Here is a 144,179-nt window from a genome sequence, read left to right on the forward strand (position 1 = left end):
ATGTGCTGACAGCTGCATTCATGATATATGCCTTCAGGAGGTTTGAACTTTCTTCTGGTAGCCTTCTTCATGTTAAACCTACGGATTAATGTGTTTCAAGAGTCTTGCTGCCCCCCTGAACACACATCAGAGTGTACTTACAGATCAGCTTTTTGCATTTGAAGGTAACTCCTGCTTCTCCTTTCCCCTCCTCCTCTTCAAACAACCCAGGCTCATTCATCACAGTATGTTCACCAGGACTCCATTCCATCGCCACAGCCTGACACACAGTTTCTGTAAATCATCTTCCGTCTGGCTGGCCATTCTGCTGCCCCAGGGCTGGACAGGCAGGGTTTGGGTTCAGAGATGAAGGGATGGGGGGAAGGGCAGAAAGAACATTCTTGCCAAAAAGCTCTTCAAGCCTTTTGTTTTTGAAGATCTGTTAAATGACTGGTTAAAGGTTTAGTGTTGACTATATTGAAACTGTGTTTTTTATTTGTTTTGGGGTTTTTTCAAAGCACTGATCAGATTTTTGTCATTTAGTCGTCAATTAGTCATTTAGTTGAAAATCTTATCCAAAGTGAATGTCCTCACGTAAGCTTTGAGCTAAAAGATAGGTTATTCATTTATCCTTATACATCCACCTACATTGTATCATAAGCTATCATAAACAATGTATCAATGTACAATGTATCATTGTATCATAAACACACACACCTTCTCATTCAAAGCGTTTTCTTTATTTTCATGACTATGAAAATTGTAGATTCACACTGAAGGCATCAAAACTATGAATTAACACATGTGGAATTATATATGGAATTATATACATAACAAAAAAGTGTAAAACAACTGAAAAATGTCATATTCTAGGCTCTTGGCATTCTCTTGATGAGCTTCAAGAGGTAGTCACCTGAAATGGTCTTCCAACAGTCTTGAAGGAGTTCCCCGAGAGATGCTTGGCACTTGTTGGCCCTTTTGCCTTCACTCTGCGGTCCAGCTCACCCCTAAACCATCTCGATTGGGTTCAGGTCCGGTGACTGTGGAGGCCAGGTCATCTGGTGCAGCACCCCATCACTCTCCTTCTTGGTCAAATAGCCCTTGATGCCTTCAGTGTGACTCTACAATTTTCATAGTCATAAAAATAAAGAAAACTCTTTGAATGAGAAGGTGTGTCCAAACTTTTGGTCTGTACTGTATATCAGAGATGTGAAATAATTAAGTACAAATACTTCCTTACTGTACTTAAGTAGATTTTTCAGGTATCAGTACTTTACCTCAGTATTTATTTTGTTACTATTTATTAATTTTTTACTTTCACTCATCACACACATATCTGTACTTTCCACTTCTTACATTTTCAAAACAGGCTCGTTACGTTCGTTTAATCTATTTGGTGACAGGATCAATAGTTCTTCTCTGCGTGCCGTTTTCAGCCCATCAACCTATTTCTTGTCATTGAGTGACTTTTTCAATCTACCATTGGTGTATCATTTTCTTGCTCTTACAAACCACAGATGTAGAATAGTTTATGAAGCAAACAACGAGCAAAGCAGAAGGCAACAAGAAGTATATAAAGGTTAACGTGGATGAGACAGAGGGAGTCAGTGATGTAAACATGACTGAGAACAGACACATTCCTGATCACCTGATCTACATCTTTGCTCTGCTTGTGTTCTATGGTGGATGGATTCAATTAAAACAAATAAACACTACATCTAAAAGCAGCAAATAACAGCAGCAGTAATTTCAGTTTTAGTCACTGTTGTGGTTTTGATCGAATTATTATGCATTTGTACACCAATTCATTTTTTTTAGCTTGCCATTCTCTCTTTATAGCATTTGTCTACTACAACAGTTAATGTATCTGTTTTTAAACATTATTTAGCTTTACTATGTACAAATGCATGTTTTTACTGTTTGTATATTTAATTTATGCATATATTATTGAGTTATTATACAAAATGAAATTCATTATATATTCTAAAGGCTTATATCTTCACAAACTAGACAAAATGTCTGTGTAATTTTTAAACAAAAATGGCCAAAACAAGGTTGTATTATATTTTTTATAAAAAAAATTTAACGTTTGTTAACTTGCTGTCAAGGAGAAATCCTCCATGCACTCCTTAACAAGCAGCCACTATAAGCTTTTAAAATGTTAAAAAATTAAACTCAATATGTGCATTTTTTAAAGTACACTTTTATACATAAATAGCCTGAAGTATGGTTTTATATACTTATATTAAGCAAAACATCAAATAAATTTTTTTGTGTTTTTTTAAAAACACGATTAATTAGGAAAAAAAACATCTGGCTTTATATATATATATATATATATATATATATATATATATATATATATATATATATATATATATATATATATAAAAGAAGACAATGATGATGATGAGTGAGTGCTATAATTTTTTTACTGTTCCTTTACAAGTCATGTTAAAAAAATGTGTACAGTTGTTTTTTGTTTGTTTTTCTGTACTGAAAGTGTGAAACCAGACTTTTTTGTATAGTCTGCAGATAAACTAAGCTCTCGCATCGTAAAAGTGTGCCACTATCTTATTGCCACAATTAGCAGCAAAATTTGACAGGCGCTAAGTTTAAAGTCTATGATGCAATTAGCAAATTGCCTCAATGACCATAAAACAGTTAAGGAATCATTGAGGAGGCTGTTAAATTTAGCACTATTAAGACTTCATTAGCCTTGATCACTAGAACAGCGCTGGCAATTGCTTTTAAGGATATCAGTTAAATGCCAATCATGGATTTAAAATCCTGTTACCACCGCATGCATTAATGATTCATTGTGGGAAGTTTAAAAATGAAGTTGAAGTGTCCTAAATGTGTCTTCAATCAGCTTCGTTTCAGCTGGAGTGAAACATGTTTATTTATTGTAGTATGAAGCATCTTATGTCCAATCATGTAAAAATCGGTACATCAGTGCTTTAAAAATAGTAATGTTTTATTCTTTGTGATCTCTAAGTGAAAACCACCCAGCTAAACATACTACAGAAAGGGTGGTAGAGGTTGCGTTTAGAGAAAGCATGTCCTCTGTAAACTATGCTGCAAACAGGATCAAAGTGAACTATGGAGGTAGGGGTCCCAGAGAGTCTGAGGTGTTCATGCTGAGCCTGGGAGAAAGCTAAGCTCACATGATTGACAGAGGCCTGAAAATCACTCAGTGTCAGACTCTCACAAAGCTAAATTGATTACTCAGGAAAGTAATCAATCCACAACCTGGGATTAGTAAACATGAACAGAGACTGTTATGAGTTGATGACCAGGCCTAAAGGTTTTTTAATTTACTACCTGGGAAGCACAGCGAGATGACCACAGAAATAACGAAGACTGTAAGAGACCAAACAACTCCGCAACACAATCGATCTTAAGTGTGGCATTCACAGCATACAGGACCATACAGCAAATAAATATAAAACTGTAACATATATCATTAAATCAATAAAACAGCTTTTTAAAAAAGCAGAGAATTAAATGCAGGCGCAAGTCTGCATTTTGTATCAAAAGAATTGTTACCAGATGTGCTTGAGGCCTTAAAGGATTAAGCTACGTAATATCAGCAGACTGCAGTGAGCAGGACTGAATACTTATATCATCATTATTTGTTTACTATGTTTATGCATTTTCTTATTTCAGCTTAAAACATTTTGCACAGTGCTTGGGGTCAGATCTTAACCAATCTGCTAGACACCCAAACAAACATAATGTCATGCATCAGACAGACTTGGAAGTGCAGGGAAATTGTAATGCTCAGTAGCATTATTTATACTGAAAAATCTTGAAATGGCTTACTGTATTTGTTCTGTAAACATTTTGCTTAGGTTGTAGCATGTTTTTCAAGACATTAAAGGTGGAAAGAACAGTGACAGTTTCTTTTTGTTTGAGAGAGAATTTTGTTTTAATTGCATATGGGTTTTTTATGTCTTCTTTTAATCTGCAGTAATAACAATATCATTACAGGAAAGCTGTGAAATAGAAATGAAAAATAGAAGCTCCACACACATATTCATATATCCTTGAAAAGCTTGTCTCCTGACATATCTGTTCATTTATGCCATTATGATAAATGTACTCATACACACGTTTTTAGCACTCTGGAGTAGACACAGATTAAACCACTTTTTATTTTAAATACTGTTTTCCCTCAAAATACTTTGCTTTCTATATTATCAACCAAAATATATGGTCCTAGATCACCTGAATTCACAAACATTTTACATTCTCCTTCATTTCCATAAGTATAATAAAAATGTGGATGTAAATCTCTTTTTTTTTTTTTTATCTGGTACTTCAAATCAATCACTTTTTATTTGTAAAGCACTTTAAACAATGGATGTTGTTCCAAAGCAGCTTGACAAAAATAAATAGATTACAAATATAATTTTCAAATGTATGAATTCTATTTCTTTATCCCTAATGAGCAAGCTAGACAGAGATTCCTTGAGATGGAATGGGAAGAAACCTTGAGAGGAACCTATTCTCATCTGGGTCCAATATAGTTGCATCATTGTCAAGGTTGTCAACTGTTCACTGGTGGGCATTTGAATGCCAAACTGTTCATGGTATTTGTAGTCCTAAGGCATGATTTTAAACTTTTAAAATGTATTACAGACCAGATCCATCTTCATGATTCTTGAGTTTAACCCTCCACAGTATCTTCATGGATCTTTAAACTGTTGATTTGGAACCATACTCAGAAGCAGCAAGTGATCTCTATCTCCATCCAGAGGTAGGGTGTCAGGATGAATCAGATAGGTCAGGATCAGAACAGGGTCACTGGTACCACAAGACCTTTAGATCTTATACCAAACATTTATATAAATACATATAACAGTTTTTTATACAAGAAACTTTGCTGTAAAAGGGTTAGAGAGAGAGAGAGAGAGAGAGAGAGAGAGAGAGAGAGAGACGGAGTGTTATAGCAGCGCCATCTGGTGGACATTTTTGTTAAAGCTAATAAACACACCTGGGTATTCAACTTCTATTGTATCAAAACATTTAAATTGTTCTAAATATTATTCCTCAAATATTTTATAATGATTTCACAATTGTATTCCAAAAAACACAAATATCTCTTTTCCTGTTTTATATTGCATACATGGGATTGACATTTTAACTGAAATTATACCACAAACATTAATTTCAGACATGCTTGCTATATATTCAGTATACTTTTCTGGAGGGAAATAGTCCCCCAGCACTATTCACTCTGTTGTGTTGTATCTGTGCAGAACCCTGAGTGCTCTAATGCGTATTAAAATAGGAGCAATTGCACTCATACTCTGGCACAGTGCCTTCCTGGTGTAAAGGCCCAGTCAGATTAAATGGACTGAGAAGGAAGAGGAGGGCTGTAAACATATTTATCGGCCAATAGCAGACGATCCACCAATGCTGGCAGTGCATTTTAAGCATCCCATGGTCATCAACTGGCCGGAGAGGGCAGGAGCAATGCTGATGGTGTCCACTGTGCTCTCTGTGTACTTTTGCTGCCGGGCACTTGCATAGGAGACTCACTAATAAACCTGTTTGTGAGAAATTTCCATTTCTGTGCATGATGTCAGACTGTGAGGGACCTGCAATGGGTAAGTGTGGAGTGTAGAGTAACTTCAGGCTTTGTTGTTCACTTTGCTTGTTGGATTCTGTCCATGGGGACAGCTCATCCTGCAAAAATTCTGCTCAGTGTGTGCAGAGATTTCTGCCTTATATGGCTTTTTCTGTTCAATGGTCATTATCAGCATAGAACTGGGACTCATTTGAGTTAGGTTATGTGTGCACAATGGAGTAGGAACAATGTCATGATATAAAATGTGTTAGTGTATGCACATTTCAGTGCTCACTTAGTCTCTATAGGCTACATTTGATGTATCAGCAAGATACTCTGGAGTCACGTGTCTTTTTGTATTGATCACATGCTTATAGGTTCAATAAGCACTCATCCCAGCAGACAAAACGTTGATGGTCTGTTTCCCCAAAGATAACGTGTGTTTGTCCAGGAAGAGCTGATGGCTGCTTTACTGGCAGCACAACAGAAACAATCAGATATAAATAGACCTCTCTGTGACTTGTCCTCTTGGTCTATATGTCAGTTGCTACTAAATGTACTGTAGTAGTGCAGTGGTCTAAGCAAATTTGATGCCTTTGGGAGAAAGCTCATATTCGACTCAATTTATAGCATATCAAAATTCGAAACATGAATCGTAAATTTCAATAAAGAGTAAAAAAGGTCGAAGCCTTTTGTACTTAAAACTTGTGCCGAACATGCTGGAAATTTTTAGAAGGTATTTGGGAATGTTTTGCTTGTAAATGAATGCACTCATATTATCACCAAAGGTCATCTTGTCTACTTACACAGTTTAGTCTAATCTGTGTGAGTGTTATAGCCAGAACGAGATGGTTTTTATTAATCCTTTGATGGAGTTTATGTTCATATGCTTGAATCACAGTTTAATGAGCTATCAAAGTCCATTTTGCATTACTGACAATGAGTGAGCAGCCATGAAAGAGAAAACTGTGGGGCATTATAAATACTCTTCATTGTTGCCCTGTGCCACCTGGCTGACTATATTTATAGCATTTTAGTAGTATAGAAATAATAATACAAAAAAAAAAGCTGCTGACTTAGGTTTTATTTCATTACTATCCTATTCTTTTCTTTTTTTATAGCTTAGACATGCAGTTATGCAATTTGTAATCCACACACCAGATCTGTGTTTACAGCGATACCTAATGAGGCCATGTTTCTGAAGTCTCATTCAATACTTTGGATAAAGTGTTTGTTTAATATGGTGCTGTTTTAAATCAGTCTGATTTACATAATCACTACCATAACAAGAACACGATTATGTGACGCTGAAGAGGATTTAGTCTCAAAAGTAGTGATTACTGTGATAATATTTGGATATAAAGAAAAAAACTAAAATTAGGAAGTTAAATAATTTTAGATCAACTTCAAATGCATTAACCAATGGAGTATTAGTAGAAGGCATTATCTTTCATAAACCACTGGATGTCGCAATAGACGAGGGATAAGGTGGATAGGAAACCTTCGATATACACCATAAACCAAAAATGAAAGAATTAGTGTTTGGATCTTGCATATACTGCACAGATTGGCCAGGTCAAAAATAATAAAACATTAAGCTTTTAATGGATTAGACTGCACTTTTACAAATAGACAATAGACAGATGTATTTCAATTCTTAAATGTAGGAACAATTGTGGACAGTTTTTGCAGAAAGAAAAGTCAATATTGTTTTATTCAGTGTTGATGGCTTCAAACAGTTAATGAAATATGTTGTAAAACCCAAAACTTTAGGTACAAGAAGATTATATAAGTGAACTTCCTTGTTGCTAGCAAGTAAAGGGTGCGTTTGTTTGTTGCTCACTGTCTAAACAGTGATCTGTTGTTAACTGTTAAAAGCATCACATTTTGCCATTTTGGGCCTGGCCCATTTTTCCACCCAGAAGTTTGGATAATAATTTAAATAGTTAGTTTATTTTTATCCTACAATTTAAATCACTTCAGCCTCCAACCCAATGTGCAAAAACTTTATAAACTGTATGGGACACGTCTTCTTAATTAATAAAATCTTGCATTTTTGCTCTAAAAATAATATACCACAGAAAACTGAACTGGACACCCATGAAATACCTTAAGAAATCATTAAAAAAATTATATTATTATTATTAACAACAACAACAACAACAACAACACTACTATTTTACTATTGCTACTACCACCACCACCACTACTACTACTAATAATAATAATAAAGCTAAATAATAATAGTTTTTGATCTAAAATCTTACATTTTTTTATCAGGTTTAAAAGCTGATCTGCCGTGATCCTTTGTCCCATCCCTTCATTTTTATTTTTTAGCTGAGTGACTCCTCCTCCTATACCCTTCTATGTGGAGTGTAAATGAGACATATTTTTCTCATGATAAGACCTGACAGTTTTGTGTTTGTGGCAAGCAGACTCCAGCCTCATATATAATAACTGCTCAGCTAAAAAAGATCATGCTTCACTAAAGCAATGGCCCGCTGTAAATCATATCAGCCAGAGCGATGTAAAACATAAACATTTGTTTAGCCCATGTTTTCCTGTCATTATAATTAAGATATATTTAAAGGTAAATATATACATAAGTGTATTAGGATTAATATATCAGAGTTGATGTGGGTAGCTATGTAGGGTAAACTATATATCAACAGTCAAGTCTATGGAAGTAATACTGCTAAAATATTTTCCCGCATAATATCTCTCCTCAGCTATGTGCAATTTGAATGAAAACTGTAATGGCCTTCCTCTGTGTTGTTGAGAATGAGTCAGTTCTAATGGATTTGTCAGAAAATGACAACAAATCTGTGCAAGTGGAAATATCTTGAATAAATTCAAATGTGTATAGTATTTCCTATTAAAGGAAATTAGGAAGAGGGAAGAGTTAACCTTAGGGTTAGGGTTAGGGTTAGGTTTAGGGTCAGGGTCAGGGTTAGGGTTAGGGTTGGGTTAGGGTTAGGGCTAGGGTTAGGGTTAGGTTTAGGGTCAGGGTCAGGGTTAGGGTTAGGTTAGGTTAGGGTTAGGCTAGGGTTAGGGTTAGGGCTAGGGTTAGGGCTAGGGCTTGGGTTAGGGTTAGGGTTAGGGCTAGGGTTAGGGTTGGGTTTAGGGCTAGGGTTAGGTTAGGGTTAGGTTAGGGTTAGGTTAGGTTAGGTCAGGGTTAGGTAGGGTTAAGGGTTAGGGTTAGAGTCAGGGTCAGGGTCAGGGTTAGAGGTTAGGGTTAGAGTGGGGTTAGGGTTAGAGTAGGGTTAGGGTCAGGGTTAGGGTTTAGGGTTAGGGCTAGGGTTAGACCTAAACCTAATATAAAAGTCTTAAACTAATTTATGGTGAATTAATTTTAATTCAATTCAATTAATTTAATTTCTATAGAATGTTTAACAATGGACATTGTCCCAAAGTTGCTTTAAATAATCACCAGTCTATAATAACCAGTCATAAAAAATGGCAAAGAAAAACTCAATGAAATGGTAAGAGGAAGGAACCTTTAGAGAAACCAGGCTCAGAGTGTCACACAGGTGATAAACCAGATATTTAGAAGCTTTTAACCATTAATTTCTAAAAAAGCTAAATGATCTGCCAATAAAATAACAAAACTACAAACCTAAAATTAGGTGTTTTTTTTTTTAAAGAAAAACTGTAGGTTCAAAGGTCTTTTATGGTCTTTATTTTTTATCTTTTAAAAATAGGAAATACTCATTTATTTGACTATATTCATTGTTTTCATTTGCTAATATGTTCTTTTGAAGCATGTTGTTTTGGACATGTCAAGTCAAGTCAAGTCAAGTCAAGTTTATTTGTATAGCGCTTTTCACAACAGACATTGTCTCAAAGCAGCTTTACACAAATCAACAGTTAAGGTGAATGGTGTGAATTTGTCCCTGATGAGCAAGCCGTGGCGACTGTGGCAAGGAAAAACTCCCTTAGATGTTATGAGGAAGAAACCTTGAGAGGAACCAGACTCAAAAAGGGAACCCATCCTCATCTGGGTGACATCAAGAGTTTGATCATAAATCTTTCAACAATAAAGAACAAAGTGTAGTGACAGACACTGTTTAAGTGTTTAAGTCTAAACCTGGTAATGTTGAGAGCTAGGTTTAAAGTTTTGAGGAGAAGCAGGTTGTTTATATTCCTGCTAAGATATTATTATAAGGAATAATATCTAAAACATGTGCTAAAGACTATATATAGATCACCGAAGTACTGTGAATACAATAATCCGCTATCTCTAATATATAAATAAAACAAATAATGTCAAAAAGAAGATATGGGAATGTCTTTAAAGTTAAATAGAAAAAAAATACGATTCAGGCATGAATCCTTACACTGTATTTGTGGACATGACAAACTGTGTGTAAATTCCTAGTCAGGAAATGGGGGAGGGGCTTAGCATTTATACAGTACTCAAGTCAGATGTCACTGCTTCACTGAAGCTGACACGCAGCTAAAATGCTAAAAAAACTGCTATAGAGAACAGTGAATTAAAACATGACAGTGTGTAGGGTCTAAAAAATGTACTTCTGTTGAATTCATGAAGAAATATCTTGTGATCATTAAGCCAAGAGAAGACTCGTGGCTTACACTGATGATGTGTATATGCATGCTACTCCAGTCCATAGGCCACTGCAGTAATATCAGTCATTTTTATGAGTAATTTGCATTTGAGTTAGACTTTGTATACACTCTACCCATTGCACAGTTTCAGGCTGTAACTGCAACAAAACCACTCATCATTTTTGTAATTGAAATGTCACGGAGAGTTCAAATCATTTAGGGTTTTTATTATTATTATGACAAAGCACGAAGATGGTGTTGTAACTGGTTTAGCTCGAGGAAGTTGCAGTGGCCTTGCAAGAGCTAATCCAAGCGTTAATGACATCATCTTGCAAGAATGGGTGAATAAGGACTGGAAAAGGGACAGAGAGGGGATTATGATGAGATAGAAGTAGCCATCATCTCATTTGGCACACTGAACCCAGTTTCTCAGAACAACAGATGCTGCTGATATTATACAAGCTGAAGGGGGAAACGTCCCACGTGAAGTGTGTGAGTATCACATGAGTCACAATTGAGTCTCCCTTATCCACACTAGCTAAATAAAAGTGAGCAGGTGGTAATGTTTAAAAATACAGCTATTTTTTTTAAATTAGGTGTGTAAGATTTTCCTTGTTGTAATGCCTTTTTTTATGTATAAGGGGATTATATAATGAATGAGACTATTTAGTTTTGGTATTTGGCATATAAATGAGTTGTGTTCAGCATCAGTGATTTTCAAGGGTCATGAGGATGTTTGCTTTTTCCAGATGGCCAGAGAGATGTTATTATCTGTCTGTTTTACTTTGCCCCTCTAGAGGTTTCAAGTGGAAAGGAAATAAATGTAATGGAATATATCAATGTTTCAAGCTGTTCACTAATCATTTTGACTATAAAGAATTCTGTATTGTCTGGTTCAGTATATTCATGGTGTAAACCAGCTGTGCTCACTTGAATACCATTTCAGTTCCTATTTTGATATGCATTTGTGTTTTAATATTAAGAATGAAAGGAAAGCCTGTATGATAGCAAAACCTTAAGTGTATACCCTTGAACAATCTTACATAAATGATATGATTAGATATAATAAGATATTGCTATGCCTCAATCTATCTAGCTAACAGCTTGTCCTGGGCATTTAAACAAAACCAAAGGCCTACATTTAGGCATCACTCAAAGATGCACAGATGTTTAGAGATGCCAAGATGTTCCTGCTGAACAAATACCTTGCTTTTTTATGCATAACTGTACAAGATCAATACAATGGAAAAAAAATTACTTTGTATCTCAAGTCTTCCTTCAGATGTAAAATATGCACCACCCAGATATTTACAGCTCTTATTTTCAGATTTGCTGCCACATCTCTTAGTATGTGTCTTTTTTTTTTTTCTTTTTGGAGTGCCTTGTGCTTCACCCACTGTTTTCTTGGTCTTTTATATTTTCCATGTGGTATTGACTATGAAGAATGGTTTGTTCATGCAGAGCAGCTGTTGCTAGGTGGAGATGTGTTTTACAATAAACATGGATGTCCTAGGTTGATTTAACTATAAACTTCTTAATCCTGAAAACTTAAATCTACATATATGAACACAGCACTGTTTTTTTAATAATACAGAAAACCACTTTTATTTTCATACTTAATCCAGTGTTACTGAGCACTACTTTTAAAATATGTTTTGAAAAAGGCATTAGCACACGATTAGCGCACTCCGAATGTGCAACGTTCCACTCAGTCTCGCTGTCTCCTCCTTCTCCTCCCTCTCACAATCCCAAACACACACAAAGACGCTGGCATTGTATCCACACCTGAATGTTATTATGTGAAGCAACGGCTCTATGTAATTCTCATTATTTTTCCTCAGTAGGAAGCAGCAGAGCAAAGAACTCTACAGCTGGAGTCACAGTCTGAACCACAAGAAGTGTCATGGTCTGCTGCCCCTTGATTATCCTCATAACCTCTTGACATTTATTACATCGTGCCAGGAAATACACTGTTGAAATCTGTTTGTGAAGAAACATAATCATGCACAGTTTGTTTAGCTGAGGAGAATAATACACCCAATATAGCAAGCATCAATATTGAAGTAGGTAAGCTCCAGTATTTTAGAATTCCCAATGAAACAAAAATTCACAACCAGTAGTTTGTTGACTAGGTGCATTATTAATCCTCATTGTGATTAATCAGGTATTAATGAATCTATCTAGCCAGCTAGCTAGCTAGCTTTTCATGTTTTTCTGGGTGCTAGCTAGCACCCAGAAAAACATGAAAAGAATGGCAAGCATTGAGTGGTCCACCTACCAGTGGAGTGAGCTTATACCCTTGTTCTCTTATCCCATTCTCTCTCCCCCCATTTTTTTCTTTTCATATCTTTTTCCCTCTCTCTCACACAATGCAAGAGGGGACACATTGCATTCTAATCTCTAAGCACAAATAAACTGTGTTCTGAAACTCAATTATCATGCAGACAACTGAGACCCTAAAAAATTAAGAGCCGTAACATGTGATTCTCTGCCCTACACTGAGTGAAAAGTATAAGAAAAGACAAAAACTGAGCAGCAATGGGGAATAATTTAACAGTAATAAGTTCATAATTTCGTAGCTCTTTAATAATGAAAACTTTAAAAATATATTTTTATTAATTCCAATGCAAAAGTGTGCAAAAAAAGTATACAGAATGATGAAAATAAACATATACAGTAAAAATTATAAAGCATAATAATATATATGAAGCGAGTTTAGGTTATATTAATTGGTATTTCAATTTTATTTTATTTTATAATTAATTTTACAAACTACATCCACATTATACCATATTACATCAGATAATAATTAAGCATATACATTACTCTCTATCTCTCAGTCTCTGTGTTATGCATATATGGATATTCTTAATGAATGGAAATAGTTAAGCATTAATATTTTCACAGTTGATTCTCAATTAATATTATTATATGACTTGCTGACATTAATAAAGATAATTTATCATTTTGATTTTGATTATAGAAAGGGTGTGAGTGCAAACAATGTAAGCTACTTTTTATATACCCTTTTATTTTTGACTCCCAACTAAACCCTTAACTAAACACAGAATACTGTATCCTATCTTATTAACAGTCATATTAATGAGAACACCCGTACCCTTGCACATTCATGCAGTTATCTACACATAACTGTCACCTCTTTTTTATGGGTGACAGATTTGGAACTTGATGTGGTCTTCTGCTATTGTAGGTAATTTAGGGTTAGGGTTAGGGTTAGGGTAAGGTTTACCTGTGTGTTTAAAAATGCTTTTCTGCCCACCATGGTTATAAAGATTGTCTTTTCACCTCAAATTTCCAATCAAGGAAATATTAAATGTATTCATTTGATATTGCCTAATATGCTTTTAATTAGTTATTAAATATGAATATAATAACCATATATTTGAACAAAAATATGTATGTGGACACATGACAATTGCATCGCTATATGTTTATTAAACCATGGACATTTTTCCTGATACAGCAGGCTTTACTCTTTAGGAAAGATTTTCCACTAGATTTTGATAAGTGGCTTTGGGGATTTTCCCAAACAGGAATAAGACCAATAGTGAGGTCAGGCACTAATTCTGGGTGGGAATGCCTGGCATGAAATAGGTGTTCCAATAAATCCCAAAGGTGCTCTGTGGGGTTGAGGTCTGGGCTCAGGTCAGTTTACCAGGCTTGGTACAGCATTATGATGTACTTTACTTTGTGCACAGGATTATTGTTATGCTGGAACATGTTTGGACTTCTAAGTTCCTATTAAAGGTCTTTCAGTTTTGTAGCAGCAGCACTGGGAAGACCCTTATATGCGTGTGATGGTCAGGTGTCCATATACATTTATATATTTCATATATATTTTAATGATATATTTCATATATCATTAAGTGTATATGCTTTATATTTTCATGATGCACTGAAGATTTGTGAATATGCATTAATTCATTAAGAAAATATGAATTAATTTATAAACTCATAAATTAAAACATTTCATCCTAAATGGATAAAAACAGATAGAAGGATCTGTGTCAATGCTTTAATCTGTGTTAAGATTATAAGATCTAATCAGAATTTTATTACCAAAACATTCACATTCATATCCAATAGAGTTTGTTGTGTAATGACAGAAGAACTTAACAGTGAAGGAGGAGAGGCAGTGAGATAAAGACAAAGAGAAAGGGATTAGGCCTTTAGGGTTCGAGGTGACAGCCAAGTCAAAATCACAAGCACACAGACACGAATCTCCACTTCAAAATGCTGCTTTCATCTAATGCTCAGAGGCACATGATAAGCTTCAAAAGGACTTCTTATTGCTGTCTTTCCATTTTCTTTTTTTTATAAGTGGGTGTGGGTTTTGTTTACAGAGTTGCAAAATGAGGCCATGCAATCATCTCTTAATGCTTATGCATCTGTGCTTGGCTCATTTTTTTTGGCACAATGGCTGTTGCAGGCCACTGCCAAAGCCCACTTGCTCTGATGCATGATCAAGCATAATCAATTTCTCTTTCTTTTTCTTTTTCTTCATTTTTCTATATTATTAGTGTTGTAAAATCCAGGGACAAAAATATATTTGTCATATATTTTGGCGTGTAAATATATATATATATATATATATATATATATATATATATATATATATATATATATATATATATATATATATGTATATATATATATATATATATATATATATATATATATATACAGTATAAGTATATATTTATAAACACAGTAGAAGGGCTATTTAAACTACTTACAACAGGACATTGGCAGTTGAAAATATTACTAGTGTACACATTGTTTCAAATAAGGGAAAGTTTTATTAAGTATTGCCATAACAGCAAGCCTTTGCTAAGTCATTCTTAGATCCTTTTCCTGTTTCATATTCCTTGGCCTCTCTCTCTCTCTCTCTCTCTCTCTTTCACTACAGGGTGGGGTAACATGAGGGAAACCCCACCCACCTGTACTCTGATTGGATATTCCAAGCCTGTCTGAGGGAGAAATCCCAGGCAGCTCAGTAGTGTTCACGACATTACACAAACAGTCTTACTGCACACACACATACATACACATACACACACATACACTCAGCAGCTCTTCCTCTAAGAGCTCAAGCTGTCTGTAACTGTTTCTCTTGTGGGTGTTTAGACAGCCCACAGCTGCTCTGGAGAAGGTCACAAAGGACCAAAAGCAGAGAGAAAAAGAAGAACAGGACATTTTTTTTTTTTCTGTTTTTCGGGTCACCTGCAAGCCTGTTTTGGAGACTAAGTGAGATTGGACTGAGTCGGCTTGACAGCCACCCTAGAGGTTGTCATGGTAACTGACCACAGCAAGTTGACCTCAGAATGCTGGATGGTGAACGGAGATAGAGTCACTTTGTCAAGCCAGTGAAAGTGACTGTGAAGAAGGAGGCAGGAGAGCACAGGGAGAGGATGGAGGACAGCTTTTCCAGCTACAGCTCTCTCTATGACACCTCCTCACTGCTGCAGTTCTGTAATGGTAAACTTGATCCTGCACACTCACACTCACAGTTTGGCAATCTGCCTTGTGCCTCTCCCTTGCTGAAGGAGTTTCAGCTCTGAACTACCGGAGTGTTTACAAATCCCTTACAGTGGACAGAAAGTTTCTCTTTTCTTGTAAAAAGCATAATTCTGCAGACGAGTTACAAGGGAGCGCAAGCTTTTCTAGATTGTGATCGACTTTGATTCACAAGCTCGTGTTTGTGCTTCAGAGAGGAAACATTTCAAGTAAAGTATGATTGAGGAATGTAAATACATAACATAAATGACTTATCAAACTGCAGAGATATTTAGCTCATAAAACAAGATATAATAGTTTGAAAGGCAACATGTATGAACATTTATTTACCAAAAAAACAATCCATAAAACATTTTAATGATTTATTGTATAATAAGTTCAAGACTATGTCCTTCCACTTTCGTTATAGGAGACTGTGCTGTCAGCTGCAATCTGTGTTTGTATGTGTTGGTGCTTGTAGTGGCTGTCAGGAGCTTTGAAAATTTAGAGAAATGAGAGGAGCTGAGCAATAAGAGTTTTCCTCATTACCAGATAAGCTGAATGTTGCCCTGGTCAGTTCAGCATCATTAATCCTTCTAATGATGGGACCTTATGTGACATCTTAGCTTAAAAAATAACCCTGTGTTAAATCCCTTTTCTCTGCTAGAACATTGCCAAAATTATACTCGAGTGTTATTAGCCTGTCCATGGTTGCTTTGACATTTTGACATTTTTAGGTTGAGAGGTCTTGATGAGTCACTTGAGTTAAGTGCTGTGAAGGACACCTTCAATATAAACTTGTATTACTTGTAAAACTGGTGCTGTTGCTTAAAAGTGAACTGTCATAACATTATAAAGCATTTTCCTTCTTGGATATAGGATGTCCTATATTTCTGCCTTTCTCTTTTACTTCCAGATACTTCTTAAAGTATAGTATACTTATAGTTGAATAAATTGCTCATACTATTTTCACTGACTTGGAACACAGCCTGGACTAGAGACTCAAGCCCAAGGTTGAGTTATAAAATCCAAGGCGTCCTTGGTTACAGAAGATGATTCTGTTTATTCTCAAACAAAAATAGGTTTAATGCATGAATAAGAAGTTATAGTTAACTATTGACTTGTTATTGTCATTCATTTCTCATAAGAACATATTTTTCTTGCAAAAAGTATGCAGATGCAGATGTTGTGATAATGATTTGCAGGCAAGATTGGAATCCTGAGACATAACAAAAAAATTTGCCCGACAGAAGGTTTCTTTCGGTTTGCATTTGAGCTATTGTTTAGAAGGCCTTGTTCAGTAAGACAAATGACTGACAATAAATGTATAATTGTATTATAGTTTAATTTAATAAAGGACAGTATAGTGCAATATTGGTTTGTATTGTTTTGGGTCTGCATTTGGATAGAGGCAGAGGGGATTTCAAAAAATGTGTTGGTTGCTTTGTTCCAAGAACATCGTTTAATAAAGACTATTCTGTATCGATTTCTGAAATTGTAAAAAATATTTCCCTTATTCTTTAAAATTTAATGTTAAAATAAGATTTTAATTAACAACATGATTTTTTGTAAATGTAATGCTGTGTAAAATGACATTTATGCCATTCGGCAGATGCCCTCATCCAGAGTGACTTACAATTATCTTATTTATATAAATGAGCGATTAAGGGTTAAGGACTTTGCTCAGTGGCCCAACAGTGGCATTTTGGTGATGATGGGATTTGAAGTCATTACTTTCTGATGAAAAATTTCGGTTCATTTGGAACCTGAGGATACCTTGTCTAAAGATCTCTAGCCCTGTACCTAGCAAATGAAGTTACTGGGTTTTTTCATTCTGCAAATCCTCTTTGTGTTATTTTGTAACATGCCGTGTATATGTTTTTTTACAGCCAATGTTAGCTGTATGTGTAAATTTAGATAAAGATTTATATAAAATTACAAAATGACTACAGATAAAGATGTATTAACTCATTACATGACTAAAGATTTGAGACTTGAAAATGCACATATGCACTTATAGAAGGCACATATTCCCATATAGACGCAGTCTTTAGCATGACATCCACAAGGTCCCCAAGGTGGAAGATAAAATGAAACTATATGGATGGTTCAAGCTTATCTCAACTTACACCCCCCCGACACACACACACACCACATTTACAATCCAATTGTCCAGAGTGAATATTGTATATGTTGTAAATACAGTACTGTAGTTGTAAATCAGAAAATAAGAAAATTGAAGACAAGCAAGAAACTAATTAGGAGGAACTAATTGCTAGGAAGTATAATTGCCACCTCACAGCTCCAGGTCTGGATCGACCCTGAGCTCAGGATATGTTTGTCCTTTCCCAAGTCCATATAAGTTTCTTACACACTTTATTTTAGCTATTCTTTTGACGCAGTTAGTTGTTGTTTTAATATTTCTTTAACTGGATATTGTGAAGGGTAAACAGAGGTAGTCCTGCTTGTTAGCAACTATAGGCTTGTTATGTTTTTTGGATCTAGCATTGTATATACTTCCAAGATGCTGCAGAACCACTGGGAGATTTGTGCTTGGTCCAGCCAAGACTTACTAACCAAAAACATTCCCTTATAACTCAAAACATAAATATAGGACATTTCCTGAGAGATAATGGAGCTCTTTAGAAAATGCATATTAAAGAAATATGGTAGAAATAAGTAGCAACCAAACATAAATACACTTTTGTTACATTTACCACATATTCTATAATTAAATTTAAAATTCCCAGTCTAATTTAACTAAGGATTTATCTTAATATCCTAATATTTATTGATGCACTGTTAGCTAACACTGTATTTTGTAATGAAAGAAGACATATTGTACTTGCCAAGAATCTTAACATTTTTAAAGATTAAATCCAACAAGTCTAAAACGGTTCATGATTTTATCCCAGGGTTTATTTTGAGGAACAGGTTTGACAAGAACTAATAGATGAACAAACAGGCTCAAATGAAATCAAATAAAAATTCTCATAAATGGTAAAAAAAAAAAATTGATAAATGTAGCTGCTCCATACCGCATACTTCATATTGCTTCCTAAAAACAGCCACCCAATCAACGTTTTTCCTACACATTGCACTATCATCTGATTAATATACTTCTCTTCATGCCAAGCTTTCCCAAGATGACGTGTTTCCATTAAAAAATTATTTCTTGTGCGATGGCTTTCCTTACAGAAGTCCTTACAGAAATCTATCTTTCAGTTCACAGCTGAATACTGGCCTAATAATACAGGTTATGATAAAAATACATTACAGCATGTATTGTGTGTGTGTGTGTGTGTGTGTGTGTGTGTGTGTGTGTGTACAAAAATACATAATCAGTCTGCTGTCTAAACATCTGCCATGATTGTTTTTTTTTTTTTTTTCTTGTGCTGACCTTTCCTGCTGGAATAATGCTTGCTATCAGCTGCCTAATAAATTCATTAATAACCACACATGCAACTGGAGTAAAGTCCTGCTCAGAAGCACAGAGCTAAACAGAATATGAGATGGAGAAGGCACTTAAAATTACCATTTGCTTTCTTTAACCACTGACCATGATTTCTGAAAGCTGTGAGCTGAGATTTTCTTTTCAGACTTACTACAAGCAAGAAAACACACTTACAGCAAACCGGATCTATCATCATTCGTACCAGCACTTGACAGATGATTTCCATTTAAACAAATGCTATTAAGAAAATAACTCTTTTCATGCTGCTGATTTATTTCTAGACCCACTTTGATTTACTAATTTCTTCTACACTGTCATTTATAGTGCTGTGCAACAGTAAAGATAAAATGCTGCCTTTTACTCTGGAGCTGCTCTCACTTTGTACTGTACTGATAGCAGCTTTGAACACATCTTTTATTTGAGAACAACACACACACTAACGGCTTTCTCCAACAAACGTTCTCCCCCCCACCTCTCTGTCGCTTTCTCTGTCTCTGTCTCTCTCTGTCTCTCTGTCTCTCTCTGTCTCTCTCTCTCTCTCTCTCACTCGCTGACCTGTCTAGGCTGCACTGTTCAATTGCCTTTGCTGTTTTTCATCCAGTTCGTTCATTAGTTACAAGTTGATTCAATTCTCTGACATTTATGAAGATATACAAGATGACCTACTTTAAAAATCACTCACTTTCACACACACACACACACACACACACACACACACACACACACACACACACACACACACACACACACAAAATCACAGCAGGTTCAAAGCAAGAGCTTCAGACACATGGCTCTGTTTTTGTTACTGAATCCTGTGTGCTATTATGGAGTGTCTTATTAAAGAGGTAGTTTTTTCTTGTTGTTTGCGTTGTGTTTTGGTGGGGGATATTCCACACCCTGATTCCTCATAGGTTTGCCTGAACAAAGAATTTCTTTTGGAGACTGTCAGGCAGACAAGATAATCCAAATTGTTTCGACTGTATTTTGACCATGACTTTGGACAAAGGGATTCTTGTCATGCTGATTAGATTGTAACCATTTGATTGTTTTTTTTACCCCTGTGTCATTGTTTGCTTTAGTATTACAGTAGAGTAAAGAAAAGATTTGCGTGAATGAGCTTGAATTGCCACAAATAATGCAGCTTGGCTTGGGTGATTATATGGACACATTGTAAAGCTTTGCAGTTCAAATAAAGCTTCCCATGTCTAGTTTGAAATTAGAGTTAGAGATAGATTCTGACGTCATATACAAAAGAATACAATCTGGCTTTCTGCATATTAAGCTATAGTTACTATTAACGTGAACATGTGCTCTTATAGGGAAAAAAACGTAGCAATTTTTAATTAAGGAATCACTTTAATCAGTTTATAGTTATATTATGGGGTTATAAACAGTCACTCCTCTGTCCTATACACTCTCTCTTTGTTGAAAACATACTGATTGTTACAAGGTGCTTACAGGACTCCTCCTATAAATATAAAAAAAGAGAATCATTTACTTTGCTTGCTTTACAGTAGCAGGCACTAGTGTCAGGGTTGTTCTGTTTTACTAAAATAATCACCACTTTCTAACTAAATGAAATTAAGAATTAAGTAGCAGTCTGGTATCATCTGTTATAATAAGGTATAATGCAATATAAGGCGACTGAAGTTTTTACAGCAGTGCACAGTGAATAGTGACATATTACAAGCCTTTTGTAACATCCACCATATAAACTCTTAGAACAACACAATTATTTGTTATACACCATACACCCATCTATTGTACTGTACAGTGTGACCAGTTGTACTCAGTGACCTTTTGTCTGTGTGTATGTGTGTGTAAGTGAATCTGGACTCTCACCCTGATGCTGAAGCTAAATAGAGCTTTGTGCATGAGGCAGGAAAACAGAACAGGCCATTGGTTAATGCTATGATCCATGTTTCCTTTTCCGAGTGCTCTGCATTTTGCTCCAGCAAACCGACCTCATTTCCTCACCTCATTTGTTTGGCATCTCGTTTGTTACTGTCCTTCTTGAGGAGATTGTGAGCTAGCCTTCTTGCATGTCACTGCCAGGTCTGTATCTATCCCTTATTTCTATGGGCACGATTAAGGTCAGAATGTTGAGGGTGAACTTTTAAGAGAATTTGACCGATATGTATGATGTTGCTTAGCTGTGCTAGCTGTGATAGAGTAAATAGGATGATTCTGTGTGTCCTTGAATGTATAATAAAGGAAACATGATGTTTGTTCCATTTTACATTTAATTGTTGGTGCTTGTTGGTATATATTTTTAAATTATACATATTTTGGCATGTCTAGTTTTAGTTGTTTAAAGTAAGAAATGATTTAATATTAGCTTTTAATTACAAGGTATTGTTAATATCTAAATCTTGTGCTGTAGACATTACACTTGTTCTAGTGCACAAACTGGCAAGATACAGCAATCATTAAAGACTACAATAATTTACTTTGAATTATTATTCAAAAATGTATTTTATTTATTTGTAAAAAATTGTTAAATAACTGGAAAAAAACCATAATTGCTGATGTTTTAGAACGTTCTGCAAGGAAAACATTGATGCAAGAAGCATCATTTTGCTCTTTGTATGTTTTGCTCTTTCTGCTCTTTCTGCTTTTTTTGGATATATATGACAATCCCTTTAATTAACTTAAAGCAAGAGAGAAAAAATGTTGCTGAGGGAATGACTGTTTATCGCTTTTAATATGTTATAACAGGAACTAGCTTTTTCATGGATGTTCCTGAGCAAGAATAGGAGATGTTCTCAACTCTAGCATACTAATGTGTCATATCACACCACCCCATTGCTGATTATTTTCCAACAAAAGCATATACAGCCATTAGTGTTTTATTTATTACTTAATGCATGCCTGTGAAGCAATTTAGAGCTTTTGGTTTTCGGTTTCTTGGATATTGGGTAAATGGGGACTAACTCATTGAGTTAAAACAACAAACTATAATAAAAATAGTGCAAATTTTTAACTCATGTTGTGCATGCCTTTAGCCATTTTCCTCTGGTTCTTTCTGGCAGTTGCTACAGTAAATGCGACACTAAAGTGCTTTATAGCTTCTGTAGACAACACGCTGTGTAGATGCTAAACACCCCACTCAGCCCCTGACAACAGCCCTTACATGGCCACACATCAGAGGGAGAAAATCAACACTTGGAGCTTAAGGATAAAAGCGAGTGGGATTGGTTCAGCATCTCTCTAATTGTCTTGCATGCTCCTCTTACTCCCGTATGAGAACAATGAAGCTTCACAGCACAGTTGTGCCATTAATCTAAAGAGCAGCAGTCGAGCATGGCATTGAGCTGGTACCACCTTATAGCATCTAAACCATTTTAGTGTTTAATGCCAGAAACTATTAAATACTAACCTAGGATAAAGCAGCCAAAGAAGGGTGTGCCACCTTAATAAGCTGAGTGTTGCTGATCTCAGGTTGTTCGAGGACAAATTGCTGTCCCTTGAGAGCTGTTTGTCCCTCTTCATCAACTTTCTTTTCTTCACCCCTCCCCCTTCCTTCCTCATCTTCTTCCTGAGAGGTCACATGTGAAGTCTCTCTAATGATTCCTCAGCTGTTTTTAGCTCCTAAACAAGAGACGTGCTAGTTTCCAGTGTGTGTTAATCTTAACCAGATCCAGTGATTAGCTTGTTCATCTTTTGTTCTGAGTTTCGATTCTATTATATTATTATTATTTTTTTTTTTATGTGCTCTATGACATAACTGAAGTAATTACACCTGAGTCATTGACACAAGACACCAGGTTCATTTCCATCTGATGGCACAGCTTCAAGACAAGCACTGACCTTGTAACTGTGACCTGGAGTTGTGAAAACAGAAAGGTGTGTGGGGGGGAAACAAGCTGTTGTAATTCATTTATAGAACATAGACCTCTGCTCTCCCTTCCACTCCCTTTTTCTGCATGAAGGGTTCATGGATAATGCTGGCTTATTGATTGAAGAAAGCACTGATTTGCGTGTTAAAATCCAGAGAAAATAACATTGTTTTCAGTTATGCTAAATCAAAGGAGGATTGCAAGAATGCACTCTCAACGCTCAACAAGAAAATGTAATAATGTACTGTGCACATTATTAATTATTTATAGTGTCTATATTGTATACCCATTAACTTCATATGATTTTTTTTAACATTCTTCACCTATATCTGCCTTGTATATCTTTTACAAAATTATAGCATTTTAATTCGGTACATCTTCATATCAAACAATCCAGTCAACACACTGCATAATAAAGTAGACTATTTATATAATTATATAATATTATTGTATAATTACATGAGGTGTGATAAGTGTTTTATTTAATCAAGCCCACTCTCTCTCCTCTAAAACAGTTGTGTTCTTTTAATCTCAGATCAATAGGGGCAATAGATTTTTTTGGCATCTTTGAGGAATGTTGTATTTCATGAGCCACTACCTGTGTATTAGTCCAAGATTAACAACAATGGCTATGGTCAGCAGCAATTGGGGAAATAGAAAATCCCCCCAAATCTGAAAAGTCTGGTATATGGGAGCACTGCAGGGTAGATTTTATGATGCTTGTGGTCAATGAATTGTGGACCAGACCACTACAAGTGTGCAGAAGCTGCCAAATATGAATGCAAAATACTGGTTTTAATACCACAAACATGTCTGACATCACCCTTTCTGTCAGTCTCTGGGTGTCAGTATTGTTTGTTTAGTACTAAGATATGCTTCAGATGGCTTGTGAGCCACCTAGTGAAAGCTAAGCCATGTTTCCTTTTGTTACATAGTAATGCACAAATGTTATTATATAGTGCCAGCAGTCTGAATTGATCATGCAAACAGTCATCAAGTTTCAATTATTGTAGAATGATGAATGATTCAATTAAATAAAAATGGAAACCTAAGGCTGCATCGGAAATGTAGTCTATTGAGACGCCGCCGTGTCATATCCAATTTGAATTTAGTGTATTGTTACACCTCTAGTTTTTGTATGTTTGCCTTTCTGTCTATGTTTTTTCTTTCCGAGTACTAACAAGAGAGTACTACACGTCTATTTTCGAACTGGTCCAGAAAAAAAATCACTCTGGATTGTATAAATACATTAATAAAAAGCTTTAAGGCCTAGAAAAAAACACTTGCTGTTCTAATCCTTTCAAATCTCCTCATCAAGCTGCTCTTGAATGGTTTTGTGTTGGGAGCTCAGAGTATTGGGATTGATTCAGGGAGGTCAGCTGGTCTCTGCTAACCGAGACTAAAGATGTATTATTAATGAGTTCGGTACACTATGAGGGAGACTTTCAACGGATTCATTTTGCTTTGATAATCCACCAACAACCGTCTTTTCAACTGTCTGCACACTGACACTGGATGTAACAGCAATCAGTGGTAATTGCACACACAGTGCATGTTACAAAGTCAGAGACTCTGCCAAAAGACAGAAATGAAGTGCGATCAGTGAACTCGTTTCCTTGGTCTGTATACTGTGAATGAAAATATGTGTTTTAATGAATTACAATTAAATGTTTTACTTCTTGCTCTGACTAGTCTGAACTGAAATTCAGTAAGAAGAAAAACGAGTCACTTAGCCTGAATCATGAGGTTTTAAAATCAAATCAAGGAAATGAATTAGAAAAAATGGAGCAGATGCAGTGTTTTTTCATTGTATATGAATGTTTGCAAATCTGGATGTTGTCTGTAATATGCAGATTTGTTTTTTTTTTTGTTTTTTTAAGCAAGCAATCATCTTAGAATTCTCTCAATTTTACACTTAAATGCTTTTTTGTGGTCAAATAGGTTTTCTAATTAATTCTGCCCATCATTAGCGATTGAGAACGTTTTATGGAACACATTTGTGTTTTATGAAGGATATCCTTAAGTGTGTGTTTAATTGTGCATCACGTTCTTTTAGAATAAAATTTTAATCGTAATTAAGGCATGCTTTTAGAGCAAAGTGGAGCAGTGATGGTTTAAAGGAGACCCGATTAAATGAAAGCTTAACAGAAGCACGTCATCAAACACGCGCTAGAAATAAGGGTGCAGGAGATATTGACACGATTTTATATTCCATTTAATCTTCTCTGTTTAGACACTTGTATAAAATTCTATGCTCATTAGGAGTCCTGAGCTGCCTGCTTTGGAATAAAATAAAGTAAGGAAAGGAAATGAACACTAAATATATTCCTAGGTTGTTTTTTTTTTTCATTAAACCTTTGCCTTTTACAACATAAATGTTTAAGGTTTGGGGCACAGAGCTGTGGGGCTGAATGTTCACATTCTTATCCTATTCCTACTGCTAATATCTAGGTGTTAAATTAAAGGCAGCTTCATTGATCTGCTGCCTTTCATAATATTCTTCATTATTCTATTTTTTCCTTATCATTTTAATAACACTGCAGGTTTTCCATCTGAGAAATTTCTACAATCATTACTACAACCAGAATAATGAGGCATTTTAATAAAGGCATGATGGCAAATCTGCTTGAGCTATCACAAATTAACCTTGAAGGTCAATTGTCTCTTTTTGTCTTTTTTTTAATAGATTGAAACAGACAATAAATTCCAATCAATGTGTACTAGGTGTTTTGACTTTCTGTAATATATATTAAATACACTTTTGTAAAAAAAAAAGATTTATTCAACAGGGCGAAGCAGGCTCTTGTAAGTAATTAATCATTAATCATTAGTGCACAGTAATCAGAGTAATTGTTAAAGTAGCGACGGGAGCTGAATTTTTAAGTGAAGTGGCTGGAGGTTATTAAATGTGTGTGTGTGTGTGTGTGTGTGTGTGTGTGTGTGTGTGTGTGTGTGTGTGTGTGTGTGAGACAGGCTTATGAACATGCAGATAATATGGGATAGGAAACTTAATCAGTAGCTACAGTTTTTTATTTTATTTTTTTATTTTTTATTAATTTACTTAATGAAATGGAAATGGAAATTTTTATATGTGCATTATTATACAAAAATATATTTAATCACTGTCTTCTTATATTACAACTAAAATAAAATTTATCAGTTTTTAAGTCATGTTTTGCCAAATGCAATCTGAGCATTAAGGACGTTTTCGTTCAGACCTTTAGCAATATTTACTATGTTACATTATTGAATATGATTATAGCGATAGGTATGTTGTGATTTCTACAGACAGACCAGCATTAAAGATTTTAATAATAATAATATTGTATTAGTGATAAAAATATTAATAATAATATAATATTGGGTTTTATTAGTACAGTCATATATTTGGTTACACTCAATCTCACTAACGTATTTCTCTTACCATCACCATTAATTATGTTAAGAGCACGGAATTCTTTAAAAACTATTGCTTTTATTACCCTATTACTGTAGCAGCTGCTTCCTTCTTTTGCATAATTAATGAAGACATTATTGTCTCAAAGAGAGCTGGTGGTATCAATGTTTCATGATGTTTATGTGCTTGTGTGTGTGAGAGAGAGAGTTAGAGAGAGAGAAAAAGTATACAGTAACGTGAGCAGATTTGTGTGGAATTAAAAGCGGAGGTATTCTAAAACATCTCCAGCTGGGCCTTTTTTCTTTTTCCTGGCTCAACAAAGAAAGCACAGCCATTACTCTTATGGAAACTCAAATACATTTCACATGTGATTGTAGGTTATTCAAACGGACTTGTGTGAGTCATCCATGATCACATGAAGGTTACATTTTAACATTATTCCTTGTAAATGCACTTAATGTAAATCTTGAAGTGGGATCTTCTGCCTTAATGCTACTCCTGTTAATGCTCTCAGCCTGTTGCTGCATTGTGGACGGTACTGTATACAACTGACTGATAGAGAACACGTTTAGCATTGTGCTGTATGCATTCAAAGACCTGAGCACCCGTGAGGGGTAAAGTCTGCACTGGTATTTCCTGTAAACTGCCTCAGTGATACATGTGCAGTCGAGTTTGTTGTCTAGATGTCTACTATATACATGTAATATTAAATAACACTTACTGAAAAACTGAAAACCGTAAAAGGTTCCTCAATTGTCATTATACGCATTTTTAGAATATTTCTGAATACTGCATACAGAAAATGCTAGAAAATGCTGAATCAGTAGAATAGAAGAATATAAAAGTAGAATAAAATAGAATTTTGATCAAATTAGGAAACATCTATTAAAATTCATGTAATACTACATTACTGATATTTTAATATTAATACAATGTATAAAATATATAAATCTTTTTCATTTAAAACAAATTCTCATTTACTAATCATTTGTTCTTGATATATCATTAATAAACAATGTATCTGCTTATCAGTGTTATATTACCACATGCTTGTTTGTTGTTGTTTGTAGATGACAGTGCTTCGGCAACCAGCAGCATGGAGGTGACGGACCGACTCGCATCCCTGGAGCAGCGTGTACAGATGCAGGAGGATGAGATTCAGTTACTTAAATCAGCATTAGCCGATGTGGTGAGGAGACTCAACATCTCAGAGGAGCAACAGGCCATGCTAAACAGGAAGGGACCAACCAAAGGTAACATATGTTTATAATATATATATGTTTTTATGATGTATCACATGCTCTATATATTTGGATTTTTTTGGGTTTCTTATCCCATTCTAACCATTTTTAGTATTCATATTTTTTTTGTTTGAGTGAGATATTTATCGAAAAACAATGTTGATTATTTTATCTGAAGCAAATTACAGAGTACAACTGAACAATCTTGATGGACATCCTTGCCCAACAGTGACAGCAGTGCAGAAAATTAAACTGACAATCTTCCAAGGAGTAGTAGCCCAAAACCCATTCAATTCCCATACTGTTACCTTTAGATTTCACTCTTCTCTTTCATTTTAAAACGAATCAGGGATGAGAAAACCTCCCACTGCAGAGAGCAGTGAAGCTGAATCAAGCACAGAGGCAGTTTGTGTTGTTTATTATACAGGACATTCGGCTGTCACATCACTAGAACTCCACACTGCAATTGGAGAATTAATGGTTATTTGAAAACCTTGAAAAATATTTTTGATGCACTGTATCAATTGTGGTGTGCAATAATTTAGCACATGTATAATGTTTGATTCTAGATGGTCTGATTTGTCATCATTCAGCATTGCTAATCCCACTTGTCTATGCAGCAAAGGGGTTGATAATAATTGGGGTTGCGTTTGATCTGAATCAAATAGACACACTTTTGATATCAGTCACTTTTTAATTAGGTACGGAAAGTTGCCACGTACTGCCAGACACACTTCTGTGTTACCCATCTCTGATCGACACACCTTCGTTCTATTTTCTCTGTTCTCTTTGTGTCTGTGTGCGAAGTGTTCATATAGTCAGTCATATCTGCCTACCTGCAGTTTCATAGATTTTTCTGAGGCCTTTCCGATTATTCTCTTTCTCTTTTCCTGCTTTCCTTTTTCTTTTGGCATCTCTTTCATCTCCTTTTGTAGGGTTTCCCCAAATCTGCTACTTATACATTCAGAAGCCAAGAGAGAAACATGAAAAACTCTCATAAAATCTGCATCCATGAATTTTTAATGAGGCTAATATAAAAAGATTCCTCTCTTACTCTTTGCTATCAGCAGTTACACGTTCAGTATACTTTAATGAAGCTAAACTGGAGCAAGGTATACTCAACACACATGGTCTATAATAAATGATAAATAATCCTGGTAATAATGAACAGGTCCCCTATAGTGCTGAAGAATGAAATTCCAATTTGTATGAAATCTGCGTAGATAAGTCCCAATAATGCGTGTAATGCCGGGTACACTTTGCAGGTCATGTGTTTATTTATTACTTATTTTAATATCGATTACTGGACAGAATTTTAAGTGTATGCTTTGTTTATGTGATGTAGGTTTTTTGTTAAATGTGTTCACATTTTATAAGAGTCTCTGAATGGACTGTGGTAAAAACAGACGTCTCGCCTGCTTTCTGATCTTTAATCTCACAGCCAGGCCAATGATTGCAGCACTGCCATTAAAGCATACAGTACACAATGGCAACGTCTTACCAAAGAAAAGCGCCACTCTGCTGTCACCCTCAGGCTCCAAGAAGGACAATACACCAGCAACCAAAAGGTGAGCGATTTCAGGTTTTGTTTAAATAACGCCATACTTTTGGCTTAATGGTACATTAACTTTGTTCAAACAATTATTTGTAAAATGCATCGTATAAACACTTTTTTCTTTTTTTATTGGACCTCAGAGACAAATTTTAAGGTCTGAAGCACGATAACATTGTAATAGGATTTTTAGGTAGCTTAGATATGTGGGTCAGGACATCATTAGGCAATACAGATGGTAATGATCGACCCTATGTTCAGTCAGCTTTTACATTTTTTTTAATGGGCAAGAAAGAAACAGAAAGATCTATCAGCTTGCTTAAGCCTTACATTCCTATACCATGTTCCTTTTTTTCATTATTCATAACCAAATACCAGTATATACTGCATGTAAAACATTAAATGTGAGGTATATAAAACATACATACATGTAGATTTTAAGTTTATCTGACTGTTCTCTAAGGAGATGAATGAATATACATACAAGTATGTAAGTACATAGGAGAACCTTGACAAAAGGTTATTGTGAAAATAAAAGTACACCATCTTTGAATTCTGTGGTTTTATGCATTAAGATAAATATCTTATACATTTATAAATCAGTTTAATCTAAATATAATTTTATGAAATTATAAAAATAAAAATCATTTCAAATGAACAATAAATAACACGTTACACCTTGCCATTGTTTATTTTTTCACAAAAATCAAGCTGAAATTGAATTAATGTGTGGGGAAAAAACGTAACACTATCACCCCTCCAACACTGTGTTCGATAGCTAGTATGCTGTGTTTGTGCTGATATGTTGCATTTGGATTTCCCCAAATGTGGCACTGTGCATTATGGTCAAACATCTCCACTTTGGTCTCACCTGTCCAAAAGACATTGTTCCAGAAGTCTTGTGGCTTGTTCAGATGCCTTTCCAAACCTCAAATGTGTTGCCATGTTGAAAAAAGGCTTTCTCCTTGCAACCCTTCTAAATAAACCAATGGTAAATTTGACAGAAAGGACCATTTTAATTCAAACCCCTCAAATTAGGTGTCGAATTATGTGGAAGCTTAAAATTGTTTTTCTTTAAAACATGTGCAGAATTTAAGATTAAGGAACCTTTAAAGAGGTTGAGTGCTCTTAACAGTCAGATCATCCAGATGTCCCAATAAACAATACATTATTATACAATTATTTTAATTTGAATATTTCTCTACTTTCTGCATCTCCTGGACCAATCAGATCCATTTTTTTAAATGCCAGTGTGTCACAGGAGCCTGATAATATAATGTGTCTCCAACACACATGTCCACTGTGAATAAACCTGACATTTCTCATGAGTAGCAGGGTAACAGCCGCTATGGCCATTGTGGCGATGTCAGTCTCAGTCTGAAAGAATAACTGTGAGCAATAAGAATGAATAAAGGTGATCCGTCTTCCTCCTGTCACAAACACATATAGAAACACACACACACCCACACACACAAATGCACACACAGTTGCCTGTCTTGGAGCTCAATTATAAATTAAAGACATATGAGACAATGGATGTCTGAATGGTGTGTTAAAGGGCCAAGGTCAATAAAGTAGTTGAGTATAAGAATGAATGCATGAATGAAGACGCATATTATCATACATGCATATGTAATACGTTTGTATAATATCGATTTTGAGAAACGAGCATTATATAAATGGTGGCTGTGAAAAAGACCTGCATAGTATGTGAATGTTAAGGAACAAAAATGCTGATAATGCATAAAACCTTCCTTTGATTTATATTTTATATTTTATCCTCTTAGCACATCATCACACTATGATTTAGTTTTTATGTTTAAAAATATCATTTTATGATGAAAAGCATCTCTTTTGTACATTTTGTAAAAATGTATCTTGGAGAAGAATGTTTTCATGTCTTGGGTGGAAACAAATGTACCCACAAGGATAGGAATGTCTGACAGTTCTGGCCTTGTTCAGCATTTTGGCTGGCCTTATAAGGAAAGAATTGCTTTTTATTTTTATTTTTTTTATTAAATAATTGATTTACTAAACTTGAAGTTTAAGAGGAATATATTTAGTTGTAGACACAGAAATACAGTTATCCATTAAGTATGGCAAAAGAAGGTCCTCACAAGTATATAAAACTGTGTGTGTGTGTGTGTGTGTGTGTGTGTGTGTGTGTGTGTGTGTGTGTGCTACAATCTATACCTAATACATTTACACACTATCCTTCTACTTTATCTTCCAACGTCTCCCAAACATCCCAAAGCCACCTGTCTTTTCCCTATTTATCTTGATCTTCTTCTCTGTTCCTTTGCTGCATGCTCTGTGTACAGTGTGTCCAGTCTGTCCAGCTTATCCAAGTTTCCACTTAAGCCATCCTACAGGTGAGAGTATGTGTTCTCAGACATTTCCTATATTTCTAGATATCAATAAACTATTTATATATACCTATATATAGAGTACACCTCTCACATTTCTGCAACCATATTATTATATGTTCTCAAGGGACAATACTAATGAAAATTAGATATAGTTTAGAGTGGTCAGTATGAAGTTTGTATAGCAGTATAGATTTACTGTCCTCTAAAAATAACTCAACATAAAGCCATTATTGTCAAAATAAGTGGCACCAAAAGTGAGTACACCCTAAGTGAACATGTGTGAGTACCATATCTAGCACTGCCTGAATCCTCCTGAGCATGGAATTCACCAGAGCTGCACAGTTTGTTGCTGGGATCCTCTTCCACTCCTCCATAATGACATCATGGAGCTGTTGGATGTTAGAAACACAAAGCTTTTCCACCTTCCACTTGAGGATGCCAACATGTGTTCAATAGGGTTCAGGTCTGGAGACATACTTTGCCACTCCATCACCTTCACCTTCATCTTCCATAGCAAGGCAGTTGTCATTTTGGCGGTGTGCTTAGGATTGTTGTTATGTTAAAAATGGCTCATGTTCGGCTTTAGGATGTCACAGTACATGTTGGAATCCATGTTTCCCTCAGCCCCAGACCACGATGTTATCACCACCATGCTTGACTGTAGGTCAAGCGGACCTTCCACTTCTGCAACCTTTGAAGTAATGCTGACAGCAATCAGACATGGGTTTTGAAGTTAGCTTCTACACATAGTAACACGACGTACAGCTAGTATCACTTAAGATGTACACTTTTTTGTTGCCAGCTATTTTGACAATAATGGAGAAGATATACTAAAGTGGTTGCCTAAATGTGAGAGGTGTACTCACTTGTATATACAAAAATACTATCTTTGTACATGGTCTAGTCATTCGGGAGATATATACAAAACCATTTTGCTCAACGTTCTTTCTTACATAGACCCTGGATGCTCTAAAATCACCTAGGAAATAATGAGTTCAGTTTCAGGAACTGAACATTCTTTGGCCTCATCACAAAACTCCCTAGTTTCCACAATCATCAGTTTCTCCCTTAAAGCTCCCACTTAATTCGCAATTTCTCTGATGACTGAAAGTGGTATAGTCTCTTAATTAACTGAAAGTGTGCTCAGATTTAGTGCTCGAAGTTTTATTCTTAACAAAAGCACCTCTTCATGCTTAAACATCCAGCAGCTCAGCTTTACACAGGATAACATCACTAGCCAGTGACTGACCTGAAAGAGCTTTGTCCATGCAGCTTGGATTAGGCTTGGCAACCAAGAAGCTGCTGACTCAGCATTTTTCTTTGTTTTGGCATTTTAAAAGAGCAGCCATTCTCTGTCCAGGCCTTCATGTCCACTCTATGCCATTGCAAACCAGGTGACATGGGTGTATCATGGGAAAGCAAATAAAAAATATGCTGGCTGGTCCAGATATATCCAGCATGTGGCTTTGTTGTCAGTAAATGGAAAGACAGAGTATTTAAAATAACAGTAAGTGTTAGTGGGGGGATATGTAATGTGTTATCTCCCCAACACCATTTCCTGAGTTAATGTTTACGCTCATGCACAGGGCCAGTTCCTGAGTAAGATTCAGCCTGATATGTTTTATTGTTCAAGTAATTTCTCAATCAAGGTTCAGCTACAAAATTTGTTTTTCAGTGTTATTTTTCTAGTGTTCCATTGCGTTCAATTTGGTGATTAATATAAAATTACACCTATCTTTAGTTTACAAACAGAATCTTAGGGTGATTTAGCTTCCCAGACTTCACTTAAATTGAAGGGGTATTAATTATCAGTAAGCACAGGGGCAAATAAATTGCCAGCACAGGCGCCTAGGACAAGAAGTTTAGTAAAATTACTAACTTCCCTCTGGCATCTACCATAGAAGACTTTATGTTTGTTGAAATGCATCATGCAATTATAGGTGACACAAAGTACCTAAAACCTATGGTGTGTGCTACTCTGTTCTTCCTCCTTCTACCTGCTCAAGTATATACAGTACTTACTGCAAGAGTGTGGTCTGGCTGTTTGGTTGGAAGGAGCTATTTTTAATACACATTTATTTGTTCAAGCAGATGCTAAACATTATTTTTATAATCTTAAATATGAAGGGATGTGACAACAGTGACTAGAAGCACAACAGAGATACTGTTATATTTCTTTAATGCTAACACCTGATCACCTTACTTTTATACATGTCAAATGCAAATGAAGATGCTAAATCAGTTACATGTGACACAAAACTGGAACACTACATTTTTATTATGAGCACAAACATGGAATCCTTCAAGAGACAGTATCATGAGATTTTTAAATAACTTTTTTTTCTGTAGTCTGTAAATAATTAGATCATTCTGCCTTGAATATCAGTGATTTGTAAAAGTTCATATGCTTTCCATCACTGAAGGACAGAGAACTATGTGATTTCTAGGCAGAGAGAGACATAGAGAGAAAGAGAGGACACCTGACCATCACACCCATATATGCTTGGTGAACATCTCGTTACAGATTTTCTCTCTTTGCATTCTGGAAAGACCTTCTACTAGACATGGTATGCAGTATGCAGGTATATGGCATTTAGTAGGGTTGATGTCAGGCTTTTGTCTTGGGCAAATTATTCAAATTTTTTTGTTCAGTTCCCCTTTATTTTAGTAATAGAAATCTCTAGTGCTTCAGCAAAAAAAAGTTTTTCAAGTTTTTTGCATATTGGGTGCAATGCTCAGGTGTCAACAAACGTTTGGTCATACAGTGTAGCTGATGTAGGTAATATCAGGCCGTAAGGTGTCTTGTGAACATTCCATAACATTCAACTATAATGGATACAAAGCACAAGAGGCCTTCAAAAATTAATTTTAAATGGTAAACAACTTTAAATCACCAGTGTATAAAAGAAGTAAAAAAAAAATGTGCGATGTACCGTTATAGGAAAATAATTAACCTCTGAAAGGAATCAGAGTTTTGACCTGTTTGTTTTAGCTAATGAATTGTTTATTTGTCGACCCTGTATTAAGCATGTTCCATTCATTGTAATATATTTTTTCTTTTCATATGATATTTCACTTTTACCCATTACACAATTTATAACGATTTGCCACCCTTTGTATTTTCTCAGCACTGTGAAAAGAACAAGTTCATCAGAGCTTCTGGGCCCCAGCAGTAGAAAAGAAGGAGGAGGTAAAGCCGAGAGCAACCGTACACGCACCACCTCAATTGGAAGCAACTCAAGCGGCAAGAGAGTCAGTGAGAGGTACAGTAACCTTTGAACCTTACTAAATACAGCTTATATTTTTTAATTAACAAAACATAACTGGTGAATATTGTTGTAAAATGGGCTTAACTACAAAAAAATATACACCTAATAAAGCCCACAGTTATAAATATATTAAAAAGATAAAATTTTGCAGTGCTAACGTGAAAAACACTCTCTGGTCAAATTAACATTGCATTCACAGGTACATGCACTTTATTTGGTTTTAAGTGCTTTTATTTCTTTCACACTCTGCAGCAAACAGAAGGAGCCTGTATTCAGTGCTGGTAAGTGACACATGTCTCATAAACTTGGTGATAAACACATTAAAATGTACATTTACAATTTACAATTTACATTACAATTGTTTTAATAGTACACAAGGCTTAAATATGACTTTTCTCATTAGAATAGTCAATTATTAATGAAGACTTATCTGCAGTTTATCATCTATTTACTATCTTTACACACACACACACACACACACACACACACACACACACACACACACACACATATATATTTATATATGTGTGTATCAGTCTGGATGGCATGGATGAAGTGTGTTGGTTGCGCAAAGTTTATTTCTGACCAATCGCTGACCATGCGTACATCTATCCAGGAAAAACAAAACAAAAAAGAATGCATAATTATGGTGTATTTTCTATAAATTATTTAGGTACACTATACACTATACACTATATGGACAAAAGTATCAGGACACTTCCAGCCATACTGTATGTGGTTCTTCTCCAAACGGTTGCAACAAAGACGAAGGGACACAATTGTCTAGGATGCCCTTGGATGTGGTGGCATTACATTTTCCCTTGACTTACTGTAAACTAGGAAATCCAAACCTGTACCAGCATAACAATGCCCCTGTGCACAAAGAGCTCTATGAAGATTTGCTTTACATGGTTTATAGTAGAAGATCTTGAGTGGCCTGCTATAGAGCTCTGACCTCAACCCTACTAAACTACTTTAGGATGAATTTAAACACTGACTGCACCCCAGACCTCCTCGACCTACATCAGCACCTGACTTTACTAACATCCTTGTGGCTAAATAAGCACATACTGTATATCCACAACTACACTCCAAATCTAAGTGAAACATCTAAGAACAATGGAAGATATTTCACCAGAAAAATGCCATTAAATGTGGAATGAGCTGTTCAAAAACAAGACATAGGAATCTTAATGTCAGGTGTCCAAAAAACGTTTGTCCGTATAGTGTATCTGTAATATTGTACAATTTAATACACAAAAAAACATTATTATATGAGAAAATATTATTTTAAATATATGTTAAAATATAATAAATAAATAATATATCATTAATATATTAAATATATATTAAATTATCTCAGATAATACAAAACACAGTGAGAGTGTGTAGTGTTCTGTGTATGTTGGTGGATTACACATTTTAATCCAATCAGCAAAATACAACCACATCTATCATCAGTAACCCATTTTTCACCCATTTACAAATACTTTCTCTTTTGTTCTAACATAATTGTGTTTTTCTTTACTTTTTGGTGATCTGCTTTTCTTAACTAATACACATATAGAGTGCCATTTACATTACAAGTCTGTATCATTTTCTGTTGATTTAATTGCATCTCAGATTTAAAGACAGCACACAGCACATTGGGCAACTAAAATACAAAGTGTATAAAGGGTGAACATCACATTCATTTAATTTAATATACATATACATGTGCCTTTCATTTAAATCCTGATTTTTCATCACACTGGCCTACACTATCTGGGACCTGGAATTGTATACAGCATTTATTTAATGTTTGACCATGTTAGGTAATCCTTGATTAACTGACGGCATCACAAGATGTTACCTAAATTAACAAAATAACACATTAACATAATCAGTTTGTTGCATAGAACAAAGGACCAGAAAGATGTCTCCTTTAAGGTCCTTGCAGAGTAATTAAGAAAGGTCTAGGAGCCAGTGAGCCAGGATCTATCTGTCTCTCTCCCTTTGTAAAGAGCCTTTTTACACAGCCTCTGTCTCTGTCTGTGTACACTCAATAAGGGATGCGGCGGGTGACACATTGCAAAGGTAGGCCCTGATCATCAACCATCACTTACCCAAATGGCTCTGTGGGCATTGTGTCATCCATAAGCTTAAAGACATCCATTAGATCCTCCTGCTCTGAAGACACTCTCAGAAATAAGGGTACTAAACTGTATTTTTCCATTTTTACTCAGAGGCTCCTGTATGTTTGATATGTATCTGTTACCAGGAAAATTGATATAATTTACCTTTAAGCTTTAAAGGTTCTGCTTTCAATGTAAAAGACACAAAATAATTGCACAAAAGGTAGGCCAGCTACAAGGAATAGTACAGTATAGTATCCTGTTTTCTAAAAAGTGTATAAATGTACAATAAAATTGAGTAGCTTTACACTACACTGTTTAGCATTTTTCCAGCTTCATCATATAAAATGAAACCTCTGAATGGTTTGATAGTTTGATAAGTCGTTTGGAAATAGATAACCACAAAACAGTGCAGTGTTTCGCTTCATTACAACAAGAATTCGGAATCCAGTGGGGCAATAAGACAGGCCTTTTTTTTATTGTACAAATTCCTCAGTAGATTGTCTCAGAGCAGTTTGGACTAGCTTAAAATGGCACAAAATGCACTAGATCCATGTTTGGTGTAAAGGCATGGGTTGATCTGATGGATGTGTGTGTAACAGACCCCCAAAGTGCAATCCTTCCAAATCGACTAATGAGCACTCTGCCTAACATGCATCGAGAGTGTTGTCAGCCTGTGGTTGATTGCTTGTTAACCTGCTAGAGGCACACTGTGTGTTTGCTCACAGCCCTCAATGCCTATTTTTCACATGCACCACAGGAGCCCACATTCTCCTGCAGTTACCCAGCAGCTCACTGAAAGGCTTGCTGGCAGTAGGAGTAAAGCTGCTTTCACTCCATACACCTTTAATCATTCTATCAATCTTTTAGAGGCATTGCATTTTTTAAACTGTTTTTGCCTCTGAATATGCTTGGGCAATCTTCTTGTCATGAGTGTGTAGCAGTTTTAGATGCTGTGAGAGTTTGGTCTATGTCTGTTGATGAGCTCCCATGTTATTGATGTGTCTGCTTGCCCTACTTTACCCTTTCACAAGAAATATGATGCCCAAATTAAATCCCCCTTTCCCACACTGGTTTGTGATCCAGTAGTTTATTTTGTAGAAGCCCTTGTGTGTTGAATGTGCTCATGTCAGAGAATAAAGAAGATAATTTTTATTTTTATTTTTATACTCCATCCAACTTCTTTGCCATTTCCCCAATGCCATCACTTTACCCTAGTGACTGTGCAGATCTACTTGCATCAGCCAACTATAAGGACCACTTCCACTGAACCCTGCACATCAGCTGTGCCCTTCAAATCTTCACTCATTTCCCCAGAGGCCAAGATTTCACCCAGCAAGGCAACACGGTCCAGGGTCGGAATGGCTGTCCCATTTACTCTCTCACCGAAGAAGTGTCCTTCTCATTCCACACACTCACTATTAGACACATCTAGTTACAGGAGCCCCATCAAATCCCCCAGCCAATACTTTCAAATCTGTTACTAATCCATCTTATAGTATTGATAATGGGAATAGTGGTCAGTGGTTAGTATGTAGTGGTAAATAACAGCTTAGATTTGTTTTGTTGTTTCTCTCAGTCTTTCTTTTTCTTATATGTTTTTAGTGGTTTTCTGTTTAGCTGTTTTGTTTGACTTTTTCTGCATGCCACTCACCATTTCTGACACTTTTTTGTCTATTAAATATTAATCAGTTTTAATTATGCCTGTTGGACCTACTATATATGTTTCCCTCATCCGCTTTGCTTGCATATTTGTTTTCTTTAAATGTGTATCTATTAAACTGTAAATCCAAGAAACTGCACCCTTTTCTTTCTTTTTATTCATTGTTGACATAAAAAATAATAGTGCAATGATAAATTCATTGACAAAACATTCAAATTCAAAACAAAATTTTATTTTTATTTTTTTTTTTATTTTTATTTTTTACATTTTCTTACTTGTTTTAACCTTGCACAGCATTGCATACCACACTTACACTGGTTGATAAATCTTTAATGGCTCGGTGATTCATATCGCTATCATTTGTATAGAAATCTTTATATAAAATCGGCCTCCCAGTGAGATATTATTCAATTTTCTGTGCTGAAAATATGTTGCTTTTTTTAGATGAAGGCTATGTCAAAATGTATTTGAAAGGAAGACCCATTACCATGTACATGCCAAAAGAACTGGTTGACACATACTGTCTAGAAGCAAAAGCCGATCTGCCTCCTAAGAAACTGAAGCTAGATTGGGTGTATCCTTTTGTGTGTGACCTGTATGTTCACATCAGTAACATGATGGTAGGTTCCAAAAGCATGAAAGTCTGTGCATGTTTTTTACTTTTTAACCCATATAAAATTGCCTTAGATGTGAATCATTGTATGAATATGTGCATGGATTATTGTGATGAAATAGATTGCCATTTCAGATTGTATTCCCAGCTAATGCCCAATGTTGCTGGAGCAGGCTCTGGATGCTTAGTGATATAGAACAGAATACAGCAATTAAGATGAATGAATGAATTCATTATTTGATGAATATGTTAACAAGATCTAAATGGGGTAAATCTACTGATACATGTTGCACAGTAGCACTGTGAGTGCAGGCTATGTCTTTAAATATTTTGCATAAATACATGAATTTGTAATGGAAAGAGAAATTCTGAGAATTGGTGATGGGAATTTATACAGTAGGAGGTATGCTAAGAAGATAGTAGCACATTAGACATGGCCTTCCCCCCACCCAAATTATAGGTATTTCATAACTATATAATAATGTGAGATGGGGATTACTGAGTATTTCTTTTTTTTTTAACAGTCAAAGGAACTAGTTACTTGGCCAGGTGGAAATATTCATTCATGTCTAGAAAAATATAGTGACATTGCTCTTAAGAAAGATGGAACCAGCTCTTCTTATACAAAACCAACTTGAATTTTTTTAGGTATGTATTTACGCATCATTTTTTGTAAAATAGATCTTCCATTTCTTTGGCTGTTATAATGAAGAGCAAAGATTCACATTTTTTAGTTTTTAAGTTAAATTAAATTATGTAATCTTTGGTGTTTATTTTTTTTTCAAATTGTGTACCAGTGTAAATCTATTTTCATGAGAAATACACAAACAAAAGTTTTCCTGCCTGCAGTTGCTCTGATTTACAACTCAGAAATACAGTTTGGAGGCATTTTGCGATCTTGTGCATAATGCATCTCTGTTTCAGCAAGGAGGTCATGATAAGCCTGAAGGCGAAATCAACTTGTGGGATTACTTGTACATCAAAGGATAAGAAGGAATGGTCTTTTAACATAATTTAACATTTTGTTCTTTTCTTACTTATAAAATTTACAAGGAAGACCAATTAACCCTTTTATAGTGTGTAGGCTAAAGCCAGCTTTTATTCTTCATTGCTGCAGCCTGTCAGTGTTGCTGCAGGTCTGTTCTCATCATACTCATGATTTATCCCCTTCACAACATAATGGATTACACAGTTTTAGTCACATGTCTCTAGAAACTCAGTGATTACCTTGTGGATTTAGTTACAAATGTTGACAATGAATTATCTGTCAGTGCCAGAGGTTTCCTTGGAAATCGATTTTGTTCTTAACCGAAAGTTAGCTATGGCTACCGGGGCCGTGACTGTCGATCCAATCTGTATTTGCTCCCCACTGGAGAGACGATTTATTTTATTGCCTCTGTGGTGGTATTGTACAACGTAGATGAGCAGTTGCAGAGACACTACACTGGACATACTGATGACATCAAATGGTAAGAGCTAAACTTGTACACTACCTCTGGATGGCATTTGATTGGTATGCAAACGCCATCCACCAGTTCAAGCTTTATTTATAATATAAATAAATGTATACTATAAATAATAATCTATACTACTAAAAAACAATTCAAAACCATAAAGCCTGGCTAAAATATAAGCAAATTTCAAATGAAAAAAGCTGTTGAAATATCTTTTAGTTTGACTCCACTATGATTTTCACATTAAAGGACAACTCAGTGAAAAGTTATTTAACTGAGCATCTTATTGTCAAAATCATCCACATTACGATTGTAATTAAGTGACACAATGTTTCATTGTAATTTCTTTCATTTGTTATGAAAAACAATGGACATATTCACAGTAAATCAGCATATACATAACTGGGTAAAATTACATGACTGGGTTTCTTGTGATAATTTTTGTGACTTTTTACACAGGTAAAACTGTGTAAATATTTAACAAGTGGAGATATTGTGACTGTTGTAGCAGTCTTGGGTATGTACTTTTCATTTTTGTTCAGTACTATTAACAACTGTCCTTTTGGTCTCCCACTTCCTCTCCAAAGTCTAGCTGTTCATCCTGATAAAATCACCATAGCAACAGGACAAGTGGCTGGAACCTCTGCGGATGGCAAAGTAAGAGAGTACATAATATCACAGACACTGACACTGAGCTGCCTTGAAAGATGTCCACAATGAAAACTGTCATTGAATTATTTTGTCTTCTCCTCAAGTGCCTTTCTGAAAGAGCCATAAGAGATGAATAACACTTGATGCCAAATTTAATGTAGACCTACTTTTTAAATTGTAAACAACAACAACAAAAATTAATTTAATTAGTAGAAATTAAATACTAAAATCTTTGGAAAATATTCACAGTTCCCTAAAGCAGAGCGTGTAGCATCCAATTAAAACTATACACCATACATTGGGTGTACTGAACATCTGTGCAGCAAAATCCAACATTTGCATTTTGATGTTTAATACAGTGCAGTTAAACTGTAGATTTGCACACATCCATTTTTTATTATATTTTAGTTACAAATTTAAATAAAAACGTATACACTCATATGCATATAAAAGATCCATAAAATGACCAAAAGCTGGTGCACACTTGACCCATACATGAGCCTTCCCCAGCTTGTTGCCAAAAATGACTAGAATTTGCCTTCCCTGGAACTTAATGGTCCAAACATTTTCTCAGATGGAAATGAATATTTCCCAGACACGTGTGCCATGCAGGATTTCAATGAAAAGGAATGTAAGAGAGAAGCTAATAGTCACACAACAAGATTTGCAGGATAACTTGAAAGCTGCAGGATATACAGACACAGAGTGCAGTAAACTTTGAACTGCACCACAATCATTTGTGCAAAAAATTATTGAAACAAATAAAAATTTATTTTTAAAACATCATATAACATGAAACAATAATTAAATACATTTTGCCTAATAAAAAGGGGACTGTTGCTCTGCAAATGGTACTTACACATTATTAATAGAACCATAACATGGAGTGATATCAATGTTCAAATTAATGGGATCTTTAATCTTTAAAAAGAAACAGAATTTAGGGAGAATATTACAACATTTCAACAACTAATCCTACACTCAGTCTACTGAAACTTTATAAAGTACTTTAAAAATGTGACTCCATTAGTATGATCATTGTAACCTTGGGGACCTAAAGCAAATTTGCCAAACATTTTCTTTACTTATTGCTTCATCTCTCATATGTAAACTTTTAGAGTATGTAATTCTAAATGTAATTAAAAGTGCTTGAGTAGACACTAAGAATATTTTGTATTGTCTCAATGCTAACCTTACTTTTGTATTTTACACATGGATAATAATATAAAGGGTTTTGTTTTTTTTGCAGCAGTTAGCCCCACATGTTCGTGTTTGGGACTCTGTGAGTCTAAACACACTGCACGTTCTTGGAACTGGCTTTTTCGACAGAGCTCTTGTGTGCCTCTCCTTCTCTAAGTCGGTAAGGGATATTTACACACATATATATATATATATATATATATATATATATATATATATATATATATATATATATATACACCGTAGTATACAGTATATACTTACTATACTCAACCCATGCACTATACTGTATTTTGATATTTAACATTTTTTTTACAGATTAAAGAAAGAGAGCTGTTGTTTAACTCTCCAAATAATGATCAAAATGTATTTGTGTCTATATTTTAACCATTTAGAATGGAGGCAGCTGGTTGTGTGTAGTGGATGACTCCAACGATCATGTCCTTTCAGTATGGGACTGGCAGCGAGAAGAGAGACTCGCTGATGTTAAAGTATGTAATTTTAGTATACACCAACATCTTAAATAACTACTTAGAGAAAGTTATTGAACTGTAAATCTGACCTTTAGTCATGTATAAAGCATTAATCATTGTATGCAAATTACTAAATATTGGTTTTTTTTCCCATATTAGATTCCAAATCAAATTTTAATCACTGTTTTTCCACACATTTTTATTACAGTGCTCCAATGAGTCCATTTTTGCTGCTGATTTCCATCCAACAGATGCAAACATAATTGTAACATGTGGGAAGTCCCATCTTTGCTTTTGGTCCCTTGAAAAAGGCTCCCTTCTAAAGAAACAGGGCTTGTTTGAGGTAAATTTACAGATCACAGTATATATTTCCGGGTGGGGGTGTACTCTATAAACATTGAAAGTCATTTTGAAAGTAATACCAGGCTATATTTATGTTTCTTGCAGAAACAAGAGAAGCCCAAGTTTGTCTTATGTGTGACTTTTTCAGAAAATGGTGACGCTATCACTGGTGACTCCAGTGGAAATATACTTGTTTGGGGCAAAGGTAAAGAATTCAATGATAGAATTGAGGACATACAGTACTTTGTAAAAGAATTGCTGATTTTAAAGCTTGGATGGATATCAGATCATGCATAATGCATTCTCTAACCACTGCATATACACATGTTGAATATTTCATAAAAATGTTCGAGTTATTTGTAACGTTGTGGTCTGTGCTTTGCAAACTGTAACAGTGAAACATCTGCTTCTACGAAATTTGATAATAAATCAGTGCTGCTTTGCTGAGCAGATCCATTATATGCCCATTGTTTTTGACCTTCCATAGAGTGAGGTTAATGCTTGCTAATGTGGTTCACTGCTCTGTGTCTGTCTTGAAGGCTCTAATCGCATTAGCTTGGCCATTCTGGGTGCACATGAAAGCAGCGTGTTTGCTCTGTGCATGTTGAGAGACGGCACATTGGTTTCAGGTGGGAAAGACCGTATGCTCACTTCCTGGGATGGAAACTACCAGAAGATTCATATGGTCGAGGTGAGTCACTGTAATGCAACCTTAATACATAGAATGAAATTATGATTTCATATTTAACATTAAAAAAACATGTACTGTGCTGATTATATTTAACTAATGATTTATATTCAAGTGAATTTGCATAAAAACATACAGTAGACAGTACGAATAATATTAGTTTTCTGCCTCTGTATGTTTTCTTAGGTTCCTGAAATGTATGGGCCTATTCGTACAGTTGCTGAGGGAAAGGGAGAAACTATTCTTATTGGAACAACTAAAAACTATATCTTGGTGGGCAATCTGAAAGGGGAATTTACTCCCATTACACAGGTGAATGATGAAAGTTATCTTGCAGATAACGAAAACTTGGAATAAATTAAAGCTATGTAACTCATTGTCTTTTTTTTTTATCTAATTTCGTTGTACAGGTGATTCACACTTATGCTTAAAGATATTTTTACTGATTTACTCATTTTATTTACTGAGCCTATTTTTTCTATAATTAAAGAACTCTAAAAACAACACTTGCTTAATAAATAGACATTAATAAATCTAAGCTAAAACTTTTAGTGTATATTCTGCCATTAAACATTTTACATTTTTTGACTAAGCTTCATATTTTGGTTCAATTCAAGTAGACATTATCACTGAGCAGCGTTACTGAAATCTTGAGGTGGGTTCAAAATTAGATCTGCAGTCAAAATGAAACCTGTTCTTCTCACCATGTGGATTGCTGTGCAATTTATGCACCACATTTGCATGCAATATGTAAATATGTTTTTAAAGTATTTATTAGATTGACTACGACTTCTGTATATTGTAAATATATTTGTTATTCTGACTGCACCTTGTATATAGATGTATTTTTTTGTACTTATTATTATTTAGAAAAGTCTGCACCAAGATAAATTCCTTGTGTGCCTGATTATAAAGTACTTCTCTTCCACTATTATATACTATCAAGTCAAACAGTACAAAGTGTGTTGCAAAAGAAAACAATTATGTACATTGTAATTTATGATTACAGCAGCAGTTAAACTGTAGCCAGACATAATTATCTATAGATAATAATATCCATAGGTAAATAATTTTTTTATTTACTACCAACTGAAACGTATATGTATGATTGTTTATCAGGGCCATACTGATGAATTATGGGGCTTAGCTGTGCACCCACTGAAGCTGCAGTTCCTCACCTGTGGCCATGATAAACTGGTCAGTCTATGGGACTCTGAATCCCATCAGCCACTATGGACCAAGACACTGGAGGTGAGGAGAAACCACATCATACATCATATAAGGACCAATATGTAGGTCTGAGTTAAATTTGGCACATGATTGAGGTGATTGAGGTCTGCGTTTGTGTTTATGTGGATAGGATGCTGCTCAGTCTGCCGGCTTCCATCCCTCTGGGGCAACCGTTGCCATAGGAACACAGACAGGCAGGTGAGAGAGGCTGTCCCCTCACAGCAATGAGATCTTTGACATGTCATTACTGTCCTGGTAAAAATTTCTAATAGTCTAATACATGGAAGACCCTGAACCACATTGTTATTATGCAAATTTAATACACAGACACAGGACTAGTCCAGATTCATTGTTCAGATATCTTTTCGAACTATTAATATTCATGAAACAGTCATCAGCATATCAAAAACGCCTAATAACAATAAAAAGCCTTTGCAAACGTTTCAAGCTGTTCAGCTTAATATGCATCTGTTCTGCTGTTGAAATTGTATGGACAGGTGGCTTGTTCTGGATACCGAAACTAAGGATCTAGTCACAGTACATACGGATGGAAATGAACAGCTCTCAGTTATGCTCTTTGCTCCTGGTGAGTGTCCTTCTGACAGCCATTAGAATTATTTTCCAATTAATAAACACAGGGACATCAGTGCACATGGCACTTGTGTTGAAGTGGATTGAACATTTTGTCTTTCAGATGGCAATTTCCTTGCTATTGGGTCACATGACAATTACATCTACGTTTATGCTGTAGCTGAGAATGGCAAGAAGTACAGTCGAGTGGGAAAATGCTCAGTAAGTTTTTGCTCATTATTTTATCGAAAATACGCTTTACACATGAATGTCATGATACAGTAATAACAGAGTTAAAGTAATATCTTCACCCAGTAATAAATGCTTATTTTGTAATATTTATGCTGACCCCAGCAATGGTGCTATTGTAGAAAGGAGCATAAACAGTACATAATGTTGTCGATAGTAGTAGCTTGAAAGCTGAGGTTTTGGAAACAATGAGAGAGACGGACAAACTGAAGGTCTTAAACACTGCTTTTCAGGTAGCACCATTATCAATAGTTAAATGGTTTACTTAAAATAAACCTTGAAGATGTTAAAACAAAAGTAAAATCTGAATTTCATTACAAATTACATTTTACAAAATACATTATAATATTTATTTTAAAGTTCTTGTAGATTAATTTCTTTCTTAGAAAATTCCAATTTAGAAAGTGAAGATATCACTATGGTCTCTTGTAGGGTCACTCCAGTTTCATTACTCATCTAGACTGGTCTTTAGACTCTCAGTACCTGGTGTCCAACTCTGGAGACTATGAGATACTTTACTGTAAGTATAGAAACATTTACTATCAACCAGTTCTCAGGAATAGACCATGATTTAGCACGGTCAAGTTAAACATTTGCTGATATGAGTTTTTTTGTTGTCTGCCATGCCTGTTAAAAATAATATATTCAAAATATCTGAATGATGCAAATTTAAGAAATGAATATGATGGATAAGAAGTCATTGACTGGATAATGTGGTTGTTTGTCCAGGGATTCCTTCTGTGTGTAAACAAGTAGTGAGCGTGGAAACTGCTCGAGATATCCCATGGGCCACCTTTACCTGCACACTAGGCTTTCATGTGTTTGGTGAGTTTCTGGCAACAATGAATAAATAATAGGTTTGGTCTATGATCCATGAAATTGGTTTAAATGGACACTAAAATACTAAAGGTCCTTAATACATTTATTAAAATGCCTGCACAGCTACATGTCCTAAAAGTGTATGTGGATTAATATGGATTATATTTGCTGAGGAAGGTGATTTTATTTGTGCTCTCCCTCAGGCTTGTGGCCAGATGGTTCTGATGGGACAGATATTAATGCTGTGTGCAGTTCCAATGAGAAGAAAATTCTCGCCACTGGGGATGATTTTGGAAAAGTGCACCTCTTCTCATTCCCCTGCTCTCAATCCAGAGTAAGCAATCAGCATGTGTATTACAAGTTTCTCATACACAATATGGATAGAAGAAAAATATATACATCACATGTTTCTTTTTTTACTTTCTCCTTTTTCTGTCTTTCTTGCTTTTCAGGCTCCTAGTCATATCTATGGCGGTCACAGCAGTCATGTCACCAATGTTAACTTCCTGTTTGATGACAGCCACTTGGTGTCCACTGGAGGAAAGGATATGAGTGTAATGCAGTGGCGTGTGATATAAACAACTGCTGACAGTGTATGCGAAATTGGAGTTGGACTATTTCCATTGCTAGTCAATTTAAATGAAGGTGTGGTAGTCATTTAAAAGCATATCCATGTGTAATGAATTGAGGCAAACAGATTAAGCTATTGTTTGCTATTTGCTCAAACAAACTCAGCATTCTAATTAAGTGTAGTGTCTCTTCAGCCATAAGGAGGACTATTCTGCACACTCAACCTACACATTTACTTTGGAATGATGAATATGACATTTTTTTTCTACATAAGATGCATTTTATGTGATGCCAAAGCTCATATAAAACCAGTTACAGCAGATGGTGGTGTATGACCCCACCGTCTGGCCTCAAGAAGTATTGCGCCACTAATGCGTGATGGAATTTATGCTCGTCTCAAAACCTCCTGAACTGATCTCTGCTTTCACTGATTTTTTTGTTAAAGACATTGTATATATTAAAGAAGTAAAACAGCATGACTTTACCAAACACAGCAAAGACACTGTGATCAAAATAACCCCCATTTATACCAAAATGACTTCTTTACAAATACAAAAATACAAAACACTATAGCCAGTGATTCATAGTTACGGTACTAGGCTCTTATTAATTTATTATTTACTAAGCCTAAATAAAGTTTTGTAATTACCTGAAATGTATGGTACTGGTACATATTAAAGTGCATAAAGTATTCACAACCTTACCCCTTATATGCCCCACTTTCAGATTTTGAGTGTTACAGCTTCAGCAAACAGATCTCAATCAACTCATTTAGTAGTACAATTATTAAAATATAAAAAATTCTCCAAAATTATAGGTTTTGTGTAGATCACATTAATCATCATTTTAATTAATTCTATTTCATTTTCCAGTCAATACTTATTCAGTACACTGAATTTGATTCATTTCAGTTGTCTCTGGGCTACTTTTTGAACTTAATAAGACATTACTAACCTTAATTTTCATTAATGGCAACAAATATAGCAATGCAATGTATTTACTCTCAAAACTACTCTATGCTGAACTTTCTCTGCATTGCCTAATAACTGTAACTATGCTTTAATTCTTTTTCACTGAAAGAGAAAAAACTCATCAGGGTTTTATTAGCTGTAGTTGTTTTTAATGATTGTCTTAGCACGCACATTGTTGGCTGTTTTTTTTAAAAGACTTTTTCATTCAGATTTTTATTTGCCTATTGATTGGCAGGTAGCACAATGTAAAAATGTGATTTTTTTTTTTTTTTTTTTTATTTAGGAGTAGACCCTTTTTCAGCTGGACAGCTGAAATTGGATGTTTTACATCAGTATATTAATAATTCAGTAGCCATGATGGTATTAGGCATGTAACTGCCAATTATGAACAGACAGCAATTGTTGCAGAATGCATAATAAAATGTAGTAACCTGGTCTCCTTGTAATCAATAACTTTGATACTTAGTTCATGATTAAATTAATTCAAACCTGTCTGAGTGTATGGGATCTTAAGTAACACCTCTTTCAGCTACATTACCTGCACTATTTTTTAAAGTGTGTGTCACCTGATATTCAAAGAATAGCCATATGTGACCTGGGTGTCCAATCTATTAACAAGACTAGATAAACTTAATTTACCCTGCTAAAAACAAAAAGCTTAGACCAGCATAGCTGGACAGCATGAAAAGCACCAAGCACCATGACATCCATGAACTTTGTTATATAGCAAAATATCTAGATTATTAATCAAAATGTTCAGAATGAGATTGTGGTTTTTTTATACATTTAAATGAATTTGCTAATTCATTTTCAATTCAATTTGTTTATTCTTGTAGCACTTTTAACAATGAACATTGTCACCAAAATGATTTACGGATATTCAGATATAGACTTGGATCTGTCCTATGTTAGAAAAACTTCAAAAACATTATTAAAAGACAACAAAAGTGTTTCTATAAAGTCTGTGCATTTGTGAAAAACTAAAGACTTCTTTATTTAGGGTATCAAAAAAGAGCCTGCATCTTAAGATGAGAGCAGCATGGTAGATCTAGATTTGTGTACTGTAAGAGATCATTCTGTAGTGTTTTAGAATCAATGCTTAATTTATCTTCAAAATATTTCTGAGGTGAAAAAAGGCTATCTCAGCAGTGTTATTTTCATAAGCATTAATCATTTAAAGATCTTATAATGAGCTGTTGCACATGATGATTGATATTACTGATTGTAATCACAATGTTTGTGTCAGAGATCCCCCACTCGGTTCATAGCGCTAATACTCACTTTCGCATTTCAGTGTCATAGCCATGTGTATTTGTTTTATTCAAGTTATGTTTCCACCTGTCTTGTTATTAGTCCCTGTGTTAACATATCTATTCATTCACAGCTGTGGCTCATTCCGTGTTTAATTAATGTCCATTAATTTATCACTTCGCTTTAGCCTAGCCTTCTCAGATCTCTGTGTTTCACCAAACTGTTTATGTACCTCGTTTAATGATTTCTCACTCTCTACTTTGACTGTTCAACATTTATAACTTACATTCCATTTTGGATCTGTTTGCCTTTATATTAATTAAATGTTCTTACTTTTAGAAGAAGTAGCAGAAGGCTCTTTTACATGTTTCTCAACTTTTAAGCTGATGTCTGTCATTAGGCTTAGTTGAAACATATAGCTGTATGTCATTACAATAGTAGAGGAAGAGAATACTATTAAACGTGCATTTAGATTCATTGCACATTATTATCTGTTATAAATGTACCTTAAATGAATTCTTTTTAAGTTTTACATTTTCTAATCAACATGGCCATGGACAAATATGGATGCTTTATGCAAATGTATGTTTATTATTAATAAAACTATACTCAACATAGAACATGTAGACAAAATATTTTAGTAAATCAACAACACTTTGGGAATGCTTCCGCATTGTCCACAATCTGAATTACGTGTGTAATCAGTGCAATAGAAAGTGCTGCATCACCGGAGGGGTTACGTCACGACCAGGAACATATAAAAGCACATGGAGTGGAACCGGTGCTAGCTACTGAAAGGGAAGAAATCGTTACAGGCAGTGCGGCTTGGAGACGCAGCATCTTGTTCCCTCAGGGAACCATGGTTACATATGTAACATGGAGACTTTCCAATTCAGGAACTCAAGCACAATCCACGAACCACAATCCACCTGCTGAGGGTCTGCTTGTTTGCAGGGAGACATCACCTCGGAGTGCCATAGCAGAGGAACAGTTCTGTGGACATACATGTCCAGTGCGAACGCTGGAAACAGTCGGTAAAGCTTATCCTGGTCTGGGGCCAGAAAGGGAGGAGGAAAGAATGTCTGGAGGGTAACAGGTTGAGGGATGACTGAGGATACATTTTGAGTAAATTCCAAGAATGAGGGGGCCACAGAGAGGGCCTGAAGATCCCATACTCTCTTGAAAGAGAGGATGGCCAAGGGAAACACTGTCTTGACTGTGAGGAGAGCAGCTTTCTCTGGGCCCACAGGAGGATCTGACGTGCCAGCTTGTACAGGAGGCAAGATCGCAGACCCCCTGGTGGTTGATATAAGAGAAGTGTTGTCCGAACAGACCAACACATTGTGGCCTCTGAGGTCTGGAGGGAAATGCTTCTCTTGCCAGCATCTCTAGGCAATTGATATGCCACATCAGATGGGGGAAGTGTTTGTCATAAGCATTATGCAATGACTAGGAACTTCCAGCACGTGGCCCTGAGACAGGACCCGGGATCTTTCCACACATCTAAGGCACGTAGGGCTTACCACGTGACCTTGATCGTATAAAGTGGGTTGCCCTCTGAGAGAACCCTCGGGTCCTGAGCCACCACTGGAGGGGTCTTATGTGCAGGAGGTCAAGTCAAACCACATTGGATGCAGCTGCATCAGACCCAGCAGTCTTTGAAACTGCTTTACAGTGCGTGACTAGCTGTCAGGATCCTCCGGGCACACGGCGCGCACTTCCGGGTCAGCAGCCATCTTGCCGTTTTCCCGCACCTTCCAGTATTTAAGGACACCCAAGACTTTAGCTTGAGGCTAGATTATTTTACCAGCTCCCTAGCCCCTGAGATTATTGTTGCCTGCTCTGGATTCTGTTCCTGCTCCTGCTCCTGTTCCTGACCCCCGGTCTGCTTTGCCTCCCTAGTTACCCGGTTTAGACTCCGGACTGTTTTTGGTTTGTGTTTTGCTCTGCCCTGTATTGCTCAGTTAGCTGGCTTTTGATTTTTTCAGACCCTAGACAGTTTTTGGACTTTTTTCTTAGTTTTTGCCTGTTCCCCATTAAAGACTGTTTTTCCTTACTCCCTGTGTTCATCCTACATTTGGGTCCTCACTCAACCAGTCACACTTACGGTCACCCAAAAGAGATTTCTGACAGAATAATCTGGCCAAAGATGGACCCAGCGGATGTGTTAAAGCATTGGGCTTGCTCTGCCTCAGACCGGCAATTAAGGCACCCAACAAAAATTATCGATATTTGGAAGCTCAACCCCCAGAAGAGAACTAAGTATTTCTCTGGCAAACCAGATGGTTTTAAATAACCTCCTGAGATGGCTGTCCCTCCGGCCCCTAAGCTCTGCTGCGCCACTCTACCCCGGACCTCCGCCGAGGGCGCCGCTCCGCCGAGGGCGCCGCTCTGCCTCGGACTCTCGCAGACGGCTTCGCTCTGTCGGAGATATAGGCCGGCCAATGGCCCCAGGAGTCTCCTTTGCATTCGGACCTCCTGACAGCCTAGGATGTCTCCCACATCCAGTTCTCATAGCAGATCTGCCTGGTAGGCTGCTAGGTAGGCAAGCAAAGGCTGTGAATACATGGTATTTCTTATTTATTTTTTTATTTTTTAAATAAATTTGCAAAGATTTCAAACATCTTTCACGTTGTTATTATGGGTTATTGTTTGTACAACCTTTGAATTTTTAGCGAAACAATGAATTGGTTCTATTTTGGAATATTCAAACCTATATATGTATGTATGTATATACATACATACATATATAGGTTTGTATGTATGTATGTATGTATATATATATATATATATATATATATATATATATATATATATATATATATATATATATATATATAGTATATATATTTTTTGGAGTCTATCTAGAAGAATATTATAATTAACTGCAGGGCTAAGACCAAACAACACAGGCAAGGAGATACAACCTGCTTGGAGGTCAGTAGTAGATCATTTACAACTTCAACGGGCATTGGCTCAGTACTGTTAGAGATTGTAATGTAAAGTATAAGCATAACTGCACCAAAAGTTAGACAGTTGGCAAAGTTTAGGGTTTTTTTTTATGTTTGATATCTAATAATAAAAATAATAATAAAAAAAAAAATAATAATAATAAAAAAGTTTAAAACATTAGATTTTTCATTTGCTTCTGTTAATATCTGTTTAAAAAAATGTTTAGGAATGTGATAAGTATGCAAGTTTTTAAGGAGAAAATTAACTAAATAATTTCAGCCTGTTTGATGATAGTAAAAGTATTTAATGGACCAACATGTTTATATTGTTTTCTATATAGTTTATTTTGTCACTGAAACTATATACTAATGACTTTTTAGCTTCTGTAGTGGCCTTGATCCCTGTTAATTTTGCACATTTTTCAAAAGTATTATTTTTGTTGATTTTATCAGGATTATTATCAGCAATAAGATCTGTTCCATAGCTAAGTTGGCTTCCTTTCCATGCAATTTGGAATACTATCATTTAAGTTTCATACCCTTTGGTCTTTTAAGCTATACAAAATAAATGATATAAGAGGTTTATTACTATGCTTTGCTTGATTACGTGTGAAGTTTAATAATGATCAAATCTGATGCTGCAAACCTTTTTATTAATAGCTCATAACTGTTAAAATTTATTTAAAAAAACATCTTAAAGAAATGTTAAAAGATATTTAAAAACATTTACAAAGATTACTGTTTCTAGGGTTAAATATTTGACTTAAAGTCTGGTATTATAACATTGAGAAAATCAAAGGACATTAAATCAAGGTCTTTGAGTGGTAAATAGATTTAATCATTTATTTTTAGATAATTTATGATAATAAAATATAAAGTATAAATCCCTTTCTCCTAAATGGTTTACAGTGGAATATTAGTCTGCTGCTTAAGATAAAAATCTTGATATGGATAAAGGTTATGGATATTTGCTCTGCAGTCTGAACTCCAGAATCTCTCATTAAGATATAACTGTCTTAGCAGAGGGAATAGAAGGAGTTTGACATCATCATGGTGCTCATCTACATCTAAATATTTACCTCAGTTCAACACTGCAAGACTTGATTGTTTGCATTATAGGGTGCATCTGATTCTGCAAAATCACCTCATATACTGTGTTTACAAATTATATAGAGCTTTCACTGGACCGAATGAGTTCCATGGGATTGCTGACCATATTATGGATATCACACTGTACCTAACAATTGGTTGCTGTTATTGTGTATTAAATGCATCCATTGGTTTTGTCCAAATAAATCAATCCAGATGTGACAAAATATGATAAAACTGCTTCTTACACCAGGTTACATATGAGTGTGTTTTTTGACCACAAAAAAACTCAGGCATTCACTATTTGGCCTCATTGGAACTGTTTGTTGTTTCATGATTTGAAGCTCATATATAATATACAATCATTTATTGTCAGCCCTTTTCTATAGCCTAGCTACATAGCTGGCATCCAGTCTATCTGTACAGATAAAATGTGTAAATGTATTTTCACAAATTGTTAATTTTCACACATGGTAACTGTTACTTTGTTTAACTACAGAAGGTTTCCTGCATGGGTATAGGCTATATAAAGGTGCACTGATAATAACATCTTTTTATGGGCCAGTTTAAATCAGGCCATGGATAGCTCTGCTCAGTTGGTCCTCACTGAGTATTTTTAGAGGTCTAAATGCCAACCTATAGTCTGACCAGCTACCAGCATTCATCCCACAGACCGAGCCGGTTAAACTAGCCTTAGTCAAGCATTAAATAAAACAGAAAATGGCACAATATTAAGGAAATTGCAAAACCTGAACCATGTATCGTACAGTAGTCAATTCAGTCAAGTGATGAGTAAGATGGAAAATAACTTGTGGTGTAACAGCTTGAAAGACTCAGCCTGTGTTTTGGCAGCTTTTGTATGGAGTGCTTTTAATAATATTCAGCCAGAATATTTATAGGGGGAAAAGTCAACAGAAGCTGCCTGGACCGGGTTATTAGCTACAGCTGAAAATGATTATCACAATTACTCATCCTTATAACTATTTATGATTGTTGGCTGAGCATGTAGGCCAGCCACATGTAAGCATGTGCTGAAATACGACTCGACATCACAGCACATTGCACTGCTTCGTAGTGATAATCAGACAAAGAGGGCGCCGCCTACTCTGCGTGACGTTCCGTGGAAAAAGAAAAAGACCCCCGGCACGCATGCGCGTTGCAACAGCGACGGAAGGTCAGCAGGAGTGAACTGATTTGGCTGGTTTGTTTTAAATAAAAAATAAAGATAAGATACAACGAAAATTCTGGCCTAATAAAACAAGTGCAAATAGTTTGTTCTTTGTGTGTTAAAGTTACCTAGAGTGATGAATCCAGGCGGTATAGTCGCCACACCTTATAATTCAGACGTTGCAGTCGCTCGTATTCGCCACTAGGGGCCAGTGTTTCACGGTTAATATGCAGATTCGTTCCCTTCAAACCGGCTTGGCCAAATTCAGGAGGGAGTTAAAACGGCATCTCCGTATAGCGCTTCAGCCACAAGATTCATTACTGACGATGTTTATGGGTGCGACCGTTGTCTGAACATGGCATTTGTTTTAGAGGTGTATAATGAGAAATTGCGCTATAATGTAGACGCCGCTGATTTGGCCGAGCTGTTGAGAGGGTTGCGTCGCCCATCACTGACGGAGAGCTGTTATCACCTCGCCTGAGAGCCATTATTATTATTATTATTATTATTATATACATATCAAAGAAATCTCAACGCTTTTACATCTTTACACGGCTGATCTGCGCGTCTGACTTTGGCTAACACGCGATCTAAATGCGCCGGTGATTGTGCTGGGACACGCACAGATTGCATTGCATTTTACCTCCTTATTGTCTGATCGTTTGTGGGGGAAAACGGCGTTGAAATGAGGTAAGAGATCATTTGGTGCATTTTGCTGACAACGTGTGCTGCAAAGCAGAGCGACATCCATGCTGACATTAGATGAGATTTCAGCTGAATCTGCTGCGTTTTTAAACCCGTCTCGTGCACCAACACGGGGCCTGTGATATCACTAAATAACCTGTCCTGCTTTTGACGGAAATCACGGTGGGTTTTAGTTCATTCAACGCCCAAAGACCACCATCCTCAATTATGATACGTGTTACAGACGTGTGCATTGAACGCTCTTGGTTTGAGCCATGATGTGCATATGCAAGCCACGTCTGTTTGATTAGAATGTAGGAAATGTGGATAAAATGCCAATAAACATCCGTCTGCTTCATTGTGCATCTGGCCGTGTACTAAATAAGAGAAGTGTACTAAAAATAGTCATTTCAATAAAGGATGACATCGTCGTGATTTGTCAGACGACGTGATAAGTCGAGATGACGTCACGACTCGGATGTTGAGCAGAGATGCTGAATTCTTCTTGCGCGCGCACACACGCGCGCAGATGTCTGAATGTCTAGAACATGCATCTTAATAGGTCTGTTCATTATAGTGGTAACTGATATCCAGTAAATGTGTCAATTCTTTCATTATGTCTCATTATTGTGGTTTAGTTCCATTTCATTTTATTTATATAGAGTTTCCAACATGAGACACAGAAATCTTGAGGAACGTTGAGAGGAACCAGACCCAGGAAGGGAATCCATCATCATTTGTTTGATATCTGATAGTGGGTTTGTGATTCAAGCATTTGTTTTATAAAGTGTGTTGAAATGTTGGTCAGTTGTTCATCACAGGTGTCTTTACAATTTTTTTTACAGATTACAGATTTTTTTTAATCGGTAGAGGGCCATGTATATCCCCTCTTATCTGTAAGTTATCAGTGTAGGTGCAGGGTTTCTTTTTCTCAACCAAACAATCACCTTGATTCTCCTTGATCATGGTTTGCAATAGTCTATTGGGGAAGCTTCTGCTTGGTTATAATGAAAACCTGCACCCACATTGGTCCATTCTGAATCAGAAAGGACAACCCTGTACAGGTCTACAAATTATTGAAGATGAACAGGTAAGCGTTGGACAAAACCATTATGGTAGGTGCAGCAAGTGAGTAATAGTACTCACTATTACCTCACACCTAGCTCAGTTCATTTTGGTAAATTCAGGAAGATACAATGGATATAAAATGCAGTAAGGTAGCTGTGGATCTGGAGCCTATTTCCAGAACAATGGATGCAAGGTGGGAATATGCCCTGCATCTCAGCACACCACACACACACACACATTCATACACTATCTATAGAACATTTAGAGTGGCAATTCACCTACTTTCATATTTTAAAAGAAAACTGGACACAACCCAGATGAAATGCAAACAGATTTAGGAAGAAAGTACCTGAGCTTGAAATGGGTCCTTGAATCTATTAGGTAATTTACAAGAGTAATTTATTTTATTAGGAAGAAATTGAATGCAAACTTTAAAACTAATGATTCACATTTCTTATTTGACACTTTTATGAAGCATAATTATAGCTGAACCATGATGCACCATTGCCAGTTATGGACTTGAACTCAAACTTCTGGTTACAACTGGAAATATAAAATATTAATGATAACTGTTTCAATCATTTATAGTTAGATTAAATATAGTTAGATTATTGTACTAAACTCTTAAAATTCCTTAACAGATTAGAATCACTATATAATACTGTACTGACCAGCAAATATTTACAAACCCAAACCCTTAACACTTGCAAATCTGTTTTATGGACGTTCTCTGTTAATTCTTGACAATAAGAATAATCAAATATCTCTTCATTTCAGCTGACGTCCTATCTAGCAAGAAAACGCACCCGGTCAGCCCACAGAATTACACAATCCACAGTTCTCGTTTAGACGTATTTTCCTAGAAGGGGGTATTTTTAGAGTTTTGTGAAACTTGTGCTCCATCACAGTAAGATGAATCCGCATTCTTTCCCCTGTCTCCTATATGCACATAGTAGGAATATGAAAATGTTCAGAAGAGCTATTTTTGTAGACTGACTGTGAGAACATTTGCTTGAGTGGCTCATGGAGGCCATGTGCATGTGTCTGTGTGGAGTCTCGAGTGTGTGCTTGTTGATATTTTCAGATCCGTGGTTCTGGATGTCACAGGTGTAGTGAAGAACCTCTTTAGGCAGAAAAATGACTAGCAGATTTATAGTTTTCTAAAGTCTTTTCACATTTGAACTTGCAAAATTGGGTCTTTAGTCATCTAGTTCTCCCCTTATAGAAATATATAAAATCCTTTACAATGCGTGCGTAATAAAATGAAAAACACGATTTAGGTGGTTTAGACTTGCACTATTTAAGTGAATTACATTTTATTTCTGAAGTGCTTTCAACAATGAACATTGTCAAAGATTTCAATAAACATGAAAACATTTTTCACAAACCTTCTCCTTAAAAAATATAGCAAATTCCACATCCTTTCACTTTTTGGCCTGTCATTTTCCTGTAAACACATCTACTTCCTTTTAGGCTGGTCATCATTTGCTTTAATCCTTGTGCAGTGAGCACTGTCCAGCTGGCTGATTATACAGAAGAAATGATTACAGCACTATGAGATGGAGATAATACAAGACAGAATGGATAATGCTTATACTTAGACATGTTCTACATCACTGTTTGTTTTAAAGTCACCTTGACTTTACAAATTTTATAGTCATCGTTCATACATCAACAATACATTTGATACAGAATGTGCCGTCAATCGTATTAAATTGTATCGCAGCAACCTCCCTCGTTCACGAATTGAGAAGTCAGCACAATGCTGTATTTCATAATCTGTTACTTCAGGATGGCTGAAAGTAACAGATCATGAACTGTGTGATGAAAATCCTATCAGTGTTTTAAGACCGCACAGCCACATTCTTGCGCTATAATAAGCAGATTCAACTTGTGTTGTGTAAATGTGCAGTGTTCTTTTTGTGATTAAGCTTCATAACATACAATTAATGACTATTAACTGTATAAGTAGTCCAGTGTCTAAATCAGTATAAAATCAGATTATTAAAAACTTGCTTTTACATTTGTAATACAGATCATAAGACGTGTAATAGTGCCAGCATGAACAAAAGTTTCCTTTTCAGTTTTTCAGCAACCTTGTGTCGTGTATTGATTCCAGAAATTTCTGCTGGATGGCTTTACTGTGTGTGTGTGTGTGTGTGTGTATGTGTGTATGTGTGTGTGTGTGTGTGTGTGTGTGTGTGTGTGTGTGTGCTTGCTTGCTTGCAAGCTTGCAGAAGTTAGAAGGATCACGTTGTTGTTCAGCATAAGCAATATTCCAGCCTCCTCCTCCACCCTTCATTCCTGTGGGCAGAAATGATTGTCAGAAGGAAAAGGCTACTGGTTTCTAGCTGTCACATGCTTCTGTTTCTCTCCACTTTCTCTCCATTCCTCCCTTGCATACTGTTGCTCTCCTGTGCAAGGTTGTTGGCTGGCCTCTGTAGCAGCTTCTTACTTTTATTCCTCTTAGCAGTGCTACTAACCCCCCCACACACAACAGACCCATACACACACACACACACACACACACACACACACACACACACACACACACACACACACACACACACACACACAGTGAATGTGATAGCCAGGCACACTGATTTGTCTCGCCAGCTGTTCTTCCAGAAGTATGAGCTGATTAGTTTTCTCACAATGAGCCATAACACAAACAGAAAGCTCACATTCTTCTGAGCTTTAAAGGCACGGACATGAAGTATTTTGACAGGACAACTGCACTACGGTGTGTAAAAACCAAGCGGCAACTGTCAAATAATAGCTTTTTTATTACTGCATCTGCCTTCCATATTTTTCTGCTGCCTCATTATATGTGAAGAACGACATGTATATATATAGAACACAAATTGTATGGTATATACTTACGCATGTAATGAGGGTCCATGTGAAAACCTCTTTCAAACATTTGAATAAGAGAAAAACGACTGGGCAGACAAATAGAGACAGCATTTACTTTTCAGGAAGTGTAAGTATGTTGTTGGAAAGGCCAGATTTGGGAAGGTTTCCATAAGCATCATTGCCAGCTGCAACTGTGAGCCAAGACTGTCTCTACCTCTTTCAGGGTTCCTATTTGAAGGTGTGTTTTCAGATTTTTGTCTGTTGTACTTTCCAGATTATTTAGTGAACCATAAATAAAGTAAAACAATTTTTTTTATTTACTCTTTCACTCAATCACACTCTGTTCACAACAGCAAGCAAGTGACTATGATTTTAGTGACAGCAGGACAAGCAACAATTCCACATTAGGTCAAATTAACCACGGTGGAAAAAAAGACTAGCTTGAATAATTCCTTGGACCAATCACATTGCACTTGTGGTAAAATGTTTCTTCAGCTTTTCTTTCACAACCTTAATTTCTACATAAAATGGGTGAAGCCTATAAAATGGTTTCATACCATCACAAAGAAATTAATCTAGCAGGAAATTGCAGGAGTAGAGAATATTGGTGCCTTTGCTTGCTTTGCTAATCTGCCAGCACTGCTAAGACCTTAGTTTGCAACGTTTACATTGAAACAATATTTTGACACGGATTAGAGCATGATTCTATACTGTATGTGTTTGAGTTCATATGTTTAATATTCTAGCGAATGTAGGGACAGTGCTTTGAGATAAGTGACCAGATTATCCCTGTTAGCTAGTAGGTAAGTAGTATCCATTGTAGCTTGCTATCTTTACATTGTCTTATTCTACTTTGCAAGTAAACACAAAATTTAAACTACTAAAATAATGATGTCATTCTGACATGTCATTCTTGCACATTGATTTGTTTATGCAAGAATTAATTAGACCACCTTGGAAGAGTGAGTTGCGACTTTACATTTTACACACCTGGCTTATAGTTTGTTGCAAATCTGGGTTTACAAGGTGCTGCGAAATGATTTTCTCATAAAGTTATGACTGACAAATACATACACTGGTGATCAAAATTAGAGAACAATTTATAAACAATTGAACAGTTCTGAAATAATATCATCTTCACTGCTCAACAGTTGAAGGAGTTTTTGTCCTGTCTATACCATGCTACCAGAACACCTTTTCCACAAAATAACTAAGGCATTTAAAAAAAAAACATTATTTTGCAGAAAACACACTGATCAAAATTAGAGAACAACAATGACTGTAGCATGGAAAAAGATTACAACAAAATTTTCTGAAGGCTACAACAGTCAGCAATTAGTATAAAGTGTACAGGCCTCTGCTCTGAATGACTTCAACACATCTGCAGCCACAGGACAGCACTAGTCTCTCACACTGCTCTGGTGTGATTTTGGTCCACTCTTCTTCCAGTCTCCTCCACAGTTCGGTGACTGTAGTGGGTTTCTTGGCCATAACTTTGTCACCAAGGATTTTCCAGAGGTTCTCTATTGGGTTGAGATCAGGACTTTGGGCAGGCCATGTCATTATTTCAATGTTTTCAGTTTCAAGGAACTGCTTTACCCGTTTTGCTGTGTGACATGGAGCATTGTCCTGCATGAACACTGTGGGCTGATTGGGTGATGAACGCAGGGAAGGACCCATATGTTGTTGAAGAAGGTTCTGATAAACATTTGCATTCACTCTGCCATGTAGCTGTATAAGAGGCTCAACTCCTGCTGCAGAAAACATGCCCCAAACCATGACACTTCCTCTTCCACTTTTCACTGACTTCTTTACACACTTTGGGTTCAGTCTTTCTCCAGTTTGTCGCCGAACATAATGTTTCCCATCGGACCCAAATAAATTAAACTTGCTTTCATCACTGAAGTGAACTTTGGACCAGTTCTCCTCTGTCCACACAACATGCTTAGTCTGGCCTTTTGATTCTTTCTGCTAATGAGAGGTTTGGTCACTGCAGGGTGGGCTTTTAGTCGAAATGCTCTTAAACGTCGAGACACTGTATGACGAGACAGATCCTTACCCTGTGTAGCACTGAACTGGTGAGCAATTCCGGCTGCAGTGTGGAAACGATTGCCCAATGAGATCCTCCGCAGTATCCTGTCCTCTCTTGTATTTGTCTTCCGTGGACGACCAGCCTTCTTAGCGGACTTGAATGAGTTTGTGATGTTGTAAAGATTCAATATTCTTGAAATCACAGATTTGGAACGACCAACTTGTCTTGCTATGGCTGATAGGGTCATCCCTTTGGCCTTCATCTGAACAACCTGCTGCCGGAGGCTTTCACTCACTTTAGAACGGCCCACCATCTTGCAGAGTCAGTGAAACTGGAAGTTAGGCTGCCAGTTAAATAGGGGTTTACAGATAATCAAGGAAATTAGCACCAGGTACCAGATTAACACCAATAACTGGGAGGTGTCTGAAAGTGTTCTCTAATTTTGATCAGTGTGTTTTCTGCAAAATAATGTTTTTTTTTAAAAATGCCTTAGTTATTTATTGGAAAAGGTGTTCTGGTAGCATGGTATAGACAGAACAAAAACTACTTCAACTGTTGAGCAGTGAAGATGACATTATTTCAGAACTGTTCAATTGTTTATAAATTGTTCTCTAATTTTGATCGCCTGTGTATATAGTTTTCAGGAGTAGTAGAAAGAAAGAGAGAGAGAGAGAGAGAAAACCAGGTACAAGGGGAAACTAAGTTAACTGGGGCCTGTGGACTGTTGTGAACTGGCACTACCACCTACTACACCACCGTGCCGCTTCACCTATTTACTGATATAAGAATTTGGACGAACCATTCTGACGAACGAATACTGTAATTATGTATTCACTTGCCAAGTGACTTCCTGTGGCTTCTGGTCCAAGCCCTGATATCAAAATAAGGCTTGCATTACCTGGCCAGGAGAAATATAACAAATTAATATGTAGTCTAACTGCATTAGGCTTCGCAGTCAGCCTATTTTTTCTTCCTGTTTTATCATGTTTTTCAGATACTGCAAATGTATTTGTAAGAGTAAAGAATGCAGTTTAAAGTGTGTTATTTGACGTAACATAGTTTGATTGCGCTTCGCATTGAATACTGTACGATGGATTATGAAAATACCGTTTTATTTAGGCTACACAATTTTCTGGTTAATCAGTGGAGGCACAGATGCAGCAGCACCTGTATCACTGCAGTTTCTGTTGAACAGACCTTTGTCAGGCCAACATCACATCTCTGAACAAGATGCATCAGTTGTAACTTAAAGATAAGTTTCAAGGCAGTTGCAGGCAAAGAAAACAGTTTTCAAAACACTGATGCCACAACAATGCTTGAACTTTTTAAGATTTGCTGAGTCAGTACTCACTTTAAGCAATATCTGCCAATATCTTCCAGCAGCTTGTCTCCAGTGGCTGTTCAGGTAACATGTTTTCTTGCAGGCAGAGTCCTTGGACCGTATGCATGAGGATTTCTGAATGAGTGACTAGCAGCTGCTATTCTTATTGACCTCAGTGGGGAAGGCGTTCGCCATGTGTCCACTTTCATTGTCGCTATGGAAACCGCTTCCTAGCACTGCTCCTGTGTTATAGATCTGCTTAAACACAGACTTTATTATGGTGGGGGGACATTGTAAATCATTTGTAAGTGGAATTGTGTCTGTACATTATTAATCTGTGACTGTAGGCAATTTAAGAAAGCTAGCACCAAGAGCAATATATTTAGAGATTATGTGATTATTGCATATATCGTGTGGCTGGAGTGAGCAGTTTGTATTGTGTTTCTTAATTTGGGACTTAATGATGCGATCTGAGCCTACAGCAAAACTTGTTCATGAGCATTGTGTGTGTATGTGTGTGTGTGTGTGTGTGTGTGTGTGTGTGTGTGTGTGTGTGTGTGTGTGTGTGTGTGTGTGTGTGAGTGAGTGACAGAGACAGGGTTAGAGTACCTTATTTTTATTAAGAATCATTTTCTTGAATGTAGCTTATGAGTGAATTATTAGCATAATAGTTGTACATATACCACCAGGGTTTGACATACTGCTGGTTGACATATAGCTCTGTGCAATAATGCTTCATGTTTACACACATTTATTTCCTTCGTTTGGATAAAATGCACATTTACCTAGCGAACCAGCTCACCGTACATAATCATGTTAGCCGCTTCTTTTAGCTTGCTGACTCAAGTCCCTAGATAGTCAAAATATAGGGAGATTTTGCTTGGCTGGTGTGCTAGCTAATAAATAAATTATTTGTCTATGCCTATACAGTTAGCCTTATTTACTGTACATTTTCCAAGTTATAAACAGCCTTTTGTTTAAAACTGATCTTAAAATATAACATATTAAACCATTTATATTAAATAAAAATTGTTAGTACTTTGATTTGGCAATAAATTGTGTGTGTGTGTGTGTGTGTGTGTGTGTGTGTGTGTGTGAAAATGTATTTAAGATATGACAAGTAATGTATTTGGATGTGTTTTAAGTGGGATTAGGGCTGGCAATTATGTTGTATATCTGTGTATGATACATAAAGCACTAAATTTTTAGTGTTTTATGAACCTCTTTCTTGCTCTTCAGGGGGTTGGGTGGGTGATGAGGTAATCCCCCTCGAGTTAGACAAGTGCAATCCAATCCCATGACACGTTTGTGCCATATCGTCAAGTTCTACTGTAGACCACCCAGTCTTCTCTAAGCACTTTACGCCTCTTGTCCAAATCATTTCTATTATTCGCGATCTCATTCGATCATTTTGCATGTCAATGCAGACTCATTAGTAATATTTATTGAGATAATGCATCAAAACAGCTTCACACATAACTGTTTGAACTATCTGAAGAGTAGTAACCAGAATATGGTATAACAAGATAAAGACATTGTAAAAAGAAACACAAGTGCTACTAAGAAACACTGATGCAGTTGTAAAACTGATGCTTGCTTTTATCTACCTACCTCGTGTTATAGTGAATGCAGTCTGCATCTTAGTGGAAGTGAAAGAAAAAGAAAATGAAGCTCATTTGCATGTAGTTTGCATATCCCCTGTGATGACTTTTATATGATATTTAGCTAGTTGGTGCTTTAAAGGGTAAAATAGTACTGACGCCAATACCATCATCCTCCCAAACTATATTGCTTTTCATTATCTTATGACCTCTAGCCAACTCGACAGCATCATTGATTATGGCGTCTCAACCCTGGTCCTGGGTTTAAACTAGCATATATTATATTTTATATAATATATATGTAGATATTTTTTCCATGTGCAACTGGAAGCTTTCATCACCAAAACAGATTCCTTGTAAGTGCAAACATACTTGACAATAAAGCTCTTTCTGATATATAGATCTCTTTTGTGGGAATCCTTAGTAACAGCTCATATTTAATTTATGCTGTTACTGCAGAAAGCTTCGGGTAATTGTTCTTGCATACATGCTTCTCTTGGAAAGATAACATGCGAGTCCCTCATATTGCTGTAGTACCTTACTAAATACTCTTACCGTATTCTTCCTTGGTTATGAGAAGCTTCTTAAAACCATAATATTATGCTTATATTATTTTTAAAATATTCCTTTATTCCCTTATGTCTCATATCAGAATAGCTTTTCGATTAGCTGTTGTGTGTGTTTGTGGAGTTCACTTGGTGGTAGGCTGCTTATGCCCTCCATTTTTTTTAAAATAACAAACTAGAAGAAGTTAATGATCTTTAAGGAAACACAATCCATCTTCCTACTAAGCTCTGTGTTCTTCCCTGACAGAAGTCCAGAGTTTTAGCTCCCCTCCCCAGATAATTATTGGCCTACAAGCTAAAAAATCACTCACATTCCCTCATATAACCCTGCCATAATCCTTTTAATTCTCTGCTGCCTAATAACAGGGAACTTAAACATTAGATTTTTTTGGAATACAATCAACAACTTATTAAAAATCTACTTTTTTCCCTCCAACCCCCCCTCTATTTTTTCCCCATTTTTTTTACAGCATGTACAGCATGTATACTGTCCAATGTAGCCAAGCTTTAATTTACTCTCGAAATGGACCCTCTATTCCCTTGCCATTTACTTGAATGAATTTTTGATGTAAAGTGGATCTTGTGGTGTATGTTTGCATTTCTTGTTGATGAAGTGTACAGGAAGTGATGACCTAAGTATTTGCCCTCCTTCATTCTGTTGCTGTAACTAAGATTTTAGATCATCTGATCATACAGTGGTGATCATACAAAATAAAGGACACAGAGGTTTTTCATGCGATGATTCATTTGATTGCCCTTTTTTTTAAATCACAACATTCATTAACATACTGTGTTTTCAATCTGAGATATTATTATAAATACAGGCATATAAGGTTTATCTAAAAACAATACCCCCTTCTAAAACAGTCTTATATACAGTGGAATCCAAATTTCTGATACCGTGAAGATTATTCGGTTTTGCATTCTGTTGTCATTTAATACAACAAATTTCATTACAAATGATTACTGACAACGCTGTGGGGTGAAGTGTACATTTATTTTTAAATATTTACATGAATTAGCTTGTATGCATTTTGTATTAATGGCAGTTTGCACATGTATACTTCAGTAGAAGAGACTGAGTATGAGAAAACTGTCACCTATTTCAATAAAGGTAAAATATATTAGTGACCTATCAATATTGCAGTATTTTTAATTAATTAATTTAAGATATTATATGTTTTTTTTTTTTAATTATCAGAGTTTAAATGGGTGTATAAAACCTTTTGAGCCCCATATTAACACGTAAAGTGAATTTGTTTTCATTTCTGATTGATATAACATGAATTTTTCCACTGCATATAGGAAAGACAACACCCTACACACACACAGCAGGGAGCACTCAGCTAATGCAGAGATGACTGGAAGGCCTGAGTTGAGAGAGTCATGTGAAGTGATGTGTAAGAAGTGAAAGCATTAATGATGTGCTGCAGGGCTTCATGAAAATCAGACTTGGCTTTGAAATCACAAAGCTTCCTTTCTGCTGCTCTAATTTTAACCTCATCATATACTGAAGTGCTGCATGTTTTGCAGTGTACAAACATGTTCATTAATTAATTAATACTAAAATGTATGATGTGTGTGTGTGTGTATGTGTGTGTGTGTCTGTGTGTGTGTCTGTGTGTGTGTAAATATATATATATATATATATTTATTGTTCAAAAGTCCAAACTTCAAAGTACATCAACACAGCATTTAATAATCATTTTTGCTATTACACATTCAGCCACTATCAGTTGAATACAATTATAATAAAAGCAAATGGAAATTAAACAGTTGTTAATCAGTCCCACTTATTCAAACCATTTTTATATGTTGCCAGAAATGATCCCACGTTTTCTTCATGCCTCCCTCACTATGCAATCTCCCCAACATGCTCTCGTACGAAGCAATTTCAATTATCCCATCAATCCAATCTTTCAAGTCTGGGGTTTTGGGGCATTTCCAATTGCGTAAAATCATCCTGGCAGCTGTAATACAACCAATTTTAATTAGAGTGAACACATTCTTTGCTATGTTGGGTACCACTGATTTATCTCCCAGAAGGCATAGTTGTGGTTCCACAGGTATGTTAGATCCCATCCACTCCTGCATTACTCCCAGAATTTTACACCAAAATGGGTGAACTAAGGAACATTCCCAAATCATATGCAAATAAGTACCTTCTTCTTCCTTACATTTCCAGCATAAATTATTTCCAGCTATACCCATTCTGTAAAGCTTAGATAGTGTATAATAATATCTATGTACTACTTTGTAATGAATGAATCTTCCCCTAGCTTCCCTTATGTTCTTGCCCACATTAGATATGATGTACAGCCAATAATTTTCATGGATATCTAGCCCCAAGTTCTTTTGCCAAATAGTCCTCAGGTTCTCACAGGTATCTGCATTAACATTGAGCATTGATTTGTAACACATAGAAGCAGTCTGAACTACATGTGGCAACTGAAGATAGGTATAAACAGGGTTATCACTTGTATAAGATTTGCTCTTGACACAGTGTCTAATCTGCAGATATTTTAAAAAATTTCCTTGATCCCCAATATCATATTTCTTCACCAATACAGAGTATGACATAAAAACTCCATTTTCATACAGATCACCAATCACAGTTACCCTTTAAGATGCCATTGTTCCCAAAACACACTTGCTTTACCTATGCAAATTTTAGGATTCCTCCATAGTGATGCATATGACTGTCTATAATGTGATGTCTTGCTCCAAACATTTCTTGAGTGCATTGTCACTGGATTTGAGTCCCATTTAGCTCCAGTGCATTGTGAAAGAACGTTAATGGGATGAAATGGTGTGGCCTGCCCTAATCATAATGGCCAGAGGCTCCAAAACAATTTTGAATAATAACAGGGACAGTGGGCATCCCTGACAAGTACCTCTTGAAATTGTAAAAAATGGCATTTGTCATCACTGCTGCTCTAGGATTTTTATATAATTAACTAACCCAGGACCTATATACAGTGAGGAAAATAAGTATTTGAACACCCTGCTATTTTGCAAGTTCTCCCACTTAGAAATCATGGAGGGGTCTGAAATTGTCATCGTAGGTGCATGTCCAATGTGAGAGACATAATCTAAAAAAGATGTTCAAATACTTATCTGCAGCTGTATCATACAAATAAATAGTTAAAAAATCATACATTGTGATTTCTGGATTTTTTTTTTTTTTAGATTATGTCTCTCACAGTGGACATGCACCTACGATGACAATTTCAGACCCCTCCATCATTTCTAAGTGGGAGAACTTGCAAAATAGCAGGGTGTTCAAATACTTATTTTCCTCACTGTATATGACAAAACCTGAAATTCCACAGGGCTGCAGCCAAAAAGCCCCATTCCACCCTGCCGAAAGCATCCTTGTCATCCAAGGATATAGCCGCGATCGGGGTGTTTTCTGAAGAATTTAGCCACATCAGATGAATTAGCCTTCTCACATTATCGGCTGATGACCTTCCCTTAATGAAGCCCACTTGGTCCTTATAGATAATACTTGGAAGAACCTTCTCTAACCGTGACACTAAAATTCTCGCCAACACCTTACAGTCCACATTGATAAGACTTACTGGCCTAAAATTAGCCGGATCAGTTAAATCCCTATCTTTCTTAGGTATCAGTGTTATCAATACTTCCATGAAAGTACCAGGCAATTCTCCAGTCTCAAACGCCTCTATATAGACTACTTTGGAGCCACTATATCCACATGCTTCCTATAATATTCAGCTGGAAACCCGTCCGCCCCTGGCGACTTACCAGATTTCATAGAGGTGATTGCAGCTTTGACCTCCTCGACTGTAATAGGAAGGTCTAGAGACTCGGATTGCAATGTATCTAACTTAGGTAACTCTATATTAGAAAAAAACTGTTTCAGTTCTTCTCCACCTAGACCACCTGAGGATGTATATAAATGTTTATAAAACTTATGAAAGACCTCATTAATTTCTCTCGTCAATGATACCATAGTATCTCCTTGCTTAATTGCGGAATAACGTTAGCAGCATTTTGTTGTTTTAATTGTCTGGACAGGAGCTTGCCCGCTTTTTCAACATATATTTTCAAATGTATATTTACAAATATCCTGATATAAATCATTAGAATAGTGTCTAGCCAGCTCCTTCTCCAATGTACAAATTGTTACTTCCAAGTTCTGAACCAAGTCTCTTCCCTCCTTCTTTCTAGCTGCCTGTGCAATCAGTTTCCCTCTAATGTATGCCTTTGAGGCCTCCCATACAGATGCCAACCTATCAGTACTTCCCACATTCAATTCAAAAAAGGAGGTTAGATCATCAGCCAACAATTTGCTAAACTCCTCGTCTTGTAATAATGCAGTATTCAATCGGCATCTTCCCTTCCTACCCGCTTCTGTATTTAGAGCTATATCAAATTCCACAGTTGCATGGTCTGACAATACTATTGCTCCAATTTTACAATTTACTACCTGATCAGTGATAGAATTTGAAAGTAAGAAGAAATCTATCCTAGAGTGAGATTTATGGCAATGAGAATAGAAAGTATATTCTCTTTCCATTGGATTGACCAGATGCCAAATATCAATCAATCCAATATCCTCTGTTAGAAGATCCCTGATATTTACTCTTATTCAAAACCCCATCCATAACCTGATTAAAGTCCCCAGCCAAAATTATTTGCCCCTCTTATTCACCAAGAATTTTGTTTACTTTATTGGGGGCATATACATTGCATAATATCACATCAATGAGGGGTTCTATACAAATAATCCTCCCCACATCGTCTTTAGTTTCTGTTAACATTGCAAAATTCAGTCTCTTATTTATTAAGATCATTACCCCATTTTGTTTGCTCGTAAATGATGAATAAAGACATGCCCCACCCAGTCTCGCTTGAATTTAAGCGCTTCGTTATCTGTTACATGACTTTCTTGCACAAAAGCAACATCTACCTGTTTATGTTTGAGATACGACAGGACCTTTTTTTCGTTTAATTGGATTTCCACACCCGTTAATATTCCATGTTATAAACCTGATGTGACTAAATTAATCGCACGTTATTGTACGTGTAACCAGATACAGTAAAATCCCGTTGTACGAGCATAATTCGTTCTTGAAAATTGCTCATAGGTCCATTTGCTCGTACATTTGAACTGATTTTCCCCATAAGAATGAATGTAAAAGTGATTTAATTCGTTCCGAGATCTCATTCGATCGCTTATTTCTGCACTTAAAAAGTATTTGTAGCCTATTTTAACAAACAAATACACCACAAATTACCGTAATGTAAACATAATTTAACTCTTACCCATGTGGTAGTGGTTGATTGTGAGTGTAAGACACACACCACGCTCGTAACCTCCTCGGTTTCCATGGTAATTCTATTTACTTTCGTTTTCACAGCACCATCACTGATTTTCTTTGGAGACATTTTTTAAGATTTCTAGTGAAATAAAAATATAAAACTAAAAAAAGTTACGTTTTTGCTGCACTGAACAACGAGAGTGACCGAGCGATACGTCATCAACTAAGCGACTGATGCGAGTCTCAGCTGAAAACGGGGAACCGGCAGCGTGGGTTTGCTCGTGCCTTCGAAATTTTCTCGTGAAATAGGGTAAAATTTTGTGAGCAAGTTTGCTCGTATCTCCATTTGCTCGTACTATAGGTTGCTCATACAACGGGGTTTTACTGTATGTTGGATGACTGCCCCCTGTTGGGGAATGGTATACTAAACCGTGATGTACATTCACTCAAACTTAACAAACGGCAGTTGAACATTTCAAACACCAAAACTCCATTCAGCAAAATGATATTGCTCCTCAGAAAGTAACAAATTATGAAACCCCCTACCCAAAGCTTAACAACAAACAAAATAAAAAGAAGAGACAACTAAAAAAAGACGGCCATACCAAACAACGAGGACCGTCCTAGTCCAAACAACTCCAGATTGAGGTCCGTGAGGTGCCAAATCCGCTATCCAGCCCTGCCTTAGCTGTCAAAACTGTTCCGAGACAGCACAGCTATCAGACTCACCCGCCCACCCACCGCACCTGATCCATATGCTCCACTTTGGTGATCTTGTAAAGAATATTTGGTCCCATCATTCTGTCGCCCCCACAATCCCTCCGTTTTCTGGCTAACTCTTTTGACATGTCGAGGAAGAAGGAAATCCGACATCCCTCCCATTCGGTCATTCCCATTTCTCTGGCCGCTTGTAATACCTTCTCCCTGGCTGACGAACACTGAAACTTAATCAGTTTTTAAGGTCGGTAACAACCTCTTTGACACATCCGTCGCTACTCCCTGCAAAGTAGAGCTCATTTTGCTTATTTCGGATAAAAGGTTTTCCATCTTTGAACCTTGTTCAATCGGCTGGAGTGATGGCGACTCGTGTGCTGGTGAAGTCTGCCTGGTTGTCATGCGGCTCGTCATTCTTCCCTTGAAATATTTATATGTGGATGTCGACATTTTCGGTATAGACCACTCTTTTTTTTTTTTTTTTTTAAAAAAAAACAAGTGTTTAATCACCAGGGACACAAACTTTGAGAAATAAACGTGGAGTAAATATGCTTGAATAAATTGAAAATATGGAAATATATATACACACACACACACACACACACACACACACACACATATATATATATATATATATATATATATATATATATATATATATATATATATATATATATATACCTCCATACTACCCTGTTCTCTACATTGCCTCTTTAAAATTAGCCACCTGCATGTCTTCCCTCACCACATCCATAAACCTCCTACTTGGCTTTCCTCTTTTCCTGCTGCCTAACAGCTCCTTCCTCAGCATTCTTATTATTATTTACCCAATGTCCCACCTCTGTACATTTCCAAACCGTCTCAATCGTGCCTCCCTTAACTTGTCCCCAAAACACAGCCCCTTTTAATAAACTAATTTCTAATCCTGTCCATCCTAGTTACTGACAATGAAAACCTTAACATCTTCAGCTCTGCTATCTACAGCGCCACCTCCTGTCTTTTACTCAATTCCACTGTCTCTAAACCATACAACACCGCAGGTCTCACCACAGTCCTATAAACTTTCCCTTTCACTCTCACAGATACTCTTCTATCACAAATCACTTCTGCCACTCTTCTACACCTACTTCACCCTGCCTGCACTCTTTTCTTCACTTCTCTAACACACTCTCCATTACTGTGCACTGTTGACCCTAGGTACTTCAACTTAATCCATAAAGAGTATAAATTGTCATCAACTAGCTGTGCGAGCATATAATGACTGCAAAATCATCTAATTGGCATTTCCCTTGTTGGCGGTTGACTGTGAGTGAGGTCACGTCACAATACATACATGTCCAATAATATAGTCCCACCCTTGACACTTGATTAGCAGCTTTTCTGTGTAAGGACATGAATACATGAATATCGGTCAATGCTAAACCCATTTAGTGCATTTAATTGCCATATTACATCAAAATACAAATAGAGTTACGTTCAAAATGTCCCTCTGCAGTGGCAGATTAAGTTGTGCAGTAGATTAAGTTATGGGAAACTATTCATTTGATGAAATGTATTAAATGTCACACAGTATCCTGGTGTGGTTTTCTTGTCTCCGGAAAGCTGCTTGGAATATTCCACGAACTAAATTTGTGTATTTATCGCCAGCTTTAAAAACGTGCTCCACTACTTTTTGACTTTTTCACCACACTGTATATAAATAAAAATTGTAAAAATCAATTTCTAATTATTTTAAAAACAGCAAATGCATTGTACAGTGTTTTCTTTGTTTTAGTTTGAAATGATCCCAAACTTTGGTACTTTGTCATGTTCATTAGCCTGAATCATCTCCTCACCCCTTGCTGTTTTCTGAGAGAGAAAGAGTATTTTATAGTTTATTTCAAACTCGGTACTTGCTGTTCTCTAAGTTGATAAGTTGAGCAGACTGATGAATATTGGAATCAAGAACTGAAAGTGTTGATGAATAGATGACATTTTAATTATATAAAATGTACTCACAAATTACACTATATGTTGGATGAAGTTTTCGAAGAGTTTGGAGTTACTTATATATGGCTTTTAAATCCACACTTTGTCAAATAGGTTGCATATGTTTGCCTAATTGAGTTAGACCATGTGTACCAGATTGGTTTTATTTAGAACATATGATTTAAAGGGTGGCACTGTGGTGTAGCAGGAAGTGTTGTGGCATTCCAACTCTCTGGATTGATCCTGATCTTAAATTATTTCTGTGTGTAGTTTACATCATGTTCTTTTGAGTTTATTTCTATTTTCTAAAGAAATGACCTGAGATTGATTGGCTGCCTTGAATTGCTCCATGGTGTAAATGAGTTTGTGACTGAAAAGTGCATTCCAATCTCTTTTTTAGGCTTCAGATCTACTGCAGCCTGTAACAATGATTACTGAAGATAAATGAAAACAATCATATACTGCAGAATAGTTTGATGATGTAATCGCCTTCATTCAATCACCTGTTTCCTGTGCACTTTCATGAACTTCCTGTTTCTATACTTTTGTGTTCTTTTCACAATTGTCCAGCTTCTGTTCACTTTTTAGAATGTCAGTGATTATTGTTTTTGTAATCTCTATAGCAGTAAACTTTAGATATTTACATCATGTCAATTAGGTTTTCTTACAAATTAACCAATGCAATTGAAGTCCAAATGTTTCCAACAAGGTTCTGACATACATACAGCATGTATCATATAATTTACTTCATTGGGCGTGTAAAACATTGTTGCTGGAGCCACTTTAAAGGACTAAAATTGTTCTGATTGAGATGAGTCTGGCAGTGGTGAGATTGTAATAGTAAAGGCAGGGTGGAATGTTACTATGCTTAACTTAAGAATATAACACAGACAAGATTCAGATAATGAGAACCGCTTTCATCTGCATCCTTTCATTTGCCATCTAAAAATATTCCGACTTCAAACGTAAAGTAAATTCTGCATGCAAATCTGGAAATACATCTCTACTGATTGCAGTATATATTTATGGTCTCCTAATGTGTCAAAGTCTTCTTTCAGCCCTTGGGTTAATTTGAAATCCTAAATTGGAACACATCTGAAGGGAAAACTCATTGAGCAAGCTACGTTTTGCCAAAGAGTTCAACATTTTCCTGTTCTTCGGTTGCTAATTGAGTGCCTTGTCAACATATGGACAAAAGAAGACTATTTAAAGCAACTGAGAAACTCTTGGCTTTAATTTACCCGTGGCCGATTATCAGCCCATCAACACAGCTGCTGCAGCTCTTATTTGCTTCGTGGCTTTGCCTGTTTCATGTCCTACTGTATAATTAGCATAGATAACTGGAACGCCCCTTGCTCAGTGTCATTCAGTGGTGTAATTACATTACCACTACATTGCCATAGTAGAGGCGGGACTGTTTTTTTTTTCATGCCTTGTCATGCATTTACGGCTTGTATGCTTGTTTATGTTACTTGCTGTAACCTCTCCTCCCTTAAGGCCACTATATAATAATATGAAATGTAAGAGGGAACCCTTTCTGCATACAGAAAAAACACTGTATAAAGCTTTTAGATTGATAATGCTATTAGGTCTTTTTAGACTACCTAACTATAAAATAAAGTAATGAATATACAGCGGGTACTTCATTTTGGAAAAAGTTAATTGCTGTGAATACATTTTCATTATAGGGTAATGTTTGTAGAATTTTAAGGAAAATCTAAATTTTATCCACTTTGACATTAAGCTGTAACATAACATAAAATTTGGAAAAAGTGAAGCACTGTGAATACTTCCCGGATGCACTGTACAGCTTGTCAGCCTGTGCATATGTTAATTTCTCAGATGATCTTGTCCAGTATAGTTCATTTATTCACCTTCAATATTCCTTTCCCCCTCAATAGTGAACAGAGCATTTGCCAGGCCCGGGCCTCTGTGATGATCTACGATGACACCAGCAAGAAATGGGTGCCGATCAAACCAGGCCAACAGGGCTTCAGCCGCATCAATATCTACCACAACACTGCTAACAACACGTTTCGTGTGGTGGGAGTCAAACTACAAGACCAGCAGGTGAGAACATTGGCCAGTGTGAAGAAAATGTGATTTTTCTTTTCAACCACAAAAAGAGCACTTTTGTCTGCACGATGACCAGACAAAAATTTATATAAACTACAAATACAAGGGTGTCAGTATATGGATAAAGTAAGAGGAAAAAAAAATAATAGCCCATTTGGTCAAGTGTAAAGTACAATGCATTTAGCTATTCACATGTTTGGTTTCCTGGAAAAAAACTAAATCCAGAAACCTTTGGCAATATAAATAGACCAAATTTACAAAGGATTCTGTAAGCCCTGCTATAGTTTTTTTATTTAAATCAAAGCAGCCTAAAACGGTGGTGGCTTTTAAACTTTCCAGTTCTTATTTATAACGAGTCGTTCTTCTACACTTTCAGCCCCTAATTATACACTGTGAATAATACTCCAATACTGTCTCTGAAACAGAATTGTTTAGAGATTTTCATACAGGAAAGCATTTTGTCCGATTATTGGCAAAGCAAAAAAAATTCTTCATTTTCAATATAGCCATGGCCAAAAGTTTGAAAAAATTACACAAATATACATTTTCAAGTTTGCTGCCTTCGTTTTTATGATAGAATTTTGCATATACTCCAGAATGTTATAAAGAATGATCAGATGAATTGCAACCACCAGCAAAGCCCCTCTTTGCCATGAAAAATGAACTTAACCCCCCCAAAAAACCATTTCCACTGCATTTAAGCCCTGCCACAAAAGGACCAGCTGACATCATGTCAGAGATTCTCTCGTTAACACAAGTAAAAGTGCTGACTAGGACAAGGCTGTCATGCTGATTGAGTAGGAATAACAGACAGAAAGCTTTAAAAAGAGGGTGGTGCTTGAAATTATTGTTCTAGCAAAGTGCAGAGGTGAGGGCATCTGTATGTACAGTGAGGGGAAGACTTTTGGAGGATGGCCTGGTGTCAAGATGGGGAGATTGGATGTCCAAAAAAAAGCATCAGGGACAGACTGATATTCTGCAAAAGGTACAGAGATGAAACTGCTGAGGACTGGGGTAAACTCTTTTTCTCTGATTAGTTCCCTTTTCGATTGTTTGGGGCATCCAGAAAAAAAGCTTGTGCGGAAAATAAAAGGTGAGCGCTACCATCAGTCCCGTGTCATGCCAACAGTAAAGTATCCTGAGACTATTCATGTGTGGGGTTGCTTTTCAGCCGAGGGAGTAAGCTCTCTTACAATTTTGCCTAAGAACACCGCCATGAATAAAGAATGGTGCAAAAACATCTTTAGAGAGCAAATTCTTCCAACAGTTTGATGAAGAACAATTCCTTTTCCGCCATAATTGAGCACCTTGACATAAGTGAAAAGTGATAACTATGTGGTTCAGGAAACAAAACAGAAATTTTGGGTCAATGGCAGAAAATTCCCCAGACTTTAATCCTATTGAGAACTTGTGGTCAATCCTCAAGAGGCGGGTGAGCAAACAAAAACAAATTTTAATGAACTCAAAGCATTGATTATTCATGAATGGGAAGCCGTCAGTCAGGATGTGGCCCAAAAGTCAATTGACAACATGCTAGTGTGAATTGCAGAGGTCTTGAAAAAGAAGGGTCACTACTGCAAATATTTAATCTGCGTAAACTTAATGTAATTGTCAAAAAACTCTTTGACACTTCTAAAATTCTTGTAATTATAATTCGGTATACTATAGTAAAATCTGACAAAAGAGATGTAAAAACAGCAGACTTTGTTAAAATCTATTTTTGTGTCTTTCCAAAAACTTTTGGCCACGGCTGTAGTCTGAGAGGTTTTGTAGACAGTTTCTAAAATACTCTTGTCTCACTGTGATAGAAGATACTCTTGTCTCACATTTTTGTCACACATAGTGGTTTAATCACATTATTCATGAATGATAAAAAAATATATATTTATATACATTTTGTGCCTGATAAAAAGTTGAAGAGTGAATTATTTGCTAGTGGTAATAACCAGTATAATTAGTCTGCAGGGTTGGCCTTTAATGCTGTTCTCAAATTGTACATAAGTATTATATCACACAAGCAAGAGTGCTGTTGTGTTGAATCTGTGTCCATTGTACAGACAGCCTGTAGTAATTGTATTAACAGTTTCTGTGTAACAGACTACTGTAACAAATAGAATTATACGTAGCAAACAAAGACAAGCAAAGTGATAAAGTGCAATGTACCAGTGTGGCTATGCTAAACAATACTTAAATAACTGTTGCATAATAGAAGTTAAAACAAATAATACCTCAATTACATAAAGGTTCAAATAAGTGGACAGTAATTGTTTAGACACTGTGTATGCAGACACGTATTAATTTATTGTACATATTAAATACCCTATTCTAAAAGTTACACATCAACTTTGTATTCAATTTGAATGCAAATGCTGAAAATTTGCATTAAAATTGAATACAAAGTTGATGTGTAACTACACAGGTGTTAGATCTATTTTATTCATATTCTTGTAAAATGAAGATTTTAGAAACTAAAGCATTATTAGAGCAAAAATCTGTACATGTGTCCTAGTCAATTTGTCAAGTAGGCTTTTATTTAAATTTCAATCATTTACATTTGGTGCAGTACACAGTGAAATGAAACAACAAAACTACTAAAATTACTCTAAAAAAAACTTTTACCCATTTGAGAATTGTTTTAGAATGTTATTTTCTTTCGTTGTTGTTGTTAATACATTTAAAAAGGTTTTTATATCGAAATTTATTCTACAGGTTTTTAGAAAAAATTTATCTGAAATATCCTATTTAGTCTTATGTTTGTATATCTAAACCTAGCTTTCACTTTGAATGTAGAAGCTGGCATGGCGTTACAAAAAAAACCCCAAAAAAACAAATAAAAAACAGATCTTTACACACGATTACCTAAACTGCACATATAGAAACATGCAATCAACAATCCAGTGTGACTACTGTACTGTTATCTCACTGACTTCTTTTATTAGTTGAAAAATAAATTAAGATTGTCAGTGCTATAGTTTGCTGCAGTATTGTAGCCTGACATCATCTTTTTTTATGACAGGTTGTGATAAACTACTCTATAGTGAAGGGTCTGAAATATAACCAGGCCACTCCGACGTTCCACCAGTGGCGCGATGCCAGACAAGTCTACGGACTCAACTTTGCCAGCAAGGAGGAGGCCACCACTTTCTCTACTGCCATGCTTTTTGCCCTCAATGTGCTCAGCTCACAAGATGCAGGTAGGACCAGTTGGAAGGTATTCTCATACTATTAGTTAAAGGAAATCATAGCGATATCTAAAATAATAGTTTTTGCTTAGCTTATTGTACTTCCAGGCCTTAAGTGAATTGTGACTGCATACTCAGTGGCATTCCACAGTGTAGCAGGGTGGTCTGTGATATTTCAAATTGTATTTTATTACAGTGATGGAAATCATTTTTCAACAAGCTGTCATTATCATTCTTTTATTATACATAGAATCCAAAGCTCAATTACTCAAAATGTCAAACTGAGCCACATGTGGAATACAAAGCTCTTCTGACATCAATAAACAACCAGATTATTACTTACACATTTAAATAAAGATCTGAATGTTAGATTATTTCAATTATGAAAACATCTGCGCTGAGCTGCTGTTTACTGTACAAGCTGTTGTGATGCAGTGGATCAGTATGTTACATTTTTCCCCTTTACATGTAGTCACTTACTTAAGAACAGCACATGAGCTTCTTGGGTTTCATGTTGTTGCTACTTAAAGCGTATGGGGTGGGGGGGTTAAGTAGCAACGTCTTCCCATTGGTGCCTAGCTTGGCTAAAATATCCATGGAGCCAAGTTGTCGCAGAAACCAATCTTACATGTTCTCATGCTTTTTTTGGGGTGGGAACTGGAGATGAGTTTGCTAGTAGCATCTTGCAAGCACAGAGAAGGTTATTGCATATGTCTGGATACACTCACATGTGTTCTTAGTACAATAACCTAGCATTTAGAACTGGCGTTTAGTCTGTTGTTCAGACTGATTACCTGCAAAAGAAGAGTTAGCATAGGGTACTATGCTAGGACCGCCATGCTTGCCTGGGCCACGACGGGTGAGCTCTGCTGTAATAAAACTCAGCAGTAAGTATTACTGAGGGGTGCATTAGCTGATGTTGATGTTGCTTTGTTAATGGAAGTGAATATGATATTCTGCATGATGTTGACAGTGTAATGCAATGTCTATGAGGTGCTGTTGTGGAGTCCTCAGTGGAGGCTCTGAAAGGTGTCTGGCTCAGTGCCCGTCTGAGACTCCTCACGAGCATGGACGTGACTATTTCTGAACAGAAAGCATCAATCAGTGTCTCCTTTCACCTCGATTCAAAACATCATGTGATGTCAACATAAATTTTGATGGTGTTTTAGATATAAAAACCGGGAAACACTGGAAATATTTCACTATTCAGCTTCACTGTTAGTCCCTAAAAACAGAAGAGCAAAAGCTTCTTTTCCACACCAGGATCAATATTATATTAATGAGAAATGCAATCAACAATTATTGAACAACACATACACAGGACTCCTGGATGCAATAAAGCTTATACAGTGAGTTATGGCAGAGATGAAGAGAGTTAGTGATCTATTAGATGACAAGCACTACAGCTATTGACTGCAATATTGGTAAGAGCTAAAATTACAGATAAGGAAGTGAGAGTTTGAGAAAGAAAAGGAATTAAGCAAGATGTTTTTCCAAATCCTAGATAGGGTGTAGACTAGATCTATTTTAGAAATACATTGACAAATACTAGAATCACATACTTGGTTCCTCAGTGCAGTACCTGTGTTTGATTTTTATGTTGTAAGGGTGTGGGGAAAATGATTATTAATCTTTTTCGTGAATTGTTTTATTATTCAACATAAGGAGTGATATTTTGCCTGCCATATGATCCCTCTGTTTTTCCTTTAATTCTTTTACATTTTCCTGTTCATCTTCTCATTTCTGAGGATTTTGCATCATCAGCAAAAAAAAACCCTTATTGGCAGCTTTATGTTTCCAGGTTGCATCAGTGCATGTTGCATGAGGTATTTCTAGAATCTGAAAACAGAAAAACCGGGAAGTGAAAACACAAACTCATCGGTGACTGGGGTGAAAAATAATGCCTCGTTTCATGCAACACTAGCTTTCTGATCTGATAAAGAAACCTGTATCACTTTACCAGTTGATATTATCAGTTGAAGTTCAGCAAATTTTAATCTCCAAATAAAAATCCTAATTCACAGCAACATACAATTTTAATTCTATATATGTAGATACTAGTTGACAGATAGGAGCTGATGTTGCATCGATTTGAAATTTTTACAAAATAAATGTCGACAGTGTGTCTCTGATGATTAATGCAATTTCAACTGTAAGGTATATTGTAAAGTTTAATATAAAGAAAGAAGGTTATGGATTAGATAATTTTAATAGCTAAAAATATGAGTGCACTGCAGGTTTTCCATGCTAGTTTGGCAACTTTGGGGTCTTTTGTGTGTTTTTTGAGATCCAGTTATTTGTTATGTCCTAGTGAAAAAAAAAATTCAAATAGCACCTTGATCCTGTAGGGACCGTGTTTCATTTCACTTCGTACTGCAGTGAAATACATACTACTGTATATGGTTAATATGACAATTAAAAACCACTTTAGTAGACACCTGTTTTATATGAAACAAGAACATTAACCATTTTCAAATTGGAAAATAAATTACCCTAAAATAAGGATGGAAATCACAGAACTGAATAAAAAGGTTGAATTTAATGATATAAAATGTCTGTTGAAAAGCTGTCATAGGATAGTGGGTTTAAATATATTATGTTGTGCTGCTTAGGCTTTTTGGGAAACAGGATTTTTAAGTAAAAGCATACTCAACTTTTTTTAATGGTGAAGGTGTTAGCTATATATATATATATATATATATATATATATATATATATATATATATATATATATATATATATATATATATGGCGGACGATGTATGGGCAGGTCGTGTGGGATCTGCTTTCCGTGTCACACACACTGATTAGAAAAGAGTCATCTCTTAAACCAAATGCACCACCCTCTGTGTCACTGTTTAATGAATATATTTTCAGAATTTTGAGATCTGAAGTCAATATTCAGCTCTGGAACAAAAATATAAGTCATTTCGCTTTTAGTGGTGCTAATGAGAAATATCTCTGGTTAACATTGCCGAAATTATATGAATATATTTTCACCATTTAGTGTCATTTATGTAATACATTTATGAATTCATACTCAACTGTGTAAAGGTATATATTTTTTTACCTTTTTCATATTTCACAGTTTGGTTTAGGGTAGGGCTGCAACTAATGATGATTTATTATGATATTTTATAATTTTATACATTTATTTTTTTATATATCGGACGAGTTAAAAAATGTTGGATGGGTTTTTTGGGGGGTTTTTGGTTTTGTTTAGATGTTTTGCTTATAATAAGGATCTTAAACTGTAATTCAGGGTATTTATGTTTAAAAGTGTACTTAAAAAAAATGCAAAAACCCATATTGAGTTAAACTTCTTCTTAAACATCTTTAATTTTGACATTTTATTAAGTTTATAGTGGGTGCTTGTTAGAGTGCATTGGGGATTTCTCCTTCAAACAAATGTACGCATGTTAGGTTCTTTGTTTCAGTAAAAAAAAAAAAAGAATTCAACATTTGTATTGTTTTCACAATTGCAGATGGCAAGTTCACAACCATGCTTAAAAAATGTATATAAAATATAATACAAGATTGTTTTGCCAAAGACATGTTTAGTTGTGAAGGTATAAGCATCTAGAATATATAATTAATTAATTTTTGTATAATAATTTACAGGTGCATCTCAATAAATTAGAATATTATTAAAAATGTGATTTATTTTAGTAATTCAATAAAAAAAAGTGAAACTCGTATATTATATAGATTCATCACACACAGAATGATATATTTCAAGTGTTTATTTCTTTTGATTTTGATGATTTTGGCTTACAGTTAATGAAAATCCAAAAATCAGTATCTCAGAAAATTGTGTAAAAGATTCATGGTGTCACACTCTAATCAGCTAATTAAATCCAAACACATGCAAAGGTTTGCATAAATTAAGTATAAAACATTAAAAACAAGCATTTGAACTTATACTAAAGCCACAGTAGATCATGATTTGAAAACAGACAAGTTACTGTTGTAGTAGACAAATTCTATAAAAGAGAATGGAGCGGAGAAACGCAGCGAGCTTACAGGCTTAGAAAAAAAAAAGAAAATGCATTGGCATAATCATTCGCGGAAAACCACAACCATGATTAAAAATATAATCGTTTACTGCTGCTGTTATTTGCTGCTTTTAGATTTTGTGTTTGTTCGCACTGTTTTAATTGAATCCATCACTATGTCGTGAGCGAGCTGATTTCGTAACCTGATGCTCGCGAGTCACGACAGAACGGATCCAGTGCGACTGTCCTGAAGTTTAAACAGTTTACACAATAGCACTTCATTAAACTACACCATTTTCACATGATGAGGATTCTACAGTTTTTGCTCACCGTGCTGATGTTTCACCTTCATCCCTGACTTGGGACTCACACTTTTTCCTGCTGCCGGTTGACCCTGTACTCTCCGTCATTTCGCAAGCGGCTGTGTTATCTTACTCTCACGCAAACCCTTAACTTGAGCAGCCAAACTAATCGATGACTGCATTAGTTGAGAACAAATGTCATTATCAATTTTATAGATTAGTTGTTTCAGCCATAGTTTCAGAGATGTAAGTTTTTTTTTTTTCCTCCAAGCTCTGAGTATTGGATTCTGAGTTGATACTGGTATTCTCACAGTAATGGATCTGAGTTGTTTTAAAATAAAACTGAAATTTTAATTTAATTTTTATGTCATGTATTAATGTGCAGAATTTGTGTCGTGCCAATTAACACGGCATATTTTTTACAACATAAAATGCTGGAATAAAAATGATCAGATCTGCTTAAATCTATTACAATATCCAAAATTGTAGATATTACTTGAGTAATGGTACTTCACGTACATTACTATTTGAGTAAAAGTCCAAAAGTACTTGTTTTGAATGCACTTTAATATCAAAAGTAAAAGTGCTGATCTATGAGAATCGTATTTTAATCATTTCTGCAATTCGATGTTCTATTCTCCTGTGCATACCTTTTTAAATAGAGAGGGGTTTTTTGTTACAGACACACAGTGGAAAAAACTCCTCAGAACTTTGGGTTTATGGTTGTGGTCTCGTGGCATTAATGCATTTTATGTCTTCACTTCGAAGAAGCAAGGAAAAAGCCACCATGTTTTTTCTGAAATGCAAGTCAAAGCTACTTGATAAAAGCACTTAATTTACAGTAACAAATTAAAAAATACTTACTGTCCATCACAGTGTATTTGTATCTGTTCTGACTCCCATACTGTTGCTGATTATTAGATGTATCTGACATTATTGGATGTTTAGGATTAGATTCATACTGAAATAAACTGGTCATGATCAGGTTCAACTGATTATCAGTTAACCAGAAGTGCTTACACACTCATTCTGATATTGGGAAAAAGTTAAGACAAATGCTACTTGCAGCAGTCGACACCTTCCTGACTGCTGAATAATGATACTTGTTCTTATTCTGGGGTTTCACAGCTTATTAACTAATCTGGAAGCTTTGTAAACACTTTCTCTATGAGCTGCCATCAGCTCAATATCTACAGAAATATGTGAAGAGCTGGCAAGAGATTTTTCCAGTGTTGGGTTCAAACTGCTGAAACACTTTTCCTGACCTGCATATGGACTATAGTTAACATTGTGTACAGAGTGTTGTGAATTTGATTCACAGGGAGAACGTTGTGTGGTAACAATGCAGGCAGCATTCCAGCATTCAAAGCAAACGGTTTTGTGATTGCTGTGATTTTCTAGTATAAACTGCCCTGCATCAGTCTTTGCATCATCAGTGTGTGGAGTTTAAACAAACCATGTTAAAATTGCACCTAGCAGTCACATTGCAACATTTCTGGAACGCTTGAAGTCCAGTCTTTGTGGGAATAGACACTACAGCCCTTTTAGTCATATTTTTGAAGAAAACATTAACATTTAATCCATTCTTACTTTTAAACTTTTCACAACTTTGACCTAAGTGCCATCTATCATTCACTAACTGTATATAAGTATGTAACTATATTAAGCTGTATCACACAGATAAGCAGACAGATATCAGCAACACTACTCCACACTTTAGGCATGCAGACATTGTCTGAGAAACCTGATAGCCATGTTTTAAGTACTAAGCAGCACTCTGACTCAATCCATCAATCAGATAACAGAGTAAAGTTGGCGCTGGGATGGGAAGTAACGAGGATATAGTTCCAAGAAGAGTCTAATAGGCATACTTACAGTACTGCAGATGTCTTTAGATAGATGTCTCATTCCTTTGTCCATTTTGTCAATTGCTAAAGTAAAGTAGTGGAAAGATTATTATAGTGCGCATCTAACCGAATTAATGTTCTTTGCCATGTCTCCTTCAGCAGGTCCTACTGGCCAAAGGCAGAATGGACCAGCAACGGATGACACCGAAGCACAGAGGAGGTGACTAGCGATTGTGTTACCACTAAATAATCCTCACCACCATTTTAACCACGGCTGAAAGTTCAGCATGAATCCATCACCACTGTCACTTGGTATATCATTGAGGCTTAGGTGATGTTTGAAGATGACGTTATCACGTTATTCATTATACACAGACCAGGCATAACTTTATAACCATTGATCAGGCATGACATTATGACCACTTGCATAATATTGTGTTGCTCCCCCTTTTGCTGCCAAAACAGTACTGACCCATCAGGCATTAACAGCATTAACTTCAGCAATTTAAGCTACAGGAGCTCATCTGTTGGATCGGACCACTCGCTCCAGCTTTCGCTCCCCACGTGCATCAATGTGCCTCAGCCTCCTATGACCCTGTTGCCGGTTTCACCACTGTTCCTTCCTTGGGCTACGTTTGATAGACCACTGTAGACTGGGAACATCCCACAATAGCTGGATTTTTAGAGATGTTCTGACCCAGTCATCTAGTCATCGCAATTTGGCCCTTGTCACACTCACTTAAATCCTTACACTTGCCAATTTTTTCTGCTTCCAACACATCTACTTTGAGAACAAAATGGTCACTTGCTGGCTAAAATATCCCACCCACTAATGATGCCATGATGAAGAGATAATCCGTGTTATTCACTTACTGGTCATAATGTTAAAATGTGAATGTTATGCCTGGTAAGTGTATTTATGCATGTAAACACATTTAGAGATGCTTGTGTGTTATTGTAATGGCAGCAAATCCTTTATGCCTTTTTTTTTGTTCTTGGTGTGCAATAATGACTTTATTCACCTCATGTCGGTGAAAACTTCTATAATCTTATTTCAAGCATCACAAAACAGAGCCCTAATCTAACTACTTCTATTTGGTCACTTTTTTGCCCTCTTGTGGTTAAAATAATGTATTGCATTTACAGACTATTCACTATGAAGCTGGTGAAATCTGAAAATGATTGAAAATAGTGTATGAAAACCAACACACACTTTTCATGCAGCAGTTGGAGTATTCTAGAAAAACAAATCTTACCAATATATTAATTCTGGAAACAGGTTGTCTTTTCATTCTGTATTGTTTCTTAACTTACTTGTCTGTAGGCAGATGATGGAGCAGCATCAAATGCAAATTGAACGGGAGCGACGGACGTCCGGTTCAGCAGGTAAAGATTCTACACATCACAAATTTCACCAAGCTTTTCGTAGGGTCGCTTACACTAAATACTGCAAACTCCTGAGGACACAATTCACCTCCCTGACAATTTCCAGATCATTCATCACTTAATTGCTTATTCACGCTTTGCTTTCATTCCTGTGCCTCAGTTTGTGCTTTCTACCCATGCTTTTCCATGTATTAGTCCATCCCAGACCAACATATCCCATAATCCCATACACCTACTCATCAGGTTTCGATTTGACAGCTGAGATATAATACATGTTCTACACAGCATGGGCCACATCTTTGCTCATAATTTTAATTATTTTTTTGCGTTTTCTAAGCAGTTTCAGTGTTGTTTATTCATTTTTTTTTTTTATTTGATTTTCATCACTGTCACTTTTGTCTCCTTCTGTTTGTCACTTGTTTTCATTCCTGTCTCAGTATCCACCCTGCAGTTTAAAGTGTCTGCCTCCCAACCCAACACCTCTCCAACAGAATACAGGCAGTTTCGTGCCAACACACTCCCTTCCCATGCCCGCCTCGCCCCTTCCCCGCCTTCCTCCTCTTCCTGCTCCTCCTCTTCCTCACAGGAGCGAGAAACCATCTCTCACACGAAGGACTCGTCTCAGAAAAAGGCTCAGCAGTTTTCACAGCTCTCCAGTTCCCTGGCTTCCGCCTTCTCTCCCGTACAGCCAGGGGGCACTCTGCCTTCTCGAAACGTTCGTCAGATCCCTCTGTCTCCCCCTACAAGTCACCAGCCAGTCATACCTCTTAACCAGCTCATGCATCCCACTGCCTCCACCCAGTTTGATGCAAACAACCAGCTAGAGTACTTCCACCCCTTGCAAGCCCCTTTCTCCAAGTTCGCCTCTGGTCATCCTCCTCTCTCACAATACTGTAATCCTGAGCTTTCCTACCCTTTCCACAGCAAGGATATCTTCCCTCCTACTCACAGTGGTCAAGGCCATGCCCACCAGCCACAGTTTGTTGCCCCTTTCACCCCTCAGCCCCCCAGTGAGCCTTTCTCATGTAGCTCTGTGTCGCTCGAGGCCACACCCGCTGCTGTTTCTCAGGCTGCCACGGCACCCAGCAGTAAGTAACTCTGATCACCATCCAGCTGGCGGTGGAGTGTGTTTGGGGACTTCCTTACAGTTCTCACACACACTGCACACAGCTGTTGCACAATGAGACCTGATGATATACACACCGCTTACTGTACATCTCAAAGAAATAATACAGTTGCCCGTAATTGTAATCGTGCCCGGCTGGAAATAATGGTACATTTGCACGACACACTATTTATCAGGCTCTCATGCACATCCTGTCACTGCTCTCAGCTCATTTTAACAGGCACACGATAACACACAGCCTAAGATTGTGTAATTGTATAATACAAGCAGATAAGCATCATTATGATGAATACAATAAAAGTGAAGAAACAGGAAACTGGATACAAGCTGGTACATGCACATTAATATTCAGGTTAAGCAGGCAAGTTTCAATATTTATTGAAATATTTACTATTTATTATTTCATTTTTACTATTTTTGTATTTAATATGTATTATTTCCTAATTTATTTCAATTGTTCAAAAGAAAAGCAAGCCAAAAGGAGTCCGTAAATGAGGACATCTAAGACTAGCCTCAATCAGGACAAAAGACATGACACCATATAAAAAGGAGGAAGTGTTAATGTGTATGTTGTGTATTGTAGCCAAAGTACTGCGATACTGAAGGATTTACGGTGCATTGCTTGGGAGGGACTCTTTCAATATGTTGTCATTGTTTGCTTGATTGTTTCCTGGTCCTTCAATTGTTCCATGAACATTCTTAAATGAATGAGGTTCCTTGAGAGTACTAACTTTTCAGATTTTTAGACTCATTACAGTTCATCATTCCAATTTGATCCCACTTGGACTTCTCTATGTGATAGAAGAGTATCTGCAAGAGTGAAAGGAAAAGTTTATAGGACTGTGGTGAGACCTGAGATGTTGTATGGTTTAGAGACAGTGGCATTGAGTAAATACAGGAGGTGGAGCTGGAGGTAGCAGAGCTGAAGATGTTGAGGTTTTTGTTGGGAGTGATAAGGATGGACAGGATTAGAAGTGAGTTTATTAGAGGGACTGTGCATGTAGGATGTTTTGGAGACGAGGTGAGGGAGGCGAGATTGAGATGGTTTGGACATGTGCAGAGGAGGGACATGGGGTATATCGGTAGGAGAATGCTGAGGATGGAGCCACCAGGAAGGAGGAAAAGAGGAAGGCGGTTTATGGATGTGGTGAGGGAAGACATGCAGGTAGTTGGGTTGAAAGAGGCAGATATAGAGGACAGAGGGTATGGAGACGGATGATCTGCTGTGGCGACCCCTAATGGGAGCAGCCAAAAAAAGATGATGATGATTACAGTTCATCATTAATGAGTAGTAAAGTCTTTAAGTTGAAGTGTTTCAGCAAACATGCATAGTATTTCATTAGCAATCTGGCCGTAATATTTAACAGAAATATATACTTTTATAACTTATAAAAAATATACAAGTTTATTTGTCAAAAACAGGATAATACGATCTATTTGGATTGTCAAAAAGCTTGTATTCCAATTAGAGAATAATTTATAACAAATTCTAGTCTGGCATTAGACTATATCAAACATACACTATATGGACAATGGTATTGGGAATGTAGACTTTTGCAGCCATGTGGTTCTTCTCCAAACTGTTACCACAAAGGTACATAATTGAATCGAATGTCTTGGGATGTGTTTTAATAACAATGTTCCCTTCATTAAAACAAAAAGACCCAAACCTGTTTCAGCATGACAGTACAACTGTTCACAGAGTAAGCTCCATGAAAATATGATTTATGTGGGTTGGAGTGGAAGATCTTGAGTGACCTGCTATAGAGCTCTGACCTCAACCCTACTAAACACTTTGGGATGAATTGGAATGCTGACTGCACCCCAGGGCTCTTCAACCTACATCAGTACCTGATTTTACTAACACTCTAGTGGCCGAATGAGCACAAATCTCCACAGACACACTTCAAAATCTAATGTCTTCCCAGAAGAGTGGAGGTTATCATAACAGCAAATGGGGACTAAATGTGGAATAGGATGTTCAAAAGCACATCTTATGGTCAGGTGTCCACAAACGTTTGGTATATAAAGCTGATCATTAGAGCTGCACGATTTAAGAAAAATGTCATGGTGGGATTATTGTGGTCAATATTGCGATATCGCTATAATAAATGGTATCATGAGTCCACTTGATTGGTTTATCGAGGAAATTGCGCACAGACTAGTGATAATGTTGAAATGTGTATTTGTAAAACTATAAAGGTTTTTAAAATTTTTTTTTTGTGTGTGAGAGAGAAAGTGAGAGAGAGAGAGAAAGAGACACACACACACACACACACACACACACACACACACACATACACACACAGAAAAAGAGGCTGACGGCGTGTTTGGGGATGTGTGTGTGGGAAAGCGGATGCCAGGTGAAGGTGCGACAATCGCGTGGGCCAGTTCAGTGTTGATCTGCTCGGCCTCCATCTTTACCTGCTCTCCACGCTACACGCTGGAAAGTCACGTGACCACATAATACGTGCACTGCCTAAAGACTTTTTGTTTTGTTTTGTTTGCAGTGTGTTAAATCTACTAAATGATTTCAGACAATTATCTGTCACATGCACTTATTTATTTCATTAAACTTATTTATTTCATCACTGTATATTCTTGTTGATCACAGTAAGAGCAGACTGTATTTTTCTCTAATTATGTTTATTATTACAAAAGGTAAATACATGAGAGTTGAAAACAACTGGAAAAAAATTATTAACCTAAATGAGCAACAATAAAATAATGGGTCTCTAGAGATTGGGTGTGTGTATTTGAGTTGAACTGTAGCAACACAAAAAAATGCAACTAATTGTTTTACGGTGATTATTTTATTAGGGATAAAGGACTAAATAACCTGTCCATTAAAAAAATAAAAAAAATAGACCAAGAACTGCACCATTGTACGTGCATCTCCTTTGCTATTTGCATTTTTTGGAATTACTTTCAGGTCAATACACTACATAGAATTAACTCCATTACATTTTCAGCATTGTTTCATTTGCACATTTTAAACTCAACCATAATAGCCAAATAATAAAATGATTTAAAGTCATGTGTAATGCCTCTGCACTCATCTCTCTTTTGCTCTTCAGCAGGTCCTCCCATCCCTCCAGGACATCCCTCCATGCTGTCCTCCACTCCCCCACTCCATCCCCCTGCTCCTGCTCCCATGGCAGGTCCTCCAGCACCTCCACCTCCACCTGGACCTCCTCCCCCAGCTGCTGTACTGCCCCCTAATCCCCCACCTCTCCCAGCTCCATCAGGCTTGGCTGCAGCTTTGGCTGGAGCCAAACTACGCAAAGTACAGCGGGTAAGTGGCCAGTACATTTTAGGCAGTTTACAGGTTTTGCTTGCCTTGTTAATCACACTCACCAGCCTGCTAAATGCAAATACACTACTCTTCACCCTATTCATGCAATTAATCAGACAGCCAATCATGTAGCGGCAGTGCAACACATACACTCATGTAGATACAGGTAAAAAGTTTCACTTAGTGTTCACGTCAGACATCTATATAGGGTAAATGGGTGATTTGAGCATTCACGTCTCCAGCATTTAGACATAATCTGTTGAGTGCCAGTTCTTTGGGTGGAAACATATTGACAATTATAGAAGTCACAAGAGATTGGCCAGCTAACACGAAGGGAACAGTAACTCAAATAACCACCCTTTACAAACAAAGCTGAGCAGAAAAGTGTCAGAATACACAACACATCGTACCTTCAATGCATGAGCTACAAGAGCAGAAGACTACATTGGCTCTTTTTTTTTGTCAGCCGAGAAAATGTGTCTACAGTTGGCACAAATTTACCATTCTGGATTATTCATGTGCATGTGTTGTGCGTGTTTTGCAGCAGCCACCTATTGGCTGATTGCTTAATTGCAAGAATGAAAATGAATAGTCCCCAATAAAGTGGTGGCTCAGTGGATATTGATTGTAAAATCGGATTGTCTTGCAAAATGGTGAAAAGAACAAAACAACTAATTTCTACAAATGAAATTCGTTTGATGTCTTTTTGACATTGAAAAATTTTTGGATTCATATGATCTAGTATTCAATACCTGTCCTCTGACACTGAACAGGGTTATGCTTTAAAATGTTTACAGTGATCATATGAGAGCATGTTGACAATAAATAACTGTCTCCTATTTATTATTTATTGATCTCTACGAATCCTTAGATTTTTTTCTATAGCTATGGCAACGAGTTAAAATATTCATTGCTTATTGTATTTCTATACTGGAAAAAATTGACTTTTATTTGCATCTACTTGGTAAATGACAGGAAACAAACAGAATACTTTCTGCTGCGTCCTCCTCTGTGAATTTTTATTTGGAAGCATGATGCTGCACAGACACAAGAAGTATGTCTATAGAAGCCTTAAAATGTATAGTTTTAAAATGAATTATTGAAATTTTCTCTGTGTGTGTAATATGCAAAGAAACTCAAGATATGTGATTTATTTATTTATTTCTGTTTCAGCACTAATCCAATCTATATAACTCATAACTGAAACATGTAAATTCATTTAATTCTCCGGTGGTGAACACATCACTTTGTGCCTTTGTTTTTCATCAGTAGCTGCTTATGGTCAGAACTTATATATATATATATATATATATATATATATATATATATATATATATATATATATATATATATATATAATTATAAAATAATAATAAATAATGCACATATTTGTGTGTAGGTATGATCGATTGAACTAAGGGCCGTGATTTTTTCGGGGGAAAAAAACAAAAAAACACAATGTGGGAGCACACAATTGTCTGGAATGTTTTGTATGCTAGAGCATTTAGCTTCCTTCACTTGATCTAAGAACCCAGACTCAACATAATAATGCACCTGTGCACTAAGCAAGTTTCATAAAGACATGGTGTGTTAAGGTTGTCATGGAGGAACTGTAGTGGTCTGCGCAGAGGCCTGACTGCAACTCCAGTAAACATTTTCATGGTGAACCTACTGACTGAACCACAGGCCTCCTTACGAGATATAAGTACCTGAACAAACAATCCAGTGGGAAGCTTTTCAGAAGACGAGAAGTTATTAAATAAGCAAAGAGGAGACTAAATCTGGAATAGGATATTCAACAAGCAGATTAGGTATCAAAAAAACCTTTCTCCATATAGTGCATCTAATACTGTTAATTGCTTATACTTACATTTTCGATCTAATAGATTGTGATCAGTCAGTCTCTCATTCTTTTAAAATATTTACATGTGCCTCTACAATCCCTATTTTAACTACTTGTGCATTTAATATATTCGTTGTCTAATTTGTACAAGTTAAAATATATATTTTGATGTTTTAACTTCACAGACTAGAAATAGGGAAATTTATAATCACTTAGAATTGTACAATTATTGTGTCAGTAACTTTGGCACAATACAATTTTTAGGAAAAAGAAAATTATTTAAAAAGTCTTTCTGAAAAAGTGACACTAGGTTTTATTTAACCAAGTATCTGCTATTGTTTGAATGGAAAGTTGTATTCATATTACGACACACAGATGTTATCTAATAGGCTTGTGACAGAGAGTAATGTGTTGAGCAATGTGATATTTATCTGGTCTGGGCATTGCCGGTGCCCTCTGTTTGAACCTGACAGCCTGAGGAGAGCTCTGCGGGGCCATCCAGTGCCAAGAATGATGCCAGTCGCTCTAGTGGAGGCAGCGGAGGAGGAGGAGAGGCCTCATGCAAGAAATGAATGCCCTCCTAGCACGAAGGTCAGTTTGTAACGGTACAGTAATCCCCCACTTTACAGCGGTTCGAATCTCGCGCCCCCCCCTGGTTTATTGCGGAATTGCATTTGCCACAGCTAATTTGTTTCGCTGATTTTCCTGGTCTCTCGCGGACAGCACTATAGACCAAAAAACTTATAGGGAATTGTTTTTATGGAGTTTTATGTTGAAATAATAAAGTGTATTAATAAAATGTAATTATTAATCATAAAATGAAGTAAAATGTTAATACAGTACAGTATACATAAAATTGTATTTTTGGGGTGGCGTCCGCTTAACGCGGTTTTTAGTTTATTCGTTCGTTTATAGGGATTACTGTATATTGTTTCATTTATTTATAGCTGATAATGTTAAAGCTGGTATATTAGCCACACTGATATGACCTTTAATTTCTTCTCCTCCCTTCACTTTCAGGAGGAAAGCTTCTGAAAAACCTGAAGACAGTCAAAATGTTTGTGCATTTAACAAGCTATTCACATTTTACAATTTTTCTTGTCATAATTCTATTTGTTTCCTTTTCAACAATGTGTGTTTCTTGCAGGAAGAGTCCAATGGCTCGCCCGCCTCACGTGGCTCAGGTTAGCAGAAATCTTCTGAAATATGAATCATAGGTCTTTAAGAGCTAGACTTCCAGTACCTGACTAAAAGGATGACAAACTTGTTTTATTAATTATATTATTACTTTAGACACAATCATAAAATGAATGTTATTTCATTCTATTCAAATCGGCACTTTCAACAATGTCCAAAAGCAGCTGTACACAAATAATTAGATTATGGATATACATTTTAGCATCAAAAATTAGCCCTGAAAGTCTTTCCCTGTTGAGCGAGCCAGTGGTGACAAAACTCCCTGAAATGGTATGAGGAAGAATCCTTGAGAGGCCCAGAGAACCAGATTGAAATGGGAACCCGTCCTAATCTGTGTGACACCAAACATGCATTCATTCTAGTTCCATCATTACTGAGGTTAGCAACTGTTCATTGATTGAGACTCGAGTATAAAACTGTTCATGGTGATTGTAGGCAGACTGTTATATTAATTACAGTCCAAAACCATTTTCCTTGAACCATCCTCAGCTCCAGTGAGTTCTCAATGATGTTAACATGTATTCTGTTCTAATATTTGGTAATTTGGCAAATATTAAGATTTATTCATTATGATTTGCATTAAAAAAATTAGAAAAAAACCCACTTCCTGACAGAATAAAACAGAGCTGCATTTTATTAAACTGGATTTGGGTATAGTTTGTAAAGAAAGCCCTGTTTAAAAAACATGCACGTCTAAAGAGCACCAAATCAAACTGTAATACACCATTTCTTAGAAAATGGACTCTTTCTAAATAGAAAGCCTCGTTATGGTCTTTGTGTCAGTTACTGTAGTGCAGGAGAAGAGGAAATCTGTGTCAATGCAGCACAGAACTAACAGTATTTTGCTTTCCAGATGCTCTGAAGAAGCCATGGGAGCGAGCAAACTCTTCAGACAAATCTTCAGCTGGATCAAGGTCAGTTCCACATAAACCTAATTTGATCAGTTTTGTTTGTACTTTTCCTTTATCAGTTATTACACCATGCCACAGATGCACACCACAATGTCCAAAGACTAACAGATGTCATGATGCGAGCCTCATGTTTATACGAGTCAGCGGGTATATGACATGGCAAGCCATGCTAAATGCCTTGGTAACTATTGTGCGTCTTATCAACTCGCAGCTTCCCGAAAATAAAACGTATTTAACAGGGTCCTGGAGCGACAACATGTAAACAGAATGAAACCTTATCTCTGTCTGTTAACAATAAAAGGTAATAATGAAAAAGCTGAGAGTTTGTGTTGAAGCTGTAGCACCGACAACCCGATACTTGAGCATGCATTAGGGACGGGTGTCCTCAATACTAAAGAATCACAATTTTCGAAATTGGTGTTATGCGGATGGATTCTCACACGTGAATGTGCAACATTTACTTAACGTGACCAGGAATTATTTCTTTTTTCACTCTCTCTCCGTTTATCATGCAATCTAGTTAGCGTTCTGTCACTTACTCATATATCTGGGGGCCGCTGCAACGCCTGCACTTTCTGAGAGAAAAAAAATTTCCACCTTCTCATTTAAAAAAAACCTATGAACTGTCAAACATTATGTGATGGCTTTCAGAAGTACTGGTATGGCTATCGTTATCAGCATCAACAATCCAGGCTATGAAAGTACAAATGGTCCCCGAGTTACGATGTTTCGATTTAGGATTTTTTGATGTTACGACGATGATAGCAATACAACAAAATTGTACATTTTAAGTTTCGCGCAGCAGGCAAACGTAGCGTATGCTCCGCCCTCCACTCACGAACCGGTGCTCATCCACGCACACTGCTGCCACATACATATATACTGTATACTGTATGTACTGTACATTTATACAGTTCAGTACTGTAAATTGGTCAGGTTTGCTAAAATATGTACTGTAATTTGCTAGATTACAAACAAATTACAGTACACTACCCCACACTAATCACCATTCTGTAGACCCCTGTATAGGCTAGCTCAGTGGTCCCCAACCCCTGAGCCGTGGACCTGTACCAGGCCGAATAGAAAGAAGTCATAACTTAAATTTTTTCCGTTTTATTTATTTTCTGATTCTGAACGATGTTTTATTTTGGAAAATTACCGGATTCTCTCCCCCACATCTGTCTATGACTCACTCTTGATGCATGTCATGATGCCTCGGTCACATGTCTTACCTCCATCCGCTACCTTCTTTAAGGGGCTGCTCCGGCCGCTAACACACAATACATTACCGTTAAATTGAAACCCCCAAGCTAGCAAAATGAACAAAAAACAACACCATGGATTCACGTTTATTATTTAAAAAATACCAGTTTTTATGCCGGTCGTATCATTTTATTTTGTTGTATTTATCCGCCACACCGTCAAGGCCGGTCCGTGAAAATATTCTGACATTTAAACTGGTCGGTGGTGCAAAAAAGGTTGGGGACCACTGGGCTAGGGCATGTCTCGAGTTTTGAAGTTACGATGGGGTCATCAGAACGCATCTCCGTGGTAAATTGGGGATTATCTGTACTTTGTATGAAATCATAAAGAATGAGTACCATCGCCCATTCCTAGCACGCAAAATGTTACAAATGTTGCGAAGTTGTCACTGGAAACCCAGCAAGGTTTGTAGGGAGTATGGAATAGGTCAACATTATATTGGAAACATTTTCTGACTGAAAATCTTCTGCCCTGGCACAGGTTGAGAGCTATTGGTGGCACCACTGACGGAGAATCGGGAGACTTCGACCGAATGAAACAGGTAACCCTAAAGAGAATAGTTCACGACCATTTCAATCAACTTTCCACAAGGCGCTGCTCACCTGCTTAACACTGACTTTCTTTTCCAATTCTGTTCAAAAACAGGAAATCTTGGAGGAGGTTGTGCGTGAACTGCATAAAGTCAAAGATGAGATCATAGATGGTGAGATTTCACTCATTTTGCATCATTTTGGACAACAAAACAGGCATTGTTTGTATATTTCTGTTCTTTTTTCCCCCCTTCTTTAGCCATTAGAAGAGAACTGACTAGGATGGGTGCTACATAGTGTTTAGAAGCATGATTACACCACCAGAAGGCTCTTGGGAAGTACGGAAAGGATTATGTGGCGTATTGGAGGAATGGTCTTGCAACATAGCTGCAACGACATGGAAAACGTACGTGTTGCAGGAATGTTGCATCAACAAGGAGCATTACAGAAAGGAACATGAGAAAGAAGTGAGAGAGAGCGAGTGCATGTGTGAGTGAATGGATGGATGAATGGATGGATGAATGAATGGACGGACCTTCACACTGAATTTTCTATTTCCTCCTGTATAAACATTAAAAGACTAAGCCCACTGTGCAGTTTGCTGCTCCCAGTCTTTCAAGTCTTAAGAGAAATTTGACTAGGTGGACCTTGATGAAGATATTTGTGTTTTATACTGTTTTATTGTTGCATTACTGTTATTGTAAAAGTAATTTTATTCTCAGTGATATCTGCCAGAGAAAATAGAAACGTCAGCATTTTATATTTTACCTTCACACTTTGGTTTTTTGAGAAGCACATTCAGCACCCTTCTGCGCCGGTTTGTCACCATCGTTCATTACAGTTTTAATCCTCTTCTTTTTGATTTAGAAAATACGGATGTTCACTGGATTTTTATTATTATTTTTAGCTTGAATTTGGTAGTGTGAAGTTATTGATGATGGTCTTATGAGATGTTTCTGTAGCTCTAGCCCTGTGAAACGGCAGTTTGTGGACTCTCCTCAATTTGGTTCGAAAGAAAATTGGTTCGTAATATTGGGTCCTAAATTATGAAATTAAGTGGCCTAGCCTTCTGGCTTAATCCTCTTAAACACGTGACAGTAAAATGGCCTTTGAATAAAACACTGAATCTATAACTTGTGAATTTGTCTTATTTTATATGCATGAGAAGGTACTCAAGATAAAATTCTTTTACCCCATTCTTCTAATACAATACACACTATTAAATGTAAAAATATAATTATTTAATACCATTTTTTTTTTATAATCACATAGAATAAATAGCGTCCCCCCCTTTACCAAATGTATAAAATTATTTAAGAAATTCAAGAATATCAAAGATAATTTGTATTATTATTATTATAACAATCCTTACACTGTCCATACTTCAGTGTTATGTTTAGATATATCTGCTCATAAAAATATGACGGGATGCAAATTCAATCAACAGTTTCCGTATTCAACTCGTGTTCGATGCTGACCGTGTGTACATTTGTGTGTATTAATTAAACTACTTTGCATTTAAAAAGATTTAAAAGCAACATCAGGATCATCAAGCAGAGCAAAAGGTTCAGTAAGTCAAATTAAAATATCATGACATGCTTCATCAAGCTCCAACTGACTAATCCCTTATTTACACATCACATAGGTACACACGAGGTTTACCCTCATATACTTTTACAGGAAACACACATTCAGAGAAGCTGCCAATACAATACAAGGCAATATAACCAGATTTTATTGAACGATTGAACCACAGACTGAATCATTCCCCAAGCTGACCTGCAGCGATCCAGTGAACACTGTTTGCAGCTAAATTTTTTTTTATTCATTTTAAGACCAATTCTAGTTCATTTAATTAATCTTTATTTATAAATAAATCTTACCAAACCTTGCACAGATGTTGATAAAGAAAAACTGAACACACTGAAAATCAGCAATGTGAAATCAAACACCAGAAAGAATAAAGGTGTGTCTGGCCTTGTTGTGAAATTCTATTACGATTATGATGTTTTTCTGTATGCTAAGACACACATGACTTAACCGTAGGACTCATTTCGATTCATATCTGAACATTCTTATTCACATTTAAGAACACTGCGAATATTACAGCCTGTTTACCGTAGCGTGTTATGGGTCATACTTGTGTAACTGCAAGTAAAGCATTCTCTAGGCTGTGTAAATGCTACACACTAAATACTACTTTGGTCAAACAGATGAAATGGATTCATATGTGCAGTAAGAAACTTCTCAATGCTTACTCTTATTGCAAAGAAGTAAGATTTCACCTTACTGCTTTAAAATGCAGTAAAAATTCATTTATATTTCTTTTAAAACAAAAACAAACACCACACTTTATATACTGCTGTGTCAACTACTCAAGCAAGGAATGCTCATTTTAATTTAACCATTGCATTGTAAAGTACACACGTCACTTACTGCTCGAGTCTTTGTTTTAAATTAATATATTTGCTATAAAATTTACAACGCGGCTTTACAAGGACAGCGTCATTATAATATATTCAGCATGTCCATGTGCCGTCTCATTGGTGAGAACACATTCGAGTGGCTTTTAAACACAGAAAAAAATCCTATTAGCATCCATTGTTTGTTGAAAACTCGAACTCAATGGATACTGACAGTCCAGGTCGTGTGTACTCTAAACCCGTTTCCCTGCTGTAATTATGTGACAAAAAAAAAAAAAAAAAAACAGTTTCAACCACGTGTTTCTACCGGTTCAGCAGGCCTGTCCAGCTCGTCCTCTTTTCCGTTTAAATAGCGGCTCTGTGAGAATAATACACTCGTGGTTCAACTTATTCCTGCTTGGCCAGTTTGTATTCTCTTTTGATTCTGGCGTAGGGGCCAATGCTGTCGTCAAACACAAAGTCCCAGAGCACCCGTATCCAGGAGGTGTGCTGCGGTAATGAATCATAATACTCTGCTGCAATTTTCTTCACCTGGTAATGAAAAGAGAAAAAAATTTCACCACTACAGTGACTTAGGAAATGCCACTGAAAGTCCTGCTTCAGTGGTGGTCATGTAAATTTGCAAGTGTGCTCTCAATCGCTCAAACCAGACATTTCTCAAACCAGACAAGTTTCTTACATACTCACTGGCCTTCTAATGTAGATAAACAAAACAAGTTCTAGGAAGTATAGCTGGAAAATATATTGGATTGGGGACGTTGGAATTCTTGAATGCTCAACAGAAATGATACCATGGGTACAGCACTACAACATACATGTTGAAATCAAGACCTGCAACAAGCTCCAAACCAAGTAAATATTTGCTGATCTATATGGCTAATGTGCTGTATACATAATGACATTTAAATCATTTTTTCGCAAACAAAAAAAATTGACACTCACCTCAGGTAACCTACTACCAGGGATGCTGGGAAAATCGTGATGCTCCATATGGTATCCCACATTAAAAGTGATTAAGTTCAGAGGGCCATAGTATGAGTAGGTCTCATGGCCCTTCTGGAACATGTAATGCTCAGCAATGAAGTGTCCGGAGATGGGATGCAGGCCCATGCACAATATGGAGCCAGAGATAAGGTACACGATTGGTTTGAGTCCCCAGATATAGTAGATCAGAATGTCTGCGGCAAACTGTACGACTGCGTTCAACATCTCCAGTTTGGTCACAGGTTTTGGGTTCACCACCAGAGGCCGTAGTGCGTAGAATAAAGGCTGGAGGAAAAGCCAGAGTATCTTTCTTGCAGGTGTACAAAAGAACCAGCCTTCCATGTCTGTTGGGATGTCAACGTCTAAGCCATCGCCTCCAAGGTAGCGGTGGTGGTCGATGTGGTATTTCTTGAAGGAGGCTGAATAAGGTAAACCGATTGGCAGATTGGCAAACATGGCAAACCACCGGTTCCAGCGTACCTGCTTGTTCCCGAATGCGATGTTGTGCGAGATGTCATGGATGGCCAGGGTCAAGGAGTGGTTTATACATCCACCAAAGGCATATGCCCAGAAAAACACCCACTTCCATGACAACTCATGGATAAGGTAACATGCAATTAATTGAGTGAGTACCATTCCAGACACAACCCACTTCAGCTGGGGGTCAGGACCCATTAACGTCTTGATCTGGGGATACTTTGCTAAAAGAGAGAGAGAGAGAGAGAGAGAGAGAGAGAGAGAGAGAGAGAGAGAGAGAGAAAGATAACAGGAAGTCAAAATTTGCTTAAATATTATTTTTATCCCCTGCAGGTAACCTGGAAACTGCAGCCTTATGCAACAATGTATGCAGGAAATCATGCAGTGGTTTATCCTCCCCCCCAAGGGGCAGGAAGGCTTTCTGATCTGGTGCCTTCTTTTTAATTAGCAGACTTGTTGCTCATGCGACTGCCTGTCACGTGCTCGAACACTTTACGAGCGCACTCAAATAAAAACTCTAGAAATCCAGGCAATACGCTTTCCTTAACATTTGCATTAACATCTACCATTTACATGCAGTGTCTATGCAAACTAAAGATGTCAGTTGGCTTTCTGTAACACATGTATGTTTACAGTTCAGCTAAGCCTGCTCTGATTTTCCTTTACCACTTACTCTTGGGGAAACCACAAAGAACCCCAAATGTTTGAAGAGAATTTTTGGAACAATACTATTGTAACTAGCAATAGCTTAAACATCAGTCAAACAAATAAAAACATCTGGCGACAATTGTCCGATTTGAATAAATTCCAAATTTCTTTAGAAAGCTTTATGTCACTATTAATCAAACCAGTCTTATTTGAATGAACTATTTTGTGTTAAAGTGGTTAATGGTTATATTGTAAAAACCCCTGTGAATAAAAGTGAACGTGTTTTTTTTCTTTAGACTACATTAAATGATATCTGGATCCTTTTGCTTTAAAAAAGTAAAAATGAAAAATCACTAAAGCATTATGTCAACAGTCCAATGACTGCAACATGTTGTACTTTAGGCAAAGAATTACTTTGCACATTAAAAGGTCTCAATTAATTCAGATCATTTTGTATTAAAAAATGGCTTCGAATAGTGAGTAGGGTTTTAGGATGGCAGACTCACCACTGTATTTTCCACAATCCAGAGTAAAATGTATTTCTGTCCATCATTAATTGCCTGTTTAATATCCAACTGATTACTCCAGTGGTTTGCATGCTTTCTGTATGCTTATATTATGTATATAATATAAGCATACATTTTACATCAATGTAAAATATTTCTTTTTTGGTCACTAGCGTATGTGTAGCAAGCTCTCCAAAAACAGGGTCGTTGGCCAAACTTATGCAAATGCGATGTGTTCGACTTCTCCCTGTTATTTCTAGCTAGGAAAATTACAAAACAGGATTTTTTATTTTCATTTACAATAAATTATTTAATAAACTAGCATAAAAAAACAGTTTCCATTGTTCCTCCTGATACATTTTATTGACCATGTGAATGATTAACACAACTATTTTGGTCACATGGTATGTCAGCACTTTCATCACAATATTTGTGTGACTTAAGCACGTCATGCATCTGCTTAGTAGAGAATTTCCCAAATTGCTCCATGAATTTTGATATGAAGTAAGCAATTCTTTGCAGAAAAACACTTCTACCAAAATAGCACATTGTGTAGCCTCTTACTGACCTTCAAGCATCATGAATAAGCTTAATGATCATGAGAGTCTTCAGCGTCAGGTGTAAAATAATGTGGTAGAAACATGACTTCCATGCCTTCCACACCCTGAGTGTCACTTAAAAACACATTGACTCATCGCTTCCCATTCAGCATTTGAAGGGATGACAAAATGCAGTGTTATAAATATTTGAACAGCCAAAAGGTGTCAGTTCACAACAGAGGTTTAAAGAAGCTCAGAAAGGGGACTACTACGAATAACATTCCTATTTCATCCTTCATGGTTCATTCTTGCTGAATCACTACAACGTAGCAATTTCATTATGAATGCAAAATTGAGTCAGCGCTGAGCTCATCTAGATTCCCTACACACTTCATTTTGAGCATATTTATATACCCAGAGACTGAATTGTTAATTGATTACATATGCCGATTCTGTGTTATAAAACCCAATACAGCCACATTTCACTAATTCTAAATGAAGTTCTGCTCTGGTGACCTTCACACATTAACACTAACAAGGTGTGTGTTTGGACCACCACATTATTCGATGTGTATGTTCTGTTTCCAAGCAAAGCCTAACAACCACCAGACACACCTGGGGGCTTTCAGCGATTGTTCCACTTGTCAAAGTTTGATTTGTCTGGTATCGGTTTACAGAAGATAAATCAGCCTGCTCGTTCACGCTGCATCTCCGAGACCGGACCAGAACTGTTACTGTTTAACGTTTTATGATATTTATTCAAGGGGGCACACGGTAACTAAAAAAGCAAATATGGATCTGTGCTTTGCATATTCAGGCCTATAGTAGTTTACTACAGTCCATTCAACCTCAAGATGTTGCTTGAAGGTATTTAATAATTCATTTATTATTTTAGATCCTCACATTAGAAATCTAAGAATTGAATAAACTTTTTTTTAATGAAATGACCCTAAATAATCCTGTAATGAGCTTAAAGTGAGTGGGGGGGGCATTGGGTTATTAATCATTGTACAATTCTGCAATAATTTCAGAAATGGTCAAGCAATAAACAGCAAACTGTACAGACCCTGATCTAATCTTCAGCTCAGAAGGAAATACTAGCATTAAGTTTGGAAGTCGTGGAACATGAGGGCTCGTGTTGTTTAGCCTCATATACACGGGGTTTCTATAGGATCCAGTGCCTATGCGGTAAAGTTTTGAGCACCAGTGTGAGCGGAAGTAACTGTGTGTCTCCAGTGGCTTTCTGGATGCGCCACATACATGGCAGGACGATCCATGAGAAACGATCTGGTTTCATTTCCAACTAAATAAAACAAACAAAATACGCGATAAAAATGAAAGGATTTTTTTAATGGAGCGCTGATCCAAACCCCAGCGACGAAAGGGGTTTAAACCCAAAACATCTGCCTTCGATATGACACCTTTTTTTTTACATTTAAGAAATATTACCAGAACACGATCGCTCATCTTCATCTTTTGTTTTTGTAAAAAAACATTATTCTTACCTAATATTTCCTTTCGTCTCCATGTGTGCGGCTGTTCGTCATAAACCCATTCAAAGTCCCCACGTCCACCTGCTTTCCCCATTTTCCTCCTCCTGCACTGGTGTAGTGAACTCAGGTGATTCCTGAAACAAGTGCGCTCGTTTGGGACACGCCCTCGCTGATAAGACTGGAAAGGTGTGCCAGAGAGTGACTACACAAGCTGTATAATGTTCATGGGTTTGTCAAAAAAAAAAAAAGAATGAAAGAAAGAAAGGCGAGGCTGCCTAAGGCGTCGAAACACTGACCTGCTGAAACACGGGAAATAGTTAAGGATAAGATTAGCTCGTCTTTCCCCTTTCCCTTAGTGCTTAATGACCATCTACAAGTCTTATGGTGGACTTTTTTTTTCGGGACTTTCAGACTTCTAAGAAAGCATTTTTGCATTACAACCGCTAGAGGGCGCCATATTGTAATCGCGTGAAGTCAAGTGTATAGGGATATTCGGACAGTGGTTTTACCTCTGCATCTTACTACACTGGATTTAAAATGAAGCAAGCAAGGTGTTCCTAGAAGTGTAGGATTTGGGCTTCTGAGTGTCTGATGCTTTCATTTAAAAACAATTCATTCTTTGCCTTATGGAAATATTTGAGGTCTATCCATATTGCAGCATTTGACTTTATAGATAGAATTAATTCTATTCTATCGCTAATCACAGCATTAATATAAACCAGCAAACCAGTTCCATTGAAAGCCATGCAAGCCCATGCATAACAATGCCTTCATGTTAGACAAATGAGCTGATATGCTTTGCCCCAGGAGCCCTTCATCTCCTTCTCCATACTCTTTTCTTTCCATCATTTTGGTTTATCTGTTTTCATCTGTCCAAATGTTCTTGTTTCAGGGTGTTTTTTGTTGTTGTTGGGTGTAACCAGTATTTAAAAAAATAAATAATACAAAAATAATAATATATACAGTACAGACCAAAAGTTTGGACACACCTTCTCATTCAAAGCGTTTTCTTTATTTTCATGACTATGAAAATTGTAGATTCACACTGAAGGCATCAAAACTATGAATTAACACATGTGGAATTATATATGGAATTATATACATAACAAAAAAGTGTAAAACAACTGAAAAATGTCCTATTCTAGGTTCTTCAAAGTAGCCACCTTTTGCTTTGATTACTGCTTTGCACACTCTTGGCATTCTCTTATTGAGCTTCAAGAGGTAGTCACCTGAAATGGTCTTCCAACAAGTCTTGAAGGGGTTCCCCGAGAGATGCTTGGCACTTGTTGGCCCTTTTGCCTTCACTCTGCGGTCCAGCTCACCCCTAAACCATCTCGATTGGGTTCAGGTCCGGTGACTGTGGAGGCCAGGTCATCTGGCGCAGCACCCCATCACTCTCCTTCTTGGTCAAATAGCCCTTGATGCCTTCAGTGTGACTACAATTTTCATAGTCATGAAAATAAAGAAACCTCTTTGAATGAGAAGGTGTGTCCAAACTTTTTGTCTGTACTGTATTTGCCTATTTAGAATTAAATCCTCTTTTTATTCTTCTTTCGGCTTCTCCCATTAGGGGTCGCTACAGCGGATCATCCATCTCCACACCCCCTGTCCTCTACATCTGTCTCTTTTAACACAACTACCTGCATGTCTTTCCTCACCACATCCATAAACCTTCCTCTTTTCCACCTTCCTGGTGGCTCCATCCTCATCCTCCATCCTCCTACAGATATACCCCATGTCCCTCCTCTGCACATGTCCAAACCATCTCAATCTCACCTCCCTCACTTTGTCTCCAAAACGTTCTACATGCGCTGTCCCTCTAATAAACTCATTTTTAATCCTGTCCATCGTCGTCACCCCCAACGGAAATCTCAACATCTTCAGCTCTGCTACCTCCAGCTCCACCTCCTGTCTTTTACTCAATGCCACTGTCTCTATATATACATTTATAAAGTTGGTTCTTGATTGTATGCTTTGACACTGATACATCTACATCTGCCAGAGTGTTCTTGATCTGGTTAGATGTGTTAATATTTCTTCTTCTTCACCAAGTAAAGAATTTTGCAATCATCCACTTTGTTTTTCAGGGGTTTTTTTTGGTTTACTCATCAGCCTGAATTTGTCATGAAATAATGAGAAACCAGGTCACATCTGACCATTAAACCACTGGATGGACTCTAAAAAATGGCTTTTTCTCCACAGGCAATTTCCTATTTTCGATAATTCAGTTTTGTTTGTATAGCACTTTTAACAATGGACATTGTCCCAAAGCAGCTTTTTCAGAGACCAACAGGCTATAAAGTTAGAATGTATAAGTTTCCTCTTTAAAAGTTTATCCGCAATGAGCGAGCCAGTGATGACCATGGCAAGAAAAAAAAACTCCTTAAGATGGTATGAGGAAGAAACTTTCAGAGGACCAAACTCAAAAGGGAACCAATCCTCATCTGGGTGTATAATGTCCTTTAATTATAGTTCCATCATTGTTGAGGTGTACTGTTCAGTGATGGGCACTTAAATGCAGAACTGTTTGTGCAAATTGCAGTCCTAAGCCATTGTAGGAGAATGTTATTCATTTATATTAATTACAATCCAAATCCATCATAGTTCGTGAGTTGCTAAGTAACTTCAAGGATCTTTAGGCTGTTTCTGTGAAACCATTTTTATCTGCACAAACTGGTCTTCAATCGAACTCCTTCCAGAGTCGGGCGTTGGGATGAATTGGGCGGATCCGAGGAAAAGAAAGGGACATGAACACTGGCCATTGGTGGCTTTAAATTTCCAATGTCTATTGATTGCGTCATTTCAAATCCATTGTGGTGAATAAAAGAAATTCTGACTATTACAAAAGTGGGCAGTGTGGCCATTTCCTTTACATTTTCACAGCAAATTGCTGAAATAATCTGATGCCTGATCTGGTGGATCAGATGGATTCATCATTTCATGGTGTGGACTATCCATTAATATTTATGACCTATACCTATAGATATAGATTACTTGTAAGATAACAAATAATATTACATTATTTCACAAGTCCATGTAGTGATAATATTACAACAATCGATAAAGAATACTAGTAATATTATTCAAATCAATAACTAATTAGTCTGTGCAGTTCTGTGTTGTTATGACAATTAATAAATAATTTTTTTGGACAAATATGAATATTCATTAAATATGTAAAAAAAAAAAACTATATATTGTTTTATATTATATTATATTATATTATATTATATATTGGATTCTAATTTATTGTGTTCATTGGCTCTTCAATGACAAGTGTATTTTTGTTTTACCTCATTTACCTAATTAATTTTTAGCTCAGATAAAAATCCCGCCAAATGTTACAAATATTAGCTGCTTTTAATGCGAGTTCTTTTTTATGTACTAATATTTTAGTTACCAATGTATCTATCGCTTGATCAAGTTTAATGCAGCCATGGGCGTAAATTTCATTTAATAGTAGGGGGGGACATTACATATAAAATTTCTCATGAGCAATTTTTGAAGGGGGGACACAAATAATACAGTCAAATTGTACTTACAGTATAAAGACACAGTGTCCCCACAGTGAAAAACGTTGTTTCTATCATTATTATTGTAGCATGGAGACTGCGTCAATTACAATGATAATTCAAAGTGCTTTACATAAATAAAGTAAAACTATCATAAAAAAATAATCACAACAATAAAAAGGAATAAAAAAAAGATTTAACATTTTATTTACAAATTAATTAAGACACTTAAGAACAGAATAGAAATTGATTATAAAAATACAGTGGGGTCAGTTCAGATGTAGCACAGTGTTAATTAAGTAAATGCACAGATAAACAATATGCTAATTGTGTGTTAATGTTAATATTAACATTATGCCAAGTCGTCCCAAATAAAACACTGCATGAAACGGCTTTGGTGTGTTAGTGTCAGTGCACTATGCTACAAGCTATTATAAACAAGCTAACGTTCACTAGATAAGTGATATTTTAATCGCTAATAGAGCAGATTCATGGGAAATTACATCGCTAATCAGCATTTTAGCCGCAACTAATTTATGAATGAGTCTGCATCAACTACATTAAAGAGAATCGCTTTATTTAAAGTGAATAAAATACCCTAGTTAATGGAGTTGAACATTAATAGAGCCGCAGACACACACCTGACTCGTGTGTGTAGAGTAGGTGAGATGAACACACACCTGACTCGTGTGTGTAGAGAAGGTGAGATGAACACACACCTGACTCGTGTGTGTAGAGTAGGTGAGATGAACACACACCTGACTCGTGTGTGTAGAGTAGGTGAGATGAACACACACCTGACTCGTGTGTGTAGAGAAGGTGAGATGAACTGGGAAAGCAGGCAGTGGGTCAAACCACTGTGAGGAAGGGAGGGAACTCAACTGTTTCTAAATGCATTTTGAGGTCTTTTCCTACTTACACAATTATTTTAGGTATACATACATATATTTTCATATAATAGAGAATACATATAATGGAGACTGCGATTTTTTTTTTTATATTTTTTAGGGGACAACCCTCGGATGGGGGGCATGTCCCCCGTCCCCCCCGGGATTTACGCCCATGAATGCAGCACTAACTATTAAAAGTGAAATAAATTCACCTTAAACTGTTTTGCTGAGGTCACCTGACCGCTCATGTCTCGCGAGGGGAGGCAGAGTGTATCAGCAGTGGCTCCATGGCAACAGTGAGAACAGATTTCTTCCTCTACTTTATTCACAATATGTATTTTTTTTGGGGGGGGCACAGTTTATTTTATTTCTTTTTTAACAGTCTTATATTTTCTCAAAACACACTAAGGACAATTTGGGTTGCGAAACTGTTTTTAAAAACCACAGGAAGAAGTGCATCAATACTAATCACTAACTGTTGTTTCGCTGGTAGTGTTGCCAGATTGGATTATTTCACCCTCGATTTTTTTTCCCCGGTCATAACAACGGAACCCTGAATTGTGAATTGATTTAAAAAAAATAATAATAATAATCAATTATTTTATATTTTTTATGGTTACTTTTGGATTGAATACATTTTAATTTGTCAAAGCACACAAACAAGGAACATTTTGCATTAAAAAATAGACCATTTCAAGGATCTAAACAATAACAAATGCGTGGTGATACTGCGCATGTCTGGCCCCAAAGCATTTCCGGTGGCGCCATTTTTAAAGCACGAAGCTGTCAAAACAACTAACTAACACATACTTTTTGAAGTTTAGGGAAAACAGAACAGTTCAAATATTTACAAAAGCTGAGAATACAAAATTTTAAAATCATTGTTGTGTTCCACCATAATTCATTGCATGAATAATTATATTATATGCTTTTAAATGTTTGTGGTTAGATTAGGTAAAGTGTGTAGCCATGTTGCTGTGATCCTTGTTTCGTGGAACAGTGTGTGTAAGAGGGTTTGAAGGCTTATCTGTGATATCTAAACCCTGTGTGTGTGGTCACATATAAATCCCGCCAAATGTTACAAATATTAGCTGCTTTTAATGCGAGTTCTTTTTATGTACTAATATTTTAGTTACCAATGTATCTATCGCTTGATCAAGTTTAATGCAGCCATGGGCGTAAATTTCATTTAATAGTAGGGGGGGACATTACATATAAAATTTCTCATGAGCAATTTTTGAAGGGGGGACACAAATAATACAGTCAAATTGTACTTACAGTATAAAGACACAGTGTCCCCACAGTGAAAAACGTTGTTTCTATCATTATTATTGTAGCATGGAGACTGCGTCAATTACAATGATAATTCAAAGTGCTTTACATAAATAAAGTAAAACTATCATAAAAAAATAATCAAAACAATAAAAAGGAATAAAAAAAAGATTTAACATTTTATTTACAAATTAATTAAGACACTTAAGAACAGAATAGAAATTGATTATAAAAATACAGTGGGGTCAGTTCAGATGTAGCACAGTGCTCATTTAGTAAATGCACAGATAAACAATATGCTAATTGTGTGTTAATGTTAATATTAACATTATGCCAAGTCGTCCCAAATAAAACACTGCATGTGAAACGGCTTTGGTGTGTTAGTGTCAGTGCACTATGCTACAAGCTATTATAAACAAGCTAACGTTCACTAGATAAGTGATATTTTAATCGCTAATAGAGCAGATTCATGGGAAATTACATCGCTAATCAGCATTTTAGCCGCAACTAATTTATGAATGAGTCTGCATCAACTACATTAAAGAGAATCGCTTTATTTAAAGTGAATAAAATACCCTAGTTAATGGAGTTGAACATTAATAGAGCCGCAGACACACACCTGACTCGTGTGTGTAGAGTAGGTGAGATGAACACACACCTGACTCGTGTGTGTAGAGAAGGTGAGATGAACACACACCTGACTCGTGTGTGTAGAGTAGGTGAGATGAACACACACCTGACTCGTGTGTGAAGTGAAGGTGAGATGAACACACACCTGACTCGTGTGTGTAGTGAAGGTGAGATGAACTGGGAAAGCAGGCAGTGGGTCAAACCACTGTGAGGAAGGGGAGGGGGAACTCAACTGTTTCTAAATGCATTTTTGAGGTTTTTTTTCCTACTTACACAATTATTTTAGGTATACATACATATATTTTCATATAATAGAGAATACATATAATGGAGAGTGCGATTTTTTTTTTTATATTTTTTTTAGGGGGGGACAACCCTCGGATGGGGGGGGGCATGTCCCCCCCGTCCCACCCGGGATTTACGCCCATGAATGCAGCACTAACTATTAAAAGTGAAATAAATTCACCTTAAACTGTTTTGCTGAGGTCACCTGACCGCTCATGTCTCGCGAGGGGAGGCAGAGTGTATCAGCAGTGGCTCCATGGCAACAGTGAGAACAGATTTCTTCCTCTACTTTATTCACAATATGTATTTTTTTTGGGGGGGGCACAGTTTATTTTATTTCTTTTTTAACAGTCTTATATTTTCTCAAAACACACTAAGGACAATTTGGGTTGCGAAACTGTTTTTAAAAACCACAGGAAGAAGTGCATCAATACTAATCACTAACTGTTGTTTCGCTGGTAGTGTTGCCAGATTGGATTATTTCACCCTCGATTTTTTTCCCCCGGTCATAACAACGGAACCCTGAATTGTGAATTGATTTAAAAAAAATAATAATAATCAATTATTTTATATTTTTTATGGTTACTTTTGGATTGAATACATTTTAATTTGTCAAAGCACACAAACAAGGAACATTTTGCATTAAAAAATAGACCATTTCAAGGATCTAAACAATAACATGCGTGGTGATACTGCGCATGTCTGGCCCCAAAGCATTTCCGGTGGCGCCATTTTTAAAGCACGAAGCTGTCAAAACAACTAACTAACACATACTTTTTGAAGTTTAGGGAAAACAGAACAGTTCAAATATTTACAAAAGCTGAGAATACAAAATTTTAAAAATCATTGTTGTGTTCCACCATAATTCATTGCATGAATAATTATATTATATGCTTTTAAATGTTTGTGGTTAGATTAGGTAAAGTGTGTAGCCATGTTGCTGTGATCCTTGTTTCGGTGGAACAGTGTGTGTAAGAGGGTTTGAAGGCTTATCTGTGATATCTAAACCCTGTGTGTGTGGTCACATATAAATAAGAAGGTACAATGTAGTGCTGGCTAACGTGTCTTTTTTATTTAATTCATATTATATATTCTAATTCATCACCTGTTGTTGGTTTTATAAAACAGCAGATATTTTTGTGCAATGATATTTCTATCTATCTATCTATCTATCTATCTATCTATCTATCTATCTATCTATCTATCTATCTATCTATCTATCTATCTATCTCTTCTGTTTGCAGTGGTAATGGACAGGTTGATGGTCAGACAGGAGTCTCCATTGACTATTATGTTCGCGGGTGATATTGTGATTTGTGGTGAAAGTAGGGAAAGTAAGGTGGAGAAGAGCCTGGAAAGGTCAAGTCAAGTCAAGTCAAGTTTATTTGTATAGCGCTTTTCACAACAGACATTGTCTCAAAGCAGCTTTACACAAATCAACAGTGATGGTGAATGGTGTGCATTTGTCCCTGATGAGCAAGCCGTGGCGACTGTGGCAAGGAAAAACTCCCTTAGATGTTATGAGGAAGAAACCTTGAGAGGAACCAGACTCAAAGGGAACCCATCCTCATCTGGGTGACATCAAGAGTTTGATCATAAATCTTTCAACAATACAGAACACTGGAGAGTGAGAACTAACATGATTACTGGAGTATAAGATTATAAGTAATGTTCTTTCTGCAGTCTTAAACAGTCTATATGGTTAGTAGCTCCGAGTTTTATAAGCTCAGCATTTGTGATCACCACAGATCCAGCATCAGCTTCTCCATGCCAGAGCCTTTAAACACTCCAGGAGGTCCAATGTCAAAACTCCACACATGTAGCGGGATCCAAATGGCACTGGTACGTCTCTAGATGGTTCAGGATGTTTGTGAGTTCGGCATCTACTTCTTTAAAGGTCCGTAATCATCACGAGGTGGGAGGTGACTGGAGCTGGAGCAACCTCAGGATGCCTCGGGATGGGGAGAGAAAGAGAAGCAGTGGAGAGGAATTAGCGTAGCTGCTGTTCATGATATTAACAGCACAAGTTGATAATGTGCATGTGATCAGATGTTCTGGAGCACAAGGTTATGATGTGATGTGTGTTATGTGTAGGCTTTGCTAAAAAGATACGTTTTTAATCTACACTTAAATTGGGTGAGTGTGTCTGAGCCCCGAACACCGTCAGGAAGACTATTCCAGAGTTTAGGAGCTAAATGTGAAAATGCTCTACCACCTTTAGTGGACTTTGCTATTCTAGGAACTACTAGAAGCCCAGAGTTTTGAGATCTCAGGGAGCGTGGCGGATTGTAGCGTGTTAAAAGACTGGATAGATACACGGGAGCCAAACCATTTAGTGCTTTATAAGTGAGAAGTAATAGTTTGTAGTCTATTCGAAACTTAACAGGAAGCCAATGTAGGGACGATAAGATCGGGGTTATGTGATCATATTTTTTTGACCTTGTAAGAACTCTGGCTGCTGCATTCTGGACTAACTGAAGCTTGTTTATTAAGGTAGAGGTATGCGCTGGAGAGGAGGGGAATGAAAGTCAGTAAGAGTAAGACAGAGTACATGTGTGTGAATGAGAGGGAGGGCAATGGAGTGGTGCAGTTGCAGGGAGAAGAGGTGGAGAAGGTGGAGGAGTTCAGATACCTGGGGTCAACAGTGCAAAGTAATGGAGAGTGTGTTAGAGAAGTAAAGAAAAGACTGCAGGCAGGGTGGAGTGGGTGGAGAAGAGTGGCAGGAGTGATTTGTGATAGAAGAGTATCTGCAAGAGTGAAAGGGAAAGTTTATAGGAGTGTGGTGAGACCTGCGATGTTGTATGGTTTAGAGACAGTGTCATTGAGTAAAAGGCAGGAGGTGGAGCTGGAAGTAGCAGAACTGAAGATGTTGAGGTTTTCATTGGGATTAACGACACTGGACAGGATTAGAAACAAGTTTATTAGAGGGACAACGCATGTAGGACATTTTGGAGACAAGGTGAGGGAGGCCCGATTGAGATGGTTTGGACATGTGCAGAGGAGGGACATGGGGTATATCGGTAGGAGATTGCTGAGGATGGACCCACCAGAAGGGAGAAAAGAGGAAGGACAAGGAGGAGGTTTGTGGCTGTAGTGATGGAAGACATGCTGGTAGTTGGTTTGAAAGAGGCAGATGTAGAGGACAGGGGCTATAGAGACGGATGATCCACTGTGGCAACCCCTAACGGGAGCAGCTGAAAGAAGAAGAGAAGATATATATATATATATATATATATATATATATATATATATATATATATATATATATATATATATATATACGTTTTAGGTCTATCGTGCTATCTGCATGCGACTAGGAAAATCAGCTAAACAAATTAGTTATGTGGCAAATGCAATTCTGCGATAAACTGTAAACTGTACGGCTGGTTACCGTTTATATATATATATATATATATATATATATATATATATATATATATATATATATATATATATATATATACACACACACACAGTGGAACCTCGATACTGTGACCTTGACATTCGTGACATTTGCGACTTTTTATTTGGAACCAGACTAAAAATCTGATAGTTAACGAGAAGAGTTTGTAAAAAATTACATAAAATTTTCATAAAATGATTTTATTATTGTATAATTCAGAAACATTTATATTAATTTGTGTTAAGTTTACAGTACAGTACATGTACAATTCCCTTGAAAAGGAACCATCAAAAAGAAAGTCAAAATTTCGCAATTTTTTGTTACTCACAAGGGGGCATATAACGTAACCCCAGGAGTATCGAGGTTGCACTGTGTGTATATATATATATATATATATATATATATATATATATATATATATATATATATATATATATATATATATAACTGCAACAACTAATTAATAAAATGTATAACAATCGATAATGAAATTTGCTCTCAACGAATGCTGTTATCAATTAGTTGGGCTGGTCAAGTTGCGGGTTTGCGTGACTGTAAGTTAACACAGCCACCTGCAAAAATGGCGGTTACAGGGTTAACCAGCAATGGAATACAATGCATGGGGGAATTTGATATTTAACGCAACAAAGAATCCTGTACCTGGAACTTATGCAAAGCAGAGCTTGTGTGGTATGGAAGTACCACAGCGATGCACGATGAAAAGAAAACACACTGGTGTCACGGATGAAAGTAAAACATCAGCACGGTGAGCAAAAACCGTAGAATCCTCATCATGTGAAAATGGTGTAGTTTAATGAAGTGCTATTGTGTAAACTGTTTAAACTTCAGGACAGTCGCACTGGATCCGTTCTGTCGTGACTCGCGAGCATCAGGTTACACAATCAGCTCGCTCACGACATAGTGATGGATTCAATTAAAACGGTGCGAACAAACACAAAATCTAAAAGCAGCAAATAACAGCAGCAGTAAATGATCACATTTTTAGTCACTGTTGTGGCTTTCAGTGAATGATTATGCATTTGTGCACTATTGCATATTTTTCCCTTCTTTTTAATCAAGCCTATTAGCTTGCTGCGTTCCTCCATTCTATTTGTCTACTACAACAGTTAACTTATCTGTTTTCAAACATGATTTACTGTGACCTTACTACGTTAAAGTGCTGTTTGTATATTTAATTAATGCATATATTATTTAATTATTATACAGAAATACCCAATGCACTCCTTAACAAGCAGCCACTATAAGCTTTAAAATGTCTAAATTAAAGATTGTAAACTCAATATGTGGCGTTTGCATTTTTTAAAGTACACCTTTATACACGAATACCCTGAATTAAGGTTTTATATGGTTTTAATAAGCAAAATTATTAAATAAAAAATACAGTTTTTGATATAAAAAAGAATACATATCAATCAATTCTTCTTCTTCTTCTTCTTCTTCTTTCGGCTGCTCCCATTAGGGGTCGCCACAGCGGATCATCCGTCTCCATACCACCCTGTCCTCTACATCTGCCTCTTTCACACCAACTACCTGCATGTCTTCCCTCACCACATCCATGAACCTCCTCCTTGGCCTTCCTCTTTTCCTCCTACCTGGTGGCTCCATCTTCAGCATTCTTCTACCAATATAATTCATGTCCCTTCTCTGCACATGTCCAAACCATCTCAATTTCGCCTCCCTCACCTTGTCACCAAAACATCCTACATGTGCTGTCCCTCTAATAAACTCATTTCTAATCTTGTCCATCCTCGTCACTCCCAACGAAAACCTTAACATCTTCAGCTCTGCTACCTCCAGCTCTGCCTCCTGCCTTTTACTCAATGCCACTGTCTCTAATCCATACAACATCGCAGGTCTCACCACAGTCCTATAAACTTTCCCTTTCATTCTTGCAGATACCCTACTATCACAAATCACTCCTGTCACTCTTCTCCACCCACTCCACCCTGCCTGCACTCTTTTCTTTACTTCTCTAACACACTCTCCATTACTTTGCACTGTTGACCCCAGGTACCTGAACTCCTCCACCTTCTCCACCTTTTCTCCCTGCAACCGCATCACTCCACTGCCCTCCCTCTCATTCACACACATGTACTCTGTCTTACTCCTACTGACTTTCATTCCCCTTCTCTCCAGCGCATATCTCCACCTCTCCAGGCTCTTCTCAACCTGCTCTCTACTCTCACCACAAATCACAATATCATCTGCAAACATCATAGTCCAGGAGACTCCTGTCTGACCTCGTCCGTCAACCTGTCCATCACCACTGCAAACAGGAAAGGGCTCAGGGCCGATCCTTGATGCAGTCCAACCTTCACTCTGAACCAGTCTGTCGTACCTACTGCACACTTCACTGCCGTCACACTGTCCTCATACATGTCCTGCACCACCCTTACATACTTCTCTGACACACCTGACTTCCTCATACAATACCACAACTCCTCTCTTGGCACCCTGTCGACGCTTTCTAAATCCACAAATACACAATGCAATTCCTTCTGTCCTTCTCTATACTTCTCCATCAACATCCTCAAAGCAAATAAGGCATCTGTGGTGCTCTTCCTCGGCATGAAACCATACTGTTGCTCACAGATGGTCACCTCTTCTCTCAGCCTGGCTTCCACTACTCTTTCCCATAACTTCATGGTGTGACTGATCAACTTAATTCCCCTGTAGTTACTGCAGGTCTGCACATCTCCTTATGCTTAAAGATCGGTACCAGCACACTCCTTCTCCATTCCTCAGGCATCCTCTCCCCTTTCAGAATCCTGTTAAACAATCTGGTTAAAAACTCCACTGCCATCTCTCCTAAACATCTCCATGCCTCTACCGGTATGTCATCCGGTCCAACCGACTTTCCATTCTTCATCCTCTTAATCGCTGCTCTCACTTACTCCTTACTAATCCTATCTACATCCTGCTTCACCAACTCCACATCCTCCAACCTTCTCTCTCTGTGATTTTCCTCATTCATCAGCTGCTCAAAATACTCCTCCACCTTCTCAACACACTCTCCTCACTAGTCAACACATTTCCTCTCCATCCTTTATTGCTCTAACTTGCAGTACATCCTTCCCAGCTCGGTCCCTCTGCCTGGCCAATCGGTATAAATCCTTTTCTCCTTCCTTAGTGTCCAACCTCTTATACAGCTCCTCATATGCCTTTTCCTTGGCTTTCGCCACATCCCTTTTACCTGCTGCCGCATCTCCTTGTACTCCTGCCTACTTTTCTCATCACTCTGTCGATCCCACTTCTGTTTTGCCAACCTCTTTCCCCTAATGCTCTCCTGCACTTCCTCATTCCACCACCACGTCTCCTTGTCTTGCTTTCTATTTCCAGATGTCACACCAAGTACTTTTCTAGCTGCCTCCTCATCACTCCTGCAGTAGTTCCCCAATCATCCGCACCTCTTCACCACCACCGAGCCCCTGTCTGACCTCTTCCCTGAACCTCACACTACACTCTTCCTCCTTCAGTTTCCACCATCTTATTCTTCTTTCAATCCTTACATTCCTCCTCTTCTTCTTCGCCTCCAAAACCATCCTACAGACCACCATCCGATGCTGTCTAGCTACACTGTCCCCGCCAACACCTTACAGTCTCCAATCTCCTTCAGGTTGCATCTCCTGCATAGCACATAGTCCACCTGTGTGCACCTTCCTCCACTCCTATACGCCACCCTATGATCCTCCTTCTTCTTAAAATACGTGTTCACCACTGCCATTTCCATCCTTTTAGCAAAATCTACCACCATCTGCCCTTCCACATTCCTCTCCTTAAAACCATACCTACCCATCACCTCCTCATCACCTCTGTTCCCTTCACCTACATGCCCATTAAAGTCTGCCCCAATCACCAATCGTTCTTTCCCAGGTACACCATCTACCACTTCATCTAATTCACTCCAGAATCTTTCCTTTTCCTCCATCTCACAGCCAACTTGTGGAGCATAGGCACTGATGACATTTATCATCATCCCTTCAACTTCCACCTTCACGATCATCACCCTATCAGAAACTCTCTTCACCTCCACTACACTCTTACTGTACTCTTCCTTCAGAATCACCCCTACACCATTTCTCTTCCCATCCACACCATGATAGAACAGTTTAAATCCACCTCCAATGTTCCTGGCCTTACTCCCTTTCCACTTGGTCTCCTGAACACACAGCATATCTACCTTTCTCCTCTCTATCATATCAGCTATCTCTCTCCCTTTACCCATCATAGCACCAACATTTAAAGTACCAACCCGAACCTCTACTCTCCTACACTGCTCCTTTTCCTGCCGTCTCTGTAGACGTCTTCCTCCTCTCCTTCTCCTCCTTCGGCCAACAGTAGCCCAATTTCCACCGGTACCCTGTCGGCTAACGATACCTGTGGCGGTCGTTGTTAACCCGGGCCTCGACCGATCCGGTATGAAATTCTCCTTTGTGATCCGCATATTTGATTTGGCACATGTTTTACGCTGGATGCCCTTCCTAACGCAACCCTCCCCATTTACCCGGGCTTGGGACCGGCACTAAGAGTGCACTGGCTTGTGCCCCCCTAATGGCTGGGTTAATACATATCAATCAATTAATTAATACAAAAGTCTGATTAATCGATCATTATTAATCATTATTATTATTATTTTTGTATGATTTTAGAAACATTTTAGATGACAAACTAACTGCACTGAACTATTTTTGAGTTCATCTATATAAACTAAACATTGGCAAATGCAAATTCCCACAATTCATGTCTATTTATATTAAAGATTTGTGTGTCCTGATGTACAGTTTAAATGATATTATTATTATTATTATTATTATTATTATTGAGTGTTTATTAGTACATTTTGCACATGTACGTTTCCTGGCTGTATATTTTGGACGATAAGGTAAAGGAGGGTTTATGTTGAATCTGGCGACCCCAGGAGTCGGTGTTGTTAGTATGGTCAGGAAGGGGGTGTAGGTAGGAGGCGGCGGCGCGGCGCAGTGACAGAGTGTGGAGCTACTCGACGGTCCCGTTTGGATATACAAAAAAAAACCCGATATGGCGTCTGGGGAGACATTGTATATAGAAACGGATGGCTCGGAGATGCCTGCAGAGATCGTGGAGCTGCATGAAATCGAGGTGGAAACCATCGAGACCACGGTGGTCGGAGGAGACGACGACGACGACGACGAAGACGAACATCAGTCCATGATCGCGCTGCAGCCACTGGTCTCCGACGACCCGAATCACATCCACCACCAAGAGGTGATCCTGGTCCAGACCCGGGAGGAGGTGGTGGGATGCGACGACTCCGATCTTCACGGAAACGACGGCTTTGAGGACCAGATTCTGATCCCTGTTCCTGTTCCAGCCGCGGAGGAAGAGTATATCGAGCAGACACTGGTGACTGTGTCTGGGAAAAGCACGGGGCGCCTGAAGAAAGGAAGCGGCAAGAAAGTGGTGAAAAAGGGCTTCTTGGGCGCCAACGAGGCGAGCGGACGGAAATGGGAGCAGAAGCAAGTGCAGATCAAAACGCTGGAAGGGGAATTTTCGGTTACTATGTGGGCATCGGGTAAGTTTGATGTGTGGAAAGTTGGCTGGTTGCATTGTTCTTGGTTTGAAAACAGGGCCTCGTGTGGGCCCTGAGCTCTTCAACACACAGCAGGCGAGCGAGTTTTAACCAGGCGGTGATTTACAGCGATAAATACACACTTTAGTCTCGAGCACCGGGTCGAAATGGGTTTGTTTTGATGGGAAGCCATGTTTTAAGTGTTGATGGGCGCCGCCATATTCGTCCAGACTATTATGGCCGCCCGAAAATGGCGTTTCTGTAGCCGGGGAAAGATGGCGGCGGACGGCGACAGGCGCTCTGCTGCAGGCTCGAAAAAAGGCCTCAGTGGCGCACTTCAGCTCTACAGCGCTGTCTGCGCACTGAACCCGCTTGCTTTGTTTCCTACCCGTATTCACGTATGTCCCGCCTCCCGCTACCTGATTCGCCAGTCACATATAAAACCCGTGTGTTTATTGGTTTATTCACTCAGAAAGACCGACGCAGTAACCAGTCACCGAGGACAAAAGTGATATTTGGCGGAATACGGGTGAACGTGCCCTAAAAACACGGTAGCTTTGACGAAGGAGGAGTTACCATAAAAACAATTGCTATAAAGCAAATTTGTTTGTTTTTCTCCGGTTATTTGTAACAATGCAAACGCACGGAAGATTATTTAATGTTTTATAAGAACTATAGTGTGAATTATAGCTGTTATGTCTGAGTGTATCCAGTCGAACATGGTTGTTATGCTGCATAACGTGATGGATTTCAAGCGTTCATTGTATCCCATTGCTTATTATTAATATTATATTTTTGGGCTGAGTATTTCAATTATGTCTACAGAATACGCTGCATTTATTTTCTTTATCTTTGAAACCTAATCTTAATATGTTAAGACTGAAAGCAAAAATCCCTCATTAGTAAATTGTCCTGCTAAAAATGTGCTGGTTTGGTTCAGAAGCTGTTTGTTGCCATGTGAATCAATAGATAATCTATATTACCTGTTCACATAGGTCACATGTCACGTATGTCAAGCTTTATTTACATTAGTGATCAGATTGTTACAGTGACCCTGTCACATTTATTATGTGTCTCTTCACGGTCAGGACTCATAGCTCTATCTCTGGGCTTGTCTCACCTTCTGCTCTCTTCTCAAAGCAGGGACTTTCAGTTTACAGTGTTTCTACTCGGCCTTTCATTTGTTCTGTCTAATCTTGTCCGTTGGCTTTGTTGCAGATGATAAGAAGGACATCGATCATGAGACCGTGGTTGAGGAGCAGATCATCGGGGAGAATTCCCCTCCAGACTACTCAGAGTACATGACTGGCAAGAAGCTGCCACCTGGTGGAATCCCAGGCATTGACTTGTCCGACCCAAAACAGCTGGCAGAATTTGCAAGGTGAACATGTGGCTGCAGTCTGATGCTTTCTGAAGTGGTAATCGAAGGAATAATCGTGGTAGAATAGAAAGCAGCAATCTGTGATTTTGTTGACCAAAAAATCTGATATGTATGTATACCCATTGATATAACAGTTTGTTATATTTTTATAATATTTGGTCACTGAACTTTAACCACTATAGTATGTTACGCTGTTTGCTTCGATGTGATTGGTCAGAAGGTGTTTATAAATTTTTGGAGCGTATTTCATATTAACATTCTGTATCATAAATTAAACAGTAGCGCAGAGGTTTTTGTTCCAAACATATCAAAGGAATGACTAATTCGATTACATAGTGTAATCTAACATTTAAAAACATTGTATATATTTAACAGGATGAAACCACGGAAAATGAAGGAGGACGATTCACCAAGAACAATAGCCTGCCCCCACAAAGTAAGTCATTTGTCACAAACTATCATTTAAATCTCTTTTTATTCATTTTTTTTTTGTTTTTGTGTTCTACTGTAAATATTCCAAGTAGTGTATAGCTGTTTAATATATTATTTTATGATTTTTCTATATCATATGTATGGTCATATTCAGTTAATTGCCTCAGCAGTGTATTTGAGTTCAGATCGGTTTGGAGATATTGATTCAACTTGCCTATTAGTTTTGGAACTTGATTCATTCATTTATTTGTTTGCTTGACCTGATTTTCAGGGTTGCTCAAAAATGTTCAGGGACAACTCTGCAATGAGGAAGCATTTGCACACACACGGCCCACGTGTCCACGTGTGCGCCGAATGTGGAAAAGCATTTGTTGAAAGTTCCAAACTCAAGCGACATCAGTTGGTTCATACCGGCGAGAAGCCTTTCCAGGTGAGATAAATGTCATGTCGTGTGAGATTGATACAAAGTCCAGTCGTATGATTGTAATATGGACTATGAATTGAAAATGGATACCACAATATGCTTATAGTCTCTAAATTGGCACAGAAATTCAGATTGTTGGAGAATTATTAATGTTTTTCATTGGAGTTAAATCTGGTGTGTTACAAATAAACCCATGTAAACAAGTGTATTGCAGGGACACACCACATACCAGATATAGTTTTCTTAAGAATGTAGCTTTTTGTTCTAATATACAAACATTAAGGAAGTCTTAGCTTTTTTTTTTTTGTACGTTTCAGTGCACATTCGAAGGCTGTGGAAAGCGTTTCTCGCTGGACTTCAACTTGCGCACACACGTGCGCATTCACACTGGTGACAGACCCTACGTGTGCCCGTTCGACGGCTGCAACAAGAAATTTGCTCAGTCCACCAACCTAAAGTCTCACATTTTGACACACGCTAAAGCCAAGAACAACCAGTGAGGACTATCTGGAAAGACGTTACAATAAGGACTTGCACCATCCAACGCTTTAAAACACCCTTTGTGTGTTGTTTGTAGAAGATTTTTTTTCTTTTTCTTTTTTTTTTTTTTTTTTTTTTTTTTTGTAAAAGAAGAGTATCTACTGATGTTTTATCAGAACAAATATTTAACTGAACAACTGACACCCAATTAGCCCTTAGGACACTTCTTATGGTACCAACCGGACTGAACTTTTCTTTACTGCCAGGAAGTTGTCTTCTTTTGAAGACGTGCGTTTCTGGACCTTCATCCACCACACGAGATATTCTTCCTACGGAGCCCAAAGAGTCTAAACTTTCCATCTGTGTATGTTACCTGTCCACAAAGAGACACGATCGCTTTTTAGTTGTCTTCTAAGTGTGCATATTGTACACTTTTTAGACAATCGCCTTGTCTTTAATTATTATTATTATTTCCCCCCCCCCACTTGAGATTTGATATATGTGAATGCTCTTCTTCAAAAAGAAGGAGATACTATTAAATTTGTTTTCCAGTCATGAGGTATCCTCCAGTGGTATCTCATTTTGTATGACTGTTGTGTAAAAATATTTTGAAAATCATGTAGATAATAGAAATGTTAGATTTCTGTTTAACCTATTAAAGGAGTTTTATTCAATTTAAAAATGTGCACCACTGCATGCAGAACTGATTTCTATACTGAACTAAGATGTTATTGCTGAACTGTACTAATACTAAAATTGAAATGATTATAGATAATTATTTGTATACTCACCACACACATTATGAGGAACGTTTGCATTTATGCAGTTATCTAATCAACCAATCATTGGACAGCAGTATGTAAATAATCATTCAGCTGCATGTCAAGAGGTTCAGTAAATTTTCTGAACAAATATCAGAATGAAGTAAAAATTTAACTGTGGTATGGTTGCTGGTATCGGATGGGTTGGATTTAATATTTTAGAAACTTCTAATCTTGGAATTTCACACAATGTTCTCCAGAGTTTATACAGTATGGTGCAAAGGAATTCGAAATATTGTATAAATAACAGTTCTGTGGGTGGAAATTTCTTATAGATATGAGCGATCAGAAGACAATGGTCTGATTGGTTTGAGCTCTTTATCACCATGGTGAGCAAAAAGGCATTTCAGCATTGCTCGTTGAGGTGGAAAGAAGAACCTGAGGCCATTATTGGCACATGTTTACTCAAAAAGGACAGTTGAGGAAAATCTGGTCTTTTTCTAATCTTCAGGTGTCCAGATTTGGTGAGCCTGTGCTTATGATAGCACCAGATTCTTGATCTTGGATCACACAAATAAAACAATGTGATCCTTGACTGTTGTAGCCCATCCACGTTAAAAATTGATGCGGTGGTCTTTTTTTTTTTTAGACTCTTTACTACAGGTGTTAATATACACATTTTGGTCAGCTTAAAGCAGTGTGATTGTTCTGTGACTTCTTTCAGCAACAAAGATGTTTCACCCTGCAAAGCCTCTGCTTATAGAATGTTTTTGAGTGTGAAATTCCCAGGAAATCAACAGTCTAAAATATTCAAACCAACTCATCTGCCATCAACACTCATCCCATAATCAAAGTGAGAGTGATCACATTTTCCCCTTCATTCTGATGTTTGATGTGAATGTTTTCTAAAGCTCTTGCATCTAATATATTCTAATCATTTGTGCTCCTTTCACAAATAACTGATTAAATAACTGCATAAATGTTCAGGAATAGATTTTCTCAAAATAGTGCATAGTGAGTATTTATGTATGCATGAATTTATACACAAACACACAAAAACACAGGCCAAAACATCTCTCAGATGATAACATCTTCCAATAACTTTGTGTGCAAACTGCATATTTAGCGAATGATTCAGGAAAAATGGTCGTGTCTTCAAAATGGAAAGTCTTTGTGGTTCTTCCAGTCAGAAGTGGTGAGTACACAATGTCTACACAGGTTTACAGTGACTTTTATGGCACTTGACAGAAGCCCTTATCCAGGACGGCTTACAGAAATGGTTTAAAGACTATTAATAAATACATCCTGATACTAGGTCACAGACTAAGAATATCGGTTTAAGACTCGAAGAACGTGCTAATTTAAGTTCTCTTGAAAGAGGGAGGTCATTAGATGATATTTGGAGACTGCTAGTGACTCAGCTGTTTGGACATTAAGTGGAATTTCATTCCAACACCTAGAGGTCAGAACAGAAGATCAGAGGGAGCAGGAAGTAATAAGTGCTTTCAGGCTTGATCAGATCAAGTTAGCATGTTTGAGAAAAGAAACAATTAAGGGTTTAACCTAACAAAAATCTAATTCCTACTTATGCTTTAAGGGATTGCCAATGTGAATTAATTTGTTCAAACTATCCAGATGTTAAAATTGACATACAAATTGTGTAATGCAAGAAAAAAAAAAAAAGTGGAAAAGACAATACAATAAGTAATTTCAGTTTTTAATGAGTAACAAAAGATTCAAAGTGATTTGACTTGCAATCATTGTACATTGCTTATTTAAAAAAAAAAAAAAATTGATGTACTGTAATTCACACAGCAGAGTAACTGAAAAAGGAGGTACACATTGTAATTCTGACATTCCATTCGAACCTGATCATAATCCTACAGAATTTCTAAAGCTTGTTGGAAAATGCTTTTTTTTAAATTTAAAATAAAAAAAAAAAAAAAAAAAAAAAAGTGGGCACAATATTTTTCAGTATCAAATACTGTTACCGATACAGAGAACCCAGCTCTGTTTCACTACATAAATTCTTCAGTGCAATCTTCCAGAATATCACAATAGTCAAAGGGCCTGAGAGGTTTTAAGGCCACATATTTAAAACAAGAAGATATTCATACATCCAGTGCAGTATATTTATATGATATGATTAACAGAAGACATTTCTTTACTTAGCTATACAGCAGATATTTAAAAAAAAAAAAAAGCAATAAAATAGACATTTACAGAATTGCGCTGCGACGCTCATTGCTGTTGAATAGAACAATTAAAGTAAAGCGGATTCTTTTTAAGCATATTGGTTTTCTGAATCTTTAGTCCTGTATCAGAGCAGCAAGTAGAGCAGGGTAGTTTGGAGTTCCCCATCCAGTGACTGGATCCCATGAGGAAGCAGCACAGAATCCCTGCCCTTCGACCTTTTCATCCAGACAACCCAAGTGACATTCCTCAGTTACCTGAGAGCATAAGGAGGACCGAAAATTGTGAGGAACTGAAAAAAATTCCATTCAGTGATATGAAAAAGTCACAAAAAAAAAAAAAAAAAAACTAAAAAAAGTAGTCAGAAAAAGATTTTATTCTAAAAATAGTATTTTATCTAAAATAGTTTATGGATCTCTTACATCAAAAAGACCAGTGCCTTTGAGTTTATACAGCCGTGGATTGAGGAAGCCCAGAGAAGGAAGTCCTTTGAGGAAGCGTTGGTCATTAATGAGCGAGAGAATTCCTCCTACCACTGGAGTGGACGCCTAGAACAGACACACAGTTTGAATTATTACCCAATTCCTTGGGCTGTATTCAAGTTAATTCAAGTCATGAGGAATAAATCTCTCTTCACACAAGTCCCTGCTTATTAAAGCAGTTTTCTAATCAGCCAATCATGTGGCAGCAGTAGACACAAATACTTTGTTTAAAAGACAAGCTGACGTGCACAAAAATCGCAGGGGACCAGCAGATTGTAAGTGAGCATTAGTTAGATCAGAGCAATCAGAGTCTACATTAAGCACAAAGGCAATTCAGTATACCACAATCACATTTTCTCAATTCAGATGTTTGCTATTCAGTGAAGCTCTGAACCTGCATTTGTACAAGTTTCTGCATTGTCATGGCTGATTATCCAATTGTATGAATCTGTTAATTAATGTGGGGGAAAAAATAAAAATAAATAAATAAAACAAAACTGCACTACATTACATTCTTTACTGACCGAGGTTCCAGATATCCATGGTATGGGCACAAGGTTGGTAACGACCCAGTAATTATCCGAAAGGGCTGCCATGTCAGGATAGGCTCTTCCACTGTGGTTAAAATAGGACTGAGGAGGAAGCGACTGTGCACCTTTCAGATATGCGCTCACTGCGTCTACCTTCAGAAATCAAACACACACAGTTAGAGTTGGTGTTCTGTTAGGCTTGGCACTAACTAAAAGATTAGTACCAATTTTTAAAATGGGAGCCTATATGGAACAGATTTCAAATAAATAAATAAATAGGACTACACAGCTATAAAACACTTTTTTCCTATTTAAAAAAAATAAAAAATAAAAAGTACTTCCACTTTCATTTTGAGCAAATTCACTAAGGATGTCAGGCAATTTATGGATGCTTACCTGATAGTCAGGCATTGCAAAGACATTACTGAAGCCACCCCCGCTGATGTAATGAGTGACCTCATAGGTGACCTTGAAAGGATTCTTGAAGGTCGTCCCACCCACTGTGGTTACATACGGACTGCAAACAGGGAATAATGGGAGAGGGCAGAGACCCCATCTTTAGCATTCTCATTATAAATACACAAAACAAATCTTATGGTTTATTTAACTTTGGAATGGAAAGCACATACTTTAAAAAAAAGGACTGTTCAATCCAGATTTACTTTTATGCTGCTGGTTAAACTTGACAACACAGCAAGTGGCATCGTTTGTGATGGTAAACTTTCCAAACTAGCATAACATTATATTATCATCCTGTTGTACTATTAAAATGCACAGTATATTGCAAGACCTGCAATAAGGCTATTTTGTCAATGTATACTAGTTCATGCCTAAAATTACAAAAGCTTTTAAATCCAACAACTTAAAATAAATAAATAAATAAAATAATGCTTCCCCTATGGCAATATGTGGAGAACTGAAATTTATTTTATTCTGTTGCAGTTCTCCATTTATCAGTCTCATGAAGAACCAAAACATTTTCATGTTACTCAATCCAACTAAACTGACCTCTACCAAGCAATCAGTAAAGTACAAACTAAACTTAAAAAAAAAAAAAAAAAAAGTTATCCACCTGGAAGCAGGAAAGCTCGGCCTGAAGACGTTTTCTTTGGCCAAATGCAAACAGCCAGCGCCACTGTCCCCTGCATCAAAATAACATTGGTGAAAAGATTTCATTTTTCCAATTGTATTATGACTATATGCATTTAATTGAGTTCCTCCAAGGCTCATTTTATAAAACTGAGCAATCTATAAAATTCTCTACCAGATGCAAAGAGCATAGAGATTCCTCTGAGCCCAGCCTTCATGAACTCCACGTTGATGCGGTTCATATAGGCAGTGGACAGACTGTCCTCATCATCCCCGTAACTGATTGTGTGTACCCAAGGCACAGCGGACATGTTGCTAAGTAGCAGCATCCACTGAAGAAACGGCTCCTGGGTTTCATGTCGACCTGGAACAAAGCGAATAGAATGCACCTCCTGCTTTGTTGATTTAGAACAAAATCGGCCAGACTGCAAAATTAATTGACACAGGAGCACATTTTTAGTCAGTTAGAAAGCTTTGTGTCTTGGTTTTAGGCAGTCTGTCTGAATCTGTCCAGAAATAGCTATTTTATAGGGCCATTATTCAAAAAACAGATCATTATAATAACCAATCTCTTGTTACCTGGATTGGTGAAGACCCATGTAGAGATGTTTGCTCCAGTGCTCATGATGTACTCCACATCTAAGCTGGCTTCCAGGCCTGCTTTTCCTTCTTCCTGTGTGCCCACCACTCGCTCAACTTCAGTCATGTGATTGAAACCTCTTGCGAATATACTCATGAACTCCGCCAGGTCTGCTGGGTGGTAATACTGCTCCAAGAACTATAGGAAAGAAAATCATATGACCAATTACTTAATTAGGCCCTTTATGTTAAACCCTATTGAACTGCATTTTCTAAACAAAAACTGATTTCATCTTTGCTGTCAAAGTAAACAGAGTACCTGTGCCACTGCTTGGCTGTTGTTAGCAGCATGGCCAGTATCAGATGCAGTGAGGTTGTAGCGAGCTCTTATTGTTGAAGGAGTCACACCCAAATGAAAAGCCTTTTCCGACTGCCCAGGCCCTGTCCAGGCCTTACCGATTTCTTTACTGCCCATTGGAAAACGAAGGACGCCACCCACTGGATAAGAGAGGTCATGAATTTCTCTTGCTTATAAATATTTTCTTTAAAATGTACACAAAAGACTTCCACAATTATTTATATATAATATTCAATCAATAATAAACACTATTCAAATAAAATAAATAAAAAAATGCTGGAGTCACTTGATCACAAATGAACTATTACTAACTATCAACATACCAAAGTCCAGGTGATCAGACACATCCTCATGGACAGAGTACTGAGAAGACGACCTCATTAATGTCTGATCACCTTTCTTGTAGCGATGAAACTCAGTTCCAGGAAGCAATGTTTCAGCCACCCTGAGAGAGAGCGAGAGAGAGAGAGAGCTCAGTTTCACACCTAATCTCTACAACATATCAGTTTTACTGATATTGTTAACATGAACATTGCATCAAATACCATGGACAAGAATTTTAACATTGAGGAAAGTGGAAAACCTGTTCAGTCCTACCCCACAAATAACAAAGAATAAAAGAACAGGGTAGAAGGAAGAAGGGGATTTAGGGGATGGCTTCATTCCCAACAGCAGACCATTCTGGAGCATTTTATCCCACTTCCTACACTACAGCCACATGTCACTTTTATCATTTTGTGTTCTGTTTGCATAAAAAGATCTGTAATCACTTGTCAAGCCCTCAGTCCTAAACAACCATGTGTCCAAAGGAAAACGGACTGCTCCCAAGCACTAAATAAGCATCACCTCACCAAAAACCTACCCATACCTTCAATTTCAGCTTTTATTTTAGCCATTCATTAGTTTTAATTTACATGCCATACAAAATCACTGAGCATATTATTATTATAGAAGGAAATTCATTCATGCTTTACAAATCTTCTCAATTGTCAGCCTTTAGTAAGACCGAACTGGGTTTCATCTGGGGAGGGTTGGGGGTCTTACTGAGCAGTCATAGTGCACTGCAAGAAGTCTCTTGTTAGCACTGTGTGGCAATTTTGAATCCCATGACCCTTCAGCCATGTCCACACGGCTTTCTCGGTCAGCTGAGACGGCCTGACCAGGGACGCCACTTCCTCCAAGGTCATAAACTTTCCTATGCAGAACAAAGCAAAAAAAAAAAAAAAAAAAAAAAAAAACAGAAAAGCTGCATGTGACTTACTGTGACTTTTTAATCTTAAGACTTGGATTATAAATAATGGCTCTTGGTACCATATTGCTGTGAATCCGGGTCTGATACAAGCTGCAGCAGATTCTGAAGTCGGTCCACATTCTGCTGTTTGAGAGCAAAAGTGAGTTCCATTTCTTCACGAGGAGCCACTCGGCCTGCATGGAGCCAGTCTTCTGGTACACTAATATATAGAAATCATAACAGAGCTACCGAAATGCATTCAATTCAAAGTCTACAAAGAAGTGTTAAACATGACTTGACATTAATAGATAGACTTATATCTTACAATACAGCTTGATCGAGCTCTAGGTGCTTTCCCTCCACAAGCCCCAGGCACAGCAAGAGGAAACCCAACACCCTGTCATTCAAAAAATCATTATTTATTACATAAGAAAAGGCTCTTTGTTTGTTTTGGTTTTTAAACATTGTACTCTCCAATGTTTCTTAATGAAGGTCGTAAAGTGTATATGGGAGACCAAACAACTGCAACACTCACAAACAACAAATACACGGTATTTAAAGGGAAACTTACCGCATTGTGCTGGCAAACACCAAATCAAACCGCCAAACTGCAAACACAACCAAAGGGTATGGGAGAAAACACTCCTGTGTCTTATATCTGATTCAGGAAACACTTAACCACAATTTAAAACTCATTCTTTCAGAATAAAAGTCGTTCAAGGCTCCTGCAGTGACATTTTTTTTTTCACAAAAAAATCAGGACACGTGAATCATTAAGAAAATCTTAGGGCATTGGTGTACATCCGACACCTTAATTCCGAAATTACATCCAGATTACATTTAGTTTCAACAAGTCTTTCTTAAGAAAGGTGGTAAAAGCTAGTATTTTTGCTTTTTCAGAGCCCACTGATTCATCAGTTTCATTCACATGGGGAAGGATTTCTTCCACTTCCCAAAAGCTTGTCTGTATGTGGCCTGGCAATGCTATATTACCCGAATGTATGAATAAGTGTGAGAATGTGTGTAAGTGGACAAGTGTGTGTGTGTGTGTGTGTGTGTGTGTGTGTGTGTGTGTGTGTGTGTGTGCGTGCATGGAACACATCTTTGCATCTGGACGCCTTCATTTTCTGAACTCCTAACTTACTAGGACACCCCTTGAGCGCTTCTAATTTATTTATTTATTATTTTTGATACATTGCTTTTATTTGTATGTTTAAATAAAAACCTAAATAATGCCATCACTAGAGTTTGGTACTGGTTTTCTGCTCTGAAGTTCATTAATGTGGGCCCTGATTTGATTCCGATAACAAACAAGATGTATAAAAATAAATGTAGTATTATTAAAAGAAAAATACATTTGCATGTCTGGATTATTTGTATTTATTTGTATTTATTTATTTATTTATTTATTGACAAGAGGTGCAGCCACACCCAAGTATGCATCTCTTCACTTTTATATGGAAACAAACTTTTAGTAATTTATTATTCAGTGTAGTGTAAAATTAATGTAAAATGCTTTACAATGACCATTCATCTGTTCAAATGGCAATACACAATTGCTCATTTCAATTGCCATATCTCCACTGGCACAACTATTAGTTGGCACTGATTTGCCATTTAATATATTACATATTACATAAAGTCAGTGAGATAGATTCAGAGAATACATTCGGCCAAACGCTTGTTGTTGCGTGAAATGAACTGATTTAATTAAGCTCCACTCTTCAGTAAGTGCACTTTAAAAATAATGTACATTTTAACTTTGCAAATTTGATCTGTGACAGTAAAATGTCTAACAATTGAATTAGTTAAATGCATGCTTTTATTTTGACAAGAAAGTCATATGACTTATTGCTTAGTTCAGGAAGCTCTCCCAGTTCATATATCAGATCATATGACTTGATGCAGTCAGATGATCTGCACTTTAAACTGCAATCTTTACACTGACATTTTTTTTTCTTGGTTTGCACTTGGGAAAGGACAAAAGATGAACATTTTTTCAAAGCAGGTGCACCATACGTTTAGATAGGTACTGGTAGTGTTTGTGATTCCCCACTTAAATATGGGAATAATAATTAGGGCTACATATAATGTAAATTCATGCATTAAGAAGTGACAAAGAGTGCAATACCAGATCTTTAATCCGGGTGATTTATCAGAGACTGATAAACTGGCATTAAAATAACGTACTAGAATCAGTTTACAAGGAAATGAAAGACAATCCCTCATCTTCAATTTTAAATCAAGACACGACCAGATCATATCACACGCTTTCCTGCAAAACAGAGAAGAACCTCCAACATGTGACCACTTGAAAACAAACATGACCATCAAGCATGTATAAATAACATGCAATACTCTTAAAAACACAATACAGCTTTTCTATTTAGAAAGTATGTAATGAGTTTTTCAAAATGTATCACTGAAGAAAATACTGGATTGTCTATGGAGAATTAAATTAAAGGACTCTGTATAACTCCTCAATTTTGCCACAGTCAAAACTCTGCAAAATGCCATAATGTCCCATTATACCTACCTTGATCCTGCCATGAAAATAGCCACAGATCTTGGCATTGCAATTAAAGAACTACTGTAAAAATACAAATTTACAGGGACTTTCTAACAAGATACATCATGCATTTAATTTTTTTAATGAAGGGTATAAGAATAGACATAGACATAAACATGCCAGAGTGATAAAACAGACAACGTTCATAAACTCCAAGTGGTTACATAGTGATGCCACCCTGGCGTTTGCATTCTCACCTTCCTTGCCTATTGTAGATAGAATACAGCAATTAATCCAGAGATTTCCAGGACCCTGGAATAGCCAGTGAGACCCTGATTCCTAGTTTAACTTTCTTTAGTAGCTGGGAAACCCTGGCATCTTTCTTCCCAGTCAGATGGCAGCTGTGGCATCTATTGCAAGGCTACCTGCACTTGTGTGCCATGCTCCACAGACTAGTAAACATATCAATGAATGCATCATAGCAGTCAAAAGTTCTTAAATGCTAGAGTCCCTAGAATACATGGTTCACTGTGATTTGGGACTTGGTGAGTTGGCTCCAGGATGAGAAGCAATGCAGTATGAAGGTATTAAAGGACAAAGGAGGGCATCCAGGTATTTTGACCAGCCCCTGACTATGATTTATTAACAAGATTTGGTCAGGCAACTGGAAAAAAATGAGGGGTGGCCTGTAACATGGTGAAACAATTCTCTGGCCCTTCATGCAGAAAAGGAATAGCAGCCAACGCACCTGAGAGGAAGCTCTTTAAACTTTAAACTCATACATAAACTTAATAGAGAGTATGGTTTGTTGATACTAACTTGGCTGGCTACGTTATTTTTCTGAGTGTCTGTGTTTCTTTCTGGATTTTTCTGATGAAAAGTAATGATAAATGTTTCATCCTAATGTTGCCGCAGGGAGTTTTTCTACTCTCGGGTGCAACTGTCACCTTGCTTGTTCATTAGGAATACATTAATAGAGACTCATCTAATTTAAAATGTATAATCTAAAAATATATTACTGTTAGGCTGCTTTGTTGAGTTTTTTTGTTCAAATTGTCATTCCAAACATCTTTTATTGAACCTGATAGTGTCGGTGCACATGTGACAATTAAATTAATAAACAACAAAAACCCAACGAGCTCTTAACCCTAGATATGTGTCTGAATTTCAAAATGCAGCTGGCATTTTAAATCTGAATTTATTTTGTTACAAAACATTAATGGTCAACTAAACCATAATCTATTTATCACATTCATTGTTCTAATACTTGTCAAAACTTTATAGTAATGTCTATGTACAGTGAGGAAAATAAGTATTTGAACACCCTGCTATTTTGCAAGTTCTCCCACTTAGAAATCATGGAGGGGTCTGAAAATGTCATTGTAGGTGCATGTCCACTGTGAGAGACATAATCTAAAAAAAAAAATCCAGAAATCACAATATATGATTTTTAAACTATTTATTTGTATGATACAGCTGCAAATAAGTATTTGAACACCTGTCTATCAGCTAGAATTCTGACCCTCAAAGACCTGTTAGTCTGCCTTTAAAATGTCCACCTCCACTACATTTATTATCCTAAATTAGATGCACCTGTTTGAGGTCGTTAGCTGCATAAAGACACCTGTCCACCCCATACAATCAGTAAGAATCCAACTACTAACATGGCCAAGACCAAAGAGCTGTCCAAAGACACTAGAGACAAAATTGTACACCTCCACAAGGCTGGAAAGGGCTACGGGAAATTGCCAAGCAGCTTGGTGAAAAAGGTCCACTGTTGGAGCAATCATTAGAAAATGGAAGAAGCTAAACATGACTGTCAATCTCCTCGGACTGGGGCTCCATGCAAGATCTCACCGTGGGGTCTCAATGATCCTAAGGAAGGTGAGAAATCAGCCCAGAACTACACGGGAGGAGCTGGTCAATGACCTGAAAAGAGCTGGGACCACCGCTTCCAAGGTTACTGTTGGTAATACACTAAGACATCATGGTTTGAAATCATGCATGGCACGGAAGGTTCCCCTGCTTAAACCAGCACATGTCCAGGCACGTCTTAAGTTTGCCAATGACCATTTGGATGATCCAGAGGAGTCATGGGAGAAAGTCATGTGGTCAGATGAGACCAAAATAGAACTTTTGGGTCATAATTCCACTAAACGTGTTTGGAGGAAGAAGAATGATGAGTACCATCCCAAGAACACCATCCCTACTGTGAAGCATGGGGGTGGTAGCATCATGCTTTGGGGGTGTTTTTCTGCACATGGGACAGGGCGACTGCACTGTATTAAGGAGAGGATGACCGGGGCCATGTATTGCGAGATTTTGGGGAACAACCTCCTTCCCTCAGTTAGAGCATTGAAGATGGGTCGAGGCTGGGTCTTCCAACATGACAATGACCAAGCACACAGCCAGGATAACCAAGGAGTGGCTCTGTAAGAAGCATATCAAGGTTCTGGCATGGCCTAGCCAGTCTCCAGACCTAAACCCAATAGAGAATCTTTGGAGGGAGCTCAAACTCCGTGTTTCTCAGTGACAGGCCAGAAACCTGACTGATCTAGAGAAGATCTGTGTGGAGGAGTGGGCCAAAATCCCTCCTGCAGTGTGTGCAAACCTGGTGAAAAACTACAGGAAACATTTGACCTCTGTAATTGCAAACAAAGGCTACTGTACCAAATATTAACATTGACTTTCTCAGGTGTTCAAATACTTGTTTGCAGCTGTATCATACAAATAAATAGTTAAAAATCATACATTGTGATTTCTGGATATTTTTTTTTTAGATTATGTCTCTCACAGTGGACATGCACCTACGATGACAATTTCAGACCCCTCCATGATTTCTAAGTGGGAGAACTTGCAAAATAGCAGGGTGTTCAAATACTTATTTTCCTCACTGTATGTGGACATGACTTCTACAATAGTCCACATAGTTTGATGATTCAACTTATTAGTATGGTGGCATTTTGAGTCTCAAGTATTTGCAATCTATAATAGTCTTAATTTCATAGACAGTACCAGTCAAAAGTTTGTAGTCCAGGTACTCACCTGAAATGGTTTTTAATTGTACCTTGTCAAGAGTTAATTAGAAACGTCTCCTGCCTTCTTAATGTGCTTTTGCCCATCAATTGTGTTGTGCAAAGGAAAGGGTGAGTACAGAGTTAATAGCCATATTAGTACTACTACAGCTACTGTTCAAATTGATATTATGGCAAGTAGCACTCAGTTAATTTAAGAGAAAAGGCAGTCCATCATTACTTTATGAAATGAAGTTTAGTCAATCTGGAAGATCTAAAGAACTTTAAATGTAGTCCCAAGTGCTCTGATGAAACAGGCTTTCATTAGGACTGTCTCAGGAAATGGAGGTCAAGAGCTTCCTCTGCAGCAAAATATACATTTATTAGAATTACCAGCCTCAAAATCCACAGCTTGACATAAATGATTTACAGAGTTCAAGTAGCAGACATTTTTCAACATCCACTTTTAGAAGAGACTGCGTCCTGCTCATCATGGTCAAATTGAAAAAGAATTAGGGTTATATAAATTTCAATCTGCAGTATGAACATATATACACAGTGTTTATACAGTGTCCTAACAGTATAGTGTAGAGTTCAGTAGGGTGCGATATGAGGAGTCCTTGATGAGGTCTGTGCAAACATCTGCTGTGTTTAAGGTGCTCAATGGCAGGTAGTTATGTGTTAGTGATGCGTTGGGTAGTTTTGATCAACCTTTTCATAGCGTTCTGTCCACACACAGTGTAAACTCTATACCATACAGTGATGGAGTTGGTGAAGATGCTCTTAATGATGCAGCAGGAAGACCTTGTTAGAATCCCTGGGGACAGATGAGACTTGCTTAGGCCTAGAACCACAAGGAATGGACAATAAATCAGTGGAAAACTGTCCAAAGTCGAGATTCTTGGCTCTGCTGTGTCTTGAGTCATCAATGAATGGCTCCTGCATGTGTGGTTTCCACTGTGAAGCATGGAGGGGGAGTGATGGTGTAGGGCTGCCTTACTAGTGACACTGTTGGTGATAAAGCCCACTTATCCAGCAGGGCTAACACATTTTGCAGTGACATGCCATCCTATACCACATAGTGGGACCATAATTCATTTTTTCCAACAGGACAATGACCCAAAACACAAAACAAAATAAAGTTATAATAATAAAAATAAAGTAAAAACACTGAAGGAAATTCCAAACTTTTGGCTAGTACTGTATACATTCATGTTGCTCAAGTGTTTTATTTTAATAAACAAAAGCAGAGGTTCTAATTTAATGTGAACAGTAATATTTTGCCGCTTTATTGAACCCTGGGTGTACATTAGATCCTAAACTTTTAAACTGTATTTCTTTTTTCATTTAAAGTGATTTACAAACATAATAATTTTTGATGATACTTATGATTGTAAGATCTGGTTTCTTTTTTTTTAATAATTTGATTTTATCCATTGGTAATGTCCCATCGCTAATTAAAGCTCCAAATTGTAATTCCAGATAATACCAGTAGAAGGAGCCCTTACACAATAGTGAATATTGCCGAGCGGGTACATCGTTTGCGTTCCTCAACGTGATGTGACAAAAATATTAGACTATTGTTCAAGATCATTCATGAGCTGAAAAGCTGTTCTTTTCTATAATTGGTTTATCCCTAAATAGAGCACATCTGTTCTTCGTGTATTGCTAACATATTTGCCAGTAAGCCCGTGATAGCTGTCAGTTACTCTAATCATGTGTCTGATAGTCAATTGTACATTGTTTCCTGGGTGAAAAAAAAAAACATTGTACCTTTATAGTGTATTATTGACACATGAAAGTGCATACAGTAAATACCTAAAGTGATCATGATTGTAATCAGGTTATTTACCTTACATCAGTTAAATGTATAGTTTCTATACATGTCCAGGGGAAAGACACTTGTAATGCTATAAAAGACCTGTACAGTGTAAAAGAAAGGGACAAGTGATGTAGTATTTTTCTTAGTGCACCTTTCAACATGACTTGAAGCTTCAGAAATGAATGATTTATTAGAAAAGAATCACTGGAAAATACGAACGACAAAGTTTCTGTGCGAGTTTTACTTTGTTTCGCCTGTAGGGGGCGCCGGCGGCGTTTAGCGCAACAGGCGTTTCCTCATAACTCCACATTGAGCCCGAATCGAGCTATTAAGTCAATTTAAAGACCGAAAGGGGGAGTTCCTCGTCTCACCACTACCCGTCAGGTTCCCCTGCTGCGGGCCAGAGAGTGCTGAAAATGAGCGGCAGAAAGAGTGGCGCTCCCTGGTTGTGGCTCGCCGTGTGCATCGGGAGCGCGCTCGAGGCCGCGGCGCAGGGCTCGCGCGCGGCGTTGCGGAACGGCTCGGCTGCACTGGTGCCGGACTACATGCTCAACCTGTACAGAACGCAGTCGCAGCTCGAGCGCGCGAGCGGCCACGGGAGCGCGTTGCGCGCGAGAAGACGCGCCAACACGGTCACCAGTTTCATGGACCAGAGTGGAGGTGAGGCGGGGACGCACATCACTTAGCGCTAAAAAGCATGCAAGTACAAGTTAGATCAATTTTTTCCTGAATGATAAACTACTCTTTTCCAATTTCTAAAAACTATATCATATAGTATATACATCAACAAACATAAACGAATGCATTCTCAAGGCAGACTTCTCTCTCTTGCACTGGCATTCCAGATGTTTTCAAATTGGGCAAAATGTTTTGGTTTTTATGCAATCTCTTAAATCTTTTCCTAGTGTCTTTGCATTGTATACTACAGCTGCTGGGCTGGTCTTTGTTGTTAGTGCACTTGTCACTTTTATTTTTTTTACATTTTGCCCAATTCGATAAATTGAGTGTCAATAAATTATAATTATTGCACACAAAATCTCTGAAAGTAAGGATGCAATTGCAATTTATCATTTTTTTCTTATACTTATCTCTCTCTGTTTATTTATTTTTAGATTTGTAAGCAATATATCATGCAACTGGTTTCTACGTTTTTTGTTTGTTTTTGTTATTTTTTTTACATTTTTTATTTTATATCCCTAAGCAAATAGTTAACAGTTTTAGATTTTGCTCATGTTTCCGTGTTCGAAATAAATGATTTTGAATAACACCTTATATTGTGGCCCTTAATGTGTCTAACCTCCACCATCTGTGATAAATAAAGTTCACTGGCGTGTTGAGCCGAATGCTCGGAAAGAGCGTGCGATCCGTGGCCAGGTGTTGCTGATAAAGACAGAAACGCTTAATTCAAAACGCATGGCCCAATACACATTATCGAGTATGATAGTGACTTTACAAAAGACCGCCCGGTTCGGTGGGTCATTTCCACGCCTAAGAAAACAAAGTAAACTGTATGGGCTGGAACACCAGCCTCGGTGCAATGACTGGAGCAATAAGAAGTTCAAAACAAAGTGCAATACAGAGTCCATCCTGTAAAATGTTACATAATTGCTATAATAAATACGAATGCCAGTGCTGATTAAATAAAGCCCCCAAAACTACACTGATTACAACACAAGCTAGAAATTTAACACACTTCATATAATGATCTTATACAAAAGTCTATTCAAATATTTTAAAGTATATTTTAGGCAGTCCTCTTGTTTAGAAATAATTGGAAAATTCAATTATAAAATCACATTGCATACATCATACACTGACATAATTTACCTCTATGACCCCTTGGTCTCTGAGGCCCAAAAAATCTTAAGAGGAAAATTGGCATGTGGACCAAAATAAAAATGGGAGTCCTTTCTTTTAGATTATGTGATTGTTTTGCCTGGCAAGCAAATATTGCCTCTACAATAGGATGCTTTGCCCCTGGACCTTGTTGTTTGGGCTCATCTTGTATTCTCATAACCTTTTTCTGAGTGTGAGAACCAAGTCTGAGAGGAAGCTTATTCTGGATGCCTGTGTCCTCTTTACTCCTCTTGAGGACCACAGGCCAAGCCCAGGTTGTGTGGCTGCTCACAGCAGATGCTTAACTGTTTGCAATTACTTGCTTTTCTTAGTTCTGTCTCGTGATATGCAGTCAACACGATATAGCCAGATCTGGCCTTGGGTTCTCGTGCTACCCACTCATATTAGAAGAATCCCCTTCATGTTTTAACCATGAAACTGTGGTCTGCGTCTCAGGTTGCACAGTGTTCTGGCTTCTACGGTTGAGTTAGATGTCAAGACGTCAACATTGAAACTTGTTTTACTTCCTGGATCTGGTCCCTCTTAGGAAAGCTCTTGCCTGCATTGCTTCAGTCACGGATGGCATAGTCGACATGGGCTTACAATAGATCTCTTTGCAAAACATCTTAATAAGAAAAATAGCATAGAACTAAGATCATCGCGAGATGTTCAAACGAAAATCGCAGTTAGGCTTTTTCCAGAGGTTATAAATGAGCCAAACACTTAGATACTTTCAGGCAACTGTGTCCAGGTGATTTCTAGCAAGAATGGTGGTCAGAGGTGTTCAAACCAAATGGCTGACATCTAACGGTGTCCCCAGGCCACCTTCTGTCCCAGCCTTTTTTGAGGAACAGAAGGGGAGAGAAGGGCCTTGCTGGAGACCTTTTAGTGTGTCCCAGCAAGCCTTTCTCATATTCAATCTTGCCAAGGACCAAGGCAGCTTGACAGGTCACCTGAACACTCTCCACCTGGCCTTGGTTGGTGTTGTGTGCCTTGCATTTGGAGAATCTATTCCCAGCCCCTGAATGCTAATCTCTTTGAAGAGAAGAGCTGACAGTGTCAGTATGGCATTTTCAGCTATTTGGTAGACTGCTTACAACGGGCCAAGGAATGTGAGATTTCTACCCCAGACAGATGGCTCCTGTAAGCACTGCTCAAGTTAAATTAACATTGACCCATTATTGAAATTCCTCCCAGGCAGTACATATTTGAATGTCTAAGACTGAACTGCTCATCTTTTTGTTGTTGATTTCTTGTGTACTTACAGATGAGCCATCAGCTGAAACCCACCAACAGTACATATTTGACCTTTCAGGTCTCTCAAGGACAGAAGAACTAGTGGATTCTGAGCTGCGGGTGTTGCGGAAGCTGCCGCCTGACTTGGAGAAATTACGATCCTTTGCAGGAAACCTGTACCACCTACTTCTTTACAGCTGTTCCTCTCAGAGTTCATCAGGCAAGCCTCTACTGCTTACTTCTAGGACAGTCAACATTCTGGATACCACCTCTACCACTTGGGATGTGTTTAACATTGAGACAACTCTGAAAGCCCACCAAAGGGTGCACAGGAAAACTCAAGACAGCAGATACGTATGTTTTAGAATAGCTGTTATTTCAGACTTAATGAATGAGGTTGTCTCCCCTTCTTTATTTGGTTTGGGTTCAGAGGGGCTGCAGAGGAATGAGAAAGCTTTGCTTGTAGTCTTTTCTCGCACACGTAGGAAAGAGAATCTGTTCAGAGAGATCCGCGAGAAGATGAAAGCCATGCACATGTTTGAGTGGAACTCTGAGGGTCATGGTAGACCCAGACGACGCCAGAAGAGGAGGACTGCCTTAGCAGGCCGCTCTGGCGGAGCAGGGACAGCGGGTGGAGGGGGAGCCATTGGGGGAGTTGGAACGGGCGGAGGGGTCAAAGGAGGCGGCAGGCGGAAAACCCGCTGTAGTCGCAAACCGCTCCATGTTAACTTTAAAGAGCTGGGATGGGATGATTGGATCATTGCACCTCTGGACTATGATGCATACCACTGCGAAGGTGCATGTGACTTCCCGTTGCGCTCGCACCTCGAACCCACGAACCACGCCATCATCCAGACACTCATGAACTCCATGGATCCAGAGTCAACCCCACCCAGCTGCTGTGTTCCTTCTAAGCTCAGCCCTATCAGCATTCTGTACATTGACGCTGGAAATAATGTGGTGTACAAGCAGTATGAGGATATGGTGGTGGAGAGCTGTGGCTGCAGGTAGCAGCATGAAACTGGGCTGGAGTACAGCCCTTGATTTGAAACCGACAAGGGAGCCCCAATGCAGCACTACCAGCCTCACAGAAATGTGCATTAGTGCCAAAATATTTTTAGCATGGATAAAAGTGTGCACATGCATGTGATGGAGTGGACTTGAGAGGTTATGCTAACGGGTATTTTGAACAGTGTCTCTCAAATGGGCAGAAAACCCAATGGGTAAAAATGCAGCCCTTTTTGCAAGATACTAAATTTTCTAACGAAACAAACACCTCCTTGGTCAGGAATAAAGTAAGACGAGAAATTCCAGAAATAACACTGCATCCTGATAACATAAATGGAATGATAGAGCACTCAAGTATGCTCACAGTGACTGAGAAAATGTTGAACTGTTCTAAATTTCCCAAATCTGTCAGAGATTCCATGCAAGTCTAAGAGTAAAAGTGCTTTGCCTGACAGTCAGCATAAGCTGAAGAAATCTTTCAAAAGATTTTTTTAATAGAAGGTTTTAAAATATAAAGATGAGAAAGAAAAAAGTAACCTTAATCAATGGCAGCAGTGCTTGGAGGTTTTGACTCTTTCTGTAAGGTGTGTGTTATTCCAGTTGGAGCTTGGGTTGTTTTTATAATCAAGAGACTCATTGAGTGATTCATTGTGTATGACAGCTCTGAATTTTATATCAAGGTAACCCACACACAGCTGATGCTCCCAAGAGGCGAAATCTCACTTCCTTTTCTCAGAATAACAGACAGTGTTTGACTGGCCCACAAAAGGAAACTCACAAACCATACATTGCTAAGAATTTCAGTCATTATTTGTTTCACTCAAAAGGCTAATCATTTCACATTGTTTAAGACTAGATACAATAAATGTGTTATTCATGATATCCACATGTGTAAGAGGTAAATGACTTCACTGAATCCCAGAACCTGGGAAAGACGTTAGAGAGCCAAAGGGAGCATGATTCTTGGCGTTGTGCACTTCTGTATGACAACCCTCTTGTCAGGTCAAAATGCATGTGTAGGTCGGTTTGCTTTTCTTTGTCTCTGCTGTCCTTATATTCATTTTTATTTTAGAATAAACATCCTCATCATGTACATTCTCCTGAATGCAGCCTCACATTGTACACCTACTAAGAGACATCAGTGTTAACTAGGGGAGTCATGGCAGGTGATTCAAAAATCTAAATTTCATACTCCCTCTTGTATAATACAGTCTTTTTTTATTAATATACACACTAGAATATAGTGATGCATAAAAAAGATTAAAACCGCATAAACTGCAGTTTTTTATTATAAATATATAGGCAGAAAAGCTATAAGCATTAATCAACTTATAGGATAAGCATAACACAGAAAGATCACTCCTGCTTGGGTTCTGCCATCATTTATTTGAGTAAAGGCAATTTATTTAGTAAAAAACAGTTTGCAGTTTGCCAGAGTATTGTAATGATAATGAAAGCATTGTGAGCCTTATATACTTGTCTGAGTATATATGAACAACCTCAAACTTGCCATTTAATTTTAAAAGTCTTAAAAAAATTGACATTAGAATTTTCTCCTAAATGCACATATGTTTAAGATTCAAGAGTTTATTGTCATATGTACATTAAACAATCTGTTACTCCATACAATCAAATTCTTAGGCTGTAGATCATCCAAGCAGCCGATGGCATAATTTAAGGGCATAAGGAATACAGACAATTGCACAAGACATGCATTACAAAAGTTATGATGGTAATAATAATATACACCTGCATTTACATATTCTCTTTTAAAAATAGACTACAGCTGTATGCTGCTTACTAAGTTAAATACAGACTACAGTACAAGTACAGAAACCTTAACGAAATAATTCAATAAACAAACAAATAAAACAAAAATAAATAAAAGAACAACATTAGTAATATTAATAATAATTTTCACATGAAATGATCGTCATGAAGCAATAGTACAAATATACAACTGAATGTTTAGAGCTGTAAAACTGGTTCACTGTGTGTGCCTCTGTGTGTAATGTAACTGTACATTACAGTTTTGTTTATCAAGTGCACTTTTTTCACAGCAATCAAACATCATCGTTCAATTTCCTTTTACCACAGTATATCAGCCTATGACAAACTGAACCTTGTTCTTAGTTATATCTGAAAGTTAGGATAAGATAAATGATAAGATAGGATTGAATTAAAATTAGCATTGGACTTATGCGTTTTCCATGTAAACAGAGTTAAACACGGGGCTGTCCCGAAGTTTTCCTGGTACAATGTGCATGCTGACTTATTTCAGGAGCAAACTCAAAGCTGCAGGAGTTATATATTTTTGTGCATTTAACTTAAAAAAGCCTGTAGAGACATTTTGAGGAGTAGGTATTTCAGGCCGGCCAAGTGCTTTCAGACACTGAATGTAAATCCTACAGCATTGCTATGCTTTGACTGAGGGCTTTGGCAGCCTTGCTGTATACATCAACATTAGACAATGTTCACGTCGTAAGGATTGGACATCTGTTTTATTTTACCATCCTGTGTTTCTAGTGTGTTGGGTTTAAAATATGAGATGGAAAGAATAAAACAGTGTTTATACTAATTTGAAAATACTAGCATTAATTTGATGCATTTATCATGTCCTCTCGAGTCCCTGCATATTTGTGAGCTGTAACGAAATGTGTAATGCAAATGATCGTTATACAATACTGAACAGAACTGCAGTGTATGTCCTTTTGACTGACTACAAATATCTTAAATGAAGAAACCATATTGGAGTATTGTCATTGCACTATGTGCGAGATTTTGTGTAACATAAAAGGGATTGTACATAATTAAGCTATAAATTATCTGTAAACTGCTATGCATTTTTTATCTTTTGGAAATATTGTTTAGTATATATATATACATATAAATATCAATCCAACCCCAAAAATTAAGCACATATTGTAGCCTTTTCCTGTCTTTCACCTTTTTGTTACTATGCCATTTCTGTACAGACAACTATTAAAGCAAAGAGTTTATTAATACAGGAACTATTTTGCCATCTTATTTTGCCAGACATTCAAATAAAAGTAAACTCTTAATAAATGTGTGTCCCACCTTTGGTTAAAGCAGGATTATTTATTTGTGTTTTTTATTTTATTTTAAAGAATATTTCAGGTGATTTAGATTTCTAAAGGCAGAGAGGGAAAGATTATTGTCTAGTGTGGGCAGGGAAGTCATAATGCATTATGTAAAGCTGTACACTCAGACTACTTTAATGCCTGTGTGTGTATGTGGGTGTGTGTATGTGGGTGTGTGTATGTGGTCCACATTAGAAGTTGTATTAAATTTGTTGACTTCATGGCTTTCCACAGAGTCCATGCCCTTTAGTAAGTTGTGACGCAATAGCACATTTGTCTTGGGATGTTTTCTTAAAAAAATAGTGAAAGAGACATCTCTAGTTTACACCAGCTGTTATTTTTGGAATAACTCTGTGTAACTGGAGAATATTTGAGTATTGATGTGCTGCAATTATATATATATATATATATATATATATATATATATATATATATATATATATATATATAAATAAAAGATATATAAATATATAAATAATTTAATATAAAATATAAAATATAAAAATAATTTAGTCTACTGCTGATGAAAGGTAAAATATATAAAGGTAACTAGTATATAGTATATAAGATTTGAAGATACTGTATATAACTGTTCATATGAAGCATATGTTTTGGTAATAATTATGTTTCTAGAGGGTTTCACTTTTTTGTACAAGATATATAGGTCATTTGTGACATTATATAAACTAAATAGAATATATTAAAAAAATTTGAAATTTGTATAGTAATGCTTTGATACAACATTAACTGCTTAATAAAAGGAAGAAATGAGAATTGAGAATTTTATTCTCTGAAAAAGAGAATATGAATTTTAATATAATGTATACATTTTTTGCTCATTTAGCCACAAGAGTATTAGTAAAGTCAGGTACTGATGTAGGGTGAGGGGGTCTGGGGTGCAGTCAGCATTCCAATTCATCCCAGGAGTGTTCAACTGAGTTAAGGTCAGAGCTCTACAGCAGGCCACTTAAGATCTTCCACTTCAACCCATGTAAACCATATCTTAATGGAGATTGCTTTGTGCACAGGAGCATTATCATGCTCAAACAGGTTGGGTCTCTTAGCTCAAGTGAAGTGAATATTCAATGCAAGAAAGTCAAAAGACATCCTGCACAGTTGTGTGCCTCTGTTTGAAGAACCACATGTGGCTGGAAAAGTCAGGTGTGCCAATACTTTTGTAAAAAAAATCGTAAATTGTAAATAAAAA

General features: G+C 37.1%; 6 protein-coding genes across 11 annotated transcripts; 4 read left to right on the top strand and 2 right to left on the bottom strand.

Annotated features, from left to right (window-relative positions):
• Window positions 1-5,430: 5,430 nt before the first annotated feature.
• On the top strand, window positions 5,431-48,857 carry eml1 (EMAP like 1). Of its 6 annotated transcripts, none has more exons than XM_046855529.1 (24): window positions 5,431-5,594; window positions 27,398-27,580; window positions 29,010-29,136; window positions 31,442-31,492; window positions 34,618-34,752; window positions 35,011-35,039; window positions 36,808-36,834; window positions 38,980-39,109; window positions 40,468-40,617; window positions 41,190-41,259; window positions 42,503-42,613; window positions 42,849-42,944; window positions 43,135-43,269; window positions 43,374-43,473; window positions 43,808-43,959; window positions 44,143-44,268; window positions 45,076-45,207; window positions 45,317-45,384; window positions 45,684-45,772; window positions 45,881-45,978; window positions 46,438-46,525; window positions 46,735-46,830; window positions 47,028-47,158; window positions 47,277-48,857. In XM_046855529.1, the coding sequence occupies exons 1-24, from the start codon at window positions 5,564-5,566 to the stop codon at window positions 47,400-47,402; spliced, it is 2,481 nt and encodes an 826-aa protein (XP_046711485.1). In that variant the 5' UTR covers window positions 5,431-5,563; the 3' UTR covers window positions 47,403-48,857. The 6 variants fall into 6 exon arrangements, with proteins under 6 accessions (XP_046711485.1, XP_046711482.1, XP_046711483.1 ...); XM_046855526.1 differs by lacking the exon at window positions 5,431-5,594 and adding an exon at window positions 15,138-15,619; XM_046855527.1 differs by lacking the exon at window positions 5,431-5,594 and adding an exon at window positions 15,138-15,619 and having other exon boundaries at window positions 42,506-42,613.
• Window positions 48,858-55,042: 6,185 nt separating this feature from the next.
• evla (Enah/Vasp-like a) lies at window positions 55,043-97,008 on the top strand. Its single transcript, XM_046855569.1, is given in 14 exon segments — window positions 55,043-55,514; window positions 74,824-74,992; window positions 78,015-78,192; window positions 84,487-84,544; window positions 85,649-85,710; window positions 89,914-90,131; window positions 92,448-92,523; window positions 92,526-92,565; window positions 92,995-93,031; window positions 93,122-93,158; window positions 94,025-94,085; window positions 95,826-95,886; window positions 95,991-96,048; window positions 96,135-97,008. Coding segments are annotated over 14 exon segments (1,098 nt in total). The 5' UTR covers window positions 55,043-55,509; the 3' UTR covers window positions 96,173-97,008.
• A 713-nt stretch (window positions 97,009-97,721) lies between these two features.
• Window positions 97,722-103,276, bottom strand: degs2 (delta(4)-desaturase, sphingolipid 2). The gene is made up of 3 exons (XM_046855570.1): window positions 102,958-103,276; window positions 99,241-99,983; window positions 97,722-98,829 (listed from the first exon to the last, which is right to left on the bottom strand). Exons 1-3 carry the CDS (start codon window positions 103,037-103,039, stop codon window positions 98,686-98,688), a joined length of 969 nt encoding a protein of 322 aa, XP_046711526.1. The 5' UTR covers window positions 103,040-103,276; the 3' UTR covers window positions 97,722-98,685.
• A 14,609-nt stretch (window positions 103,277-117,885) lies between these two features.
• On the top strand, window positions 117,886-121,365 carry yy1a (YY1 transcription factor a). The gene is made up of 5 exons (XM_046856071.1): window positions 117,886-118,509; window positions 119,725-119,887; window positions 120,263-120,323; window positions 120,591-120,749; window positions 121,061-121,365. The coding sequence occupies exons 1-5, from the start codon at window positions 117,996-117,998 to the stop codon at window positions 121,241-121,243; spliced, it is 1,080 nt and encodes a 359-aa protein (XP_046712027.1). The 5' UTR covers window positions 117,886-117,995; the 3' UTR covers window positions 121,244-121,365.
• Window positions 121,366-123,927: 2,562 nt separating this feature from the next.
• tpp1 (tripeptidyl peptidase I) lies at window positions 123,928-129,128 on the bottom strand. Its single transcript, XM_046856069.1, has 13 exons — window positions 129,018-129,128; window positions 128,772-128,843; window positions 128,527-128,666; window positions 128,260-128,410; window positions 127,539-127,660; window positions 127,177-127,355; window positions 126,858-127,056; window positions 126,454-126,642; window positions 126,262-126,331; window positions 125,586-125,706; window positions 125,184-125,342; window positions 124,600-124,725; window positions 123,928-124,434 (listed from the first exon to the last, which is right to left on the bottom strand). Exons 1-13 carry the CDS (start codon window positions 129,020-129,022, stop codon window positions 124,294-124,296), a joined length of 1,674 nt encoding a protein of 557 aa, XP_046712025.1. The 5' UTR covers window positions 129,023-129,128; the 3' UTR covers window positions 123,928-124,293.
• A 6,984-nt stretch (window positions 129,129-136,112) lies between these two features.
• Window positions 136,113-142,874, top strand: gdf7 (growth differentiation factor 7). The gene is made up of 2 exons (XM_046855414.1): window positions 136,113-136,451; window positions 138,895-142,874. Exons 1-2 carry the CDS (start codon window positions 136,208-136,210, stop codon window positions 139,872-139,874), a joined length of 1,224 nt encoding a protein of 407 aa, XP_046711370.1. The 5' UTR covers window positions 136,113-136,207; the 3' UTR covers window positions 139,875-142,874.
• The last annotated feature ends 1,305 nt before the right edge of the window (window positions 142,875-144,179 follow it).

This window comes from Silurus meridionalis, chromosome 8, assembly GCF_014805685.1.
Source record: "Silurus meridionalis isolate SWU-2019-XX chromosome 8, ASM1480568v1, whole genome shotgun sequence".
Classification (NCBI taxonomy): Eukaryota; Metazoa; Chordata; class Actinopteri; order Siluriformes; family Siluridae; genus Silurus; species Silurus meridionalis.

Bases quoted from the DNA above. Each gene is read 5' to 3' on its own strand.
- eml1 (XM_046855526.1), top strand. From the start codon at position 15,553: ATGGAGGACAGCTTTTCCAGCTACAGCTCTCTCTATGACACCTCCTCA. The intron at 41,260-42,502 runs GTAAGAGAGTAC...TTTTTTTTGCAG, and splicing joins GAACCTCTGCGGATGGCAAA to CAGTTAGCCCCACATGTTCG. The intron at 45,979-46,437 runs GTAAGTTTTTGC...GGTCTCTTGTAG, and splicing joins GTCGAGTGGGAAAATGCTCA to GGTCACTCCAGTTTCATTAC.
- degs2 (XM_046855570.1), bottom strand. From the start codon at position 103,039: ATGGGGAAAGCAGGTGGACGTGGGGACTTTGAATGGGTTTATGACGAA. The intron at 99,984-102,957 runs GTAAGAATAATG...TCTCTCTTTTAG, and splicing joins GAGACGAAAGGAAATATTAG to CAAAGTATCCCCAGATCAAG. The intron at 98,830-99,240 runs GTGAGTGTCAAT...TTTCATTACCAG, and splicing joins CTGGTAGTAGGTTACCTGAG to GTGAAGAAAATTGCAGCAGA.
- yy1a (XM_046856071.1), top strand. From the start codon at position 117,996: ATGGCGTCTGGGGAGACATTGTATATAGAAACGGATGGCTCGGAGATG. The intron at 119,888-120,262 runs GTGAACATGTGG...TATATTTAACAG, and splicing joins CAGCTGGCAGAATTTGCAAG to GATGAAACCACGGAAAATGA. The intron at 120,324-120,590 runs GTAAGTCATTTG...CCTGATTTTCAG, and splicing joins CAATAGCCTGCCCCCACAAA to GGTTGCTCAAAAATGTTCAG.
- tpp1 (XM_046856069.1), bottom strand. The intron at 125,343-125,585 runs GTAAGCATCCAT...TGATTTCTGAAG, and splicing joins TTGCAATGCCTGACTATCAG to GTAGACGCAGTGAGCGCATA. The intron at 124,435-124,599 runs GTAAGAGATCCA...TTATGCTCTCAG, and splicing joins AAGGCACTGGTCTTTTTGAT to GTAACTGAGGAATGTCACTT.
- gdf7 (XM_046855414.1), top strand. From the start codon at position 136,208: ATGAGCGGCAGAAAGAGTGGCGCTCCCTGGTTGTGGCTCGCCGTGTGC. The intron at 136,452-138,894 runs GTGAGGCGGGGA...GTGTACTTACAG, and splicing joins TTTCATGGACCAGAGTGGAG to ATGAGCCATCAGCTGAAACC.